The 128,488-nt window shown below is 50.6% G+C and overlaps 6 protein-coding genes across 7 annotated transcripts; 3 read left to right on the top strand and 3 right to left on the bottom strand.

Moving 5' to 3' along the window:
- Window positions 1–12,534: 12,534 nt before the first annotated feature.
- Window positions 12,535–17,443, bottom strand: TMEM138 (transmembrane protein 138). The gene is made up of 5 exons (XM_065882890.1): window positions 17,266–17,443; window positions 15,706–15,970; window positions 14,464–14,635; window positions 13,096–13,171; window positions 12,535–12,823 (listed from the first exon to the last, which is right to left on the bottom strand). The coding sequence occupies exons 2-5, from the start codon at window positions 15,831–15,833 to the stop codon at window positions 12,711–12,713; spliced, it is 489 nt and encodes a 162-aa protein (XP_065738962.1). The 5' UTR covers window positions 15,834–15,970; window positions 17,266–17,443; the 3' UTR covers window positions 12,535–12,710.
- A 4,702-nt stretch (window positions 17,444–22,145) lies between these two features.
- Window positions 22,146–30,195, top strand: CYB561A3 (cytochrome b561 family member A3). Its single transcript, XM_065881418.1, has 5 exons — window positions 22,146–22,329; window positions 25,105–25,313; window positions 25,969–26,123; window positions 26,852–27,008; window positions 30,160–30,195. Exons 1-5 carry the CDS (start codon window positions 22,146–22,148, stop codon window positions 30,193–30,195), a joined length of 741 nt encoding a protein of 246 aa, XP_065737490.1.
- Window positions 30,196–32,373: 2,178 nt separating this feature from the next.
- TKFC (triokinase and FMN cyclase) lies at window positions 32,374–44,168 on the bottom strand. The gene is made up of 18 exons (XM_065881417.1): window positions 43,887–44,168; window positions 42,611–42,726; window positions 40,457–40,646; window positions 39,396–39,506; window positions 39,140–39,321; window positions 37,777–37,855; window positions 37,387–37,476; window positions 36,576–36,610; window positions 36,415–36,499; window positions 36,233–36,322; window positions 35,493–35,609; window positions 35,034–35,153; window positions 34,724–34,861; window positions 33,835–33,941; window positions 33,627–33,730; window positions 33,481–33,514; window positions 33,291–33,377; window positions 32,374–32,931 (listed from the first exon to the last, which is right to left on the bottom strand). Exons 2-18 carry the CDS (start codon window positions 42,611–42,613, stop codon window positions 32,770–32,772), a joined length of 1,734 nt encoding a protein of 577 aa, XP_065737489.1. The 5' UTR covers window positions 42,614–42,726; window positions 43,887–44,168; the 3' UTR covers window positions 32,374–32,769.
- Window positions 44,169–44,461: 293 nt separating this feature from the next.
- On the top strand, window positions 44,462–75,186 carry DDB1 (damage specific DNA binding protein 1). The gene is made up of 27 exons (XM_065881446.1): window positions 44,462–44,522; window positions 45,696–45,844; window positions 46,875–46,991; window positions 47,340–47,561; window positions 49,875–49,989; window positions 50,834–50,931; window positions 51,740–51,898; window positions 52,516–52,599; window positions 53,214–53,330; window positions 53,935–54,037; window positions 57,434–57,509; window positions 57,605–57,713; window positions 60,791–60,969; window positions 61,066–61,229; window positions 61,308–61,415; window positions 61,576–61,783; window positions 62,576–62,671; window positions 62,779–62,890; window positions 64,663–64,786; window positions 65,093–65,257; window positions 65,983–66,077; window positions 71,525–71,695; window positions 72,011–72,120; window positions 72,376–72,545; window positions 72,746–72,848; window positions 74,390–74,513; window positions 75,103–75,186. Exons 1-27 carry the CDS (start codon window positions 44,462–44,464, stop codon window positions 75,184–75,186), a joined length of 3,423 nt encoding a protein of 1,140 aa, XP_065737518.1.
- Window positions 75,187–79,753: 4,567 nt separating this feature from the next.
- On the top strand, window positions 79,754–109,724 carry VWCE (von Willebrand factor C and EGF domains). Its single transcript, XM_065882823.1, has 20 exons — window positions 79,754–79,863; window positions 82,865–82,959; window positions 83,081–83,170; window positions 83,495–83,623; window positions 87,299–87,415; window positions 89,964–90,080; window positions 90,948–91,076; window positions 92,074–92,516; window positions 92,599–92,692; window positions 93,919–94,001; window positions 95,724–95,811; window positions 97,585–97,670; window positions 99,215–99,332; window positions 99,940–100,025; window positions 101,594–101,690; window positions 103,286–103,368; window positions 104,426–104,516; window positions 104,599–104,681; window positions 105,042–105,132; window positions 109,093–109,724. The coding sequence occupies exons 1-20, from the start codon at window positions 79,754–79,756 to the stop codon at window positions 109,722–109,724; spliced, it is 2,862 nt and encodes a 953-aa protein (XP_065738895.1).
- A 7,387-nt stretch (window positions 109,725–117,111) lies between these two features.
- On the bottom strand, window positions 117,112–125,891 carry LOC136126765 (pepsin A-like). 2 transcript variants are annotated; one of them, XR_010656121.1, is made up of 9 exons: window positions 125,805–125,891; window positions 125,206–125,365; window positions 123,152–123,269; window positions 122,568–122,686; window positions 121,669–121,868; window positions 120,021–120,137; window positions 118,720–118,868; window positions 118,530–118,628; window positions 117,112–117,436 (listed from the first exon to the last, which is right to left on the bottom strand). XR_010656121.1 is itself a non-coding variant. In XM_065882147.1 (9 exons), exons 1-9 carry the CDS (start codon window positions 125,858–125,860, stop codon window positions 117,287–117,289), a joined length of 1,164 nt encoding a protein of 387 aa, XP_065738219.1. The 2 variants fall into 2 exon arrangements, 1 of the variants encoding a protein (XP_065738219.1); XM_065882147.1 differs by having other exon boundaries at window positions 117,287–117,436; window positions 118,724–118,868; window positions 125,805–125,860.
- Between the last annotated feature and the right edge of the window lie 2,597 nt (window positions 125,892–128,488).

Here is a 128,488-nt window from a genome sequence, read left to right as displayed (position 1 = left end):
CTGCATGCATGCATGGTTTGGACAAATTATGACCAATAAGATACAAAAAGGCCAAAACCCAACTGCTGCTTTTTTTTGGGGGGGGGTGCGGAAGCAGGCATGATCGCGCATGATGCCTGCACACAGCACCACCGAGGGGGTGGGCAGACTACCAAAGCCACCCCTCCGGCCTGACCCACCCCTACCCTCACCCTATTTAAGGACCCAGCTCACTCCCGCCCCCTCTTTGGGGAGTGAGCAAGGGCACCTTTTTCTTATTCTCACTCCCTCATGCTGCAGCATGAGTTCCAGTAAAGCTTTACCTAAATTCCTCATCTGGCCTCTTACCAATTTCTGTTGATTAAGGAGTTCAAGGACTCAAGTTGGTAACAGCTGCACCAATTTACATTGCCACCAACAGTGCAGGAGGGTTCCCTTTTCTCCACATCCTCAACATTGCTCGTTATTTGTTGTCTTTTTTTTTTTTTTTTGGCAGCATCAGGTCTTTGTTGCAGGATCTTCGTTGCGGCATGCAGGATCTTCCAGTTGCAGCACACGGGCTTAGTTGCCCCGTGGCATGTGGGATCTTAGTTCCCTGACCAGGGATCGAACCTGCACCTCCTGCATTGGAATGTGGATTCTTAACCACTGGACCACCAGGGAAGTCCCTGTTGTCTTTTTGATAATAGCCATTCTGACAGCTGTGAGGTGACATCTCATTGTGGTTTTGATTTGCATTCTGAGTGACTAACCTTTCAGACAGTGTTGTACTCATAGCTAGTTGGGGTGGAGGCGTGGGTCAGTAATTGTTTTTTCTGGGCTGAAAGGAGAAGCAGCAGAAGCAATTCCCTGAAACTGGAGAGAGTAATATTCATGGAGAAGTCCCACCAAGAGCTGTGAAAGTCTGAAAAACTGGTGAATTTATATCTGAGCTCTTCCCCTTCCCTCTCCTCTGCGCTCTGATCTCTGCTTGTGCCTCCCCTTGGAACTGAACTGCAAGCCTGGGGTCTTTCTTTAGTGTCAGCGGAGCAAGGCACACAGCAAGGCTGGGAGGGGTGGAAAGGGCTCCGGAGCCAGCACATCCGCCTCCACTGCCTGCTAGACAGGAGTTAGGCAAGTTCCTTCTGTGAACCTCAGATGTCCAACTCTAAAAGGAACGTGGGCCAGCTGTTTGTTTTTGTAAGTAAAGTTTTTTGGGGGAACACAGGCACACCCACAGATTTACATTTTGTATACAGCTGCATTCATGCTACAGGCTTTCATGCTAAGTTAAATAGTTGCCACAGAGACTATATGGCCCATGGGCTTAAATACTTATGATCTGGCCCTTTAAGAAAAACTTTGCTGACCCCTGTCATAGAGGATGGCGAGGATTAACATGCCACAACTCCACAGGTGCTACAAGTAGGCAATAAGATTGAACTACTCATAGCACAGCCAACAGCAGGAGCATCGTCATGGCAGCCTGTTTCCCCAGTACCCAAGTCCTACGAATGACACAGTGAGCCCCAGTGGCGGTGCACGCAGCAGGTTATGCCGCGTCTGAGGAGCCCAGGGCCAAGGGCTCAGAACCTTTTTTAGCAAGCAGCAAATAAGCCAGGCTCCCCCTACTCTGGGGGAGGGAACAATCACACTGTAGTCACACTGTGGTGGCCTTGGCCTACCTCCTTGCCTGTGTGCTCAGTGTCAGGAGACAGGCCTTTCGTTCTGGAGTTTTCAGCAAAAACAACGTGCAGATCATTGTTGCTTTTGTTGTAGCCATCCATTTACAAGGCTTGGTGTCAGTCTATCTCTTGTAAAAATAAAATACAGTGTGTGTGTGAAAAAAAAAAAAGACCCAGGAACTCAGAGAAGGAAAAGGTTTATGATGCTTCTATTAAAAAAAAAAAAAAAAAAGTGACCCAGCAATCCCACTACTGGGCATATACCCTGAGAAAACCAAAATTCAAAAAGAGTCAGGTACCAAAATGTTCATTGCAGCTCTATTTACAATAGCCCGGAGATGGAAACAACCTAAGTGCCCATGATCGGATGAATGGATAAAGAAGATGTGGCACATGTATACAATGGAATATTACTCAGCCATAAAAAGAAACGAAATTGAGCTATTTGTAATGAGGTGCATGGACCTAGAGTCTGTCATACAGAGTGAAGTAAGTCAGAAAGAGAAAGACAAATACCGTATGCTAACACATATATATGGAATTTAAGAAAAAAAAATGTCATGAAGAACCTAGGGGTAAGACAGGAATAAAGACACAGACCTACTGGAGAACGGACTTGAGGATATGGGGAGGGGGAAGGGTGAGCTGTGACAAAGCGAGAGAGAGGCATGGACATATATACACTACCAAACGTAAGGTAGATGGCTAGTGGGAAGCAGCTCCGTAGCACAGGGATATCAGCTCAGTGCTTTGTGACCGCCTGGAGGGGTGGGATAGGGAGGGTGGGAGGGAGGGAGATGCAAGAGGGAAGAGATATGGGAACATATGTATATGTATAACTGATTCACTTTGTTATAAAGCAGAAACTAACACACCATTGTAAAGCAATTTTACCCCAATAAAGATGTTTTAAAAAAAAGTTTTCTTTTGACTTATTAGTAAACTATAGAGAAAGTTGAAAAAATAAAAAAATAAAATAAAATGGATAACCAACAAGGATCTACTGTATAGCACAGGGAACTCTGCTCAATGTTACGTAACAACCTAAATGGGAAAATAATTTGAAAAAGAATAGCTACATGTATATGTATAACTGAATCACTTTACTGTCCACCTGAAACTAATGCAACATTGTTAATCACCTATACTCCAATATAAAATAAAAAGTTAAAAACAAAAAAACAAAAAAAACAACATGCAGGGGCTTCCCTGGTGGTGCAGTGGTTAAGAATCCGCCTGCCAATGTAGGGGACACGGGTTTGAGCCCTGGTCCAGGAAGATTCCACATGCCGTGGAGCATCTAAGCCCATGCGCCACAACTACTGAGCCTGTGCTCTAGAGCCCACAAGCCACAACTACTGAGCCCATGTGCTACAACTACTGAAGCCCGCATGCCTAGAGCCCGTGCTCCACAACAAGAGAAGCCACTGCAATGAGAAGCCCGCACACCACAATGAAGAGTAGCCCCCACTCGCTGCAACTAGAGAAAGCCCACACGCAGCAACGAAGACCCAACGCAGCCAAAAATAAATAAATAAATTTGTTAAAAACACCCAAAACGTGTGCAGGGATCTAGGCCCCAAGGCAGGCTGCCTCTCCCAACATCCAGTGCCCTTGGTAAATCAATTATTTCTAGTAGGCTTTTGTGATTCTTTTGGGTTTTAATGTACATAATATCACATTATCAGAAAGTATAGTTTTACTTCTTCCTTTTCAATCCCTGTACCTTCAATTTCTTTTTATTACCTTATTGCACTGGCCAGGACCTTCAGTATAATGTTGAATAGAAGTGGTGATAATGGATATTCTTGTCTTACTCCTTACATCAGGGGAAAGTATTTATTTATTTAATAAATTTATTTTATTTTTGGCTGCGTTGGGTCTTCGTGATCATATGCTTTCCTCCCTTTATTCTGCTAATGTTATGAATTACATTGATTTGCAAAGGTATAATCAACCTTACCTTCCCGGAAAAAACCAATATGGTTGTGATATTGAACAGAAAAGAGTTGACATAGCAGGCCTGAGACTGCTATCCTTAGACAGTCCTACTTGCAAGGTTGGCCTTTGCCTGGTGTCTGGGAACTTGTATTTCAGAAGGGTTTCCACCAATCCCAAGTGGCTCACTGTCTCTAAAATGTTAGTACAAACTATGTGGTTTATGCGGAACACCTGCTTCCTTCTGAAGTCTGGAATTTTGGTACATGCTAACTATTCTTAGTTTGCAGAGAATTTTTATCATGAATGAGTGTTGAATTTTGTCACAGATACAGCTAATTTACGATCAAATGTTTTTTCCCCTTTATTCTACTGATTTGGTGAATTTCACTCATTGATTTTTAGGTTTTTTTTTTTTTTTTGCTGAGCCATGCAGCATGGGGGATCTTAGTTCCCCGACCAGGGATGGAACCCGTGCCCCCTGCGGTGGAAGCAGTCTTAACCACTGGACCGCCAGGGAAGTCCCTGATTTTTAGACGTTAAACCAACCTTACATTCCTGGGATAAACTCCACTTGGTCAGTCTAGCTGAAGATTAATCAACTAACTTTTCAAAGAATTAACTTTTAGTTTCGTATATTTTTCTCTATTATTTACCCATGCTTTGTTTTCTTCTGGTTGTACATTTAGCCTTCTTTCTTTCTACTTACGTTGGGCTTAATTTGCTCTTTTTCTAGTTTAATGTGAAAACTTAGACCGTTGGTTTTAGATCTTTCTTCTTTTCTAATGAAAGCTGCGTCATATGCATTTAAAATGTATTTCATCACGATGTAGTTCAAAGTACTTCCTAATTTCTCTTATGGTTTCTTCTTTGATCGATGGTTATTTACAAGCATATTATTTAACTTGTAAGTATGTAATGGTTTCCTAGTGTGGCAGTTACCAACGTATTGCTCCTCGGCTCCGGATAAACACTTCCGCACCTATTCTGTGCTAATGGACTAGACTGGAAGCGTTTCTCCGTTACAGCGAGCACAATGTTAGGCTCTGTCAGTAAGGGCACTGGACGAACACTGCAGGAAGAAAGGGGCTTTTCTTCCTGGTTCCAGCGTGCTGTGTTTTGATTTTTCTTGCTCCTGCTGCACAGTCTATCAGAGGTGCATGTGCGTGGGGACTTCCACTGGTGCTCTGCCCCAGCTGCATGCCAAGGGGGTGTGGGGCTCACTGGTCTCTTAGGTGATCACCTTGCCTCTGCCTCACGCCTGCAGCAGCATCCTGATCCCCTATGTACCCCTGCCCACCAGCTGCACCCCAAAGGGTTGTTTCCCAGGGATTTTCTGGCGTGGACACCACACTCTCCAGACTCTGCCTCTGCGGCAGTGCCCCAGTTCCTCTGTAACCCGCCCACCAGCCTTGGGTCACTTCGTAAAAGTAAAGTTTCCTGGGGTCCTCCCAACAGAGACATGGTGTGCTCCTCAGGGCATTCTGCACAGCATTGCATCTGATCAAGATCCTCATTTCACAGCAAAGGAAGTGTGGCAATGGGCTTATACCTCACCTGGAATAAGGTGGTTTAATTGAAAAGTAGAATGGTTTACTGAAGACTCAGTTATGGCACCAGCTGGGAGACAACACCCTGAAAGGATGGGGCTTCTAATTTACAGAATGAAGTATGTCTTCGAATCAGAGACTATTATATGGTACTGTCAACCCCCTGGCCAGCACACATGGGTCCAGGAGTCAAGGGGTGGGAGAGGAATGACTCCTCTCACTATTATACCTAATAATGCACCCACAGAGTTTTTGCCTCTTATCTTGAGAAATCTGAGCCTGCTGATTTGGAGATCTTAGTTCCCAAGTGAGTAATACTCCATAAGGGGACACAACAATGGTACCATTGCCACCTGGCCAATTTGGGGTCCTTATGCCACTAAACCAATGCCCCCCCCCAAAAAAAGGGGAGGGTGTTCCAACCTACTGGTTGGAATGACTGATCTGAGTCCCAAGGGGAAACTGGGCTGCTGCTACACAATGGAGGCAAGGAGGACCGTCTGGAACCCAGAGGATTCTCTGGGGCACCTATTAGTAAATCCATGGCCGCCCCCAGAAGTAGGACTCAGATCACTTAGGAATGGGGGTTTGGGTCACTCTACCAGTTAAAGATCCCGGAGCAGCAGCAGAAGCTCTAGCTGAGGGCAAAGGAAATATGGAATGGGCAACTGAAGAAGAAAGCCGTGGATATTAACTATGACCTCGTGAACGGTTACAAAAATGACCAATTACAAAAACGAGGGCTGTGGTAGCTTTGTGTATGTTTCTTTGCTTCTTGTATGCATGTGTTTATTTGTATATACTGGCCATTTTCTTTTTACCTCTCTATTTACAATTTGTTGGAGGTCAACTTTGTAATTTTTTAAAAATAAATTTATTTATATTTTACTTATGTATATTTGGCTGCGTTGGGTCTTCACTGCTGCATGTAGGCTTTCTCTAGTTGTGGAGAGCTGGGGCTACTCTTCGTCGCGGTGTGCAGGCTTCTCATTGCAGTGGCTTCTCTTGTTGTGGAGCACAGGCTCTAGGCACACGGGCTTCAGCAGTTGTGGCACATGGGCTCAGCAGTTGTGGCATATGGGCTCAATAGTTGTGGCTCACGGGCTCTAGAGTGCAGGCTCAGTAGGTGTGGCGCATGGGCTTAGTTGCTCTGTGGCATGTGGGATCTTCCCAGACCAGGGCTCGAACCCGTGTCCCCTGCATTGGCCGGCGGATTCTTAACCACTGCGCTACCAAGGAAGCCCCAACTTTATAATTTAATCTTTAGGTAATAGAACATTTAGTGGGACCACGACAAAGTTTGTGGAGTAATTAACACAGTAATTAATACAGAAGTTCAAATATGTGTAGAATGGTGCATGAAAAAAGATGGACACTAGTTCCACATTCACCTGCAGAACCTGTCCTGCGATAGCGGTACTGGAATCAGCATTTCTCCCTTACAGTGAGCACTCTCTATCAGTAGAGGGTGCTGGAGGGATACTGAAGGAACGAAAGGGCTTGTCTTCCTGGCTCCAGTGAGCTCTGGTGTGCTTTTCCTTGCTCACGCGCTGTGGTCTAGTAGGGGTGCAAGTGCACTGTGTAAGGGGACATCTAGAATATCGGGTGGTGCTCTCCTCCAGCCACATGCCAAGAGAGGCGCTCCCTCGGCAACCTCGCAAACCTGGTCCACACCCGGTGACCACTTTGCTGTGGCCCTCCTGTCAAGGATACTGCATGTTCCAGGCCTTGCACCCGTGGCAACTCCCTAACTCTGTGCACTTGCCCCCTCAGCCTTGTTTATCTATGCCCTGGATTGTTCTTCCCAAAGCCCTCCAGGCATGGACAGCGTGTATGCACAGCGGTGCCCCAGTTCCATGTGTCTGCTCACCAACCTTGGCTTTTCTCCCCAGAGGGTAGACTCTCATGGTCCTCCATGCCCTGCGTGGACATCATACACTCCAGGCCTTGAGCACACAGGGCACTCCAACTCTTCTGGTGCACCTGCCCAACAGCCTTGGCTCATCTGTGCCCTGGAGGGTTGTTTCCTGGGATCCTCCCTATGTGGAAACTGTGTGCTCTGGGCTTGGTGCCTATAGGTTGTGTCCCTACGTTCCCTGTGCGCCTGCCCATCAGCCTCAGCTTGCCTGTGTCCTCGAGGGTTGTTTCTTGCCTGGCAACCGTGAACCAGCTCTGGCCTGGGCAAACCAGTGAACCTGTCCACCACCCAGTAGGCTGCCATGAGGTCTGAACCCCAGCCTTGGGGGTGGGGGACCTATGGTTTGTCCTCGGCCCTCAGGAACCCTTTTAGAGCTCTCTTTACATCTTTATAGTTCTCCTCTTATAATTTAATGATTCTATATATTAACCCTGCCATGTTTAAATTACTGGGTGGTTCTATCTCCTGATTGGACTTCGACTGAACCACCCCGGTGAGAAGGCAGCTGTTGTTGTTCCTCTGTATGTGGTGTGTTGTTTTTCTCTTGCTTTCAAGATTTGCTCTTCATCTTTAGCTTTCAGTAATTTTGAGTATCACGTTCCTAGATGTGGCCTTTCGGTGTTATTCAAGGTGGCTTTGTGGAGTATCTAAAATCTGTAAATTTCTTTCATCAAATTTGGGAAATTTTTGACTGTTTTTTAAATATTTTTTTCTGCTCTCTTCCTAGGACTCCAATCACATATCTGTCAGACTGTTTGTCCTTATCTAACTGGTCTGTGAGTCTTTTTTAAAAATCCTTTTTTCCTTTGTCCTACAGCATGGGTAATTTCTATTGGTTTATCTCCTAGTTCATTGACCCATTCTGTAATCACCTCTTTTGCTGTTAAATCCATCCATTTAATTTAAAAATTTTCAGTTACTGTGACTTTTATTTCCAGCGTTTCTATTTTTCAAGTCATTTGTTTCTATGCTCAGGTAGGTAGCTTGCCTATCTCCTTATTCACTGAGAACATACTTCCATTGCTGCTTTAATAACCTGGTATGTTAATTCCAGTATCTGGATCACCTCAGTGTTGGTGTCAGTTTTCAATGTTAAACTGTGGAGACTCTGGTTTCTATTATTTGTCTCCAAAGAGTGATGGTTCTTTTATTAGGCAATTAGCTTGGGTGGATATACAGTGCAAATCACACTTATGGGGTGGCAGCTCCAATCTTAGTTTAGATGTTCAGTCTTTAGCTGAGCTGCCTTGAGTCTGATTGGCACATTTGTGGTCCAGAGTCTGGGCAGAGATGTGGGCAGACAGAACTTGGGGATTCCCCTCTCTCTGGCTCTTCCCTTCTGAGACTCCCGTCTTTCCCTCCAGGGGCTTCAGCTGCCCTGGCTCAGTACTCGTACTGTGATTTCCCACCAGCATATTGTACCTGCCACTTTGTCAGCTGCTAAGTTACAAGCAGCAAAAACAGGGAGCTTTCTCTGCACAATCCTCTTCCGAGTGTGGACTCCCCACCAGACTTTCCGCTTCCCTTCATTTTCCAGTGTCTTCAAGTAGCTGTTTTTCGTATTATGTCCAGGTTTTACAGTTGTTGTTTGTGGAGGGGTCATTCCCAAGCATCTTAGCCATTATTAGAAGTCCCTAGGTGTAGTTTAAATATTTAATCTATTTCCTTCATATTTCCCTCTATTTCTTGAGCATATCAATCATAGTTTAAACTCCTTGTCAACTTTCTCCAATATTTGGCTCACCTGTTTCTATTTTCTACTTTTGCTCTGGTTTTAAATAATATCTCTTGACTTGCTAGTAATTTTTATTAGATCCAGAAATTGTGTATAAAAAAATTAGAGCATCTCTAGATGTTTTTTCTTCTACTCTTTCCTCTGCTACGCAAATGGAATGGGGGCCGATCACCTTAATCCACTCAGGGACTACATGGTCTGTGGCTACACTGTGAGTATGATAAGCCTCAGTCTACCTGTTTCACCTTGTTCCTAGTAAGGAGCCCCTCTGAGCTTGCAACTGAAAGCCCTGTGTGTTCACCAGTCCCCTCCCCCGGTGGGTCCTGAATTCTAATCACCAGCACAATAAGTGTGCCAAAAATTCGATTCTGCTTTTCAGAGGTTTGAGGCTTAGCTTTCCATAGCCTCTGGCTCTACACAGCTTCAGAATTTGGTAAGTATCTTGAACAGAAAATGTGTTGTTTTTAAGGCTCTTCCAGTCCCCCGCTTTGCTCCTCCAGTGTCACGAGAGCACTAAGCTCAGCTGGCTTCTCTGGTCCCCGGCTGCAACCCTCTTGTCTGGGCCATGCTTGGATTCTCAGCCTCTTGCTCAAACCCCGAGTCAGCAAATGCTCCCACAGGAAAATGTGCTGCAAACTGTCAGCTCACGTCTCTATGATTCGCTCTACTTCAAAATTTTAGGCCCTTTAATCCTCTTTCCTTCAGCAATTCTCTAAGGCCTTTTATAAAGACAATTTTTATATTTTATCGGGTTTTTCTAGTTCTTGAGTAGAGCATTGGGCAGCCAGAAGCAACTCCATGCTACTAAAAGTCTCTAAGCACTTTTAAAGTGTGTATTTTCTTCCTCTGATCTTTGAAAACTGACTATCCCCAAGCAGTCAATTTATATCACAACTTAAAAATATATTCCTACTGCTAAGTGAAAAAAAAAGGCAAACTATGTTATGGCTTATTCCCCATAATCACAACTGTGTATAAAATATGAATACATACTGTCAAAGATTTGAAATAAATAACTGGGGTTGGATATGGCAATTTTTTCCTTTTGTAAAAATGTTTCTGAAATGTTCTGTTGTCTATAAGAGGTATGTTAAATAAATGCAGATTGTCAAGGAGGGGAGGGAGAAGGAACTCGGTGGTTGAGATATAGCCGTGGGAAGAATAACTGCATAAAACTTTTTATAACTTGAATTTTGTATCACATGAATGTATTAACTATTAAGGAAAAGAAAGAAAGGAAGAGAGGGAGGGAGGAGGGAGGAAGGAAGGAACACCACCCCTGCCCCGAGACTCCTAGGGCCACAAAGTTCCATTTATACCGTGAGTGAGGAAACAGGCATTTGCTTGTACTCACTAGCTGCACACTACAGGGAACGGCCTAGCCCTGATTCCTTTTGGGACGTAGAAAATTGCCTTTCAGGGACTGTGATGAACAAAGGGGATTATAATATTCCTATTAAGAGCTTTTATGAAAATATTTTAAAAATTGGGCTATTGTCATTTTTTTGTACAGATGAAGGTATAGTAAGTATAGACAGTAGCTTTGTTAGGACGTTTTAGATTGCTTCTTCCAATTATAGGATATGGGATCTTAGGTATTTTCTTTGAACACTGTACCTTTTGAAAAAAATATCTGATAAATCTGGACAGCATGGCTGATCAACTAGTCTCTTTCCCCAGAACTTCATTCTAGCCTTCTAAACCAGGGGTCAGCATACTATGGCCTGGGGGCAAATCTAGCCTGTTTTATACGGTCCTCAAGTTAAGATTAAATTTACATTTTCACATGGTTGAAAAAAAAACCAAAAGAAAAATATTTTGTGACATAGGTCATTCATTTATGTATCATCTCTGGCTGCTTTCATGCTACAAAATGTCGGAGTTGAGTAATTGCAACAGAGGCCACACAGCCCTCAAAATCTAAAATATTTACTATTTGGCCTTTTACAGAAAGTTTGCTAACTCCTGGGCTAGAGTATCTCCAAATAATGAGTTTCACAGAGCAACTTTCTGGGTGGGTGGGTAGACTGACTGAATTAATGGCCCTCTCTGTAACCATGTCCTTTTTTTTTTTTTTTTTTTTTTTTTGTATCCATGTCTTTTGCCAGGAAACTTTGTAGCACTTTCCCAGACACTGGGCTCAGTCACATGACTTGCTTTGACCTATGGGAGTCTGGAGACACAATACAAGTAGAGGCCTGAAATGGGATTGCACCCTAGGGCTTGTTCTCCTGCTCCCCTGCCACTGTCTATAAACAGACCCAGGCAAGTCTGCTGGAGGATAAGTCATGTGAAGCAGAGTCATTCCAGCTGAGGCCAGCCTAAGTTAGCCAAGAATCAAGGATCTCAAGATCATCACACCTGCCTGGCTGACCCACAGCTGACCACAGACACATGTGCAAGCCCAGCAAAAATTACCCAAACCCAGACAGATCAGCTGAACCTCAAGACTCAAGAGCCACGGAACTGTTTATTGTTATATGCCACTGAAGTTTGGTGCTGGGTCTGTTACACAACATTATTCTGGCAGTAGAAAACTGATACTATGGGCACACAAACTTTTCTTTTGCCAAGAGTCTAGGGAACCTTTTTACTCTTCTGAAGGCAATTTAGGGCTCTGACAGGGGGAGGGACTGAATAAAACACAGAAGTCTGGAACTCCAGGGATGGGGGTGGGGCATCAAATTACATCCTGAATTTCATCTTGTCCTCACAGTGGGATTCAGTAAATATCCGTATTTGCTCTGTGGTTCAATCTGCCACTGGACCGAGTAGATGCTAAGGCTAGGACTTGGCATGTCTCTTAACCACGAAGAGATCTAGTGAGGCAGAGACTCCATCATTTATGGTAAAGAATTTACTTCCTATTTATAAAATGTAGAAAAAGTACCTTGGGTATAAAATCTAAATGCCTGAGGTGTGATCAGTCAGGAGCCCAGAAAAGTCACTCTTCGCATCCTTCAGTCATCAGTGTGTAGTGCAAACGGAACAGGGGCTGGGAGTTCCTCCTCTACTGGGCTCAGTGGAAAGTTTCCCCAGGATAAAGCCACAGAGCCCTCTGTGAGGAAGAGGGGTAGAGAACGGGAAAGGAAAGGGGGCAGAACTGCGGCAGGGGCCGGGAAGGGCTCATGTACGGGAGTCTGTATTAGGATGATGTACGGGAGTCTGTATTAGGGTGATGTACGGGAGTCTGTATTAGGATGATGTACGGGAGTCTGTATTAGGATGATGTACGGGAGTCTGTATTAGGATGATGTACGGGAGTCTGTATTAGGATGATGTACGGGAGTCTGTATTAGGATGATGTACGGGAGTCTGTATTAGGGTGATGTACGGGAGTCTGTATTAGGGTGATGTACGGGAGTCTGTATTAGGGTGATGTACGGGAGTCTGTATTAGGATGATGTACGGGAGTCTGTATTAGGGTGATGTACGGGAGTCTGTATTAGGGTGATGTACGGGAGTCTGTATTAGGATGATGTACGGGAGTCTGTATTAGGGTGATGTACGGGAGTCTGTATTAGGATGATGTACGGGAGTCTGTATTAGGATGATGTACGGGAGTCTGTATTAGGGTGATGTACGGGAGTCTGTATTAGGGTGATGTACGGGAGTCTGTATTAGGTGATGTACGGGAGTCTGTATTAGGTGATGTACGGGAGTCTGTATTAGGTGATGTACGGGAGTCTGTATTAGGTGATGTACGGGAGTCTGTATTAGGTGATGTACGGGAGTCTGTATTAGGGAACACTCTCGTTTGCTGGAGGGAGGACCTCCCTTCTCAACTGCTCAGCACAACTGGCCTGGGCCTGCCCTAGAAATGTCAAGCTGCTTCCTAGTGCACAGGGCTGACCATCCCCTCTGCAGAGCCCCAAATGTGGCTTCTGTCAGGAAGGAAAGGCATCCATCAGTGTGACAAGAAGTGGTCACCTTTGGACTTGCATGAACTCCTTGCGCAGCCATAAGGAGTCCTGATAGAAGCGAGGATCACCCAGTCTCACAGCCGTCTGTTTGTAGAAGTAACAGTATAACACTGCCGCTGTGGATAATAAACAGAAGAGAAGCCTCAGGGATGCTCCTGAGTATTTGTTTCAGGGTAAGAACATAACCGGACGAGGCTGAGGGGCCCTGCTTCATGATTTCCCAGTGACTCCCAGAAAGGGCAGAGGGCAGTGGTCTCTCCTGTTCTTGGTGTGGCTGTCCCGCTCATCCCACGCTGCCTGTGATGGGCTGGGAAGCCAGGATCAAGGCCCTGGCTGTCAGAGCCACCGGTGGGACCAAAGTGAGGCCTGAGGATGCTCTGGTCCTTACCTAGCCTCTGGAATACAAATAACGTTTGAAGTCCATCCGTCCAGACAAAGTGGTTGGAGTTTTTCCAGCGTAAGTTCTAAAGGAGATATGAGTACACAGAGAAATGTGAACGGCTAGATGAGGCCCTCGCATCTCCAACTTGGTTAGCTGCAGAGATGCCACCTGGTTTAATAGCAGGCTAATGCACCCCCGTTCTTTCTTTCCACAAGCCCGAGGAGTGCTTTTCAAAGGAACCTCAAGTTCCCTTTTTTTTTTGCTACAGAGGGAAAATTCTTGTAACTCTGAGGGAGGAAGTTGGAACTAAGCCATTTATTCCATTTCATCCCGTAGCCTTTGCCGAGGAGAAATGATACACATCATCTCAGGAGTTCAGCATGGTCACTGTCTTGCCTTGGAAATCTCAGGCTCAGTTCCTGTCAGATAAAGGCTTGGTACACTCAGGGTTTAATCAGATTAACAGCTTCACAGTACAAAGCCAGGACTATTTTGGCTCCAGGAACCAGAGCAGAGACAATCCTCTCCGGGAAGCACCTTGAGATTTCGGCACTGCTCCGCTTCTTCCCTGTGAGCTCTAGTTCTCTCTGTGGAATCACAAGGGCAACCTAACGGGACGTTTGGTCTGAGAAGGCACATTTAGTAAAGAAATGACTAGAGAACCCTGAGGTTTTAATATGTTCCATAAAATGAGTACATGAGAAGCACATGAAATACCCAAAGGGATGGAAGAATTTGTGAAGCAGAAGAAATCTGAGGGAATTCCCTGGCGGTCCAGTGGTTAGGACTCCGTGCTTCCACTGCAGGGGGCAGGGGTTCAATCCCTGCTCAGGGAACTAAGATCCCACCAAGCCACACCACGTGGCCAAAACAACAACAACAACAACAAAACAAATCCGAAACCATGAAAACTAGATCTGCTCTGAGGCCTATGTTAGAACCAAAGGGAGGCATCTTGGGGGTCGGTTTTCCTAGTGGAAGTGATGGGGATGCATCAGACGGCATGCAGCACTGAAGGGCCAGCGGCACTCCTGCCTATTTCCCGTGGGACACTGATGCCTAAGAATATGCTGTACCAACCAGCTAACGATGAAACAGATTCAACTTCCTGTTTTAGCCCTGGCAGGCCTTTTGGGGCAAAAGTGAATTGAATGTTCCAGAAGTGTCCCTGGACTCTTGGATAAGGCTGTTCTTCAACATATAAGGTTAGATAAAAGTGCCTTATGAAATTCTCATGTGTCTAGCTTTAGGCTGGACCACATTCATTTCATCTGTTTCTTATCAAGGACTCTGTGAAATATAAACATCCAGAGATTCTGGGTTCCCACAGAAAAACATTCCTAGCCCTTTAAGGATTCAGAGCCTCACTCTTACCATGACCCAGACATGAAGGGAGATGCTGAGGGTGAAGTACACAGCTGTCAGGATGATGGTCCCTTTGAACTTATGGAAGAGGAGGTTGACGAGGCCAGCCTGGAAGACGAAGGTGTTGAAGAACATGAGGAAAATGATGATGATGTTGAAGAGGACTGCAATATCCTGGATGCTGCAGACACAGAAAACAAAAGGACGGCCAAATGGAGGCCTGGGGAGGACACAAGAGCCAGCCCCGAGTCCTAAGGGACACCATGGAGTCTGTCCTTCCTTGGTATATATAGTCCTCTGAAACCCCCCCAGAGGTAGTTTGGGTTTTGGACCCCAAATGACATGAAGCTAAAACTACCCACTGGCCCCATCAGTTGAGTGGCAGTCTATGGACAAGGCTTTCCTGCTGGCACTCCCCACTCAACAAAGCTCCCAGGCACCTGTGAGAAGCAGCTAGTTTCCTCCCTGTATCCAGAAAATGCCAGCCCTGTCTGTCACATAACCTGGTCCTGTCAGACGTTTTCCTCTAGCAAGACAGCAATGCACTTTCCCTCATCTGTGCACGCCTGGCTGCCTTAGTGCCATTCACGTCTCAGTGCAAATGTCCCCTCTTCAAAAAGACTTTTCTTTCACCCCACTACCTAAAGTAGCCTTTACCTCCCCACCCCAGGTACTTTATATCCATTGTATAACATTTATTACTATTTGAAATTACCTTTTTTTTTTTTTTTTTTTTGCGGTACGCGGACCTCTCACTATTGTGGTCTCTCCCGTTGTGGAGCACAGGCTCCGGACGCGCAGGCTCAGTGGCCATGGCTCACGGGCCCAGCCGCTCTGCGGCATGTGGGATCTTCCCGGACCGGGGCACGAACCCACGTCCCCTGCATCAGCAGGCGGACTCTCAACCACTGCGCCACCAGGGAAGCCCTACTTGACATTTTGTAACCCTCTTTCATGGCACTGTAAGACAGTATTTCTACTCGAAGATAGAGAAAATGACAGTGTCAGCAATCTGGCCCTCATTTTCAATGTGCACTGCTCCCTGTGTCCCAAACCCTTGTTAGAGGAAGTATACCAAAACAGGCCCATGTCTATGGACCATGACATGTCTATGGACCATGGAGTACCCCCAGGACAAAGTGCAATTTTATTCTCCCTGATATTTCTCTATTAATAACTTTAAAATGCTAAATTATGATTGTCAGGGACTTCAGACTGCTTGGGTTGAGCTGTCCCACCCACTGAACTTACATGAAGAGCACCAGCTGTATGACGGGAGCCATTCGGAGTAGCTCCGAGAAGGAATTGACAAAGAGGTCATAGGACAGCAGCAGGAACTGCAGGGAGAGCACCAGGCTATAGTTACTGGTCTGGAGCATCTTCCTTCTGCTATCTTGGGCCGCCAAGGGCACATTCCACAGTTCCCAGAAAGCAGTCCTAGTACTCTCCCAGGCACTGAGGGAGAAGCTATAGTTCCTCAGAATCAGAGCTGTTTCCCTTGCTCTCAGACAAGGGCCTACTGATGCAAAAAAAAAAAAAAAAAAAAGGAGGTTAGAAATTCATTAATACATATTCACCGAGGACTTATTATGTACCAGGCACCATTCTAGGTGCTTGGGATACATCAATGAACAAAACCAACAACAACAGAAAAACCCCAACTAGTCACTCCTTCCAGGGACCCTCACCCTCAAACCTTTTTCCATGGCTGGAACCCTCTAGATGTCGAGCTCTTTCTAAACACTTTTGAGTCCAAAGGAATCTAGGGATCCTACACACAGTGACTGTCTGGTCACGCAACAATACTAATCTATTACTAACCGCAGCAGCAAAACCTTTGCATGTCACCTACAATATCGCTTACAATTCAAAGCGCCCACATCACTTAAATCTCTCAATAACCCTTGAGGTAGAAGACACACTATTACTCTCCCCATTTTACAGAGGGGACAATCGAGGCCCAGGGAGGTAAAATAATTTGTCCAAGTTCACATTGCTAATAAGTGGCAGAGCTAGCATTCAGATCTAAGCGGTCTTGGTCCAGAGTCTGTGCTCTTAACTGCCGTACAAAGCTGCCTCTTACATAACTGACGGGTTTATATGTAACTAGGTGGGAGAGGAAATAGTGCTCTCCTAACGTTTACGATTATGGTAGCAACACAGTGGCACCAGGTAAAGGGAGCTGGGCTTTTATTTTCATTTATTCCAAGACCCAGAAGCTGCTTTGGGGGTGTCCTGTGACCCCCTCCAGCTGGATCAAATCTATGAACAAATTTCAAAATGCTTCCAAGTGTTACAGAACGATTAAATTCATATCGGTAAAATGTTACAGTTTACAAACTCTTCATATTCATTTCCTTATTTAATCCTACACCCATCTTGAGAAGCAGCAGTCCTTACGCTTATTACCCCACTTTACACAGAGGCTCTGCGAAGCTGCGGAACCTCGTCCGCCTCACCTGATGGAGAAGTCCCACTTTAGTGGATGTACGAAGGTGCTTTTCTCTGAACCGAGTCTCCTTATTCATCAAATAATATCGATAGCTACCAGCTACATACCGACACCATGATAAATTTGTCAACCAAGACAATTTCCTTTAATCCTCTCAACTACTCTGCAAGGTGGGCAAGAATTATCCTCATTCTACAGGCAAGGACACAGGGTCAGAGTTCAAGTCGTTCCTCCGTGTTGCAGGTGAGCAGAGCCAGGATTCACAACTAGGTGTGAAAACAAAGCCTGTGCTCTTAACTACTACTTCACAGGCCACCACAGAAGGCTGCTGTGAGGATCCGTTATATAGAGCCGCCCACCGCCATCTCTACGGGAAGGATGACCATCACGTCAGGTTAGGGCAGCGGTGATTCCCAAGGTAATGAAGCGGTCTTCGCAGTTTGTCCACCGCTGTCTGCCGCGTTCTCTCTGTCCCCTGAGTAATTTTCCTCACCCTTCGTAATCCACTTTAAAATAGGGCTTGCCTTAGCAAAAAACCAAAACCAAAGCAATTAACAAAATTCCGACTTCCGGCCACTTTACCCACTCCTCCTCAGCGTTCTCACCTAGAAGGCCCAACGTCGGTTGTCACGGGGACACCGTCCTGGCTTCCGGAAACCGGTTTTAAATTCCGGAAGTAGATGGGTGACGCGGCTCCGTCTGCGCCGTGCTACCCGCTTGTCCTCGGCTTTTTCTCCCCGCTCTTTGGCCCGCTCGGTCGCCATGTTTGGGCCCCCGCATTCCTGGGCCCGCCCCTCTCTCAACGTCGCTGCGCCCTGTTCCAGGGCTCCCAGCTGCGGGCCAAGGCCTCCGGCCTACCCCGCGTTCGGCCTTGCCGAGGGCCAGCCCCTGGCCAGAGGCTTCGCGTCGGCCCGAACATTTCCGCTTCCACGGAATCGAGGGGGTGGGGGTGGGGGTGAGGGACAGGACCGATCCGTGACGGCGTTCCTGGTCCCTGGAAGCCCGGGCTTGGGGAAGAAACGCCCGTGGAGGAACTGGAGTTAGTGTCAGCCCCTTGTCTGACGGCCACCCCGCGGCTCTGGACTTCATTTCCCAGGTGGCCGCGCGCGGGAAAGCGCGCGCGACCGGAAGTGCTACAAGCCTATAAGGTGACAGAGCGGCCCCGCCAGTTGGCTGTAGAGCGGCTGTGACTGGTGATAGAGGGCGTTCCTGAGAGTCTCACACTCCATCTCCCAGGAGCCTCGGGAACTGCCGGTCCGGCGCCGGGTGGCAAGAGGCGGGTCTCGGAGACCCCAGCACCCCTGCGTTCCACTGTGGTTCGGGGGTGAGAAAGATCCCGGGCTGGGAGTTCAGGGACCTGGGTTCGAGTGCTGGCTCTCCTACTGCCTCGCTTCGCGCTGTCGCGACCCCTCGCTCGGCCTCAGTTTTCTCTTTTACGAAATGGACATCGTTCTCTGTGCCCTTACTTACACAGGTGGTGGAAGGAAGCTCTTTGGAAAGCACAGAAGCTCTTCGGAAGTCGCAGTCAGCAGGTGGAGCCCCTTGCCTTAATTTGCACCCAAGGTTAGCTGGGACCAAGGGATCTTGGTCCCGGCGGAGGAGTCAGGGATCGGTCCCCGGGTTCCTGGAAACCTACTCTGGACACCTGAGGCCGACCAGAGGCAGTACGAAGGGCGGGACTGTAATCACGCAGGTGCTAAGGAGGGCCTTGCTTATCTACCTCCTGAGTGGAATTTAGGGCCCCTCACTCCTGAGTCTCTGACTACGAAGCTGCGTTTGGAAGTGAGGAGTCCTTGGAGCACAGGGGGAGTGAACCTGGAGCCTTGTACCAGCTCGCCCACTCACCGTGGCCAAGTCACTTTCCTTCTTTGGGCCCGAATATTTTTGATCCGTAAGATAAGAGTTCAGGACTTGAGCCCTAAATCTGGTTCTCAGGATTCCTGAAGCCCGCACCATTCATCTGAGAAGTGGAGCAACAAACAGACTTCCTGTTCCTTCATCTATTTGCACTTCTAAATAATTGTGAATGGGTTTGGAATAGAGCCTTTTCCTAAGGCTAGGGCCAAGTAGGATATACCCATTTCCTACACCAGGGCCTGATCTGTTTTAGTGCAGCCTGGGAGAATCCTTTTTGCTATGGGATTGAGAAGTATATTAGGTTGGAGAGTAGACGCCTTAGATCAGGGTCAACAAACATGACCCACAGGCCAAATCTGGCTGGCCTAAATGGCTTTTACGTTTTTCAATGATTGAAAAAAAAAAAAGAAAATGATATTTTGTGACATGTGGAAATGATATAAAAACTGAAATTTCTTTGTCCATAAATAAAGTTTTTCTGAACATAGCTCATGTTCATCTGTGAAGGTATTATTTATGATTGCTCTTGCAGTACATCAGCAGAGTTGATGACATAGTTGTGACAAACCGTATGGCCTGCAAAATCTAAAATATTTACCATTCTGGCCCTTTACAGGAGTTTGCCGACTTTTGTCTTAGAATGCGTCTCTACAAGTGAGGGCAGAATAGGACTGGTGGGCACATCCTGAAATCTTAGCACATCCTGTTCTCTTGGAATAAATGAGAGGATATTCTTAGCATTTGGATTGCAATTTTCACTGCATTCTTTCTTTTTCTCTCCTTTTGCTCTCTATTTTGAGCAGAGGGAGGGCTTGTCTGTGTACTGTTGGTAAAACATTCCAGCCATCTGTTAGGGAAGTGTCCCCATTGTCTTTTCCAAGTCTGTCCCAGAGCAGTAATCCAGGACCTCTTCTAGGGGCGTAGATGTGGTCCCTTTTGGATTATATTTTCTTTTTTCCTCTTACAAAGGGAGGGGGAAAAAAAAGTAGATATTATTCAGTGGATGGAGCCTGCTGACCAAGAGCTCCTTTGTGCTGACACTTCACTGGGGGTATGATTGAACCTCTGGTGACCTGAAACTTCTACTGCCCTTACAGGAACTAAGGGGATAACTCTTGAGGCTGGGTAGCAAATCTCTGAGCTCAGTAGCTAAGGTAGAAAGCTTCCAGAAATCAGGTGGCATGGTTTTCTCTCTCCAGCCTCCTGGAAGCTTATTTTTTCCCCCAGACCTCAGATCTTACTTTCTCAGAGATTACTGCCACCTTGGATCTCTTTGTGAGAGCTTAGCATCTGTTTGTAGTTAGGTAGACACCTGGCATGGAGAGAGCTGGCACGACATGGAATTGGGGCCACTGAGAGGCCTGGGCAACCATGGGGGCCATGAGCTTGAGGTTTTTGTTAGTCGTTAGGATGAAATGCTGTAACAATACTAAGGAAATGATAATACTGTCCTCTCACGATGTCCTTACATACATTTTCTTGACTCTCTGACAACCTGTGGTCAAATTAAAAACATGGGCTTTGAAACCGAATAGACAAGGGTTTGAAACTCCCTGCCCACTTACTGGGTCCTATTTAGTCTGTCTGAGCCTTAGTTTCCTCATCTATAAAATGGGGATAACTCCACATGGGGTTGTGAAGATGAGTAGATGGGATCATGTGTGTAAGGTTCTGGTGTGGTGTCTGCTCGTAGCTGCCTTTCAGTAAGTTATATCCTATTGCCATGGCTTTCTTTCAGATGAGAAGACTGAGTCCTACAAATGTTAAGTGAGTTGCTTAAGGAGCCTCAGAGCATAAGAATTGGAGTCCAGGCCACCACTCTGTCAGCCTGCCACTAGGTATAAAGGTGAGGGTCAAGTGTTTTATCTCCTTGGGAGTTCTTGATTTTAGGGGCCTCTTCTCTGTTAGCTGGTTCAGATTGAGGGACCTCAACTGCAGGAAGCCACTGTGTCAGCTTCTTGGCCTGAGTCCACGGGGCAGTGTGCCTGCCTTGAGAGCTGTGCCCATGCTGAAAGCAGGGGTGTCCTGTGGCTTTGCAGACTGCCTGCCAACTCACGCCCACTTGCCTGGCTTTTTTTTTTTTTTTTGCTGTAGGCGGGCCTCTCACTGCTGTGGCCTCTCCCGTTGCGGAGCACAGGCTCCAGATGCGCAGGCTCAGCGGCCATGACTTACGGGCCCAGCCGCTCTGCGGCATGTGGGATCTTCCCGGACCGGGGCACGAACCTGCGTCCCCTGCATCTGCAGGCGGACTCTCAACCACTGCGCCACCAGGGAAGCCCTGCCTGGCTTTTAAGAGCAGCTGCTGGGTTTCCCTGGTGGCGCAGTGGTTGAGAATCTGCCTGCCAGTGCGGGGGACACGGGTTCTGAGCCCTGGTCTGGGAAGATCCCACATGCTGCGGAGCAACTGGGCCTGTGAGCCACAACCACTGAGCCTGTGCCTCTGGAGAGGCCGTGATAGTAAGAGGCCCGCGCACCGTGATGAAGAGTGGCCCCCGCTTGCCGTAACTGGAGAAAGCCCCCGCACAGAAACGAAGACCCAAAACAGCCAAAAATAAATAAATAAAATTTCAGAGCAGCTGCTTAGGGGGCTAGGCATTCACCATGCCTGAAACCAGGGTTGGTTTCTGAGTTTATCAGGTACACGTGGGACCCTCAAGATAAACTCTTGCTTTCTAGATCACGAGTTCTTGCTTCCTCTTTTCTCCTCTGGACTTTCCCCAGAGAAGAGAAAGCAGAAGTTTCAGGTCTGGAGACAGCTGGGGGCTTTTGCTCAATTAAAGGTGTGGCGAATGGGGACTCTGAAGACCCCATGTTACCTCCCAATGGGAGGATTAGCCCATAGAGGTCACAGTCTGGGGAAGAACTTTGCTGCAGAAGTGGGATCCTATAGCACTCTCTCTCAAGTGGCCTAATGGTAGTGTGAAGATTGTGAGTTTTGCCTCCTTACGTTAGAACTGAAGCCCTGGGCATTTGTGTGATCTCGCCTGGATTTTGATTTCTGTCCTTTCTTTTCATGGGGAGTGGGGTTATAATTCTTTACCTTCTGGTCCTGTGAGGGGAGGCACATCCTAGGGCCCTGGATCTAGAGCCTTGGCGTCGAGCCGCAGCGGGGGAGGCCTCTCTCCAGGGCCAGCCCTAGGCCCAGGCTGGCTGCGCTGTATGCTGCCAGGTGCTGGGGCGGGGCCTCACTCACTGTTCGTAACCAGAGATTGGGTTCACCCAGCCGTCAAGGCTTCATGGGACAGTGCCCAGGCTGATAGCAGGGGAACCACCCTTCCGGCCAAGAGCAAGGTCAGTGTTACCTCCTTTAGCCTGCGTGTGGAGTGCGCCTGAGCCAACAGGGACGTGTGGTTTCCGCTTTCTCTAGGAGTGCTTGATCGGAATGGCTGTGGGATGGTTTTATCTGTCCGTCTTGGCGCTGTGCTCCCTGGGCTCGATGTGCATCCTCTCCACCATCTATTGGATATGGTACTGGCAAGGTGGCTTTGCCTGGGATGGCACCATGCTCATGTTCAACTGGCACCCGGTGCTCATGGTTACGGGCATGGTGGTGTTCTACAGTGCTGGTGAGTACAGGTCAGCAGAGGAGACATGGTGTGGCCCGGGCTCGTACAGGGCAGCGCTGTCCCTCTCCATCCTGGCCTTCGTTACTGTCGGGTTCAGGGCTATAGGGGTGGGGTGGGCTGGGCTGTTTTTGGGCCCAGGTGTCATGTGGAGGAAGAAGTCGTGCGAACGGGAGCATCTGAGAAGGGTAGCTGCATGGATACTCTTGGACGGGGGTTGGCGAACTTTTTCTGTTAAAGGCCAGACAGTAAATAGTTTAGGCTTTGCAAGCCCTATGATCTATGTTGCACCTACTCAGCTCTGCTACTGTGTTGTGAGAGCAGCCAGAGACAACACGGAAACGTGTAGCTGTGTTCTGATAAAACTTTATTTATAGTGGTGGGGGTGGGGAGAGAAATAGGTGAGGGAGAGCAAGAGGTATGGACTTCCAGCTGCAAAACAAATGAAGCACAGGTACAGTGTAGGGAATGTGGCCAGTAATTATGTAATATCTTTGTATGGTGATGATCATAGCTAGACCTATCATGGGGATCATTTTGAAATGTACAGAAATATTGAATGACTGTGTTTTGTAACAGGAAGTAACATAGTGCTGTAGGTCAATTATACTCCAAAAACAAACAAACTCATAGTAAAAGACAGCAGATTTATGGTTACCAGGGGTGGGGGGAGGGGGAATTGGATGAAGGCAGTCAAAAGGTACCAACCTCCAGTTTTAAGATAAATAAGTACTAGGGATGCAATGTACAACATGATAAATACAGTTAACCCTGCTGTATGTTATATATGAAAGCTGTTAAGAGAGTAAATCAAAGAGTTGTCATCACAAGAAAAAAGTTTTTGTCTATTTTTAAAATTTTGTATCTATATCAGAAGATGGATGTTCACTAAACTTATTGTGGTAATCATTCCATGATGTATGTAAGGCAGACCATTATGTTCTACACAAACTTATGCAGTGCTGTATGTCAGTTATATCTCAATAAAACGGAAAAAATAAGTACAAATTTTAAAATTAATGTTATTTAATTATTATTAATTATGTTAATTATTATTTAATATCAAATATAATTTGATAATAGCATCCATAAGCATTAATTACCTAGGCATAAATCTGACAAAAGCCATATAATGTTTCTACAGAGAAAAATATAAAACTGTATTGAAATTAAAGAAGCCCTAAATAAATGGAGGGATATACTACTGTGTAAGTGGATTGGAAGACTAAACGTTGTAAAGATGTAAATTCTCCTGAAATCGTTTTGTAGGTTAATTTCAACCCCAAGGTCTCAGTGCTTATTTTTGTGAAAATTGACAATCAGACTGAATTATCTTGAAATGCAAAGGGCCAAGATTAGTCAAGGTGGTTTTGAAAAAGAGCAAAGTTGGAGGGCTTACTCTCCCGTCTATTCAGGTTTATTATAAAGCTACTGTAATTAAGACAGCGTGGGACCTACTGTATAGCACAGGGAACTTTGCTCAATACTCTGTAATGGCCTATATGGGAAAAGAATCTAAAAAAGAGTGGATATATATAAATGTATAACTGACTCACTTCGCTGTACACCTGGAACTAATACAACATTGTAAATCAACTGTATTCCAATTAAAAAAAAAGTGTGGTAGTGATAAGTGAATAGACAAGTGAGGAAAGGTGGCTCTGCAGAGCTGTGGGACAAGATGTTCTTTTCAATAAATGACGTTTAGCCATATGGAGTAAAAACACTTTATTCACGAAAATCGGCAGCTGGCTGCACCTGGCCTGTGCGCGGCAGCCTGCCAGCCCTTGCTCTAGGGAGCGGGGCCTGGAGCCTCTGTGGCACAGTCGGGGCCGTACCTGAGGGGTCCCCTTACTCCTGCCAGACCCATCCTTGCCCCGTGCATTCAGAGGCAGGCCTTGGGGCCCAGGTGAGTCTCATTTTCGCCACTTGTAAAATGGGAATAATGATGTTGATAATAGCAGCTTACCCCGTGCACTTTGGATACATCCTCCCACTTTTGTTCTTACGGGACGCTTGTGAGGCTCTGTTGTTGCCTCTATTTTACAGATGAGGAAACTGAGATTTAGGAATATGCCAAATAGCTGAGAGGAAGAACCTGGATCTGGACCTCGGTTATCTAACCTTAAAGCCTGTGTCCTCGACAGCTCACTTCAGTTGTGAGAATTCATTCAGTTAGATGAAATAATGGATGTGACGTTGCTTTTCAACCTGTAAAACTGCATACAAGTGGCATTTATTATTGTTATGACAGAATGGCAAGTCCATGAAACCTGTTCTACCCACCCCTCCCTTTCTTAAATTGAAGTATAGTTGATTTACAGAGTTGTGTTTTCTGGTGTACAGCAAAGTGATTCAGATATATATATATATGTGTGTGTGTGTGTGTATATGTATATACACATATATATGTATATATTTTCAGATTTCTTTCCAGTATAGCTTATTACAAGACACTGAATATGGCTCCCTGTGCTCTGCAGTAGGGACACACTGTTTATTTTACGTAGAGTAGTTCGTATCTGCTGATCCCAGACTCCTAGCTTGTCCCTCTTCCGGCTCCTCCCTTTTGTCATGGTCCTTGTCTCCCCGCTTCATGGTTGATGGCTATACCAGAAATGATGCAAGGATGGAAGATGCTGAGGAGTTGATACTGATGTCCTAGCATTTCCTTATTTTGTTGGGAGGCTGTCTGGGATCACGTCAGGGTAATTCCCCTAATGCACGGGTGAGCACAGGGGAAGAGGCCGAGCCCAGGGACTGCTCTCTCTCCTACAGCATCACTGGTCTACCGCCTGCCCCAGTCGTGGGTAGGGCCCAAGCTGCCCTGGAAATTCGGCCACGCAGCCATGCACCTGCTGGCCTTCATCCTGACTGTACTGGGGCTGCATGCCGTCTTTGACTTTCACAGCCATAGAAAGATCCCCAATCTCTACTCCCTGCACAGCTGGCTGGGCATCACCACCGTCTTCCTCTTCGCCTGTCAGGTGGGTACTCTCTGTTCTCCTTTGGATTCCCACAGCTGCCAGCTCTCGTTGGGGCTTCACTTGCATCAGCACCAAATATCCCTTCTGCTTACTGCCTGGAGACGGCCTTGCAGGGCACATCCTGTAGAATCGGCAGTTTGAAGGGCTGTGGGAGATTGGTGGTTCCCGAATTCACCCTGTTCCAGCTCTTACCCCTCACACGGCCCACCTGTGGTGCTGGAGCGCTCTAAGCTAACTCTGTCACAGCACGCACCACACTGACTCTAAATCATCTTTTCTGCCCTCTTCTCTCCCCCCTTTCTGTGAACTAGAAGCAATTCTAGAAGTAGTATCCGTATTCTGATGTCAGCCCTGTACAAATGTGTTTTGTGAGCCAGGACAGGAAGGAAGCAGAGACAAACAAGGATGGCTGGGTTTGCAGGAGACTGGGGATAGCTAAGCATTTCATGTAGGTAACATCCCTACATTCCTTTGTGTAAGACAAACAGACCCCAGTGAGGAGGCTAGGTGTGGTGCTGGGGCAATGCCTGGTGGGAGGTTTGAGCTGGGAGATAAGGGCAAGGGTTCACTGATGGGTAGGAGGCACTGGTGAGTGGGATGACCTGGCGTGCCTTTGGTCACACACAGTACAATCAAGTACTTCCTGTGTCCACAGTGGTTCTTGGGCTTTGCGGTCTTCCTGCTGCCCTGGGCGTCCGTGCAGCTGCGCAGCCTCCTTAAACCCTTCCACGTCTTCTTTGGAGCCTCCGTTCTCTCTCTGGCCATTGCATCTGTCATTTCCGGCATTAATGAGAAGCTTTTCTCCAGTCTGTGAGTGGGACGGCGCCCCCAACTCTAAGGTGGAGGGGAAGGAACAGGGTCTTCAGAAGATGCACTCGATGATCATAGGACCCATCCAAGGGAGGGAAGCTTTTGGGATGGGGCTCGTTCCTGATCTGGAAGGTTAATGGAATCGGTCTTTCTTTAGGCTGAGATTGGTACACTGGTCAGCAAATACCCAGCATCAAAGCGATTTAGAACCTACTCTGTGGCAGAAACTATTCTAAACATCTTAAATTTAATCCTCTAACTGCCCTACAACATTTGTTGTCATTGCCACTTATACATTAGGGAACAGAGGCACAGAGAGGTTTAGTAATGCACCTAAGGGCACACAGCCAGTAAGTGGCGGAGCTTTGTGTTAGGACTAGAGGCTGCATGCCTAACCACTCCCATTCTCCGTTCTTTGAAGTAGTGGGGGTGCAGTGAAAAGCAAACAAGATTTGAGGTCAGACCTGGGTATAGATCTTGGCTGTGCCATTTCCTAGTTATGTAACTGGAAAAGTTCATTTCACGTCTGGGAGCTTTAGCTTCCTCACAGGGAAAAAGCATTCTGCAGACACTTGTCATGGCAGAGACTTGGAAAGTATGTTAATATTCCAGGTCACAGCAGGTCCTGGGAAGCTTTTCTTATCCTCTGTTAGTGGCACTGAGTCTCACATTGGGCAAAAACAGGTAGAAAAGTTTCTTGAGCGCCCACATTGTTTTGTCATCCTCAGGAAAAATGGCACCAACTCGTACTCCAGCCTGCCCAGTGAGGCTGTCTTTGCCAACTGCTCTGGGATGCTGGTGGTGGTCTTCGGGCTGCTGGTGCTCTATATCCTGCTGGCTTCGTCTTGGAAACGCCCAGAGCTGGGGATGCAGGCCGAAAGACAGGTATGGGGTTTTGGTCTCCCATTCCAGGTTGGGGTAGGGCCGGGTCTAGGGAAGGGTCACCCAGTAAAGACTTGGGCTTTGCCGGGAAGACCAACCCAGTAACGTGGTGGGAAACCAAGGTGCTTGAAGGTGGGGTTACGCTGGCTGACGGGGCGCACCAGTGGCAGCCCAGCACCTCCTGGCCGTTGCAGCAAGCGCCGCTGCTCGGGCTCAGGCTCCTGGGGGCCTGTCCGCTGGGAGAGGGTGGGGGTTACTCGCCTCCCCAGATTGCTGTGGTTTCACGAGTGGAAGTGTAGCCTTGTCTTCTCCAAGGACGGGCTTGCGCGTAATGAGGGGTGTACGGTAATTTCTCCTTCTTCGGCTTTAGGGTTCATCTAGTGGGATGGGAGCGTATCTATACTTCTTCAGCTTTAGGGCTCATCTAGTGGGATGGGAGCGTACTTCTTCGGCTTTAGGGTTCATCTAGTGGGATGGGAGCTTATCTATACTTCTTCGGCTTTAGGGTTCATCTAGTGAGATGGGAGCGTACTTCTTCGGCTTTAGGGTTCATCTAGTGGGATGAGAGCGTATCTATACTTCTTCGGCTTTAGGGTTCATCTAGTGGGATGGGAGCGTATCTATACTTCTTCGGCTTTAGGGCTCATCTAGTGGGATGGGAGCGTATCTATACTTCTTCGGCTTTAGGGCTCATCTAGTGGGATGGGAGCTTATCTATACTTCTTCGGCTTTAGGGTTCATCTAGTGAGATGGGAGCGTATCTATACTTCTTCAGCTTTAGGGCTCATCTAGTGGGATGGGAGCGTACTTCTTCGGCTTTAGGGTTCATCTAGTGGGATGGGAGCTTATCTATACTTCTTCGGCTTTAGGGTTCATCTAGTGAGATGGGAGCGTACTTCTTCGGCTTTAGGGTTCATCTAGTGTGATGGGAGCGTATCTATACTTCTTCGGTTTTAGGGCTCATCTAGTGGGATGGGAGCTTATCTATACTTCTTCGGCTTTAGGGTTCATCTAGTGGGATGGGAGCGTACTTCTTCGGCTTTAGGGTTCATCTAGTGGGATGGGAGCGTATCTATACTTCTTCGGCTTTAGGGCTCATCTAGTGGGATGGGAGCTTATCTATACTTCTTTGGCTTTAGGGTTCATCTAGTGGGATGGGAGCGTACTTCTTCGGCTTTAGGGCTCATCTAGTGGGATGGGAGCGTATCTACACTTCTTCGGCTTTAGGGCTCATCTAGTGGGATGGGAGCTTATCTATACTTCTTCGGCTTTAGGGCTCATCTAGTGGGACGGGAGCGTACTTCTTCGGCTTTAGGGTTCATCTAGTGGGATGGGAGCATATCTATACTTCTTCGGCTTTAGGGCTCATCTAGTGGGACGGGAGCATATCTACACTTCTTCGGCTTTAGGGCTCATCTAGTGGGACGGGAGCGTATCTACACTTCTTCGGCTTTAGGGCTCATCTAGTGGGATGGGAGCTTATCTATACTTCTTTGGCTTTAGGGTTCATCTAGTGGGATGGGAGCGTACTTCTTCGGCTTTAGGTCTCATCTAGTGGGACGGGAGCATATCTATACTTCTTCGGCTTTAGGGCTCATCTAGTGTGATGGGAGCATATCTATACTTCTTCGGCTTTAGGGCTCATCTAATGGGACGGGAGCGTATCTACACTTCTTCGGCTTTAGGGCTCATCTAGTGGGACGGGAGCGTATCTATACTTCTTCGGCTTTAGGGTTCATCTAGTGGGATGGGAGCGTATCTACACTTCTTCGGCTTTAGGGCTCATCTAGTGGGACGGGAGGGTATCTACACTTCTTCGGCTTTAGGGCTCATCTAGTGGGACGGGAGCGTACTTCTTCGGCTTTAGGGTTCATCTAGTGGGATGGGAGCGTATCTACACTTCTTCGGCTTTAGGGCTTATCTAGTGGGACGGGAGCGTATCTACACTTCTTCGGCTTTAGGGCTCATCTAGTGGGACGGGAGCGTATCTACACTTCTTCGGCTTTAGGGCTCATCTAGTGGGACGGGAGCGTATCTACACTTCTTCGGCTTTAGGGCTCATCTAGTGGGACGGGAGCGTATCTACACTTCTTCGGCTTTAGGGCTCATCTAGTGGGACGGGAGCGTACTTCTTCGGCTTTAGGGCTCATCTAGTGGGACGGGAGCGTATCTACACTTCTTCGGCTTTAGGGCTCATCTAGTGGGACGGGAGCGTACTTCTTCGGCTTTAGGGCTCATCTAGTGGGATGGGAGCGTATCTACACTTCTTCGGCTTTAGGGTTCATCTAGTGGGATGGGAGCGTACTTCTTCGGCTTTAGGGCTCATCTAGTGGGGCGGGAGCGTATCTACACTTCTTCGGCTTTAGGGCTCATCTAGTGGGATGGGAGCGTACTTCTTCGGCTTTAGGGCTCATCTAGTGGGACAGGAGCGTATCTAGCGGGTGCTTGGTGACGGTTTGAGTGCTTGCAGCACGTTTTGCCTGTTCTTGGCCACGCAGGCACCTGAGGGACATGGTGAGATGGGGTGTGTATTGGCTGAGGGGCTTTGGAGCTTCTCTGAAAGGTGTGGTGGCGTGGGCTGGGACTCGCCTTGCAGGTTGGGGTCTGAGCATCTCAGGCCTGGCGTGACTCCTACAGGTCAGGGGCCATTTTGACGTTATGCCATTAACCTGAGTGCATCTGCCTGTCTTTCCAGGCCCTGTTGCACGGCGGGGAGTGAACAAGGAAGGCGCCGCCAGGAGCGGTTGGTGGTGCGGTCTGGACTCCTTCAGAAGCTCTGCTCTCCCCGGGGCTCTCGTCCAGTCTCCCCTCGTCTCCGTGGTGGACCTGCTCTCTCCACAGCTTGCTGCCCACATGCTTTCCTCGGTGGCTTTGGCTTCTCCACCTCTTCCTGGCATTGACATCTCAGGTCGTTCGTTTACCCCAGGCCCTCCTTGCCCTGGCTGCTCACGCCGCTCCTGCTCGCGTGAAGTCAGGCTCATTTCCCCTCACACCCCTAGGGATGTGGCAGAGAACCCCGAGAGCTCAGGTGACCTGGGAATCAAGTGCAGTCCGTACCGTGGAAAGTGAGGGAGCCGATGCTTCCTCAGCTTTCCCTTGAAGTTTAGGCCGCTGCGCCGGGCCAGGCTTCATCTGCTCCGTTACCTCCATCCAGCCCATCTGGACACGAGGCTGGGCGGGAACACGGTGACGCGATGGAAGGACAGGGGAGAATGGCAGAGCTGCTTCTGCAGAGGAGAAGCTGAGGAGCTGGCTGCCCGTTTCTGTTGTTTCCCGTCGCTGCATTGTGTCTGCGTGCGTTGTATGTGCCCTTCTAGCTGCTGCTGCAACTGGGGCCTGGATCCTGGCCCTTCCCTATGACTGATGTGCTGTCGGACAGCCTTATGAGCCCTGGTAACCTGCTCTCCCAAGAACAGCCTGTCCCACGGAGGAGTAGCAGGGGTGCCTCGAGCTTCCTTTCCTTTCCCTCATCGGGTCCAGGCTTGCCTGCCTGTCCCCGGGCAGGTTCAACCTTGCTCTCTCGGCAGGGCACTTGCTCAGCTATTTTCACTCTCCAGCTTGCCATGAAACGGGCCAAAGTCATGGTGCATTGTACCCAGCAGAGCCCTGGGAGCTAGGCCACCTCCAGAGGCGTTCCTCATTGAGCGTCCAAGTGCCTCACTTGCCCCCACGATAGCTACGTGCGTGGCACACCCAGTCTCGGGTGTGATGCCTGAGTGTGCCGCCGCTCTTCCAACGAGACTGTGGTGACGTCTTGCTCCTCTCCTAAGTGTTGGCACTGCCTTCTCCAAACAGGCCCTGCCAGGTCCCAGGCCCCATACTGCTGTGCTTAGGTGACAAGCAGCATGGCGACACCTGGGGTCCCGAGTGGGCCTTACCCCCTGGCAGGGGCCATGAGGCTGACTGTCCACCCCACCCCACGTGGCCAGATGCTGGCAGGAGGACCATGACAGAACTTCTCAAGTGGCTGAAGCCCTCAGAAGCCACTGGGATGACTGCCAGGCACCTTGGTCATAGGACCAGCTCCCCCTCTTTGCACATGGGTAGGCATTTCACTTGTGAAGCTTGATTTTCATTAAATGTGTTTTTAAGAATCAAAGCCTTCTGTGCTGAAATGATACTGTGGTTAAGTGAGCTCTGGGCAACTTGCGAAAGCCTCGGGCTAGTTCTGACCCTCAGACCCGGAAATGGGCAGACCTGAAGACACCAGAGAACCACATGACTGTCTTCTTAGGATCACATGTGACTCCTGGTTCGTGAGCGTGTCTTTACTAGTGAATGGCCCTTGAGCACTTGATTATCTTACAAGGAAGGAGATGTTTCCTACTTCATAGTCTGAAACACAACACTCAAAAAGGGTAAGTGACTTGTCCCAAGGTCACCCAGCCAGGAAGTGGCAGAGTTGGGATCCACAGCCCAGGTGTCTGATGCCAGTTTCCTTCCCAGCTGCTGGGTGTGTACATCTGTGCACACTGGTAACTGTGCCTTGTGGTCAGGGACCTGTGGTGTGGCTGATGGACAGGGGACCCTGGGCAGAAAAAGGGAAGCCGAGGGGCTGAGGAAGCCTGCAGCCAAGTTTGGGCAAAGTAAGGGGTGGCCCCCTTCCAAGTGTGATGAGCTGAGGCCACCTGGTGGTAGAGCAGACGACTCAAGGAGTTGGATGCATGTATCCGTGATACTGGTAACTCCCAGTGAGTAAGCCCCTGGGCTGCTGAGGCCATTATCTTCACCAGTTCATTTGAATCCTTTCCACGTGCCCATGAGGTGGGCACCGTTCGGATTTTACAGATTCTAAGAGGCTAAATAATAGGCCTGAGTTTATGTAGCTAGTCTGAAGCAGAACCAGGATTCAAAGTCACATCTATGTCTAAAGTGAATCCATGCCAGTGCCTTTAACTGCCCCCCTGCGCCAAGTACGGGCCAGGTGTGCGCTGTGCGGTCTCCACCACACACCACATAGACTCAGCAGCCCCTCCTGCTCTCCCAGGGGCCGTCAGCGATGGCTCTAGAGAGACCCATGGGCTGGCCTGGGCAGTTTCTGTTCTACCGCTGAGCCTTAGAATATGGTGATTTCTTTTCCTTTTGGAGACCCACTTGCCCATTTGATTCCTGAAGAATCAGTGAATTCTGTTAGTTTAGTGCTGAGAAAAGCACACCCATCAGGTGTGGTGTGTGTGCACGGGAAGCACAGGAATGGGGATCCCAGTGGACTTGGCCCAGCTGCACAGACCCTGCCTTTGGGTCTCAGGCAGGAGGAGATGGGAGATGAGCATTTCAGTGGTGGGGTGAGGTCTTAGTCGGGGGCGGTAGTGGGCCCACTTGTTCACACGCTTAGATAAAGGTCCCTTAGAGGAAGTAGCAGCTCTTTTGCTTCAATGTGGTTTACTGGCTTGCTTTTTCACACTCAGTTCAGGAGCAGAAGACCTTTCACAGGGAGTCTTAAAACCAAATGAGGGTTGCCAGTTAAAGGTTGTGCCGCCACCTAGGGAAAAGCCTTATCATCGAAGCTCAGAACTGGCTGGGGGCAGAGCCGGGTGACCCTAGGACTCCCCCTTCCCTGAAGAGGGAGAGGTCAGTGACCCACTCTGGGCCTGCAGTTTCTACAGTGGAGGAATTCTGCAGGCTGGTTGAGGAATTCCTACTGAACTCAGAAGACAGGGCCCGAGGGCGAGAGGCGTGGGAGGGCGACAGTTCTAAGGTACAAGTACGTGACAGCAGCGGCTGGGCAGAGCAGTGAGTGAGGCCCTGAGGCCCGGCAAGGCGTTCATGCATCCTGGCTCTGCAAGACCTCCAGGACAGCACGGAGAATGGCCGCGGCCGCCACCGCCCCGGGGTCTGGCTGATCCAGGCGCGCAGAGCTGATGTAACTGGCTCGTCCAGCTCCAGCTTCCATGTTCCTGGTGGCCTCGGCGGCGGCTTCCGCACTCTGAGGGGTGGGGGTGTGGAGCAGGTTCAAGAAGCAGCCACCAGGCTTCCCTCCTGCCATGGACCCTGGCCCCTTCTGTCCCAGCACTGACACCAGGGTGGAGAGGTCACATCCCACACACTGCTAGCAAGGCAAGGGGCCACCATTCGCCCAGGGCCTGCTATGTCCCAGACCCTGTGTGGGCGCCCTACATATCTTTTCAGTCCCACAGCAACCCTCTGAGGCAGGTGCTCTCCTCCATTTGTAAAGAAGAAAACTGAGGTACAGAAAGGATGTCAACTTGTTCAAGGCCACATGGAGATGGGAGCCTGGTGGTTCTCAGTCTGCCTCCCTGGGTGGCTGGGCCCAGCCTCACTCACCTTGACTGCCTTGCTCAGGATTTGGAGATTAGCCCCTGGGCTCTTCCAGGCTTGGAGCTCCTGTCCTGCTGCCCACAGAGAATCCAGCTGGACAAGGTGAAGGAGAGGGGCTGAGGACAGGCCCTGCCACTGAGGGTAGCCTTCAGGGCTTCTACGCTCAAAAGGGGGAAGGGCTGGGCCAGATACATACCATAGTCCTATCCCCTGGGGCAGCCTTTCCATACCTGGCAGGGAAGAGAACAAATGAGGCTCCCTGCAGGGAATCACTTTGGGGGTGGGTGGCATCAACCACCTCCCCCAGCCCACCCCCGTCTAAGGCCCAGGTCCCTGGCTCACTTCTGCATGGCCTCCAGGCCGGCATCCATGGCAGCGGACCAGGCTGGAAGGTCAGTCTTGGCCTTGAGCGGCTGGGCCGCTGCAGTCAGGAAAAGGCCATAGAGCTGGGGAGGGCCAGGATGCTGAGCACACGGGGCTGGCCCAGGCCTCGGCCAACCCAGGACCCGTCCATGTCAGCCCTCTGCCCCCGGGGGCTGCCGGCACTCACCGCCCCGGATGAGCCTCCCATCTTCTCCAGTAGCAGGAGGGCCAATTTGGAGAGTAGCTGGGCAGGGCTGGCAGGGGGTGGGCCCTCCTTCAGCCACCCCTGAATCGCTGAAGGCAGAGAGGGATGGTGAGGAATTCAGAGACCCACCCTGCCATCTGCCTGGATTCCAACCAAGTACCCAGGCCTCGCTGCCAGCCGGAAGGAATGGGTGCTGGGAGGGGCTGAGGGAACCAACATGAAGAGACTCCCAGGCTCCCTCTATATCCCGCTGCAGTCTGGAGAGGGCTGGGAACAGGTCAGGGACAGGGACCTCGACGGTCACCCAGCAGGTGATGATGCTTCCTCGCGTTCCTGCTTCTTTTTTTTTTTTTTTTTTTTTGTCTTTTACTGATTTACCTTGATCACGGTTTGTCTCTCCTACCACAACATAAGCCACGAGGGCAGTGATTTTAATCTGCTTTGCTCGCTATTTTATCCATAGAGTCGAGGGCAGCACCTGACCTGTGGTTGGCACTAAATACTTTTTTCTTGATTCAACGATGCTGGATAATTAAGAACTTTTCCCTAGTCTGGTTCGGCTGAGAAAAATAAGAACAGAATGAGTTTCCCTTTAGAATAATCTAAAGTTTGTATTCACTGTAAAATATTACGTTTTATTCTGCGATAACAACCTTCCTACATTTGTAGTGTTAGAAGTGTCCCTTTATGAAAACAGGTGAAAGGGATGCTACGTTTTGTGAACGACCTCTCTTGGCAAAATAAAAGTTGCCAACCCCACGTGAGCACTCCAGATGTTTTTGAAATCCTTCTGGTTCGTGAAATGCCAAAATGTCACCATCAGTGTGCCACACCACCCCCTCTGCTGCCGCAGGTGGGTCCTGGCACCAACCTCTGGCAGCGCAGCTGTGGGTGGTGCCACAGTCCCCGTCGCCGGCAGCGCGGTCCAGGGCGTTCAGACGTTCCTCCAGGCCCAGAAGGGTGGCGCACACCCGCTCCAACACAAGCACCATCTGCTTCGAGGCTGCGCCTGGAGACGGAGGACAGTGGGAAGGAGGCCTGCCTGGCCCTTCTCACAGCCAAACGTGACCCATGTGGGAGGTATGGGTGCCAGGGCCCCTCCACGCCCCTCTGCACTCCCTGCACCCTTTAGGCCTCAGGCCAAAGCCCGGGGCCACCTTCCCCAACAGCATGGCTTGTACCTCCTGCAGCAGTGGAATCAGGGGCCTCCAGGGGCTTGGCGGGGGCAGCCCGGCACCGCTTCCGCCCAGTCACCGAGACCTTGGCCACGTTAGGCCAGGCCGAGGCGGTGGTCTCAGCATCTAGGGACAGCAGGATGACTCTCTTAGAGACAGGCTGGCCGGCCAGGGATCGAGTGGGGCCTGGACCCCCCACCTGGTGGCCCAGTCCCCTCCACCGCAACAAGCAAGTACTGAGTGCCTACTGTGTACAAGGGAAAGGGGAGGGTCCCGGGGGGAGGATCCTAATACCCACTCCTTCACAGTCAAGTGAGAGCTGGAGAAGGCTGGGGAAGCCAGAAAGGGCCTCCCCACAGGGTCCTGATTGTCATGGTCAGCCCTGAGGGGGTCTCTCCAAGTCCCCTTGGCTCCTTGCAGCTCCAGGGGCCCCTGGCTTCGCTGACCCCAGCTTCCAGGTCTCACCTATCAGTTTCAGCAGGGGCTCATCCACCAGCAGAAGAGTGAGAGAAATGCCAGGCATATCCAGGGCCGACATGAAGGTGCCCACCAGGGCGCGAGCAATCTTCACCCCTCGGCCCTCTGCAGTGCCAGAGCGTGGGAGTGTGTGAGAAAAGGAGGGAAGGACGGGCACTCACCCCCAGAGCGTCAGAGAAGCCCTCTGCAGTACCAGAGCGTGGGAGTGTGTGAGAAAAGGAGGGAAGGACGGGCACTCACCCCCAGAGCGTCAGAGAAAGAAATAGAGTAGGAGAAAAACAAGAACTTTGGGAGTTGGGGCTCTGAGGTCAGCAGGGAGCCGGTCAGATTTCCTTGGGGCATCCCTCAGTGATGCCCTGAATGACACATTCCCTGGAGGTGTCCTTCTACAGCGGCAGATAAGTAGTCTCAGTTACCGCGTTCTTACCACGTCCCAAGTGCTGTGTTAAGTGTGTTACATAACGTTTAATCCCATTTCATCCGCACAACAACCCTATAAGGCAGGTACTATTATTACCCCCTCTCTACAGACAAGGAAACAGGCTCAAGGCACCCAGCAAGTAAGCGGCAGAGGGACCGTTGTCTAACTCGGGCTTGACAAACGCGTACAGCCCATGCTCTGGACCATTGCAAGACCCTATCTCAGCTGCTTTTCTTACATCCAGCTTCAAAGGGTTGGAAGGAAGAAGCTCTGGGGGTCAGGAGGTCCCCTTCAGTGTGGGGCTCACCCAGAGAGCGGACGGCGGCTTCGGCTATGATGCCCAGTTCCAGGAATGACAGGCCACCCAGGTTGTTGACCATCAGCACCACTGAGGAGCCTGTGGGCAGACACGACACCTAGGTGAGACTCTCTGGGCCCCATTCCCAGAGGGGGAGGAAAGGCTGGGAGACAGTGTGACAGCCCCCTCACCAGACCGCACAGGCACGTGGGACACGTTGGAGGAGCTCGTCATGTGGTCCAGCATGAGCGCCACAATCTCGTCGGCGGTCGCCATCTGGCAGAGGGAGCCGGGAGTGAGCTGCGTTGGGGGCCCTGGTCTTGGGCCAACCTTCGCCGGGAAGTCCACATACCTTTATCCGGTGCACGCCAGCCTCCCCGTGGATCCCTGTGGATAGATGCAAGCACTGCTGACCTGCTCGGGGCCTGGGGATTCGCTCAGTATGGTCTGGTCAAGGATTTTCTAAGTGCTCAGCACCAGGCTAGGCACGTGGACGTGGGGAGTGTGGGCTGGGGGGAAACCGACAAAATAATGAAAAATACACCATCTCTGGCTTGGTGGTGGAGAGAGCCAGAACTTTACTTTTTTTTTTTCTAATTTTTTTTTTTTTTTTTTGCTGCCCCGTGCAGCATGTGGGATCCTAGTTCCCCGACCAGGGATCGAACCCGCGCCCCCTGCATTGGAAGCGTGGAGCGCTAACCACTGGACCGCCAGGGAAGTCCCCTTAACTTTTAACTAGTTAAGTAGCTGAACTACAGGCAGTCACAGAGGCCAGCTAAGGCCTCTGCCCATCACTTGGGAAGCACAGCAGAGGAAGAGGGAAGGTTTTGCAGCTGGGGTGGCCTCTGAACGGCTCTTGAAAGAGGGGTTGCATCTTGGCAGGGGCAGGGGTACCTGAGAATGGTGGGAGTGCAGGCAAGGAGGTGGGCAAGGCACAGAGCCCCTGTGGCCACAGCCCTGTGTGTGGAGGGCAAAGCTGGTAGAAATCAGGCACGTTGGGCCAGAAGGGCCTCATGCACCCACTTAAAAATACTAAGACCCCCTAGGGCACAGCTCCACGTGAGCAGAAGGACCAGGTACATGGTTCCCAGGGCAGAAGACAGGGAAAAACCCAGGGAGCAGGCATGGCTAGACCGGGGAGGGGGCGGAGGTCACAAGCTTACCCAGGCCCAGCTCCACCTCATCGGCTGAGAGCTCAAAGGTGGGTTTGGAACCCGGCACACTGCAGGAGGACAAGCTCACTCCCAGGGTTCCTAAGAGAAATGAGGTATGAAAGGGACGACCGCTGTGCTCTCGGCGTCAGGCAGCAGCAGTGCCTCGGGAGCCTCTTCACCGAGACAAGCTGTCAGACTCTTCATCTCAGTGATGGAAGAGAAACCTGCCTCTGGGGACCCAAGGCTGCTGTTCTCAGGAGCTCCCGCAGGGAGACCCTCCCTCAGCCCCTGGGGTGTGGCTTGGGAGGCCTCCTGTGCTGCTGCCGGGAACCTGCTCCTGGTCCAAGGGGGGGCCTCGACCTCCCCCGCCTCCTCCCCGAGCCCTGGGCCGGCACTCACCCATGGCCTTGGCGACCTCGCTCACCCGATCTGTGATCTCCTCCAGCCCCGCACCTGCCTCAGCCAGGGCGCCCGCCACCTGCACCCACACAGAGATAGGCCCCCGACGGGAAAGGAGTCACTGTACCACTAGAGGGCAGAAGACTGGCTGGGGCTGAACTTCTATTTGGGAAGAGGGAATCTCTTCGTCCTGCCACATCAACCTGGCCCGCCACACTTAGGGCACCTGCCAGGAATATTCAAGAATCCCAGAGCCAGAGGAACTTTACAAATGGAGAGATGGGCCCAGAGAGGGGAGATGATTTGTCCAGTGTCACACAGTCAGTTGGTGGCTAGTTTCCCAATTCCTAGCCTACAGTTTTTTCTCCATGGCATATACACCGTGGCTCACTTTACCCACCTACCCACTTTTTTGCCAAGTGTCTAGTATATGCTGAAAAGGGGAACAAAGGTGTCTAAGTCACAGTCCCTACCTTGAAGGAACTCGGTCTGGGAAGGGGTTGGGGAAAGAGACAACACAAACTGAGCATTTCACGTGAGGTGGCAAATCGGATGATGGACAGGTGTTATGGGAACACTGAGGGGGGGCCATAGCGTGCTTGGTGTGGTGGGAGGGAAAACCTCCCAGAGAGAGAGACGTCAGAGGTGGGCCTCCACAGAATAGTAGGACACAGCCAGGCCAAAGGGGGGTTGGACAGGGAAAGGATTTTCGAGGCCAACGACTCAGCAGCAGCAAGGCCCCAGAGGTGAGCCATAGCCCAGTGGTACAGAGAACTGGTGTTAATGGAGCATGAGGGGAGCACAGGGATGATGGAAGAGGAACTTGAGGGAGGAGGGGCACGAGTGTGGTGGGCGCCTGACCGAGGAGCCTGGGTTGACTCTGGGAACCCTGGGGGGCTTTCTGTAGGGGAACAACCTGGTCAGATACACATTTTTGAAAGACACCTGTGGGGTGGTGTGGGGAAGAGACGGGGGGCGGGCAGGAAGCAGGCAGGGGAGCCGGCTGAGGAGGCAGCTGCAGCCACCTGGGCGCGAGCAGGTGAGCACTGAAGCGAGGCTGAGACAGGAAGGGCAGGGCTTGGAGGAGGATGTGTGTTTGGAGGCGCTGGGGAGCAGGGTCACCAGGACGGGGCGATGGTTGCAGGTGGGGAAGGGCAGGGAAGGGGCCGGGACGATGAATGCCTGGATCCGGGTGGACGTGGTTTTGGGGACGGTGGGGCCCTCCTGGATCAGGGAGCGCTGGGGAAGGAGTGGCTTCCTGGGGGGGTGGGATAGATGGCTGGAAAGGTCCAGCACCAGGTGCTGTCTGGAGAGAGAGGGCTGGGACGGGCTGGCCAGTGGTGTCCCAGGAGGGGACCCTCACCTTGTGTATGAGCACTGTGCCACAGAGCCCACGCTTGCCTGCCTTCTTCAGGACGGTGAAGGCGCTGTCATCCCCGATGACCACCATCTCCACAGGGATGCCCTCCGCCCGGGCCTGCTCCCGGGCCAGGCCAAAGTTGAGCCGATCCCCAGTGTAGTTCTTCACGATGAGGAGGGTCCCCACTGCGGGAGCAGTCGGTAGGGCCCCATCAGCACTCGCGCTCCCCACAGCGGCCCCTCCCGCATGCCAGGCTTACCTGTGCCCACCTGGGCCACTGCCCTGATGGCCGCCAGGATGCTGCCCACTGCTGGGGAGGTGAACACGGCTCCCGCAATGACCCCTGTCAGCATCCCCTTCCCTATGAAACCTGAGACAGAGAGGTGGGGAGAGGATGTTGGGTGGCGACCTGTGCCTGCAATCCCTGGGGCTCCCCACGCTCCTGGGCTTCATGGTTTGGTGAGCCCTACTGTGCACTTGGTGCAGAAGAGTACCTGCGCTGCTCTCCCCAGATCTATCACCTCCTTGGAGAGGCCTTCCCCGACCTCCCAACTGAAGTAGTCACTCACCCATGTCCAGCTACTCGCTGTCCCTTTAGCCTGCTCTCCTGTCTTCACTACCTCACTTACATGCTCTGGAATGATCTCTTTCACTTATGTGTTTACCTGGTTTCTCCTCCCCAAAGGAGAATAGAAGCTCCATGAGGGCAGGCGCCTTGTCTGTCTGGGTCACTTTTGCGCCCCTAGTGGCCAGACAGTGCCAGGCACACAACAGGTGCTCATGAATGTTTGCTGAGTGGATGGATGAATTTGCCAGAGAGAAACAGGAAAGCATACAGAGGATACAAAGCCTGGTCCCTACTCCTCCCCATGCCCCCATCCCCAAGCTCTCATGGAGAGTTCACATGCCTGGCACCAAACATGAAACAATCCAGGACTGTCCATGTTGAATGTGAAAATGTACGGTGGGAAGAGGAATACTGCGCTAGGCTGGAAAAGTCAGGCAGGCTTCATGGAGAAGGGGACGGCAGGTCAGCTGGGCCTGGGAGGCCAGGAGGATTCACGGAATCACCGACTATCAGAGCTGGAAAGGCCTGAGAGGTCATTTGGCCCCACCTTGTGCTTTTACAGATGTAGAGACTGAGAGAGGCCACGACTGGCCCCAGATCACAGCTCAAGGGAGTGGGCGAGCCAGAGCCAGGACTGGGCTCCTGACTCTGGGCCAGGCTCTGTCCTGAACCTAACAGAACCAAAGATCTCCCAGGAGCCCCCCGTCCACTCTGCCCAGAGCCCACTGCCACCTCTGGCCCAGGGTGCTCACCGGCATGGGCGGGCTCATGGCCAGAGCCCCCACCCGACAGTAGTGCCACCTGGCCCTTGAGACTATCCAGGTCAGAGCGGAGGGCCACACGGTGGCCTTGCAGGAGCTGCAGGTTGGGGTTGCAGGCCACCAGGCCAGCAAGGGCGTCATCGGCACAGCCTGCCACCGAGTTCACTAGCTTCTTGGAGGTCTGTGGGAGAGGAGCGGGACGAGGTTCTGGTAGAGTTGGCAGGGCAGCCCCATCGGGCCCAGCCACGTCGCTATGACTCACACCCCAGCCCACACCCACCCAGCAACTCCAGGCAACAGTGGTTCCTTGAATTAGGCATCTTTTTATAAGGTGGATGTTCCCATGATTTCTTATTTTGCAACTTCTTATTCAGTAACTAATTCATGGCTTAAATTTATCCTGCAGAATGACTTTGATACAAAGAAAATGGGGTAACTGGAGTTCCGAGTATAAAAAAATTAATGAAGTTGGGGGACTTCCCTGGCGGTCCAGTGGGTAAGACTCCGAGCTTCCACTGCAGGGGACGTGGGTTCAATCCCTGGTCAGGGAACTAAGATCCTGCATGCCGCACGGTGCGGCAAAAACATAAAAATAAAGTAAAATAAAATTTAAAACTGGGGCCCAACAGCCTTCTGTCAAAGGAGGAGAAGCCCCAGGTTGGTGCTCCTGTGCCAGGGGAGGGGGCCAGACAGGGCCCACACCCATCTGCTTCCTCTTCAAAATAGGGATTTAATAACTAGAGTATATGCCCGCTATATAGCAAAAAACTGAATGCAAAGGAGCTACTCCCTTCTTCAACCAGCTCTGAAAAGCTGGAGCTAGCTGAATGAAGTCCGTAGACTGTGTGCAGCTCCCGCCTTTGTCCCAAACAGCGAAACTGGTGCCCAATAGGGTCAGAGAGGGCCAGGCTACCAGCATCGCCTGGTGGCCTGGGGGAAGCCTGCAGCTGAGCTTTCCCGGAGGCCCCTTCCCCAAGCCTGCCAGAACTCCATTCCTTCATGCAAACGTTGGCCTTTCCTGGGTCCGGCGGGGGGCCAGAGCAGTGACTGTGAGCCACACCTTGTTCTAAGTGCTTTTAAGCACATCTCGTTTAATCTTCCAACAACCCTATGGAGGAAAATTAGCCCAGTGAAGAAACAGGCAGATTTACATGACTTTGCCCAAGGTCACACAGCCAGCAAGTGACCCGGTCCACCTGGCCCCAAAGCTGGTTCCATTTTGGCCTTATCATGCTGCTCTCCCCAGGGGCTGAAGGGAGGCTGAGAGTGGCAGAGGTCCTGTCCTAGGAAGGGCACAGGCTTGTGGCTCTCAGAGCCTGCCAGGGACTGGAATACGCAATGAAGTTGAGAGTGGGTCTCAATTCCAAGCCCAGTCTCCAGCACCACCACCCTCCAAGAACGTGCTCCCTTGCCATCCCTGACAGTCTATCCTGCCTGGGATTTGCAACCATTCCCGAACCAGAGCTAGAGGAGGGCTTGGGGTCCAGTGCCATCCTTGGTTCCCAGTGGCCTGAGGGGATGGAAAAAGAAAGAAAAGTCGACCAGGCAACTATGGGAGGCCCCTAGGACGCTGTTCTGATCAACATCTCACCTTTTAAAATGCAGATGAGGAAAGAGGCTCAGAGAGGTCAAGTCTTTGGTAGAACGTCACATAGCTGGTTGGTGGTAGGCTGAAATTTGAACCCAGGTCTGCCCAGGCCTGTTTTCCTCCAGATCAGTTCTAGAATGGGCCTGGGGCATGCCCAGGGGCATGCTGAGCCTCCTGCAGTGAGTGTAGATCCCACAAGCCCACACATGCCCAAGGCTCTGGAAGAGGCACCAGGTCCTTCTTCACGACTCCTGTGACTCGTACTGTCTATTACAGAGTAGGCAACTGTTAATGTTCTAATCTAAAGGCATGACCCAGACCAGGGGCAGATGGGCCCTGGAGGGACTCAGAGGCTGCAGCCACAGGCCTGGCTGGGCCCAGCTGGGAAATGAAGGGAAGTCAGGCCCTGAGACGGAGGATGACCCTCTCTCTTAACCTCAGGAGGCAGTAGCATCTCTTGGTCAGGGAGCAAGGAACTCCAACATTCCCAGGGCTGGCACCCCTACTGCCCCAAGACCAGAGTGCCCTTCCTCTGCCCTGGCCCTCAGGGGACTCACCATGGTGGGGAGGCTCTGAAGGAAGTTGAGTTCACACCTTTGCACTGAGCTGCCGGAGGATGGGCAATCCCGTGGGTGCCACCGGGCCTGAGCACAGTGAAGGTGACAAGCAGTATCTGCAAGAGGGGGTAACAACGTGAGCTGCTGCAGGTACTTGCAGCCTACTGGCACAATCGTGCTTTCAGGGCCCTAGTAATTAGGGAGCTGCCCCAGACTTTGACCCAAGTCCAAACTCTAGAATGTGAGCTGGGGATGGAGAAGAGCATGGGGCTGACCAAGGTTCATGCCTGCACCTGGCTGCCAGAACACTGACTGATCCACGTTGGGCACACAGCTGCCTTACGCTCACGAGTGGTGCCCACCTTATCACCAAGGGGCAAAGTTACCCACAGAGTAACTTATCTATTACACAGGCCTCGCATGCAGTGAATACATTCATAAAGATCTTCACACGCTTGCTCTTGTCAGTGTTGGGACCACACCAGGAAGGTGACGGCTGAGTCTGACTCCATTTTGCTTTTGGGAAACCGACCCAGAGAGCTCTGGTGATGTGTCCAAGGTCATACTGTTAGGAGCCAGGACTCAAACCTATGTTTAGTTTTTCTACAAATCCCGTGTTCTTTCTACTGATAATTCAATGCCTCTAAAGCAAGGCAGAAAGTCCCAGATGCGTAAAACCACACAGTAAACCACAACGACGTTTTAGCTCCTTTCGGTTCAGTCAGGTTCAGAGGTGTCTTGGAGTCATCCAGGGTCTTGGGCTCACTGCATGTGTCTGCAGTGGAAAGAATCCACACCTGCCTCGGCACCTAGCTCTGTCTCTTACTGGGGGATCTTGGGTAAACCAGTTCCCCTGAGGCTCAGCTTCCTCATCTGTAAAATGGGGCTGCCTCCTCTGTGGCCTTGCAGCAGGTGCTTCACACCACGTGGCTCTCCTCCTATTCCTTGCAGGGCCTGTCTGATGTGGAGTGGCCTGGAAGTTGCAGGGCTGACTGCTTTCCTGGGGCCCTAAGGTTCTCACCAGGGAATTTTTGGTTTTGTGTTTGAGGTCAGAATTTGCACAGCCACGGGGGGACTAACTGTGCTGGGCAAGTGGCCTGCTTGGCCCTTGAAACACAAAGTCTCAAACACAAACACAAAGTTCAAAGGGGAAAGGGGAGAGCCTAAGTGCCTCCCCCCGCGCATGCCAGGTGAAGCGGAGTGATCGGTCAATCTAGGGTCAGGGCAGGGCTGGGTTTAGAGGTACTGGGAAAGCTAGGGGAAGGGAGGTACAAACCTCGGTTCTAGTCTGGGAGGTGCACAAATTTATGTCACCTTCCTCCCCTCTCTAGGCCTCTGCAGTACCTTCCGGTTCCAGAAGGGGTAACAACCCCGAGGGCTCCTGGAGCAAGGAAGATGGAGTGGACGGGGTCTGGGAAAGGGCGAGGGGCGCGGACTAGGGATGAGGTTGGCGGGTCGGCTCCGGAGGAGGAGGAGGAGGAGGCGTCGGTGCACCTCCGCAACCAGCTCTCCCCAGCGTCCACCGCCTCGGGAACCGCCGCTGCTTCCCAAAGACCCGACAGGGTGCCCTCATCCGGGTACTCCAAGCTCGGGCGGTAGGAGATGGGCGGGGCCTCTGGGGGCGGGGCCTCCCTTGGTTGGCCGCCTCGGCGCCTTGAGTCCTCCAAGAGGCCAGGTGAGCCCGTCCCGTGATGCCCCGCGCCCCGGCCGCTCTGGCCTGCAACGTGTCTCTGGGGCGGAGACAGCGGCAGTGGAGTTCGCCGCGCGCGGGTGGGGGCTCCCTGTCTCTTTGCTGGTGTCCGTCTTTTTTTCGTTTCGCCTGAGTCCCGCTGGGCTGCCCCAGGCCTCGACATGTCGTACAACTACGTGGTAACGGCACAGAAGCCCACCGCCGTGAACGGCTGCGTGACCGGTGAGGCTGCCAGGGCAGGAGACCCCGGTGAGGGAGGGAGCTGGGGGGAACTGAGGCCTAGGGAAGCCCGCGGCCCCCGGGTTGCCGCCAGGACCGGGCCCAGGGAATGGAAGGCGCTGGCGGCCGAGGGACCTCCCACAGCCGACGGCTTAAAAGAAGCAGCCTCAACACACGCCTTTGGGGGAGTAAAAGCTGCTCTTGAGGGTCCCCTTTCGTTCTCGGAGGTCACTTGGCCTCGAGGACAGGACGCGCCCAGTGGGACAGAGAGTGGAATGTGAGTTGTTTGTGCGGTGTTGCTTGGGCCGCGAGATTGGCCGCGTGTGGTTAGGGGGGAAGGGGCGGTGATGATGGCGACTTTGGGGCAAGAGCCTGGGAGGTGCAGGAGGTGGAGGGATGTGAGGAATGTCCGTACTCACCCGAAAGAGAGGAGTCCGCTTTGCCTGGGGCTGTTGTTTACAAGAGGGAGCTGTTGGAGAAGAGGGTTTGGAATGGCCCAGCCCAGTGCTGGGTTTGCCTTGTTTGTTTATGCAAGAATTGTTAAGGACGCAGATGTCCAGAACCCAGCAGTAATCATCTTGAACCAAGTTCTCAACAGAATATGAAGCTCTCAAACTCGTATTTTTATGTAAATCCGAATCATGATCCCGAAGGAAAACTGTTGTTGGAGAGTTGGAGGCTATGAAGGAGTGTGGATGGGGTTTTGGTAGACTGCTGGGAGGGCAAGAGGTGCAAACAAAACAAGGTTTTAAGGTAAAGCTCTGAGAATTCTCTTCGTTTGATCTAGTCTGTTTGGTAAAGATTTTGTGAAAATTCGAATTTGGACTGAATAGGGAGAAACACTTTCTCCAGCATCCCTTAATTAGAGTATGAGTCGCCGACTGCGATAGGAAAAGTGAAATTGGAGGGCACAGAGCCATCTGAAGGGTTTTCACAGTCATTGGCAGTTGAAGGACATGCTGCTCTTAGGCCCGATCCAGTTTCTTAATCTGATGAGGGAAGTAGCATTCTCGAATGTGTGAAGTGAGACTCTGAGGATTTGGTGAGAAGGGAGTGAACGGAGGGAACCGGAGAGAGATGTGCGGTAAATCGAGAATTCAGGAGGTTTTAGGTAGAAGTGATAGGATCACTTAGATAGTGCTTTGGCTTCAAAAATTAGAGGATCTGTTCTTTCAGGACACTTTACTTCAGCTGAAGACTTGAACCTGTTGATTGCCAAAAATACGAGATTAGAGATCTATGTGGTCACTGCTGAGGGACTTCGACCCGTCAAAGAGGTGGGCATGTATGGGAAGATTGCTGTCATGGAGCTTTTCAGGCCCAAGGTAAGTGCTCTGGGTTGGTTGGGTCCAGCAACAAAGGGAGAACTAGTAGTTGTAGTCGGGTTTACGTTGTTTGATGTCACTGCTTGCTTAGGATGGGTGCAATAAGACTTAGGAGAGAAACTCTTCTCTTTTTGAATGGCAGATTTCAATTTATATTCTTGGAGAGATTTGCTAGGGAAAAATTTACCAAGTTGACTTTTTTTTTTTTTTTTTATCAAGTTGACTTTTTAGAAGGGAATATTAAAGCAGTTTCAAATGTGGGTCACCATCCTGTGGGTCATCATAGTGATTCAGAGAGTAGGCTCTAGAGTTAGGGCAGTACTGGCTTTATTCCTTATTAAATCTAATTTTGGTTGTCATCTAACCTTTCAGAGCCTTGTTTCCCCATCTGCAAAATGGGGATGACAGTATCCAGTCCTCTGGGTCATTGTCAGGATTCAGTGATTTAATAACAGGACGTAGCACATAACAAGCATTCACTGTCAACACATCACCCAATTATTACTGTTATTATAATTTGACCGTTTCTATCTGTAAGTGAATCTGATGGGGAAGCAGTGGGTTCAAATTTTAAATTATAACCCTTTGGACAAAATACTCACTTTGTTGGGGTCTGTGTTAATAAGTAAGACAGACTTTATAGGTGCACTTCAGCTTCCTTTGTTCACATTTTTTTGTCTTTGTCCAAGTACTTGGAGGGGATTAGAGGAGGCGTTACATTCATCTTTCAGAATTTGAATGGAGTAATTGAGATTAGCTGACGTGGAACTAGATGGATACGTTATATGTAGAGCAGAGATGAAGAATCATGAAAGTGGACTAGATGTTTACCAGCTTCAGTCCTGGCCTTTCTGTACACACCCTTAGGGTGTGTGCGTAACTAATGTGTGTTACATACTTACCGTGGGTTTTTTCAGGGAGAAAAGACAATTCTTGAAGAATTTAATATGCTTAAAGGATGAGTAAAGGCCTGACAAGTATTCCTGTTTTCAAAAGAAACCTCTTTTGATAGTATGATGTTGGTTTCCAGGGGGAGAGCAAGGACCTACTGTTTATCCTGACAGCTAAGTACAATGCCTGCATCTTGGAGTATAAGCAGAGTGGCGAGAGCATTGACATCATAACGCGAGCTCATGGCAATGTCCAGGTGAGGTGGCTGCTTCAGGCTGATGAGAGTTTTCCAGGTAGGGTTGTCATGATTTGGTGAAGAAAATTGTACTGCTGGGGCAGCTCTCCCTCTGTGTGATCAGAGAAACAAGGAGAAAACACTAAGGACTTCTGTAGTTTACTCAGAGACCAAGGGAGAAGGTCATAATTTACTGAGATTCAGTGTTTTGCAAAAAGGCGTACACTGACATTTGGGCATCCTGACATGTCAAGAAGACGCCACTAGTTTTACTGCCGCTCTTAAAATCATCCTGGGAAGGTGGTGCCCAGCGTTTTCTGTTACTCTAGGTGTTTGAGGTTCTTTCCTAACCCCAGTTTTATTTCTCAGGACCGAATTGGCCGCCCCTCAGAGACGGGCATTATTGGCATCATTGACCCTGAGTGCCGAATGATTGGCCTGCGACTCTATGATGGCCTTTTCAAGGTTATTCCACTAGACCGGGACAATAAAGAGCTCAAGGCCTTTAACATCCGCCTGGAGGAGTTGCATGTTATTGATGTCAAGTTCCTATATGGTTGCCAAGCACCTACCATCTGCTTTGTCTACCAGGTACTGGAGCAGGGGGAGAGAGGGAGAAGCTGTATGGTTTGGCACAGTGGGAGTCCATTTTTGCCAGTCAGAATGTCTGGACGTCATGGTAGGGCAGGTAGAAGTGTTTAATGTATTTGTCCTGAAATGGTTTGAATGATATAATTAATATGTGTCAGGTTTTGGTTGCACCTTGAGAGAAGAAGTACTTATCGTGGAGGCAGGAAGCAGTCTGGGGCCTGTAGCAGGCTTTAATCCTGAGATTACACTCTGGTTGTGGGCCTTGGAGATTTTATAGGGTGACCCAGTTTATACTTTGTCTCTTACTGGCATGCCAGGGGATTATTAAAACTTAGCTCTAAAGAAATGATCTGGAAATTCCCTTACAAGCATTGCGAAAATGTCTTGGGGATGCTTTATGTGTCTTCCAAGAAGAGGTGCATTTTGATCAGCACTCACTTTCTGGTGACCGCTGGCTCTTGACTTCTATTTTAGTCTGTGCCTAAAACTTGTGTAGAGCTGATCCTGGGCAGCTGTTCTCTGGGCTAGATCTGTTGAGGGGGTGTGGGGTGGGGGCAGGGTGGCAGAGCACCAGACTAATATGCTTGTATCTTGGTAATATCTCAGCCTTTTAACAAAGGGCCATACAGTATGAGGTTATTTCACTAGCATGTGGTTGAATAAATGATGGAAGAAAGCTTAGTCCAAGTCTTTTAAGTACTGTGTGTGGGCATGTAAACACTTTTTAAACACTGTGTTAAGTATTGGAAATACTGATGTATTTTTGTATATTTCTTAGTGTCACGGTAAGTGCTGTAGTTTTGAGGCTGGTTGATATAAAGTTCATTTGAATAGGTTGAAACCAGCTTAGGAGAGTTTGTTTAATCTTATTTACAATACATTAAATATCAGGTCTGAAATAATAACTTGGAATCTCTCTCACTTCTTTAGTTTTGTAAATATCAGGTCATTAAAACATTGATGTTGGTTATTCAAGGCTGACTCTGTGCAGCCTCAGGGCTGTGGGTTGTGAATGAGCTTCATTTCCATATGTGTGTCTCAGAGGCCCAAATCCAAACCCCAGCTTGAATTTATCGTGAAGTTGAGTCTTACCCTTAATCATTGATGGGAAAATCTTTTCATCAACTAAAAATGATTTTTTCTCCTGTTTTGTGCCCAAAGGTCAATTTGAAAAATACCACGTGAGGGAGCTCCTTGGTGGTCTAGTGGTTAGGATTCAGTGCTTTCACTGCTGTGGCCCAGGTTCAATCCCTGGTAGGGGAACTGAGATCCGTCAAGCCACGTGGTATGGCCAAAATTTAAAAAAAAAAAAAAGGAAAATCCATGTGAAAGGTAGTCATGCAGAGTGCTTCAGGAGCTGTAACAATGATGAAGATGTGGGCCCTTCCCTGAACATACTGTCGGATTCCTTCCATAACTTCTTAGAGCTTGGTCTGGCCTTTGATGAGGCCATCCTCCACTGGCCCCATGCCGGCTCTTTTAGTCTCTTAAAGGTGTCTTTGATAGCTCCAGGTCTGAAGTGAGTCATGATTCCAAAAAAGGAGGGGAAGATGGTGTTGACAATGTCCGGATTGGAGGTTTCGACTAACTTTAGAGGAGCAGCACGCTCTGTTCTTTACCGTCACCCTATCAGAATGCATCTGAGAATTGTATCAAACGGAGCTTTGTTTTAGACTGCAATTGATTTTTATTTTATTAAAAAAATTTTTTGTTGGAGTATAGTTGCTTTACAATGTTGTGTTAGTTTCTACTGTATGGCACAGTGAATCAGCTATACGTATACATATATCCTCTCTTTTTTGGATTTCCTTCCCATTTATGTCACCACAGAGCATTGAGTAGAGTTCCGTGTGCTATACAGTAGGTTCTCACTTGTAACAAACAAATTTTAAAAATTTGTTAGATGTGTTTCACTTCTCAATGTGTTTTTCCTCTTTAGATATTTTATAAGTTCCTTGAAGATAAGGACCAGAGAATATATATATATATATATATATATATTTTATATATGTACACATACATTCACAAATGTACGCATATGTACGTTATATCTCTGTAGTGGTTAGTACAGCATGACAAGTTCATTTTTCTAATTTTTAAATATCTCTTTGTTGGTTCAGTTGTTAGAAACAGTTAGCCTCAGTCACAGTCTGCCCAGACTATCAGAAGCTCAGCTGGTGGCCGTTAGCATGCTGATGGATAATGTTGGGAAGGCTGGCGTGACAGGAGTGTCAGATGCTGTTCCTTTCAGGGCCCCTCTCCAGCCCAGGGCACCCTTCATAGGGACTAACGGTTCTACCTTTCCTCACCTAGGACCCTCAGGGGCGGCACGTAAAAACCTATGAGGTGTCTCTCCGAGAGAAGGAGTTCAATAAGGGCCCTTGGAAACAGGAAAACGTAGAAGCTGAAGCTTCCATGGTGATTGCAGGTTTGTTGGGGGATTTAGGAAATTTGCCTCTGCCCCACTTCTGGGCCAGTTCCCTGTTGCTCCTTCCTCACCTTCTCTGCCCTTCATCTCAGCACTCCAGTGCTGTTGAGCACATGCATTGTTCAGCTCTCCCTTATGTCTCCTATCTGTAGAAAATGTGCTTCCCTTTGTTTTTTTGCATTTTTGTCTTTGGGATTGTCTTGTTTTTTACCCTTCCCCCAAAAGTATAACTTTCCTTTATTTGGGGTGGTGGGGTTAACTAAAACAATGAGATTGATTTGCAGAGTGGCATATGGAAGTTAGTCTCATTATTTTATTGTTGGGCAAAAATTAAAAAAAACTGAAGGGGACCAATAGAGCTTATTTTATCTGGCTCCTTTATTTCATAGATGAGGAAACAAGGCCGAGGGACTTGCCCATGCCTGTGCCTCACTGACAAAGCCTAGGCTGGAATCCAGGCATCTTTGCTCTTTATCCTATATTCTTCCCCCAGCACTGTTGTGTGCTTCACCTAGTAGAGAAGTTTAAAAACTCTTAAGTGCAAATTGGCTCTTCTATATGGTAGCCCTGATAATGGGGGAAATGAAGCTAAGGAACAAGGAAAAAAATCTCAGAAACTCCGAAAGAGTGGCAATAAAAGTACGACCAGGAGTACAGAGTGGGCAGCCTACAATTTCTAAGACAGTAATCTCAGAAAAAGCTTATCATATTCCATGGACTTTGATGTCTAAAAAATGATTATCTTCAAGTTTGCCTCAGAGATAACTGGATCAGTGCCCTTGCTGCCTCAGGGTTTGGCAGGTCCCAAATGCTGAGCATTTTAATGCTACTCTTTCTCCTGCAGTCCCAGAGCCTTTTGGAGGCGCCATCATCATTGGACAGGAATCAATCACCTATCACAACGGTGACAAATACCTGGCGATTGCCCCTCCCATCATTAAGGTGAGCAGCATTCTTTTCCCTTTTTCTTCCTTCTGTTTGTTCCCCCCCATCTTTTCCCCACCATTTGTCAGAAGGGGGTTCAGAGGTATGTCACATTATTCACTATGTATATAAGATGTTGTGTTGGTCATTGGGAATACAAAGAGATTGGCTTGGTGTTGCTTTCAAGGAGCTTGCTTGCTAACTAAGGGAGAGAAATAATCAAAATTTGGTTTATCCTTTCCATTCACTGGGGCAATTTGAAGAAAGGAAAAATTTCAGGAATTCTAATGAATGTTAATGTTTTTAGAGCTCAAATCAGGTAAAATAATATAGTGAATACTATATATAGACTTAAAAAATTAGTCACAAAAAATTTCACCTTCAAATTTCAAGTCATAGAAATGAAGGCTTAAAAGCTTAATTTTATTTTTTTTTGAGGATAAATAACAAAATCTGTGGTAGCATTCATGGTAGGAGGTAATGAGTATTAGCGAGGTTAAATAACAAAATCTGTGGTAGCATGCATAGTCCAGTCAATACTTATAGCTGCCTCCTCTTTTATGTATTTGTTTTCCAGTAAAATAATATGTGAGTAAACATTTAAAGTATGTTGAGCTCCTCAGAACATTGTCTTCAAAATAAAACATCCTCCAAAAAAAAAAAATAAATAAAATGTTCTCACTTTTGATCACACATGTAATGTGAGCTGAGTGGATTCCTTGCTCATGAAGTGGCTGGGTTTGGTAAAGGGAATGGTCTGCTAGGGTTTATTCTCTGGTTGTGGAGGATGCTTTATCTCTAATGACTGTGTCCTCCCTCTTGGCAGCAAAGCACAATTGTGTGTCACAATCGCGTGGACCCCAATGGCTCCCGCTATCTGCTGGGAGACATGGAAGGACGGCTCTTCATGCTGCTTTTGGAGAAGGAGGAACAGATGGATGGCACCGTTACCCTCAAGGATCTCCGAGTGGAACTCCTTGGGGAGGTAGGCCCTGTCCCTACTCTTCTACATTTCTCCTAGGTGCCTAGTGACCCCAGATGTGTGGTCCCAAAGTGCACCTGGGAATTACATTACTTAACACCCAGCAACAAATGCTCAGTCCTGCTGTGGAAGTTGGTTTTTGAATGAGTAGATTCTAGAGAATCTCACAGGCAGTGGGGTACTACCTCAAGTATTAAAAAAAAAGAGAAACAAAAAGGATACACTGTAGAATTAAAGGTTAATCTAAGGCTGATACTCAGTTATGGGAGGACGTTCTACAAAGGTATTGTTAAGAACAATGCAGCAAATTCTAGAGGTCTCTAGCTATTTTGAGGAGACTGGAGCTGTTGGGATTACAATGATCATTTGGAGCAGGCACCTGCAAGAGAAATCATTGATTTTTCTGACTATAGGGATGTGATAAATGAAGAGTCACAAACTTCAGAGATTTAGGAATGATTGTTGAGTGTGACCTGGGGATTTGAAATGGAGAATTGTTTTGGGAATCATGACTGCAGGTGTGATTTTTCTCAGCACATGTCTGAGAGGTGGGTAGGATGGTGTCTGGATCCCACATGAAGTCCATTCTCAGGTCTTTCATGCCCTTGATTTTCTTTTAGACCTCTATTGCTGAGTGCTTGACATACCTTGATAACGGTGTTGTGTTTGTCGGGTCTCGCCTTGGTGACTCCCAGCTTGTGAAGGTGAGAAGACATTTTCTTCTTTCTGGCTTCTTTTTTGCAGTCTTCACTGCTTCTTCATTAAGTTCTTTCTGTGTTTAGTACCTCTCAGAGTTTCTTCAGTTCATCCATATGCCTGCTATCCACGTTTCTACTTGGTTGATTTAGCATCCTACCCCGACTAGCTCTTTGTCCTAAATGTTCATTCAACAAATGTGCCAGGCAAGGTGCTAGGTACTGTGGGTACAACGATGAACAAGAACTAGCTTCTACCTTCAAATAGGTCATAGTCTAATGTATTTGATCCCCTCTAGAATATGAGAATTTGAACCTTCTCTGCAGAAGAATGCATGCAAACATTTTACATTAATTTCTAGCTGTTCCTCTGAAATCCATCCATGGGTTGCCAGATTAGAAATCCCTGGCTGGTTAGTGGGTCACCTGTAGGATAACCATGTTCCTTAGCAGTTCCCTTCTAGAAGCATCCAGTAGAGCATAAGAAGCATCCGTAAGAGCATCCGTAAGATCTTCTTAGAGCATGAGAAGATCTAGTAGAGTTGAGTTTCTTTTGGATGATAACTCTCTCTTTAGGGTGGGTCTGGAGCATTCTAGGACTAGCATTGTTCTTTCTTTTTCAGCTCAATGTTGACAGCAATGAACAAGGCTCCTATGTAGTGGCCATGGAAACCTTTACCAATTTAGGACCCATTGTGGACATGTGTGTGGTGGACCTGGAGAGGCAGGGGCAGGGACAGGTAAGGGGGTCATCCTGGAAAGGGGTAGTTGGTATGCCCACTCAAACGGTGTCCTCCTGGGTCTGCTTAGCTAGAATGGGGAGTGTGCACTGCAGATAACTTTTAAGAGCCTCACTCACTAATTTCCAATGATGTGAGGATAACTACCATTTATTGAGTGCCTATCTTGGTCTGCCAGGCAGTTTACATACATTATCTATAATCACACAAGCACTGTGTTAGATAGGGATTCTTGGCCATTTCAGAAGTGAGGAAACTTAAGGCTGAGAAGGATTAAGCAACTTGTCCAAGGTTACATAACTACTAAATGGCAGGTGTGTCTGCCTTCAGATCCTGTGCTCTTTCCAGTAAACTAGGTTCCCAGGGTGGAAACAAGCTTGCTAGGAATAGTGGTAGGAACCTTTTGCTTCTTGGACTAGGATATCGTGTCTGCTTGATAAATTTGAGAGACTTTGGAGATCACCCTCTGCTAAGTCTGCATCCTCAAACCTAGCTCCACAACAAAGGGTCCTTGGTTTTAGGTATAGCTTGTTTACTTTCTGAGCATCAGTCTAGTTGCCCCAGTCTGGAGCGGGTTATTTAGAAACCTTTTCTCTACTTGCAGCTGGTCACTTGCTCTGGGGCTTTCAAGGAAGGCTCTTTGCGGATCATCCGGAATGGAATTGGAATCCACGAGCATGCCAGCATTGACTTGCCAGGCATCAAAGGTATCCTTTTGGTGGACATAGGATGCAGATCTTACTTGAGTGACTTTGGCCTCATTACATGTCATGAAGACACTTCTGGGGGGGAGCAGATCAAATGAAGAGTAAAAAAATTCATAATGCCAAATAAGCGGTAGAAGCTTAAATATATTGAAAAGTTCCAAAGTAAACTTAAAGAGAATATTGACCAAAATTGGATAATGGGGCTTCCCTGGTGGTGCAGTGGTTGAGAGTCCGCCTGCTGATGCAGGGGACACGGGTTCGTGCCCCGGTCCAGGAGGATCCCACATGCCGCGGAGCGGCTGGGCCCGTGAGCCATGGCCGCTGAGCCTGCGCGTCCGGAGCCTGTGCTCCGCAATGGGAGAGGCCACAACAGTGAGAGGCCCGCGTACCGCAAAGAAAAAAAAAAAAAATCTTGGATAATCGAGTAGAGGAATGGTGGAAGAAAGATTACAAGTGAAATTTAATGTTGTTTATATAAGGGAACTGATAGAATCCGTAAAGAGAGAGGAGACTGAGAATTTCATAGAAAGATGTACACGTAAAGGTAACTTCTAGAACAAAAGTACAAATCTTTGTAAATTCCAAGAGAACTATAATAATCAAAAAGATCAAAGAAAGACTACATAGTGAAAGACTTTTATAATATACAAACAGTAAACGTAACCTAAAATAATATAGCAGAACCGATATCAAACATCTGTGTGAGTAACTTATATATCAGATATCTGGTACCAGTAAACAAATGGGCTAAACTCACCTGTTATAAGAAAAAGATGATCAGATTGGATCATAAGGCAAAAATTAATTCAAAGTAGTATATAGGAGGCACATCTTAAAAAAAAGTAATTCAGAATATAAAAAAGTAAGAGGATGAGAACATATTAATAAAAAAATAGAGGTTTATGAATTAGGAAGAGATCATAAAACTACAAAACTCAAGAGAATCAACGGAAAAGCTAACAGGCAATAAGAATTCATTAAGGTAGGATATAAAATTAATGTTCTGAAATCAGTAGTTTTCATGTAAAAACACAATTAGAAGGTATAGTAGAGGGAAAGAGACAATTTACAATAGGAATAAAAAGATAAAATACCAAGAAATAAGTTTAACAAGAATTGTGCAAAATCTATGTAAGGAAAACTTTAAGATACTCTTAAAGGATTAAAAGGATAGATTGATCAAATGAAAAAGGCATGCCAAGGTCTTACAAGTTAACATTATAAAGCTTTTTCTCTCTGATTTTTATATTTAATGTATTTCAATAAAAGTATCAATAGGTTTTTTTTCTTTGGCCTGGGCAAGTCAAAGTCCAAATGGGAAACAGAAGCAGCAAGAAAAGCTAGGAAGGGCTTCCCTGGTGGCACAGTGGTTGAGAGTCCGCCTGCTGATGCAGGGGACATGGGTTCGTGCCTCGGTCCGGGAAGATCCCACATGCCGTGGAGCGGCTGGGCCCGTGAGCCGTGGCCGCTGAGCCTGTGCGTCCAGAGTAATGGGAGAGGCCACGACAGTGAGAGGCCCGTGTACCGCACACAAAAAAAAAGAAAGACAGACAAGCTAGGAAAACTTAAAGAGCAATGAGATGGGCCTAGTTACCAGATATAAAAACGTACTATTAAACCTTAGAAATTAAAAGTTTGGTTTTGGTGCACGAATAGGCAGGAGTCCCATGGGCAGACTCAAATGTCCTGAAATAGACACAACTGTATGTGGGACTTTAGTGTACAATAGTGGTGGTATCTCAGGTCAGTGAGGTAAAGATAATTCTTTTGAATAAATGGTGTTGGGATAACTGGAGTCATTTGGGAAAAGATAAGTTTGGATCCATACTGCTCAGTGTATACCTTGCTAGAATCTGAATGGATCAAAGACTTAATGTAAAAATGTGAAGCCATACAAAAACTAAAAGAAAAAGGTGGTGAATTCTTTTCTAATTTTGGAGTGAGGATAGTCAAACAATGACTCAAAAGTACAGAAGCCAAAAAGAAAGATTAATAAACTATCAGCATAAAAATACTTCTGCATGGCAAAAACAAAACACTGTAAGCTAAGTTAGAAGAAATGGCAAATTGGATAAAAACGTTTGTAGTTCATCTTATAGGCAAAGGCCTAATCTCTCTTAATTCATAAAAAATTTCTAGAAAGACCACGAAATTTCCTGCCCCCAAATTAGCAAAGTACATAGATGGACAGGTAACAAGCCTAACTTATAATAAGAGAAGTGCAAATCAAAACAAAATAGCGATTCTATACTTTACCAGATGCCAAAGTCGAAGTTTGACAACACATTGTGTTGGTGAGGCTGTGAGAAAATGAGCATGCTCACTGAAAATGTCTACGGAAACTACAACTGCATCTAGTGATTTGCCCCGCAAGCCCAATTCTGGGCATCTAGCCCATAGACTTTTATATGTATAAAGTGACATAAATACAAGATTACTCATTGTGGCGTTGTATATTGTGGCAATATACTGAAAAAGGGTCCATCAGTGAGAACTAACTAATAAACTGTTACATCCATACAATTAAATACTGTGCAGATGTCAAAAACAAGAAACTATTCTGTTATGGTAAAGGCCCGGGCATATATTAGATGAAAAAACAAGGTGCAGACAGTTTGTGATAGGCTATTGTATATATTGGCTTGCAACACAGTGTTTACCTATTTTCCTAAATTAAAAAGAATTGGAAGGATAAACTATTATTGTTTACTTATTTGGGGGCTAGGTTGGAAGGAGAGGTATAGGGTGTTAAATATTTAAAAAATAAATTTTGGGACTTCCCTGGTGGTTCAGTGGTTAAGAATCTGCCTGCCAATACAGGGGACACAGGTTCGAGCCCTGGTCTGGGAAGATCCCACATGCTGTGGAGCAACTAAACCCATGTACCACAGCTACTGAGCCTGCACTCTAGAGCCCGCGAGCCACAACTACTGAGCCCATGTGCCACAACTACTGAAGCCCCTGCGCCTAGAGCCCAAGCTCTGCAACAAGAGAAGCCACCGCAGTGAGAAGCCCGTGCACCGCAACAAAGAGTAGCCCCGGCTCGACACAACTAGAGAAAGCCCATGTGCAGCAACGAAGACCCAACACAGCCAAAAATAAAATAAATTTAAAAAAAATTAAAAAATAAAAAACAAATTTTGACTTTGAGTCATGGAGATGAATTATCCCATCCAAAATCAAACGAAAAACTGAAAAATATCAGGCTCAAGCAGCTTTAAAAATATCTAACTTCTTCGGAGTCTTAAAGCTAGGGAGGAACAGAGTGGGTATTTTATCTCAGGACTGACACCAAATTTCTTGCTCTTCCCGTGGGGTTAGGCTGCTCCTTCCTTAGATTGTGGGAGCGGAGTGTTGGTCTATGCTTTGCCTCTTAATCTTTGATCTTTGTTCCAGGCTTATGGCCCCTGCGGTCTGATCCTAATCGGGAGACTGATGACACTTTGGTGCTCTCTTTTGTGGGCCAAACAAGGTAAGATGAGTCTGGTGCCAGCTCCAGGTGCTCATGTGAAGGTTGCAAGGTGGGGCAGCTGGTCTGGCTGACCCTGGCCTTTCATTCTGCTGCAGAGTTCTCATGTTAAACGGAGAGGAAGTGGAAGAAACTGAACTGATGGGTTTTGTGGACGATCAGCAGACATTCTTCTGTGGCAATGTGGCTCATCAACAACTCATCCAGGTAGTAACGGAGAAAAGGGCGGGCCTCGTTTACACTTGAATTTGACCTAGAGTGCAGTACAGAGCACTACCGGATTTTTGGAAGTCAGTTTTTATGGCTCTAAAAGTAATGTAAAAAGGCTAGGGAAAAAACTGAAATTACCTAATCACCCACTACTGAGAGCAGCTTAATTAACTCTTAACTTTGGAGTTGTTCCTTTTAGCTTTAATTTTTCTTTGCAAATGTATATATGGTCGGCCCTTTGTATCTGTGGGTTTGGATCAGAAATATTTGGGATGGGAATTCCCTGGTGGTCCAGTGGTTAGGACTTGGCATTTTCACTTCCATCCCTGGTTAGGGAAGTAAGATCCTGCAAGCAAAGTGGCATGGCTGAAAAAATAAAATGGGGAAAAAAACTTCAGAAAGTTCAAAAAGCAAAACTTGAATTTGCTGTGTACCAGCAGCTATTTACGTATCATTTACACTGTGTTTACAATTATTTACATAGCATTTACATTATATTAGGTATTATAATCTAGAGATGATTTAAAATACACTTAAGGATGTGAGTAGTTTATAAGCAATTATTGTTCCATTTTATATAGGGGACTTGATTGAGCATCTGCGGATTTTGGTATCGGCTCGGGGATTCTGGTACCAGTCCCCTGCAGATACTGAGGGATGACTGTATATTGTGTTTATTCACATTTTCTTTTATGGATGGGATCATTACATATATATATTTTTGAGGGCGGGCAGGGGGATATTGTTTTCACACTAATTATATCCTGTCTTCTGAGACACATTTTTCCTCCGTGTTATAATAGTAGTATATACTTATTTGGAGAATACTGAAAAGCACAAAGAAGAAAAAAAACTAGTCATAGGCTACCATCCATACATGACTTTTGGCAGCACTTTCAGGGTGCTAATTATTATAACCAGAGTTCTAACTCTGTTCAGATCCTTATCTTAAATCTTTCTGTGATATGGGGGGCATATAGCCTTTTGGCACTTTTGTTAGCTGTGAGAGCCTGATTTCTTCGCACCTCTCAATGCCGGGCAGTTTTTTAAGTTTGGAGTGACCGTGATGCTCTTGGTTTTTTGCACACCCTCCTCACCTTTTGAGCCGTTCTCCACACTGAGCAGAGTCAGTGATTTGCCTGTGGCAGGTATAGCACTTGAGGGCCTGAGGACTATTGAACTGTCTCTATCTTTTTATCCTCTTGGTCTTCCTTTTAGGCAACAAGCAGTGGTGAGTTTGGTAAAAACCAGAGGGAAGCTTCTGTTTGTTGAACAAATGTGGGAAGTGCCCAGTTACTGACTCATCGCTTTGTCAGTGTTTTCTAACTGGTGGCCTGAATACTGGCCCCAGCTCACATATCTCTTGTTAAAGGGCTTTCCTGTTTTTTTTTTTTTTTTGATTTTCAGAATTATGCTGCTGCCCTGGTTTTGTAATTTACACTCGACCAGACCCTTCAAAAGCTGATTTCCTATTTTATACCAGCCCGATTATTACTAATGATGGATTTCTTCTCTTTTTTTTCAAGGGCAGTATTAGGTTTTTTATTAAAATCTTTAGTCTTCCCCATTGAAGCTTCTGAAACACCTTTGTTCAGCCATCAAAAGGACCACATTTTCTGTGTATGAAACCAGAGTTCTGCTTTCTGATCTCTCCCAAACTAGAGCCTTTCCTTTCTCAGGGCTGTGATCCTGCAGCCTCAGCTTGGCATCACACCCTGTCCTTGGTCCTCTAGACCCTGCACTGGGGCTTGAAGACAATCACCCCTCCCCCTTTGGCTCCTCTAGCTTTGAATTACACGTAAACCTTGCTGGCCTTAAAAAAATACCTTCTAGACCCCAGAACTTCCCTCCAGCTATTGCCCTATCTCCGTCTTCATCTAGATTCTGGAATCAAAAAAGTCTGTCTACACTGGCTGTCTTCCTTCTCCTATCTTCACTGCAGGCTGCCTGATATGACCCCTCCTACTAAATTGGGCGCACATTCCAGTAGCTGGTGCCTCTTTCTTGAGATGTGTCCTTCCTGAGCTGTCCACTTCCCTCTTTTCTAACTTTCTTTCTAACCCTCTAAATGCGCCTTCTCATATACTTTTTTTTTTTGAGGCTTGTTTTTAATTTTATAGTGATGTCTTTTTTTTGAATTTTATTTTATTTATTTTTTTATACAGCAGGTTCTTATTAGTTATCTATTTTACACATATTGTTGTATATATGTCAATCCAGATCTCCCAATTCATCCCACCACCACCCACTCCCTGCCACTTTCCCCCCTTGGTGTCCAGACGTTTGTTCTCTACAATGATGGGCTTCTTTACCAAATGGAAAGACTAATAACCCTTTGAGGTATTATGTAATCCCATTGTAGTTCATTAGTATGAATAACAGCTTGTAGTGTTTCTGCATCCCCCATAGTGTTTATAATTCTAAAGGGCTTTCCTCTTTAAGTAGAAACTCAATTTTGATAAGTAAGGTGTATTGATACATAATAGTGTTATCAACCCGCTTTTTGTTTTATTTCAATAATGAAATAAATGTATAAAATGTATTCATACATAGTAAAGAACTTGTATATTTTGGATATTTTATTCATTTATTTTTTGGCTGTGCCGCGTGGCTGGCAGGATCTTAGTTCCCTGACCAGGGATTGAACCTGTGCCCTAGGCAGCGAAAGCACGCAGCCCTAACCACTGGGCCGCCGGGGAATTCCCAGAACTTGGATATTTTAGAGACCTGATTTTTGGGTTGAGAAAAACAGCTAGACTTGTAGTTGCAGGTCTTATTTACTCCATCGGTACCTTTCCGTAGGTTGTGTTACCCAAGCCTTACTCAGAGTGAAACAGGCCTTCGCCTTTTCTGCCTGTAGGTATGTAAGCTGTAAGCTGCTTGAAGCCAGTCTTCTTCAGGGCTTCAGCTAAAAATGACATCTTCATGTAATTAATCATTGCAGAACTTTGGAAAAATATATCTATGTGGCAGAGGAGCTTCTTCTTAGGGTTCCACCAGAGCAGCATTTACCACCTTCTCACCCCTGTTTAGATCCCTGCGGGGGCTTGGAGGCATTGCTCTTCTTTCTCTAGATCACTTCAGCATCTGTGAGGTTGGTCTCTCAAGACCCCAAAGCTCTCGTCAGTGAGTGGAAGGAGCCTCAGGGCAAGAACATCAGTGTGGCCTCCTGCAATAGCAGCCAGGTAGTAGTAGCCGTGGGAAGGGCTCTCTACTACCTGCAGATCCATCCTCAGGAGCTCCGACAGATCAGGTGTGTGTTTATCTGTCTGCTCTTTTTGCCCTCCCTGTTCTCTGGGACTTCTTTGATCCTTGGATTCCTTCCTCTGACATATTCTTCCTTGTTCAGCCACACAGAGATGGAACACGAAGTGGCCTGCTTGGACATCACCCCTTTAGGGGACAGCAGTGGAATGTCCCCTCTTTGTGCTATTGGTCTCTGGACAGACATCTCGGCCCGAATCGCGAAGCTGCCCTCTTTTGAGCTACTGCACAAAGAGATGCTGGGTGGAGGTGTGTTTCTTTTAAGGACCTGGGTTGGGATCAGAATCAGAATTTGGAACAAGAACTTAATGTACCTCTTTCCCACAGAGATCATTCCTCGTTCTATCCTGATGACCACCTTTGAGAGTAGCCACTACCTCCTTTGTGCCTTGGGAGATGGGGCGCTTTTCTACTTTGGGCTCAACATCGAGACAGGTGAGACTAGCACCTCGAGTGAGGGGCTCTTCGGAAAATCTGGAGTATTGGAGTTGGCAGAGTTCTTAGCCTCAGGGTGCTGCTTTTGAAGCTTCACAATCCAGCTGTGTGTCCTGTTTCGTTTCTTTCCTTTTTTCTCTGGATGCCGTTCTTTCTGTAGGCCTGTTGAGCGACCGTAAGAAGGTGACTCTGGGCACCCAGCCCACCGTATTGAGGACTTTCCGTTCTCTTTCTACCACCAACGTCTTTGCTTGCTCTGACCGCCCCACTGTCATCTACAGCAGCAACCACAAATTGGTCTTCTCCAACGTCAACCTCAAGGAGGTGAACTACATGTGTCCCCTCAACTCAGATGGCTACCCTGACAGGTGAGCCTCTTTTTCTTTTCTCAGCGAGAGCCAGGAGTGAGGACATCGTGTTGTTTTCCTCAGACCCTCCCCTCCAGCCTTTTCCTAATGACAAAGTCCGTGACCGGCTGAGATGGGAGTATAGAGCAGAGGTTTGCAAATCTCGGCTATGCAGTAGAAACACCTTGGAAGCCTTTTTAAATGTACAGAATTGTCTTTGAATCCTTCTTAGAGTTTGATTTGGTAGATCTAGGGTTGAGCCCTAGATCTGAATCTATATTTTTAGAAAACCTCATAGGCGATTCAAATGATTAGTCAAGTTTCGGAACCTCTGATGCAGAGATCTTTATGTATTCCCCTGGAGCAGCGATTCTCAAAGTGTGGCTCCTCATAGCAGCCACAGCACTACCTGGGAACGCATTAGGAATGTAAATTCTCAGGCCTCACCCTGAGAATCAGAAACTCCAGGGTTGGACCCAGCAGTCTAGTTTAACAAGCCTCCCAGATGATTCTGATGCCAGCATGGTTTGATAGTTTGAGCATCACTGTTCTGCATTCGAATGCTTTAGTATTAAATAGTTGGTTGTTAAAAATCTCAGCCTAGGCCCAACCAGACCAATTAAGTAGGAAAATCTCAGGGGCGGGACCAGGCATGTTTCCCAGGTGTGATTTAGCATAGAGTCAGTTGAGAACCACTACCCTGGGGTAAGCTAGTGTAATTCTGCCTTGTTCTCCTTCCCCTTGTGGAGTTGCCTCGTAGAATCCTTTCCTTCCTTGGGTCTACTCAGTCTAAACCCAGAACCTTCTTTCCAGCCTGGCACTGGCCAACAACAGCACCCTCACCATTGGCACCATTGACGAGATACAGAAGCTGCACATTCGTACGGTTCCCCTCTATGAATCTCCCAGGTGAGGGTAGGGTAAGGGAGCTGCAGGGGCAGGGTGCCCTGGGGGTTGGTGTGGAGTGCCTCAGACTTCTCCTGAGGGGGCCCTGTTGCTCTGTACTTGTTCTACAGGAAGATTTGCTACCAGGAGGTGTCCCAGTGCTTTGGGGTCCTCTCCAGCCGTATTGAAGTCCAGGACACGAGTGGGGGCACAACTGCTCTGAGGCCCAGCGCCAGCACCCAGGTGAGGGCAGTGGACAAAGAAAGATGGTGTGAGAGCGGGGCAAACTGTTCTGTAAAGGCGCAGCTAGTAAATAGTTCTGGCTTTGCAGGTCATATGATCTCAGTCACAACTACTCAAGTCTGTCTGCCATTACAAAGGCAGCCATAGACAACAGGTGGGCATAGCTGGGTTCCAATAAAACTTTATTATTTATTTAAGAAAAATTTTAAATTAATTTATTTTTGGCTGCATTGGGTCTTCACTGCTGTGTGCGGGCTTTCTTTAGCTGAGGTGAACGGGGACTACTCTTCGTTGCAGTGCACGGGCTTCTCATTGCAGTGGCTTCTTTTGTTGCGGAGCATAGACTCTAGAGCGCAGGCTCAGTAGTTGTGGCGCACGGGCTTAGTTGTTCCGCGGCATGTGAGATCTTCCCGGACCAGGGATCAAACCCGTGTCCCCTGCATTGTCAGGCAGATTCTTAACCACTGTGTCACGAGGGAAGTCCCAAAACTTTATTTAAAAAAAAAAAAATTATTTATTTGGTTACCCTGGGTCTTAGTTGTGGCAGGCAGGCTCCTTAGTTGCGGTTTGAGAGCTCCTTTGGTTGCGGCTTGCGGGCTCCTTAGTTGAGGCATGCGTGTAGGATCTAGTTCCCTGATCAGGGATCAAACCCAGGCCCCCTGCATTGGGAGCACGGAGTCTTAACCACTGCACCACCAGGGAAATCCCCAATAAAACTTTATAAAAACAGGCAGTGAGCTGGATTTGGCCCCCTCATTAGAGGCTTGAGAAGACCTTTGAGTAAGCGTGGCTGTCAGTGATTTTGCTACTTGGTAGCCTTGCCTGATGAATAATTCCTTTTCTCTTAACATCAGTTTGGGTGCTTTGTGTAGGATATGGGTAACAGTGCAGTATAATAGGTAAGAGCATGGGATTTGGAGTCTGACAGAACTGACTCCAAAGTTTATATTGCTAGCTGCGTGACCTTGGGCAACTTCAGTTTTCTCATCTGCAAAATGATAATAGTGGGACAATATGGAGCCGCACATCACAGACCCAATGGAGATGTTAGCTGATCGTTTTATTCCACGTATTCTCTGCCTTCCTTGCTCGCAGACATCTGTGGTATGGCTTCTTCCCTTAATCCAAAGTAGAAGGTCTTTACATTTTTCTTTTTATTTGCAGTGCTCTCCTGCTCCTCCCATTGAGAGAGGTGGAAGCCTGTCACTTTACTAGGTCGCCTGAGTTTCTCGTTAGCTTTCTTGATTGTCGTAGCATCACTGTTTTAGTGCTCTTTAATGCCCTTAGATTCTGGCGGTGTTTTGGATTGCTGTGTCAATACCATATGGAATTTGGATCCTTAGCCTTGGTCCCTGAGTCCTCTTTGAAGCCCTCTGTTCTTTTTTTTTTTTTTTTTTTTTTTTTTTTTTTTTTTTTTTTTATGCGTTACGCGGGCCTCTCACTGTTGTGGCCTCTCCCGTTGCGGAGGACAGGCTCCGGACGCGCAGGCTCAGCGGCCATGGCTCACGGGCCCAGCCGCTCCGCGGCATGTGGGATCCTCCCAGACCGGGGCACGAACCCGTGTCCCCTGCATCGGCAGGCGGACTCTCAACCACTGCGCCACCAGGGAAGCCCAAGCCCTCTGTTCTTTAGGCTCCATGCAAGCGGCCAGCCTTAAGGTTTCCTCGTTCAGACTCAGCCACTGTTCCCTGATCCTGCCTGATGCTCACACTGTTGTTCCCAGCACCCGTTCTGCTTTTGAGAGGGGTGATGTGTGTTCTCTCTGTTCCCAGGCCCTGTCCAGCAGCGTCAGCTCCAGCAAGCTGTTCTCCAGCAGCACAGCCCCTCACGAGACCTCCTTTGGAGAAGAGGTGGAGGTGCATAACCTCCTTATCATTGACCAACACACCTTTGAAGGTGCAGATGAGCTCTTTTTGTCATTTTGTACCTACGTCCTCCCTAAGCTAGGCTCTTCTGGGTTCTGCTGTATTCCAGAATTTGATGGACACTGGCAGACCATCCTAGAAGGAGCAGAGAGGGGTGGGGCCTCTGAGTCGGCCGTGAGTCCAGAGTGCTGGGCCTCCCCAGGTCAGAATAGGTTGGTGAGGAGACAGGAATAGCAGGAGGCAGATCTACTTCGAGCTGAGCTGTGGGCCTCACAAGTACAGAAGCGTGCTTGCGTGGGGGTTGTCAGCCAGTCGCGTCTCTTCTCCTCCCTTCCAGTGCTCCACGCCCACCAGTTCCTGCAGAACGAGTACGCCCTCAGCCTGGTCTCTTGCAGGCTGGGCAAAGACCCCAACACGCACTTCATCGTGGGCACGGCCATGGTGTACCCTGAAGAGGCAGAGCCCAAGCAGGGTCGTATTGTGGTCTTTCAGTATTCAGATGGTAAGCGGACGCAGTCTCCGGCTTTTGAGAGATTTGGAACTGGGAAAGTAAGCAGACTCTCTTAGGTTTCAGTCTCAGTTACGCAGAAGAACTTGGGTTAATTGCTGGGACGTGAGACTCATGATGTTTCTCTTAAGCTCTTGCTAATCTGAATGAGTTTTGGAGTACGTGAGCAGAGGCACAAACAAAATCTAGCACGTGTTTCTTCCTTTTTCACTCTTTGAAAGGAAGGAAAAACGGGGAGAGGTGAACTATGAGGAAGAGAGCCTGCCGACCAGAACGAGAGTTAGGAATCCTAGTAGGAATCCTAGGTGTGTTTCCCACTTGGCTGCTCAGCCTTTAAGGTCCTCTTCCCAGCGTCAGCACTTTGAGTTCATTTCAACATCTTTTCCCATCTCCCCTACTCAAGATGGTTCTAAAGACTAGCTGTCAGCCCCGAAATCTCAGAATAGATGGCTGAGATGGCATTTGGTCTCCATCTTGAGAGAGAGATCTGGAGTCTCAGGGTGGGAGACACATCCTGAATGCTGTGTAGAATCACTGCACATTTGGGGTTCACACTTCCAGTGGTGGTTAACCCCAGTGTGTACTGACTCTGTATTTCCTGCTATCAGATGAGTGGTTTTGGGGGCAGGAATTAGAGCCAGAGGGGAAGCATGGGATTCTTTTGATTAGTTAAAGTATGGGCTCATAAAGGAGACTTAAGAGTATCTTTTTTCCCCTAGGAAAACTACAGACTGTGGCTGAAAAGGAGGTGAAAGGGGCTGTGTACTCTATGGTGGAATTTAACGGGAAGTTGTTAGCCAGCATCAACAGCACGGTGAGGCTCCTCCCACTGGTGTCATGCCTTAGGCCTCACACCATTGTCCACAGAACATGTTTCCCTTGTATTTCCTGAAGCTGCACGTGTATCACGATTTTAAGGATAACAAAGTAGTGAGTATGGAGGTTGGAGTTGGGAGCATGGGGAGCTGGGGTTGGACCGGATGGCACATTTGGTTATGTGGAGCCCAATCACATCATCCTAAGTGCTGCGGGAATTGAGAAAGGGGTAAGAGCTGTGGTCCCTGTGCTTAGAATGTCTCGTGATGTGAGAATATTTCATCTGTGTGGAACAAAATGAGCCAAACCGCATTATCCTGAGTACATCCCTGAAATACTAGGCCTGTGAAATATGCCACTTCGCTTCTGGCATGACCCCACCTCCTCCCTTGCAAAAAAAAAATGAGTTTCATGGTCAGATACATTTGGGAACTGCTGTATCCTGTATCCTCTTCTTAGAAGCTTCACGGTGCATCTTATCATATTAAAGGTTCTGAGAAGATCAAGAGTAGAGAGACATTATTTAAATACTTTAAGTCGACATTCATTCAAGAAAAATTAACTGAACACTTGCAGTATACCAGGCACTGTTTTGGTAGTTGGGATGTAGCAGTAGATGAAATGGACAAAGAACTAGCCTTCTGGGGCCAGTGAGCAAATAGAATACATATGTGTACCCAGGACGATGAGAAATACATGGTGAGAAATAAAAACGGGACAAAAAGCTGAAGGAGTACCAGAGCAAGCATGGGAGGTGGCGCTGTTTTGTCACGTGTTCAGGAGGGTCTTGTTTATACAGTGGCATTCGGGCAGGTTCCTAAAGGAAGGGAGGGAGCAAGCCATGCTTCGGTCTGGGAGAAGACAAGTGCCAGGAGTCTGGGGCCAGCCTGCCTGCACTCTGCACGGGTGGGCGCTGCTGGGTGCTGGGAGATGAGTCGGAGAGGCAGCGGAGGGCCAGCACTTGCAGAACCTGATAGGCCGAGTGTGTAAGGACTTTGGGTTTTACTCTGAGGGTGATGGAGACCTCTAGAGGGTTCGAGCGAATGAGTGACATGACTGTAGTTATATTTCGAAAAGCTCATTGCGCATCCTGGGAAAGGTCGTAGGGGACCAAGAGTAGAGGCAGTGAGATCAGTTAGGAGGCTCTGGTGATGATCCAGATAGCAGTTGATGGTTGCTGGGGGCAGGGTGCTGATAGAGGAGGTGAAGGGTAGTCAGATTCTGCAGATGTTAGTATTGAGGGGCTCTGGTGATGGATTGAAGATGAGGCGTGAGAAGGGAATAAAGGGCCAAGAGTTTTGGCCTGAGTAACAAGGATGGTGTTGCTCTGTACTGATGGGGGGAGATTGTGAGTGGAGCAGGTTTGGAGGGGAAAGGAAAACTGTTCTTTACTCACAACACTTCTGACACCATATCTATGGGGTTTTTAATCCCTATACCATCCAGTTTTCCAACCAGGCGTCCTATAATTTAATTGAATTCTGACATTAGCCACCCAGAGTTAGTGTCAGACCTCACAGGTTTAAGGGCTCAGTCCCACAAGACTGTCCTTACTTCAAACCCCAGTCCCAAGTAGTGGTCCCCAAACTTCTGTCTGACTTGGTACAAAGTCAGGGGTTCCCCAAATTCCCCACCCCCCTTAGGTTTGATAATTTGTTGGAAGGGCTCACAGAATTTGAAACGTTTACTTATATTTGGTGGCATATTACAAAGGATTTTATAAAGGATACAAATTAATAGCCAGATGGAGAGGTGCGTAAGGCAAGGTCCAAAAGGGTCCTGCGGGCAGGAACTTCTGTCTTCGTGGAGTTGGAATGCACTACCCTCCCAGTATGTGGCTGTATTCACCAACCCAAGAACTCTCTGAACCCCATAGTTTAGAGATTTTTATAGAGGCTTCTGTATATAGGCATGATCCATCATTAAATCAGTCTCCAGCCCCTCTTTCTTCCCTGGAGAATGGGGGTGGGGCTGAAAGTTCCAAGCTTCTGTTCATGGCTTGGTCTTTCTGGTGACCAGCCCCCATCCTGTAGCTATCCAGGAACCACCAAGAATTGCATCATTAGAACGAAAGACTCCTATCACCTAGGAAATTCCAAAGGATTTAGGAGCTCTGTGTAAAACATTCCTATTAGGAAATTACAAAGGTTTTAGGAGCTTTATGTCAGGAACCGGGGGCAGAGACCAAATGTATATTTCTTCTTACGTTGCAGTGGGGAAACCAGAGGTTTGGTTTTGAAAATGCTAAGTTTCAGTAGTCATCTCAGTGGAGATGTCAGGTAGGTAGGTGGATGAGAGAGGTATGGGTTCTAGCAAGAAGCAGATTGAAGATACTAGTGTGGCAGTTATTAGGTGGCATGTAAAGCTGAGAGTGGTGGAGATCACCTGAGATCACCTACCTGCTGAGAGTGGGTAGAGGAGAGATCTGAAGACTGAGCCCTGGGGCCCTCCAGCCTTTCAAAGTTGGGACGAGAAGGAAGATCCAGCTAAACAGAGAGGAGGTGCCTAGTGAAGTAGGAGAGGAGCCAAGAAAAGTGTTCTGGAAGCCATGGAAAGAAAGTATTTGAAGCAGGAGGGAAGTGATAAACTGCAAGTGCTGTTGGTGGGTCAGATAACGTAAGGATCGAGAAATGGCCGTTGGTTTAGCTCTTTTGGTTGAGTGGTGGGGATGGAACCTGACTGGAGAGGGTTCAACCAGGGCGAGGAGGCAAGGACGACTAGGATCAGGAAACCCTTCCCAGGAGTTTTGCAGTAAAGAGGAGCGTAATGGGGTAGCTACAGGGGAATGTCAGCACAGGAGAGTTTTTAATTTTTTAAGTTAGGAAATACTGCTGCACATTTCTAGCTGATGGCAATGGTCCATTAAAGGAGAGTTGCTGGAGCCATGTGTTGAGTAGCTAAGGGGGCTCTAATGCACAGTGTTGGCTTCAGGTGGTGGAAGCAGGTGGAAATCCTCCTTTGGTTGTGTCCACCTTCTGTGAAGTAGCTGAGAGGAAGGCTGGAAGAGGAGGTATTAGAGTTTTTATTTAGTTAGTTAGTTAGTTTTGGCTGTGTTGGGTCTTCATTGCTACGCGTGGGCTTTCTCTAGTTGTGGCGAGCGAGGTCTACTGTTCGTTGCGGCGCGTGGGCTTCTCATTGCGGTGGCTTCTCTTGTTGCGGAACATGGGCTCTAGGTGCCCGGGCTTCAGTAGTTGTGGCTCGTGGGCTCTAGAGCTCAGGCTCAGCAGTTGTGGCACACGGGCTTAGTTGCACCACCGTCTGTGGGATCTTCCCGGACCAGGGCTTGAACTTGTGTCCCCTGCAATCGCAGGTGGATTCTTAACCACTGCACCACCAGGGAAGCCCATGGTATTAGAGTTTTGAGGAGAGTGGAGGAGTATGAATTTAAAATGAGACCGGTCATGCTGGTTGGTGGTTTTTCCTCAGCTTTTAGTTGAAAATTAATTTTACCAAAGTCTGTTTTTGTTGGGTGAGCACGATCGAGGGAGAGAGGGGCAAGGGAGTGGAGAATCCGTAAGACAAGGATTGTGGTGATGGGCTCTGGGCATCTGAGAAGCAGTGAAACTGGGGACAAAAGATTCTGGAGTTATTTTTAATGACAGGCTCTTAAGGGGTGACCATAGGAATGGACAAGATACGTGGGGAAGAGGGGGGTCAGAAAAGGACAGAGATCAGGGTATTGGAAGGATCTTCTCTGTGAATATTAAAGTCACCAAGAATTACTGGGGTGTTATGTTAGGAGAGAGTGATGGCGTGGGGGTGGAGATGTGACAGTGGGGTAGTTGTCTGGTGGTGTGAACTTGAGAACTGGTATGTTTAGGAGGCAGGCAGGATGCATGGAAGGCTGTCCTCCCTGTAGTCCCAGTGGTACGAGGGACAGTGGGAGAGAGAATAGCCAAGTTGAGAGGGCCCCAGAGCCCTTTTGAAAGATCCACATTTCAGTTAGACTGACAAGGGATCGGCTAGAGAGCAGGCTGCCTGTGACTAGTGACCATGTATTCCAGAGGGTACAGTGAACAGATGCAGGAATTGGGAGGGGTCAGATTATAAGACGTCCGTTGCTGTGTAATAGAAATACAGGAGCCACATGTGTAATTTTAAACTGCCTAGTAGCCACATGAATAAAAGTTCAAAGTAGGTGAAATTAATTTTAGTAATGTATTTTATTTAACCCAGTACATCTAAAGTATTATTTCAACATGTAATCAATATAAAAAATTATTAGTGAGATAATTTTACATTTTTTTCATACCAAGACTTCCACATCTCGTGTGTGGTTTACACTTAAAGCACATCTCAATTTGGGCTTGCCACATTTCAGGTATTTGTAGCCATGTGGCTAGTGGCTACCATATTGGACAGTGGGGATCTAGGACCTGTTGGGTTGAGAGTGGGAGTCTTGGATTTTGGTGGTGTCTGACCTTGGTCCTGACTATCTCCACGGCAGAAAGGGAGGCTGGGAGTATGAAGAGGGGCGTGTCGGGTGTGTTCCCAGGAGCGTGTGGAGCTCTTGGCCTCTACTTTACTCGACTCTTGGAGGACTGGAGGCCCAGTCAGGCTGGGCTTACCCCAGTCTGGGGTGTTCTGGGCTCCCTTGACCCTGCCGATGGAGGTGTGGTAGCCCTTGTAATTATTACGAATGACTCTTGGAGTGCATACCTGTGGAGCTAGGGTCCTTTGGACACATCTCGAGAAATCGTGGCTTAATATATTCTGTCCAGAGTGTCTGCATGTGCAGAGGCCATGGGTGGGGCTGCCTGGACCCTGAAGGGTCTGCCAGGGCTGGGCTGTGCCGAGTATCTGTTCATCTATCTGCTGATTCTAAAGCATCTTCATTCTTTTGGAGCTGTAGTTGTAACTGAAGAAACACTGCAGTGGAGAAGAAAAAAGGGGTATTTTTTTCCCTTTGGGTGGAGGGGTGGCCACAGACTCTAGTGCTTTAGAGTCCTTTAGCTTCTGTTGGACTTTGCCATGCTATTTTCTTTGCTCATTGGGTTCACGTCAAAAGGTGCAAGGAATGTATGAGTTTTGAGAAGGGGTTAGAAGAGGCAGTTGGTTGGGAGGTGATCTTGTTCCTTTCTGATCAGGAAGTTGGAGATGAATCCTCTTTTTCCAGAGCGATTTCTGTAGGTCAGTTACCAAACTTCAGTCACAAAACCATCTCTTGTCACATGCATAGTATTACTTGCATTAATGTTTACTTAATGTTTTTCTTTACCCTGACTCATTTTCTTATATAAAGGAAAACTTTGTATTATTAGTTTCATGGGCTCATTCTATTTTCATTTTTCATAAATACATAATACTGAAATTAAAAACGTTCATGCAAGTTCCACACCAAAGCACTTCACACCCCACATTGCACTTGGGTAAATGATGCTGCAGATGGAGGCTTAAGGAGGGTTCGGGCCCCTCGAGTTGACAGAAGTGCAACGCCCGTGCCAGGTGCGGCTTTACGAGTGGACGACGGAGAAGGAGCTCCGCACCGAGTGCAACCACTACAACAACATCATGGCCCTGTACCTGAAGACCAAGGGCGACTTCATCCTGGTGGGCGACCTGATGCGCTCGGTGCTGCTGCTGGCCTACAAGCCAATGGAGGGCAACTTCGAAGAGGTAGTGGGGCGGGGGCAGACTGTTCCCTTAAGCTGCGACCCCGCGGGTGTTTCTTGGTGGTGAGGGATAATCAAGCCCAGTGAGGGCAGAAATGTCGTCCCTGGAGCCTACATTCTGCATCCATTAAGTGTTCTTAGAAAGGCCCAACAGCTCTGCGTAGGCTCCATTTCTGGGCTGAGTTGGCCAGACTGTGGGGAGAATCTCTGAAGGGGTGGTGGTTAAACACGGGGCAGGGCAGGCTCTTGGCCAGGTCTCAGCAGTGGCTTCCATGCAAACTGCTGATTGTGTTTCCTTTTGTACCTTGTCTTTTTAAAGATTGCTCGAGACTTTAACCCCAACTGGATGAGTGCTGTGGAAATCTTGGATGATGACAATTTTCTGGGGGCTGAAAATGCCTTTAACTTGTTTGTGTGTCAGAAGGATAGGTGAGTGACCAGCTGTGGGTATGGTCTGCGGGGAATGAGGACGCTGGGTCCTCTCTCAGGCTCCGGTGCTCCTCTTCACAGAGGGTTAGGGTTTCCATGAGGCAGGCAGGCCACAGAGATGAGCTCTTCAAGCTGGATCCTCTGCTGTGGAGCGGGTGGGCTCACCGGGGAATCTGCCGGCTGCACACAGCCCTTGTCGGGGCCCCGTCGCGGGGACAGAAGTCTGGGTAGTGAGTTTCTTGCATTGCCTCGCAGCGCTGCCACCACTGACGAGGAGCGGCAGCACCTCCAGGAGGTTGGGCTCTTCCACTTGGGCGAGTTTGTCAACGTCTTTTGCCACGGCTCTCTGGTCATGCAGAATCTGGGCGAGACCTCCACCCCTACCCAGGGCTCGGTGCTCTTCGGCACGGTCAACGGCATGATTGGTAAGGGTGACCTCTGTGGGGCGCACCCCGTGCAGGCCTCCTTCCTGAGAGCAGCGTTCCCGCTTTGGGGGACGAGGGAGAGCAGGGTTTCGCGGAGGAGCCTGTGGCCAGCTCTTCCTTCCTCATCTCGTGCTGCTGCCTGGGCTGCCCTTGGCACGCAGTGCCCGCCTTGCAGCTCCCTGTTCCCTTTGCTTCCTCAGGCCTGGTGACCTCACTGTCAGAGAGCTGGTACAACCTCTTGTTGGATATGCAGAATCGACTCAATAAAGTCATCAAAAGTGTGGGCAAGATTGAACACTCCTTATATCCTTCCCAGAGGTGCCCCCTTGCTAGGAGGCACGTCCTGACCCAGGCAGAGAGCTACATTACCCTAAGCAGCCTCTGGAAACTGCTGTCCGTTTAGGAAATGTCTTGACTAGGTTCCCGTGGGGAACAGGCTTTTAAAAAACCTTATGGAAAATTTCAAACACACAGTAGTGGAGAGAACAGTGTAGCGAACTCCCATGTACTTATCACCCAGCTTCACTGGTTCATCTTGAAAATGTACATTTTTGTTCCTGAAATGTGTCTGCCTCTGGCCTTTCTGGTGTTGCTTGTCAAACGTAAGTTTAGATCACAACTTCAGAACGTCCTTTCAGAGATCTTGTTGGAGGCAGTAGTGTCTGAGGACCCTCACTAGAGAGGCTAACGGAAGAGGGGAAAAGCAAAGAATGTGCAAACTCCAGAAGCCCAAGGATCAGCCCCCGTGGGACACTTAGGATCCAAGTACTGCTGGAAGTTTGTTTATTATGGGAGAGAGACAAGGAGCCTGAGGGAGGCGGGGGGTGGGAGGCGGGAGGGGCGAGGGGCGAGGGGCTCCTGCTATGAGTCCGTGAGGGAGGAGGGAGGCTGATGGGTTGGTTTTTGCCACAACCCGCAGGACTTTCGGCACATCTCGTCTTACTGAGCCTCTGTTTGTTTGTTTATTTTTGGCTGCATTGGGTCTTCGTTGCTGTGCACGAGCTTTCTCTAGTTGTGGCGAGCGGGGGCTACTCTTTGTTGCGGTGCACGGGCTTCTCATTGCGGTGGCTTCTCGTTGCAGAGCACGGGCTCTAGGCACGTGGGCTTCAGTAGTTGTGGCTCGCAGGCTCAGTAGTTGTGGCTTGTGGACTGTAGAGCGCAGGCTTAGTAGTTGTGGCGCACAGGCGTAGTTGCTCCGTAGCATGTGGGATCTTCCCGGACCAGAGCTTGAACCCATGTCCCCTGCATTGGCAGGAGGATTCTTAACCACTGCGCCACCAGGGAAGTCCCGAGCTTCAGTTTATTAATCTGTGAAGGTCAAGGCTAGACTTAAAGAGTGGTTCTTCCCAGGCAAGCATCCAGTTCACATGGAGCACTTGTAAAAAAAAAAAAGAAAAAAAGAAAAAAACATCCATACACGTCCAGGCTCTGAACTAAGAGTCATATCTGTATTTTGTTTTAATCTGTATTTTTTTATTTTTAAATTTGTTTTGGCCTCGCTGCACGGCTTGCGGGATCTTAGTTCCCCAACCAGGGATCGAACACATGCCCTTGGCATTGAAAGTGCAGAGTCCTAACCACTGGACCACCAGGGAATTCCCTGTATTTTTTTAATGTTATTTTGACGATTACTCCAGTTAAGAACCATTGGATGAGGTAATAGCTTATAGGTCTTTGAAATTCTAAAACTGTCCCAAAGGCCATGTGATTTTTAGTTGAAAATGTTCTCTCCTGTTTATCCTGGTGATAGTTTTAGATTGTGGTCTTGTGCAGAGGTGGGGGTGACTCATAGTAAGGGTACTTATTTCCAGATAATTGGCACTTTCCTTAACTCACCTGTCCACCTGGAGATCCTTTCATACTGAACGGAAGACAGAACCAGCCACAGGCTTCATTGATGGGGACTTGATTGAGAGTTTCCTGGACATCAGCCGGCCCAAGATGCAGGAGGTTGTGGCAAACCTGCAGGTGAGCTGCTCAGGGTTTAGCCCTGGGCCAGTTTCTCAAGTCCCTTGCAGGGCCGGGCATACCAGGAGGCCGGCAGAACTCCGGGGCCTCCCCTCCCTCGGTCCCCACGTGCTAACGGCCCTTTTCAAGTTTTCTTCTACCCACGCGGGAAGGTGGGGTCCAAGGGCAAGGAGATAAAGCTGAGGCTCGTGGGTTCCCCCGTCAGGCAGCAAACACTGTAACTTGAGCAATGAGGGCACATTTGGGCATGTCTGGGATCTCTGGCAGACCCGTAGGAAGGGGGCAGGGTCGGGATCCTGTAGGGAAGAGAAGTTTCCATGGCGCTTGGGTTCGGGGCATTGCTCACTGGACATGGTGCCTCTGGGGAAGTATATACTGGGTGGCAGGCTCCGGGCAGCTTTGCTGTCAACAGACCTTGCTGACCTGAACCCCCAAGGAGAGGTGTGGGCTTTGACTGTGAGTCCTTCCTCCCTGCCATGACAGTGGTGGAATGGGGCGCCTCCCTTGTGGTGGGCATCCCCTTCCTCAGGGGAGGGAGAGCACCCTCTCAGCCCTCACAGCCTCTCCTCCTGCCCCTTCCTCGTTGCAGTATGACGATGGCAGTGGAATGAAGCGAGAAGCCACTGCGGATGACCTGATCAAGGTTGTGGAGGAGTTAACTCGGATCCATTAGCCGAGGGCAGGAATCCCCTTTCCCAGGCCCTCTCTGAAGGCTTTGCCCTCCTGCTCTCCTCCTCCTCCCCTGCTGTTGTCTCTTGGCTATGGGAAATCTTTCCCTAGGCCAGCTGCCCTAGAATCCACGGCCTACCTGTGTGGAAACAGGGATTTTGTAGAACTAAAACCAGTTCGCTGGAGACCTGGGAAAGGACTGAAGGTGAAATATTTTCTCCCTGGATTTTTACCAGTCTCACATGATTCCAGCCATCACCTTGGGCCACCAAGCCTTGATTGGTGTAGCCAGTTGTCCTCCTTCCAGGGAGCAATTTTGCAGCTCTTTGGCTGAAAGGAAGCTCTGTGTGTGTGTGTGTGTGTGTGTGTGTGTGTGTGTGTGTGTGTGTGTGTGTGTTTGTGTGTCTCCCACACTCATGCATTGTCCTCACTATCTTTTTATTTAGGTTGGGGGTGTGGGGAGGTTGTGGGTAGCAGGGAGGAGGGGCGGGAGGGGTTCGTCGTCTTTGAAATGAGAGCTTCCTTTGCTTTCTTCTCTTGCCTCTGAGAGCTTTGGTCTGGAGGGCTGACCACCAGACAGTGGGCTGCTTGAGTAGAAAACCTGCAGATGGTGGATGATCTCCAAGCCACAGCCTTTTTGTCTCTGGGGAACTGCCTTCTTCAGAGGGAAGGAGGTGGGGAGACGTGAATTGGTGGTTAGTTTCTGAGTTTTACCTAATAAAGTAGAGTCTAAGAAGAAGGATCCATTTGTTTCTGCTTTTTCTTCCCCTGCTCGGCTCTCCAGCGTCCCAGTCACTCTGTGCCCAGTTTACTGCAAGCTCCATTCTCTCCTTCACAGCCACTGCAGCAGTCCCTTGTCCTTGCTGCTGGAACGTTCCTTTCAAGTAGTGAACTGTCGTCTGTACATCTCCTTTGTCAGGTGATTGCTCTTGGTGGGATCCCAAGGATGATGGATGTCAGGTTTTTGAAATTCAGTGGTCTTTGGTTGCCCTTGACTCTGTAGTCATCGTTTGATTCCCAGGTGCCTGTGTTAGTAATGTGCGGGGCCTGGGGGTTGCTAGGCCTGCCTTTCCTTATGTCATTTTACAGCCAGTTGTATATGGAACATTCAGCCAATTAGCCCCCCAGGCACTGCTCCTCACGCACTGCCCAGCTTCCTGTTGCCACATGGGCTTTGGATTCTGATTTTATTTCTCCTGGTTTAATTGAGTAAACCTTTGGTGCCTTAGGTTTGAAAATACAGGAGAAGGGCACATTTGGGGTTCACCCTTCTATCCAGCACACAGAGCCTGTCTTCTATCAGCTCAGTGGGTCAGAGTGTCTGGGCCCATATTTCCACCAGTGATCCAGTGGGAATAAAGGCTGCTCTGTCCCAACAGTGGAGCAGGGTTGATCCCAGGCATATTGGCTGGCTCCTTTAAGACCAGCCTTTGATACAGTGTCAGGAAAATTGTGGTTTCAAGTTCAAACTGTGGTTTTGAGAGATTCTAGCTTAAAAGGAAAAGAGCAAGGAAGCATCTCTGCTTTGGGGGTCTTCCGGAGTAAGTTTCCTTCCCTGGAAGCATTCCTTGTGTTTCTTTACGGTTCTTTTCCCCTTACTCTCCTGGGGTTTCTGAGGGTGGAGGATAAGGGTCTTAGGGGAAAAAATAATCATCTCTCAAAAACCACAGTTTGAACTTGAAACTCAACACTGTGATTTGAATTCTTCAAGTCATGGTTTGAATTGAAAAGGCTGCCCCCATGCCAGAGACCAGCTTGAGTGAGGCAGGCAAGCAACGGCCTCCAGATTGTGGTGATTTAAAAAATTTAATCCTAGATGGGAGGATTGACTCTAAGGTGCCAAGGTCAGAAAAACAGAATGTGGTGGGATTATGGTTCTGATGCTTTTCAGTGGTCTGACCTGCAGCCACGGAGACCTGCTACGTTCAGTAGAAGGTTATTACTTAACCAGTGGCTTCAGTCTTGACTCTGGAAACTGGAGTCCTTGTAGTTTTTTGTTTCCTACAATCCTGGGTATATTCACTCCGGACTGAATTCCAGCAGTCCTTCGGAGACTGATGCTCTACTGCCACACTCCCACATCCCTCTTAAGACCATTAATCACCTCTCCCAGGGTGAAAGGTTGCCTTCGGAGCTTTGCTACAGCCAGCTGGAATGGCTCCTTTCCATGTAGGCGCTGATGAGCTCGCCTCACTCCAGGCCTCTGCACGAATGGACCTTTGGGAGAATAATAGAAACACTGACTCATCACATGACCATTTGGAAGGGTCACAAGCCAGAGGCCTTCTTTCTACAGCCAACAACAACTTGAATCCTCCGCCCTCGGTGGAGGGTCCCTTTTGTAACTGAGAAGCCACAAGCCACAGAACTGGGGAGGAAACACTGAGGAACTAATAAGTGCCCAAACTGGTCCTTGAAGATGAATGATATTAAGTGAGCGACTCTCAGGGTCCAAACTTTGAGAAGCCTCAAGGGCAAACAAACCAAAAGACAAGAAAAGCAGAAAACGGTGAAAACCAAACTAAAGACGCAAACGATGTGAGGAGCAAGGTGAATGCCGTACGGTCAAAGAAATGGGAAATGAAAGAAATGTCAGGGGCTGTTTAGGAAGTTTCTTTCAAAATTCACTGGTAGGAATTTAGTCTTAAATGTCCCGAGCTCCTCCTGCTGAGGGTAGATGAAGATTTTCTTTAAGCACAAACTCGCATCTCGGTCATTGCAGCTGCCCACTGACCGATATGGAGCAAAGCCTGCCAGAGTTGCAGGGATGAGCTATGGAGGGGTTGGGGCACCCTAAAGTAGTCGAGTTCAGAATGGAGAAAGCCGAGGTGTGCGGAAGTGTGAGAGAAGATGGCGCAAGGAGTGACAGGTGTGTAAAAGGAGCCTTGTCCTGTGTAAATGTGTTAAGAACTTGTGGGTAGCTTTTAGGGCCAGGAAGAGTGAGCACTTATTTGACATTGAGTGGTGGTCTAGGTAGGAATGATAAGGGCAGTGGTGCGATAGATTTTGCGGGCTCGAGTGAAGGAAGGGCTTTGTTTATCCCTATTGAATAATTCAGGGCTAGATTTCTGACTCTGGACCTTGAAGGTGGGCATTGAAGTACTTTGTAAGTGACAGTGAGGAATGCAGTCTGAACGGCAGAGGGGGAAAGTGCACCTTTGGATGTTTGAGACAAAAAGGAAAGACGGCCAAAGGGTCCTTAGGACTCAGAATGGACATAACTATGGAAGTAGCATTCGTCTCACGATACAGAGTATTTTGGCAGCCTCCTTGTTGACAATGTGTTACTTAGATGGGTCAAAACTAACAAGGTGAGATAACAGCCCTAAAGCGAACATCTGCAAAAACTCAACCACACAGGTTCAGGTAAGGAAATCGGCTTAGTAGCTTGTGTTTAATAACAAAAGACATGACACCAAAAAGCATCTGAGGCTTCCCTTTACTGTAAACTTTGTTATGAACTAACAGCATCATGGGGTTGCCAGGTAATATTCGACTGTGTTGATAGAAGTGTGGCATCTGGAAGGAAGGAGGCAAGAGTCCAGACCACTGTTGGCACACCATGTTCATTTGTGGCCACCAGTGTTAAGGACTAGTGACAGGCTGAGGTACCCAGTGGGAACTGCAGAGGTAGAACCGAAGGAACTGGGGTTATTGAACTGGGAAGAAAAAACACTTCCTAACAAGTGGAGTTACTCAAAATTGGATTGGGCTGCCTTTTGATAGGTCTTCGTCCCTGGAAGTGTTTAAGCCAAAGCTTGACTGATGGGGTCTGGGCGGCTAGGGAAGGTTCCTGCACAGAGCTGAAGGTAGGATTTAGTCAACCTTTCAGCTTTCTCCCAGCTGGATGGTCCTGATTTCCATCCGCCACCCGCTCACCACTTCCCTGCCTACCATTTCTGACTGTGGCCTGAGGCAGCTGCAGAAGGGGACAAAGAGGAATCTGTGGGTTCAAGACTGTCTGGTGGACCCACTGACCGGCGCACCCAGGGTTAGGGTGCAGACCTGTCGGCAGGCTCGGGGCCGGCCTAGAAGCGCTCAGCAGCGAAGCGACCCACCGCCCCACCTTGTACGACACAGCCATCTCGGGGTCCACCTAGACCAGCGATGCCCGGGGCGCGCAGCCTCCTGCTCCAGCCTTGTTCCCGGAGTCTCTTTCCTCCCCGGGCCTCAGTCTGACGCCCATAGCCCTTCGCAGGAAGCCGACTCCCAAACCCGGGCCGGGGGTGTGGGCCGAGGACGAAACCCCGCCCCCAGGGGTCGGTGATCTTTGCCCCCGCCCCGGGCTCCGCGCCTCCCCTGATGGCCACCGGCGGGCGGGCGCCTTTGCCTTTTGTGTGTTTCGTTCCGAGGTGCCAGAGACCCCCCGCCCAGTCGTCCGCCGAGTCTCCTCGCGGCCCCGTGCCCCTCCTCTCGGAGTCCCCAGCCCCCCTGCTCGGCTCCGCGTGCCAGCTCGGGGCTCGCTGGTTCGCTCCCCGCGGCGCCAGGAGGAGGGGCGAGGGCCGGCAGCCCCCTCCCCCGCGCTCGGCGCCGGAGCCTAGCCGAGCCGGGGGGACCCGCCGCCGCCGGTCATGTGGGCCGGATTGCTCCTCCGGGCGGCCTGCGTCGCGCTCCTGCTACCAGGGACCCCGGCCCGTGGCTACACCGGGAGGAAGACGCCCGGGCACTTCGGGGCCGAGAGGTAAGCGCCCCGCGCCCTTCCCCTGCCCCTCCGCGGGAGCGCTACCGGCGCGGTGCGGGGAGGCGCGGAGGGGCGTCCCGGAGCTGTGGGTCGGGGCGCCCCCCTGGGCCACTGTTCGCACGCGGGCGCAGCCCAGGAGGTCCGGACAAAGGGACAGCAGCTTGTGCTCTGGGCGGGTGCCCGTTCTGCGCCCCTGGCCGGGGCTGTCCTGATTGGGATCTGGCGGGGGGAACGGAGATCCAGGCGCTAGGTGAGCCGCACTGAGTCCCGTGGAGCCCCGACCCCTGGCGAAGGGACCCCGGGACGTGCAACCTGGTCTCCGGACTGTCTGGCTTTCGCTCCCGAACGTGCCCGTGGCTCTGCCTAGGCAGTGCCTGGCCTGCCCCGCGGCTCTGGCCGCTCTGAGGCTGGGGGCTTTCCCTGTGTCCACGCTCTGCGCACGCCGTGGACCTTGTAGCCGCCGGGGTCTCTTTGGGTTATGTTTCGGTTTCCGCCTGTGTGTGCGCGCGGGAGGGGGTTGGGTGTTTTGCCCCTTTGCTTTCCCGATTGATGTCGCCCTCCCCTAGCGTCTCCTCCCGGCGGAGGCCGGGCCGCCGCGGGCCGAGCGCGTGTGTGCGTGATGCTCCGAGCTAGGGAACACGGTGTCAGCGGGCGGCCTGGCCCGCGGCCACGGCCTCGGGGGCGCGCGGGGGGGGCGGCCCCGCCAGGCTCGCAACTCGCACGTGTGTTCCGCAGCCACCGCCAGTTCCTGCTCAGATCGGCCCGGCTCCGCGGCGTGTCAGAGCCTTCCTGCCTGCCACCTGTCTCCCCGTCACCGCCCGTCCTAGGTTCCTTGGGGCGCTCTGGCGGGCGCTCGGCCCCTGCCCACCTGAGGGTGAGGCTCCACCAGCCTCCCGGGAATCCTTCCATCTGCCGCTTTGGTGGCACCCCTGTCCCTTTGAGAGCCCCATCTGAGGAGCAGGAGCTGCCGGCTTCTCCTTCCCAAGCTGCTGCCCTAATCGCTCCAGCGAGGGCGGCGGGTGAGACATCCCTGCTGCATCCCCCACCCACTTCCAGGGCCCCTTCTTCTGTGATGACTTCAGAGAGCGAAAAGGCTCTTGGAGGCTCCAGGGACAGTTTTCTGCAGACGTTTCTGTTTTGCCATGTGCCCTGAGTTTCCCTTTCTAGAATATTTGTCACTTTTGACACAGATTATTCTCCCGCAGAGCAGACTGGGTCTTTCCATTCACGTCCCCAGTGCCTGCTGCCGTGCCTGGCACATCATGGGTGCTCTATAGAACACAGTTGGGAAGGGTTTTCCTTTTTTTTTTTTTTTTTTTGCGGTACGCGGACCTCTCACTGCTGTGGCCTTCGCGCCGCGGAGCGCAGGCTCAGCGGCCATGGCTCACGAGCCCAGCCGCTCCGCGGCACGTGGGATCCTCCCGGACCGGGGCACGAACCCGCGTCCCCTGCATCGGCAAGCGGACTCTCAACCACTGCGCCACCAGGGAAGCCCGGGTTTTCTTTTTTTTTTTAAATTAATTAATTAATTAATTAATTTTTGGCTGCGTTGGGTCTTTGTTGCTGTGCACGGGCTTTCTCTAGTTGTGGTGAGCGGGGGCTACTCTTCGTTGCGGTGCGCGGGCTTCTCACTGCGGTGGCTTCTCTTGTTGCAGAGCACTGGCTCAAGGTGCTTGGGCTTCAGTAGTTGTGGCACACGGGCTCAGTAGTTGTGGCTTGCAGGCTCTAGAGCGCAGGCTCAGTAGTTGTGGCCCACAGGCTTGGTTGCTCCGCGGCATGTGGGATCTTCCCGGACCAGGGCACGAACCCGCATCCCCTGCATGGGCAGGTGGATTCTTAACCACTGTGCCACCACGGAAGTCCCTGGGAAGGGTTTTCTTGTCCCTAGTCTTTTGCAGCAGGATTCCCAGTTCAAACTAGGCTGGACTTCATCATCCTCTGCCCATCCCATCCCAGAACCAGTTCTAGTCATCGTCTCTGTCCCCCTCCAGGCCCGTGCACATGCAGCTCCTGTCTAGAACATTCCTCCATTCTCACTGGCTGCTCCTACTCTCTCTCCAGCCTCAGCCTAGGAAACCTCCCCTGAGCTCCTTGGGCCTCCATAGCCTGTAATGTTCCGGCACTTGTCCTGCTATGTTGTTATACCTGGTTCCTTGTCCGCCCCTTGAAGGTGGGGAAAGTGGCTTGTTCGTGGCTGGACTGCCTCACCCAGCCTCGAGCACACTGGATTCCCCTTCACTCCTTTGGGCAGCTCACTGATGCCCCCTCCCCCATCTCAGAGATGTCACCTGGGGAATGACTTCTCTCCAGTTCCCCCCTTTCTCTTTACTGTTGGCTTCCCTTCTCAACCTTTCCCTCAACAGCCATTTATTAAGCACCTATGATGTGCCAGGCGCTGCCCTTGCTGCGGAGTTGAAGAAGAAAGATGAAGCCCCTGTCCTCAGGGAGTGGTAGGGGAGCCAGGCAATGAACGAATCAACAAACTAATAAGTAATTTAATGTCCCAGGAAGTAAGTGTTATGAAGCAGAATAAAACAAGGCACGGGTGGACAAGCAGGGCCTCTCTGAGAAGGTGACATAAGCAGAGAGACCTTTTACAGGAGTGGGGGAGCTGTGTGTGTCTGGGGAAGAACGTTCCTGACAGAGGGGACTGCAAGTGCAAAGACCCTGAGGTAGCCATCCCTGCGGCTCTTCATCCATTGCGGTCTTCTGTCCTCAGCTCTTAGACCCTCTTTGCTCTGTGTCCACGTGGCAGGCATCTGTAGGAGACTAGTGTCTGTTCTCTTATACCTTTGTCTTTGTCCTGCCTCCAGAAGGGACTGACCGTCTGAGTCATTTTTCTATGGAAACTTCCCATTGTCCTCCCGAGGAGTGGGGGTGGAGGAGGTCTCCAGAACTGTTTGTTGACTGACGTACTGACTGGCTGGGAGGCTTTCACTGCCTAGTAGATGAATCCTCCCCTTGGTACAGAATGTGGAAGGTGCTCTCTCCTCTCTTGCAGACGCCGGCTGGGCCCCCACGTCTGCCTCTCGGGGTTCGGGAGTGGCTGCTGCCCTGGCTGGGCGCCCTCCATGGGCAGTGGACACTGCACCCTTCGTAAGTGCCTGTCCCCATGCCCCAAACATCCTCCACAGCAGGGCGCTCATTCCCTGGGCTTGCCTGAGGGACAGATTGGGGGCCCCAGTCCCCAATCCCTCACCTGTCTTTATCCTCTCAGCCCTCTGCTCCTTTGGCTGCGGGAGTGGCATCTGCATCGCTCCCAATGTCTGCTCCTGCCAGGATGGAGAGCAAGGGCCCACCTGCCCAGGTAACTGGGGGCGGGCAATGGCTGATGGGAAGAACTCTATTTACGCTGAGAATGTACCAGGCACTGGGCAGTTGTGCCCTAGCATATCATTCTCAAACAACCCTATTAGGTAGGCATTCTCATTGTATAGGTGATGAAACTGAGGCACGGAAGCTAGTGTCTCACCCAGGGTTACACGGCCAGTAAGTGGCAGAGCTGAATTTAAACTCAGGCCTGTTTGCCTCCAGAGCCCCCTTCCCAGCAGAATTTAGGAGGAGCCGGGGAAGACGGGGGCGGCTGGGACTGTGAAGTGGTACGTGCTCACAGGTGCGGTGCCTGTTTCAGAAGCCCACGGACCCTGTGGGGAGTACGGCTGTGACCTCACCTGTAACCATGGTGGCTGTCAGGAGGTGGCCCGAGTGTGTCCCGTGGGCTTCTCGATGACAGAGACAGCTATCGGCATCAGGTGTACTGGTGAGAGGCGTGGGAGCAGCGGGGAGGGGGTGGGCGGGAATGAGGTCCCTTCCCTGTCCCCCCAGGACGGTCTCCGGAGAGATGCCAGAGCAAAGCTGAGCCACGAGCAGCTCTGAAGTTTAAGAGTGAGCAGGCAGGCAGGCAAACACAAGAAATATGCCCCTTCTGCTATCTCACAAATACTTATTGAGCACACCTCGTGGACCGGGGACTGAGCTGGGGCTGGGGTTACGAGGGCCATCCCTGCTCTTATGTTGCTTCAGAATGTGAGGCAGGGAGACAAGTAAGGACAATGACAGTCCCCCCCCCCCCCCATAATGGGGCCATCACCTGTGGAGTGCACAGTGCCAGGGCCCACAGGGGCACAGGGAACCGGACTGGAGGTGGGCATGACCGCAAAAAGCCTCCCTCAGGAAAGTGACATTTGAAAGATGAGCCAAGAGAAACTCCGTAGTTATTTTGTAAAAGTATTATTGGTTCAGCATTTAAAAAATTCCCCGTGCACAGTCTGTTACTGTCCCCAGAGGCAGCCACCGTGACCAGTTTCTTACCTATCTTTCCGGAGAGCTTGAAAGCCCTTTTTAATTTTTTTAATTTGGATTTTGTAAAAATAACCTTTCTTCCCCTGAATATAAAAGTAAAAAATAACTTCTTTTGGAACATCTGGAAAGTAAAAGAAGGGTAGAAAGGTGAAAATAAACCTGTCCCAGAAGTCCCTACCCAGAGATGTTTGTTAGAAAATGAAGTTATTTTTTTCCCTGCCCTGTCCCCTGGGTGTGTAGGTGTTTGTGAGTGTGTATGACTGTGGGTATATGTGTGTCAGGCGTGCCCATCTGTCTGTTTTATAAAATTGGGATCATACCTTATCTATAGTTTTCCTTCATTATTTTTCTCACTTAACTTTGTCTTGCGAGTAGGAAATAGCCCTTATAGCATCATTTTTTTTCAGATAAAATATTATAGGTTTATTTAAAACTTAATTCTCACCTTGAGTATGCAAAATACAAACTCCACAAAATGTTCACTTTTTTACTTTGTAGTTTACAAATATGCAAAACAGATGTTTGCTTAAATTTATATTACGTATTTATTAAGGCAAGGAACTATATAGAAAAAAACATTTGTTCTGCTTAAGGCACACTTGGGAATAAACCATTGTACAAATTATTGCACATCTGAAACCACAGTGCATAACAGACCGTCTGCATAAAAAGGTTAAAGTAAACCATGTGTATTTACCTGACTTAGGTCATAAATGTAGATCGGAAGACAAAAATAGATTTTCCTTGTCAAAGTATGCAGCAGTTTGAGAACTTTGGCCTCATTTGGTACCTTTAGAACCAAGGCTCACCAAGCGCCATCGTTTAGGCTATTAAAACACATTTTCTGTACCTGAATTTCTTCTTCTTCTAAGATCGTAATAATGGCTTTTAGAAGGCAAAGAGAATACAAGGTGATCTTTATGCTTACATTGCATCGAAACAATTCAAGGGATTCTGGTCTTCCCTCCCCCCAGCTCAGGGATCTAATTTATACCCTGATATCCACAACTTCCAGTCACCCCCTTGGCGTTTTGTAAGTCCAGGAATATATATTCAAGTTGGATTTAGAATTGGAACGATAGAAGATCCAGTCACAGACCCCATCTGTTCTTTGTCATTTGGTTTCCTCATGTCTCCTGATTATCCATTCACAAGTTGACTTGTTGGGAACTTGACCATGATTGTAGTGCTTTCCAACTGGGTTCCTCCCCTCACCGGGAAGACAGTGTGAAAGGTAAAAAATACTGAATTCTCGTCTGCCAGGGTGGGTCATATCCACTGTTTGGGGATTTTAAAGTGCCTCTTCATGTGTAAGGCGAGGTGGTCCGACCTCGAAAATGCCCGGTCGCACTAATGGCACTGGAAGGGGCGGTGCCCAGTGTGTTTGCCGTAGTGCCTGGTCAGTTCATCTGAGCGGGCAGATTTCCACCCACGGCCGTCCCAGTCACAGTGGTAAGGTTTCTCACCTGTGTGGGTTCGCAGGTGTGCCTTGAAATGAGAACTTTTCCGGGGCCACGACCTTCTCCCCCTCTTTGGCTTGGGCTCCTCCAGCATGCAGGAACTGGGTGGCATGAGCTCTTGGTAATGGAGCGGTGGGACCTGCGGCTGCATCTGGTCGGGCAGGAAGGGTAGTTGGGCCCGGGGTGGGGATGGAAGCCCGGGGGTAGTGGCAGGGCAGGATGACGGTCCCTGCTGCTCAGCCTACAACATCATTTTGAACTCCTTCATGGAACTCCTTCATCTACATGCAGATGTAGCTGCTATAATCTAAGTACCCAGTTCTGTGCTATCCATCCTTAGCTTGTCTGCAGTGTTTCACTGCTACAAATAATGCTGCGATAAAGAGGCTTCTTGTCAGCCCCTCTGACTATTCCCAGAAAGAGAACTATTGGGTCAAGGGTCCCATGAAGGAGTTTTGGTGCTCGCCCCCCCCCCCCCACCGCACCCCTTCCAGAAGGTTGAAGTACTTTCCAGACACACTTCTCATTGCAGAGGCAAACTGGACCAAGGAAAAGCCAGAGACCAATGTCAAAGCAAGTGCAGGGAAGTGGGGCCCTGGCCACCATCACAAGGGGCCCAGTGGGATCGGGTGAATCAAGGTGGGCTTCTTAGAAGCGGTGGGTGTGGTCCCAAAGGTACCTGCTGTGGGAAGAGCAAGAAAGAACGGAGGTGACCAGCAGGCATGGGGGCCAGGGGGTGGGAGGGAGGCTCAAGTGGGCAGAGTAGACTGGAGTGGGCGGAGCTGACCTCGTAGGTTCTCATGGTTCTGAGATAGGAAGGGCTGCCTTGAAGCGGGGCTGGGGAGATCTGTCTCCCAGCCCCCTCCCCCCTCAGGCCTGAAGCACTACTTGGATCCAGTCACCCCACCCCGGGCAGAAGCTTCGGGACTCCTTTGCGCTCTATCGCTGAGCCTTTACCCACCACCTCTCCAGCTCGGCCTCACGCTGCCCCGGCGGGAACCTGAGCTTCAGCCAGACTGGGCTCCCGGCGGTCCCTGTGCTTCCCAGAAGCTTCTCGGACACTCTGTGCTCTATGGGCCCCCCTCCTGATGCCTCTTGGTCCTCTCAGTCCACCTCCCTTCCAGCACACACCTGCCGTGGCCGGGCGGTCCCTGGTAGGGTGCATACCGCCGGCCGCACGCCGGCCTCTCGTGGGTGTGTGTCGTGGTTGTATGTTGTGGCTCCTACGTTCTCAGGCTGCAGCCATCTGGAGAGTCAGCACTGTGTCTTAGTGACATTTGTGTCCTCGGCAGCCCCCTTCCAGGTCTGCTGCATGCAGGCGGTGCTCAATAAGCATTTAAGGGAATTTAATCAGCCTTCCTGCCCATTCCCCCTGCCCTTTTGGGGTTGCCCTGCAGGTGGGACCACTGGAAATAGTTCTGTCTCAGCCAGCCTCTCCGTGTCTGTTCTGCGTGGGTCAAAAAGAGACCTGGCCCCTCGGCCTCTTCTTTCTGGGGGCATCCCTAAAGCTGTATGACTTACCTGGTGCCTTCTTTCTTCCTGGGGTGGGGGTGGGTTCCACCCTGCTGAGGGCAGGCCCCGTGTGGGCACAGGGTCCTCGTGGGGTGCATATTCTCCCCACACCCGAACCACGTTCAGCGTGAGCTATGCAAGAGTGTTTCCTCGCTCCTCAGACATCGATGAATGTTTAAGCTCCTCTTGTGAGGGCCACTGCGTGAACACAGAAGGCGGGTTCGTGTGCGAGTGTGGGCCGGGCCTGCAGCTGTCTGCTGACCGCCACAGCTGCCAAGGTGAGTGGCTCTGCAAGGGGTAATGATGGTGTCGTTGCCACCGCCGCTAGGCTCTGATGCTGAACTCACGGCCCTGCCAGGCCCAGCGCGTGCTCTCCAGGCATGATTGCGTTTCAGCTTCACCACGGTCCTCTGAGGGAGATGCTGTTCTCATCCTCACTTTCTGGATGAGGCTTGCCCAAGGCCCTTCTGTCAGTAGGGGCAGAAGGAGTCGGCTTGTATGCGGGTGTGTCTGACGCCAGGGCCTTTGCTCTGGACCACGACTCAGTAGAAGCTGCTGCTGCCATCCCTGTAGGGTAGGGGGGTGGTGGGGGCGAGGGAGCGGCCGAGACTCACCAGAAGGAGGAGGCCACTGAGCTGGGGGAAGGCTGAGGGGGCGGCTGACACGTCCCGGGGGCTCTGTGGGAGAGCCGTGCTGCGACAGTCACCTCAGCCACCTGCCGGGGTGCTGGGCCGGGCTCTGGAGACACACGGCCAGGAAGAAAACATCCTGCCCCCCAGCGACCTCCCCACTCCCCCCACCCCCGGTCTGGTGGGAGGGGAAGAACAATACGGTCGGGTCGAGGGGCTAAGTGCTGTGGGAGCCCAGGGGAGAGAAGGAATCTTTTCTCCTAAGTGAACAGGATGAGCGAGACCTTTTCAAATAATGACTCATTCCTTAAAAATGATTTTTATTTACAGAAATTATGTCAGGAAACATTCTCTCTTTAACAAGGCAACTAAGACAGAAGCTCCCCTTGATACTGTGGTATCATTTTCTGGGTGTTTGAAATTTTCATAAATTATTTTAAAAGTTTTTTTTTTTTCTTCGATACGCGGGCCTCTCACTGCTGTGGCCTCTCCCGTTGCGGAGCACGGGCTCCGGACGCGCAGGCTCAGCGGCCGTGGCTCACGGGCCCAGCCACTCCGCGGCACGTGGGATCCTCCCGGACCGGGGCACGAACCCGCATCCCCTGCATCGGCAGGTGGACTCTCAACCACTGTGCCACGAGGGAAGCTCTCTAAAAGTTTTAAAAGTCATGGCCCTAGCCCCAGGCCATCTCTCCCACGCCCAACCTCCGTGCTCCCTAGAGAATAGCCCTGGTGTCTTAGTATCTGCTTGGGCTGCTATAACAAAATAGCACAAACTGGGTGGCTTAAACAACAAAAATTTATTCTCACAGTTCTGGAGGCTGGGAAGTACAAGATCACAGTGTTGGCCCACTCAGTTACTGGTGAGGGCTGTCTTCCTGCCTTGCAGACAGCTACCTTCTCTTTGTGTCCTCACAAGGCAGAGAGAGAGCAAGCTCTCTCATGGCTCTTCTTCTAAGGGCAGTAATCCCATCATGAGAGCCCCACCCTCAAGACCTCATCCAAACCTAATTATGTCCCAAAGGCCCCACCTCCTAATGTCATCACATTGGGGGTTAGGGCTTCCATTTATGAATTTGGAGGGAATGCAGTTCATCCCTAGCACTAAGTTATCAATCTGATGAGTGCCCTGTCTGCCTCTCCCCAGTACGTGTACGTACACACATGTGCACTTACAGAGATATGACGATAAGAGATGGGTGGCTTACAGTTGTTGAACTCCTGTATTCCTGGCACCATGCTAAGCATTTAACATGCATTTTCTCAATTTTGTCCTCAAAATTGTCCTATGAAGTTGGTACTGTTTATTTCCATTTTCCTGGTAGGAGTACTGAGGCTTAAAGAAGTTAACTTTCGCAAGATCACATTAGGGCTTCAATGTGAACCCAGTCATTCTTCTGCCTGCTTTTTTCCCTTCAACAATCTGTCATGAAAACCTCTTCACATCAGGGTCAATAGACTTGCTTTATCCTTTTCAGCTACTACCTGGTACTTCGCAGTGCAGATATCCCGTAGTTTACTCACTCTTCTCTTACTGATGAACATGCAGATCATTTCCAGCTTTTTCCCAATTTCAAACAATGGCTTGGGGAAGCTTTGACAGAGGAGGTGGTATAGAAGCTGAGTTTTGAGGTATGAGTAGGAGTTTTCCAGCCAGACAAGATGGGAAGGTATTCCAAGCAGATAGGAGAACATGGGCAAAGGGGGAGGGCCACAAGAGTATGGTGCCTTTGGAAGATGGCAAGAATTTGGGCCAGAGTAAAGGTGAGAGGCAAGGAGAGAGGTGGGAAAGGCAGCCCAGGACTCGTGGTGCTGCACTGGTGCTTGTGGGAGCCTTGGAGGGATTTTAAGCAGAAAGTGGCCTGATCAGAGGTGCCCTTTGGTCAGAACATCCTGGGGGCTCTGTAGAGGGTGGCTTGGGAGGAGCACAGGAGGGGCAGAGAGACACACAAGGCTGTTATCCTCCAGGCCAGAGACAAAGCCCAGGGCATCTGGGCTAGGGTATGGCAATGAGGGTGGAGAGAAGTGGGCTGGTCCAGGGAGGACTTAGGAGTTGATAGACTGAATGTGGGTGGTGAGAAGGAGAGGGGTTACGAGTCGGGTAGGAGATAGTGATGAGAGAGGTAGGAAGAGAGGGCCACCTATTTCCAAAACTCCACGCAGAAATGAGCTCCAGCTGTGTCCTGTTCCCTTCCAGACACTGATGAATGCCTTGGGACCCCCTGCCAGCAGAGATGTAAAAACAGCATTGGCAGCTACAGGTGTTCCTGTAGAACTGGCTTCCATCTGCACGGCAACCGGCACTCCTGTGTAGGTAAGGCAGGGGACCCTGTTGTCTTCACACTTAGGCTGCCAATCAGGAGGACGGACAGGGCGAGCCCAGGGACAGGGAAAGGTCAACAGTCTGGACCTCCTGGTTCCCTGGAGCCCGCAAGTGCTTGAGCCTTTGCTCAGAGCCTGCCTTTCCCTGGGGTTGGCGTGGCTCCTAATGGAAGACCCCGTCTTGGACTTTTCCTGGCCACGTGCCACTTTCATCCTGTTATGTTTCTCTTCCACCCTCTCCCAGATACACCCCAAGGATTCCTCTCTGCTCACCCATTTTCTTGGCTGCCTTAGCTCCCCTTGGTAAATAAAGCACGTTATGTCTTGGTTCCTCTGGTTTAGAAGGAGACCCCTGTTTTCCCAGCCCATTGCAGAAATTTCCAGAAAGGGATTGGCATGTTTGGCTTGAGCTTGGCTCATGGGTTGAAGGTGGGGTCCCATGGGCCTGAAAAAAGACCTTGTTCTAGCAGAGTTGGGTGTTTGTCCTGAAGCCTGCCCTGAGCAGTGTGGTGATTTTTGAGACTCTTTTTTCAGAAGGGCCCATAGCACCTGATGCCCAACAGTGGGTTGGTGGAAGGTTTGGAGGTGAGATTCCCAGTGGGGCCCATCCCCACCAGCCAGCACTTAATCATTGCTGCACAGTGCTGGGGTATGAGTCACTGGTGCATTCATTAAGGAGACTAGCGCTAGACTTCAGCCCCATTCCCAGACATCTGAGTCACACTGGCACCCTGGGGCAGGGAAGGACCCCATAAGAACATGGCAGGGAGACTCCCCCAGCCTTTTGGGGTGAGGGATGGGGGAAGAAGGACTCGGTAGCCCCGATAAGGCAGCCGTCGGTAGCGAGGCTCTCCCGCAGATGTAAACGAGTGTCGGAGGCCACTGGAGAGGCGAGTCTGTCACCATTCTTGCCATAACACCGTGGGCAGCTTCCTGTGCACCTGCCGACCTGGCTTCAGGCTCCGAGCTGACCGAGTGTCGTGTGAAGGTGAGCGCTGGGCCCCGCCACCCGGCGCTGGGCCCCGCCTCTGGGCCCCAGGCCCCACCCTCCCGGACCGGGCCCTCTTCCTTCCCCCTGAATTTTTTTTCAGTTCATCTCGTTTGTTATTTCCAACATCCCCCTTTCATACTTTCTGTCTCCTTCCACTTCTTTTCCCATTCTTTTTTTTTTTTCTTTTTTTTGCGGTACGCGGGCCTCTCACTGTTGTGGCCTCTCCCGTTGCGGAGTACAGGCTCCGGACGCGCAGGCTCAGCGGCCATGGCTCACGGGCCCAGCCGCTCCGCGGCATGTGGGATCTTCCCGGACCGGGGCACGAACCCGCGTCCCCTGCATCGGCAGGCGGACTCTCAACCGCTGCGCCACCAGGGAAACCCCGCCCTCTTGTCTTTCTGTCTTTCACACTGTTGGGCAGTTGCCGTCCATCTGCAGGGAAAATGTGCACTGTTCCTAAGTGTGTGTGTGTTTGAGTGTGTGTGTGTGTCTCAGGGGAGGCATCCTCTTGGAAGCTGGCCTGTCTGCCATGGGCCCAGAGAGGACCCTGGGCCCTTCCTCCCCCTGAGCCTCTGCATCTCCTCCTGGGAAGCCACAGCTGGATGGGAGGGTCGGGGACACACTCCTGACCCTCCCAGGTCGGATCCCTGAGGGCTTGGAGAAGGTCTGCGTGGTTCAGGAAAGCCCGAGTCTCCTTTGCGGCCGGCGAGGGAGGGAAGGGATTTTGCTGCATGAGAAGCGGCTGGGCCCCCCGCATCGCCAGCGTGTAACTTCGGGCTGCTCGTGGTACTTTTTCATCAATCTTCTTCCCCGATCGTCACCGCAGCCCCATTAGTTTGAGGTTGAACTGGTGGTATTAGATCTATCATGTTGTTGAAGAAACTGGCCCAGACACATTCAGTGATTTGTGGTGGTGCGCCTGAGTCCACGCCCCTCGAATCTCGCCTCCTGCCCCCGCTGCCTCCCTGCAGACACCTCTGTGTTTCCGTTTCAGCTTTCCCCAAAGCCGTGCTGGCCCCATCTGCCATCCTGCGGCCCCTGCAGCACCCCCCTAAGATGCTACTGCTGCTTCCGGAGGCAGGCCGGCCCGCCCTCTCCCCAGGGCACAGCCCTCCTTCTGGGGCTCCAGGGCCCCCAACTGGAGTCAGGACCACACGACTGCCATCTCCCACACCTGCACTACCCACGTCCTCTGCTTCTGCCCTGACGCAGCTGCTGTCCGCCCCAATGGCCACCCCAGTGCCTAGTCCCTCTCCGTTGGGGACCCTCAGACCTCCCTCACGAATCCAGGAGAAGGTGGTGGTGACCCCTTCCTTGCCCAGGGGCCCTGAGGCCACGCAGCTGGCACCAGGGCCCTCTGCCTGTTGGCACCTGGGAGCCATGCATGAGTCCGGGAGCCGCTGGACAGAGCCTGGCTGTTCCCAGTGCTGGTGCGAGGTGGGTGTGAGGGGTCCCCCGGGCTTCCCTGGTCTGGTGTCTGGGGCATTGTGGTGGCTGGAACTCCAGTTTCTGCTTCTAGGATGGGGAGGTGACCTGTGAAAAGGTGACGTGTGAAGCTGCTTGTTCTCACCCGATTCCCTCCGGAGATGGGGGATGCTGCCCATTGTGTACAGGTGGGAGCTGGTCTGGGGAAGGCTGTGAGTTTCTCACATGGTACTGCCTCTTCCCTTTCCTAGCCTTTCTGCAGCTGAAAGGCTGTTCTCCAACTTCCGTGTGTCACCTGAAGGGTGATCCCTGGGCCTAGCCCCCAGAGCTTCTGATTTAGCAGGTGCTGGGTAAGGCCCGGGAATTTGCATTTCTAACAAGTTCCCAGGTGATGTTGACGCTGCTGCTTCGGGGACCACACTTTGAGAACCACTGGTCTGTGCTCTCAAGGGGAACTTTTGACCTTCCGGGGATCCTTTTTGAGCTTCGTTCTTTCACTTATTCCTTCATTCAGCAAGTTTCTCCAGACCCACTCTGCAGTCCCCTCCCCTGCCCCTGTCCCCCTCCTACTGCAGGAGTAATCGTTTATAAATTCTACCCCTGTTCTGATTCCCTCCCACAATCTGCTGACAATTTTTCATCTGCTTCCCATTGCTGTCAGGATAAAGGCCTCAAATCTTACCCAGTCCTTCAGCAGAGCTCCGTCACACTCACCCTGCGCGCGAGTCGCTGGGAGTCCTGTTAAAATGCACGTTCTCATCCGGTAGCTGTGGGGAGGGGCCTGAGCGGCTGCATTTCTATGAAGCTCCTGGTGGTAAAGGTGTTGAGGTTGCTGCACTCCAAGCAGCAGTGAAAAAATCTTCCTAAGGGTTAGAATGAAAAGGCAACTTGCTGATTTTCTTAATGATAATTGTGATTTTTTACTGTGTCCCTACTGTGTACTAAGCCCTGAGTGTAACTTGCTGGGTACATTCCGTCTGAGGTTGTACATCCTTCCAAGTCCCCTGCAGGGCATGTGGTGGTATTTCCATTTTACAGTAAAGACAGCTGAGTCCCAGAGAGGTTGAGTGACACATCCGGGTCCAAAGCCACTCAGGTGACAGGCCAGGTTTGGAACCTGGGGCTGTCTGGCTGCCTTTCCTGCCTTATGGCAATAAAATGCCATGCTTTCAACACAGTTCTGGGTTTATCAGACATAAATGGGACCCTCCCAGGGCACCCTGTGTGGGTGTCTCCTGTAGTTCTCCAGGGGTCTTGGGACCACACTGTTCTGAGTACCTAGATCTGTCACTCCTGGGGCATCCGAGCCAGTGAGAGAAGGTTCCAGGTACATTATGCCTGGAAAAGTAATGAGACCTCAAGCTTCCTCTACTTTAAGAGGTCTGATGTCTCCACTCCTGTTTGTCTTTCAAAGGCTGTTTTCACAGTGGCGTCATCCGGGCTGAAGGGGACGTGTTTTCACCTCCCAACCAGAACTGCACTGTCTGTGTCTGTCTGGTGAGCATCACAAGATCCCTGAAGCCTCGTGGGTGTTTTCTTAACCTTTGGGGGTTTTAGAGGAAGGGGGAAAGACCGGATGTTAAAGGTGAGCTCGTTGAATGGAGGGAGAGTTCTCAGGTTGTGGATTTTGGTCGCAAGCTGTGGAATTTAAAAGCGTGGGGGGTGGGAAGCCTGTAGTGTGTGGAGTCAGGGAGGTTTTGCTGAGCAGAAAAGAGCCAACATGCAAACAGGGTCCATCTGTCTAGGAAGGGGAGGGGATGCAACTCCCTCGGAAACTTCCTACCAGGGAGGCCGTTTTTCTCTCCAGGCAAAATATTTGCCGGCACAATAAAGGTAGCCGCGTTGGGAGGGAGAAGGCTCATTACCAGACTCAGCTTGTTAAGAGTATTTTGCTTGAGGCAAATTCACTCCTCCAAGAATAGTTATTAAGTTCCTACCATGTGCCAGACCCAGCCAGAGGCTGTCCCTTGGATTGGGTCGTGAGCACCCGGTGCATACCAGGCAGGGGCTTGGTATTTTCCATCTAGTTCCTCACCCGAGGCTCCTGGTGGCTCTTCCGGGTCGGCTTTACAGTCCCCATTCTACAGGTGAAAAGACTGAGGCTGGGAGGTGGCAGAGCTGGGATTTGAGGTGGCAGAGCTGGGATTTGAGCCGTGGCCTTTCTGCATCCAAAGCCCAGGCTCTGCCCACCAACCCTCACTGCCTCTCATCTTTAAAAGCAGCCCTGGTCTGGCAGTGATGGCGGAAGCTGCCATGTAAAGGGGCGGGGGCATGTAGATCGCTACCGCCACCATTATTGAGCCCTTTCTGTGCGCCACACTTGTGAAGTGGCCAAGCGTTTTCGCGCCTGAGCACATTTCACTCAATCCTCGGCAACCCCAGCAGACGTGCCCTTTCCAGCTCATCTCACAGATAGGGAGACGGAGGCTCAGAGAGGTGACATACTTTGCCCAAAGTCACACGACTTGGAGGGGCAGACCCTGGACCTCAGGTCTGGCTGACTTCAAAGCTGGGGGCTTTTTTGTCTTAACTTCAATTTTTAAAAATTGAGTTTTAAATTTAACTCCTTGGCCGGTATTAGTCACTTGGTTCAAAACTCAGATGCACGGGAAGGTGCCTCTGGTGGAGGAACCTCCGTTCTCCACTTCTCAGCATCCTTCCGGAGCTTCTGTCTGCCATGGGAGGGAATGCCATGGTGGGGGCAATGCCATGGGGGGCAGTGCCATGGGAGGCTAGGCTCGTCCATTTTCATGAGGAAGGCAGCGTGCTCTGCTCTCTGGTCTGCCCCTCGTCTTGGAAAGGGGGATGTTGGAAACTACACCATAATACACCCAGGTACTGGGCCCCAGCACCGTATCCTTGTGTGACCATGGTGGCATTTAAAGGTCTTGAATGGCTTCCCTTTTATTTTTTTTTTAAAAATATTTATTTATTTATTTATTTGGTTGCGCCGGGTCTTACTTGTGCCATGCGGGATCTTCGTTGTGGCATGCGGGATATAGCCCTGACCAGGGATCGAACTGGGGCCCCCTGCATTGGGAGTGTGGAGTCTTAACCACTGGACGACCAGGGAAGTCCCAGGATAGCTTCCTTTAGGAGGCTTTCATGTGGGACAGGAATCCTGAGGGTGGTGTGAAATAGGGAACAAGCTGGTTCTGTTGGGCCTGACGGTCCTGACGGTCTACCCTCCCCCACCTGCACCACCTCTCACCTCCTCAGGCTGGAAATGTGTCCTGCATCTCCCCCGAGTGTCCTCCCGGCCCCTGTCAGGCCTCCCTGAAGTCGGATTGCTGTACTTGTGTGCCAGGTAAGGGACTCTTTGTGGGGAGAGCACAGGGTGAATTTAGCTTTTTCGTAAAAAATGATGGGGGTGGAGCGGTGTCTTTCGAGTATGTTTTTTTTGGGGGGGTGGTGAGTGGAGGAGAGAGGAAGGAGGTTGATTTCTGCTTTAGAAACTCAGATCAAATGAAGCATTTCAAAGTGCCCGTTTTAATTGAGCACCTACTGTGTGCATAGTGGTTTGGGTGCTAGATTGGGCTCACAGCCCAGCCTGCCCCCTGCCAGGGTTGGTGCCTTTAACACAGACAGGAAGGGATTTGGGTCCACCCTTGGCGTGGCTCTGTCCCGAGACTGGGAGGGTGTCTCCCCTGCCCCACTAATGAGTTAGTCTTTTGTTAAAATGTGGTTCTCTTTCCTGAGATGACCTCACGGCCGTCACTGCTGGCTCTGGGCCGTTGTTCTGTGGGGCCCTTGCCAGTCCTGATCTCACTGAATCTGTGTGGTGCAGCCCTGAGGGAGTACTATTCATAGCCCCATTTTATAGATGAGGAAACTGAGGCTCAGAGAGGTCATCACTGCCCAAAGACACACACCAGTGAGTAAAGGAGCAGAGCTTGAACTCAAGCTTATCTGATTTCAAAGCTAGTGTTCTTATTAAATACTATTTTTCCCTTGACTTTTGAATGCTATTTTAATTTTATTTATTTATTTATTTTTGCCACGCTGCACGGCATGTGAGATCTTAGTTCCCCGACCAGGGATCGAACCTGCGCCCATGCATTGGAAGCGCAGAGTCTTAACCACTGGACCACCAGGGAAGTCCCGAATGTTATACTAGTTTTAGTTAAAACATTTTTTGAACAGGCAATATACTCCCTGTGAGGTAGGAATTGTTAATCCCATTCTACAGATGAGAAAACTGAGGCTTAGGAGAGTTTAAGTATCTTGCCCGTAGTGAGTTGTGTGGCTGGGATTTGAACCCAGTGCCCTCTGATTAAAGTCAGGTGGGCCCCGGCAGGTTTTTTTTTTTTTTTTTTTTTGCAGTACGCGGGCCTCTCGCTGCTGTGGCCTCTCCCGTTGCGGAGCACAGGCTCCGGACGCGCAGGCTCAGCGGCCATGGCTCACGGGCCCAGCTGCTCCGCGGCATGTGGGATCCTCCCGGACCGGGGCACGAACCCGTGTCCCCTGCATCGGCAGGTGGACTCTCAACCAGTGCGCCACCAGGGAAGCCCCCGGCAGGTTTTTAAGGTTGTTTTTGCCAGCAGGGATGGGGGAATCTTCAGATGAGAGGCTCTCACTGAATCCTCCCTGCCTCCAGGGGCTGGCAGCTTTCCCAGACCTTCCCGTAGGTGTCTGGGGCCATCATTTTTCATTTCTTCTTTTCTCTTACTCTTTAGTTATTCTGGGCTTCCCATCCTTCTTGGTTAAGGACCTTATTTTGCATGTGGTTCATTCTCTGTCAGTTTTTTTTTTTTTCTCTTTTTCTTTTTTTTTTGGCCGCACCGTTAGGCATGTGGGATCTTAGTTCCCTGAGCAGGGATTGAACCCGTTCCTCCTGCATTGGGAGCTCAGAGTCTTAACCACTGGACGGCCAGAGAAGTCCCTCTCTGTCAGTTTTTAACTACTGGTGTACCTTTAGGTGAGGGTTTGGAGGGGAGCAGCGATTGGGCTGTTGGGTGTGGGTGTGCCGTGGAGTATTGTGGGGGTGTGTTTTCTTCCCAGAGACCCCCCCACCCATTTGCTCCCCCTTTTCTTTAGCTGCCCAAAGACCTTGAGCTGCCTCTTCCTTTCTCCTCCGCAGTGAGATGCTATTTCCATGGCCAGTGGTATGCAGACGGGGCTGTGTTCAGTGGTGGTGGTGATGAGTGTACCACCTGTGTCTGCCAGGTAGGGGGCTGAGTGGGTGGGTGCTGGGGAGGGGCAGGGCACACGACACTCTCAGGATGCCTTGACCAGGAGAAAAGGAGCTGCCATGCAGCAATAGGGAAACTGAGGCGAGAAAGAGACTAAAGGGGCCTTAGCATTCACCAAGGCCTTCCCACAGTCTCCTTGAAGTTCGTCCTTCAGCATTGCTATTTATAGAGCACCTACTGTGTGCCTGGGACAATGCTGGGTGCTGGGGACACAGTTGAGCACAAGACAGCCCCAGCCCCCTCTGTCAGGGGCCCACAGCTAGGTGGGCAATGGACAGGGGAGCGGGGCTCTTAACCAGATTGTGGGCTTCAGGGAAGCCTAATTGGAGGGAGGGATGCTAAGCTGAGACCTGAAGGATAACTAGGACAACCCGGTGAGGAGCTGAGACAGGTGTTCCCGGCAGAAGGCACTGCGTGAACAGAAGGCGGGAGGCGGGAGAGAGCAGGGCATGTTCTAAGGCCTGGGGTGTGCATTCCGGCTGGAGCCCAGACCGCGAGAGGGACTGGAAATGCGGCTGAGGCGGGGATCCTGTTTGGGCTGAGTTCCAAGAACAGGGCCTGGGGTGGGCTTCTCGTGTAAGTGGTTTTCTGAAGGAGTGCTCTCAGGAGAGACTGGCTGGGGAAGCAGGTCAGGCAGGGGGAGGGGCCACGAGAAGAGGGGTCTCGGGCTGATGCCATGGGGAGCTCTGCAGCGTGAGTTGCACCGCAGAGGTGGGTGTGTCCAGAGGCCAGGGAGCTGGGCTCTTCTGCCCCCAGCATCAGGTGGTTGTAGGTACTTCCTTGCTCCCCGGGGAGTGGGGGTGAACGAACCATCCAGGCACCTGGAGGACGTGACCCTCATCAGCCAAGGGGCCGTGCTTAGGGGAAGGGGTCTGCGAGGGGGCGGCGACAACCTGTGCGTCAGTCTCAGTCACGAAGGGCTTTGCCAGCCAGGCAGAGGGTTTGGACTTGGCGAGCTGCCCAGGGTTTGAAGTGGTGGAGTGTTGTGATCGGACTGGTGCCTGAGAAAGTTCTCTGGCTGCAGGTGACAGTGGACTGCAGCGAGAGCAGAAAGCTGTTGCAGAGGTGAGAGGAAGAGATTCTGGAGGCTTAAGCTAGGGCAGCCGGGGACCCAGCAGCCACGCAGCCACCGTATTCCTGGGACCCTCTCCCAGCCTCACCCCAGCCCCCAGGGAAGGACTCACCGTTCCTTCCACTCTTGCTCCCTGGAAATCTGTCACTTTTTTTTTTTTTTTTTTTTGCTGTACGTGGGCCTCTCACTGTGTGGCCTCTCCCGTTGCGGAGCACAGGCTCCGGACGCGCAGGCTCAGCGGCCATGGCTCACGGGCCCAGCCGCTCCGCGGCATGTGGGATCTTCCCGGACCGGGGCACGAACCCGTGTCCCCTGCATCGGCCGGCGGACTCTCAACCACTGCGCCACCAGGGAAGCCCGAGATCTGTCACTTTTAGGGGGGTGATGGCAGCCTGCCAGCCTCCTCTTTGGCCCTCACTGGTTTGTGCCCCCTGGCTCTCTTCCAGAACGGGGAGGTGGAATGTTCCTTCACGCCATGTCCAGAACTGGCTTGCCCCCGCGAGGAGTGGTGGCTGGGCCCTGGGCAGTGCTGCTTCACCTGCAGGGAACCCGCACCCACGACAGGTGAGGCCGCTTAGCCCTGCATCCCAGGCTGCACCCAACACCAGGCCTGGATGCCCGAGCTGGGGGAGGCTGAGCTTTACCCGCTGAGACTCTGTGTGTGCGTGCGTGAGTGCTCTCTATGTGTGTTGTGTCTGTGTGTGTGTCTGTTGGTGTGTTTTAAGTTTGTATGTGAGTGACATCTGTGTGTGAGTTTGTGTACACGTGTCTGCGTGTTTGTGTGTGAGTGGTATCTGTGTGTGTGTTTTTGAGTGTGTGTGTCCGTGTGTTTTTGTTGTGTGTCTGTTGTATCTGTGTGCGTGTGTCTGTGTGGGAGTGGTTTCTGTGTGTGTGAATGGCTGTGTTTGTGGGTGTGTGTGGACGTGGACGTTTGTGTGAGTGTGCCTGTGTGTACCAGGCTCTTGTTAGGCAGGGAAATTCACTAACTGAGGGAGCCAGGCGGCAGCCGCAGGCAGCTCTGGGCCCAGTGGGTGGCTGCGTGGACTCAGTGTGAGTGAGCAGAGGTGTCTGTCTGTCCTTGCTGGGTGGCGCTGTAGGTCCCGCGGGCATTCAGGACCCTCCTCGGCACTTCTGCCCACTCGTCCTTTCTCCCCCGCTGTCCCCTGGCCAGGCTGCTCTCTGGACGACAACGGGGTTGAGTTTCCGGTCGGACAGATCTGGTCTCCCGGTGACCCCTGTGAGTTATGCATCTGCCAGGTGAATGACAACCTGCGCGCCTTCAGCTGCTTCCCCCGCCCTTCCCCGTCCCGGGCCGGGCATCCCTGCCCCTGCAGAAGCGGGGCCACCTCAGGCCTGTCCCAGTCTCGCTTGCATGCTATCACATCCCGTTTTTACAGAAGGGGCTGGGATCCAGGTTCTTCTGTCCTCGGTAGATTTTCAGGATGACAGAGCTTGGCAGTCTGTCTGTCGTAAGAGTGCTGTGTGACCCACTGTGCGTGTGCGGGGAGCTGCTGGCCTAAGGAGCCGGAAACAGGATTCCCAGGAGCAGGTTTTCGCGGGGCACGGGTAACAGAGGGAGCTGGGCAGCCCGAGGCCTAGTAGTTAAGGCCTTTTCTGTGAAGTTGCGAGGCTTCCTCCATTAATGTGAGTCACGTGACCTCACCTCATCAGAAGTGGGTGAGGGTGCCTGAGTTTTTTTTTTTTTTTTTTTTTTTTTTTTGAGGTATGCAGGCCTCTCACTGTTGTGGCCTCTCCCGTTGCGGAGCACAGGCTCCGGACGCGCAGGCTCAGCAGCCATGGCCCACGGGCCCAGCCGCTCTGCGGCATGTGGGTTTCTCCCGGACCGGGGCACGAACCCGCGTCCCCTGCACTGGCAGGCAGACTCTCAACCACTGCGCCACCAGGGGAGCCCGGTGCCTGAGTTTTGAGAGTCAGATTGACAGACGTGCAAGCACAGCTATTTACCAAGAAACGTGATCATTTTAGCTCATGTTTAAGTACGGTTGGCTTTCCTTTCTACTTTAAGAGAGTTTTTAGTTGCTTGAGCTTAGAGCTTTATTTCTCAGAATGAGGTTCCTGCACTGGAACCTCATTGGCATCACCAGGGGAGCCTAGGTAGAACCTCAGGGCTGCCCAGGGCTCGGACGCAGAACCTGCATTGTAATCCCCCGGTGGCTCGCGTGCACAAGAGCGCGTGAGAAGCGCGACCTTCAAGTCCCTTCGATGCACCATTTGTTAAAAAAGCCTTAGACCCTTAGAAAACTTGGAAACGTTTCATTGGAATTAGAGTGCGGAGCAGAGTACATCCGCTGCCTTTTTTCTCCTTCAGGACTGATCTAGGGCACTCATATTACAAGAAAATAACACAAAACTTCAGCTTCTTACGAAAAAAAAAAAGAGAAACTGTATATGGCGCTTTCATCTTCTGAAAGACATTTCCGGTGGAATAGCTTTCTATAAAAATAGGATTTTATTGGACTCCATAGATTTGGGGTGAGCCAGGGTTTCAGGGAAACTCTGAGAAGAGTTTGGATGAGGTTGTGGTGCAGCCTTGGCTGCTGCGGGGAAGGGACGGGAAGCCGAGGAGACCAAAACCCCAGCTCTGGGATATGGGAAGGCTTTTTTCTGGAAGGCTCACACCCCCTTTCCCAAGTAACCAGTCCTCTTTGGGGGGACCCCTGCCACTTCCCAGCTGCATCATGGCGCCTCTTAGGGCAGGCTCCGGCCAGTTTGCAGCACCGTCCTTTCTTTTGGGGGCCTGTGGGGTGGGGAGGTGGGGACTGGCATGGCAGGTGGGGTCTTGGTGAAGTTCTTCCTCCCTTCAGGCAGATGGTTCAGTGAGCTGCAAGAGGACAGACTGTGTGGACTCCTGCCCTCACCCTATTCGGATCCCCGGGCAGTGCTGCCCTGACTGTTCGGCAGGTAAGGTCCTGCCTGGGGGGCCGGGGATGGCATAGCACCCCTGGCCCCCACACCTGGGGTCACCCTGTATCAGGCTTCTCTGTGCAAAGCACCACACATGCTTCATCTCTGCTTATCCTCGCGACAACCCCATGGGGCAACCCCGTTTTAGAGATGAGGAAACTGAGGCTCAGGGACGGAAAGCAGTTTGCTCAAGGGAGGCCCTGTCTGGGTGCTGGAAGCAGATATGAAGATATGCAGAGCTTGCAGCCTAGGTGGGGTGATAAAGGAACATACCTGTGAGACAATTGGAGAACAGGGAGAGGAAATTAAAGTGATCCTTTATGTTTTAATAGTAATTTTCACCTTTTCCATTATTTCAAGAGTGATATTTTATTATAGAACATTTAGAAAATACAGAAAGCAAAGAAAAAAATTAAAAAGGACCCATTATCACTGTTAACTTCATGGTTTTATCTTCCTAGTCTCTTTTTGTGATATAACGTCTATCTCTATAACATATCTGTAACATACATCTATATCTATATATCTATCATGTCATAGATATATAGCATATCATAGTTGTATGTTATTATCTTTTTTCTTCTTTTTTGGCCGAGACACACGGCTTGGGGGATCTTAGCTCCCTGACTAGGGATGGAACCCGCACCCTTGGCAGTGAAAGTGTGGAGTCCTAACCACTGGACTGCCAGGGAATTCCCTGTATATTTTTTCTTATAAAATGTTTCTCTACTGTCCCATCACCTGCTTTTTTTTTTTTTTTAATACATTTATTTATTTATTTTTTAATTGTAGCTGCACTGGGTCCTTGCTGCTGTGTGCGGTCTTCCTCTAGTTGCAGCGAGCGGGGGCCACTCTTCACTGCAGTGCGCAGGCTTCTCATTGCGGTGGCTTCTCTTGTTGTAGAGCATGGGCTCTAGGTGCGTGGGCTTCAGTAGTTGTGGCACGTGGGCTCAGTAGTTGTGGCTCGCGGGCTCTAGAGTGCAGGCTCAGTAGTTGTGGCACACGGGCTTAGTTGCTCCGCGGCATGTGGGATCTTCCTGGACCAGGTCTTGAACCTGTGCCCCCTGCATTGGCAGGCGGATTCTTAACCACTGCTCCACCAGGGAAACCCACCATCACCTGCTTTTATACGTACCAGTATGTGATAAATATCATCGAGGTGGCAGCACTCAGATGGGGCCTCTGTGGGCTTCGGGAAGCAGAGAGCGGAGCTGTAGGGGAGCCTCCTGGAAGGAGGGGTTTGGGATTCGACTGAGTGGAGAGGAGCAGAGAGGATGGCCGTGGTGCTTGGCACCCGGGTTGAGTCTCCGGGTCCCTCATCCTGATCCTGCCAAGTGAGGGGGTAGGAGGAACGGCTCCCTTCCCTGGGGGAGAACCTCGAAGTGAAGACACTATGATCCCTTTGCTGAATCCAGCGAGAAAAAAGTCAGTGCCCAATCCAGACATATGTTCTGTCCCTTCCCCAGCCCCCCGGGCAAGTGTCTAGAGAGGCCATTCGCCTGACCTTTGCTGCCTAGAAACACCTTGGACTTTCTTCCTGGCAAAGGCCAGCCATCCCCTGGCTGGCCCTCAGCACATGCTCTCTCCGGCAGGCTGCACCTACACAGGTAGAATCTTCTACAATAACCAGACCTTCCCGTCCGTGCTGGACCCGTGTCTGAGCTGCATCTGCCTGGTACGACCACCCAGACCTGACCCCTGTCTGCGGAAACTCCCCAGAAATAGCCACCAGCTCCTGAACCCTGCAGGCAAAATCCAGAGACCTCCAAGAGAATGGTCACTTCTGGATCATGGTGAAAGCCGGCTTCCTTCAGCCCTGCCCCGGGGTGATTCTTTACCCAGGGCCAGAGAAATACTTTGAACCCTGCCTGGCAAAAGTCCTCTGCTTCTGGGTGACCAGGGAGGGTCTTGGGGGCCTTACGGTATAAAATATGGCCCAGGGATTCTCCCTGAGAGTGGAGGTGAGGAACACAAACCCAGGACTCTGTACGGAATCTTTAATATGCTCACGTTCTCGAGCCCCTGCCGTGTGCCAGTCCCTGATCTCAGCACGACCTGTTAATTCACGGGGAATCCTATGAGGTGGGTACCTCCATCCCCAGCAGCTAGGTGAGACAGCCGGGCGCAGAGACCCCGCAACTAGTCAAGTGAAGTGCCAAGAATCAATTCTAGTATCCTGAGTCTGCCTCAGACGGCACACTTTTACCCCTAAGCCATACTGCCTCTCAGTCTAAATGACAGGAATATCATTTAGTATTTGGAAAATGGAAAAAATAAGTCCTTATTGCTTGTCATGCTAGAAGTGTTTCATGCCTAGGGGGCTTCTTTGCTGGCGGTGGGTGAAAAGGGATGGGTCTGCAGAAAGATCGAGCAGCTTGGGGTGAACATCTCTGGCCTCTGGGTGGCCCTGTTCGTTCACAGCCATGTGCTTTGGGGAGCTTTGGCTTCTGGGTCCTTCCCCCTAAGTTTTTGGTGCTCAGCTTTCCTGGGAAGTTCATGGATTTGTTTGACAGGTAGCTGTTGACAGTTGAGCTCTGAGGACAAGGCTGGGCCTGGGGGGCTTGCGTTCTAGTGGGAGGACAGACTCTAACTCAGTCTGTTACCTCACCATGGACCTCTCACCTGACCTTGATGGCTCCGATGGGCACTCAGTGGCTATGTGATGTGTCCTTCACGAGTGACCCATCAGCCCCCCAGAACAAAGGGCCTTCAGTGTTTTCTGTGTCCTGCAGCTGGGTTCGGTGGCCTGCTCGCCCGTGGACTGCCCCATCACCTGCTCCTACCCTTTCCACCCTGACGGGGAGTGCTGTCCAGTGTGCCGAGGTGAGTGGGACCAGCCACCCCTCGTGCAAGGCTCCTGAGTGGGCCTTGGCTCTCACGGCCCCTGTCTCCTCTGCCCCTGCAGACTGCAACTACGAGGGGAGGAAGGTGGGGAATGGCCAGGTGTTCACCTTGGACGATGAGCCCTGTACCCAGTGCATATGCCAGGTGAGCTGGGCCTGGGGACCCTGGACCTGTCGACCCAGGGGCTGCTTCTGGCCTTTTGTCCCTTTGTGAAACTTGGAGCCCCTTAGCCAGTGTACGCCCGTCTTCCACCTGCCATTCTTCAACTTCAGTTACCTGCGGGGATACCTTCGGATTTGATGCTGTCCTCTACCTTTGTTGTTTCCTTAAGGCAGCCCCACTGTGTTTGGCTTCACCTGTTGTTCAGGTGAGGGTCAGGCCCTGCAGCTTCTGCCCCACATCTTTCCGTGGGTCCAACTGCTGGTGTAATATGTCCTTGAGGGCGCTGCTGGGGAGGGGTGAGATGCTCCGGGCTTCCTCACGTGTCTCCTTCTGCTTCCCCAGCTGGGAGAGGTGAGCTGCGAGAAGATGCCCTGCCAGCAGGCCTGCTCGGACCCCTTCACGCCCCCCAGGGACTGCTGCTCCTTCTGTCCAGGTAAGCGGCCTCTGCATCCTGGAGCCTCACCACCGTCCTTTTCCACTTTGCTTTTCTGTCCAGAAACACAGCACTTGTACAGGGCTGGATGTGAGAAACCCAGGCTCAGAGAGGGCACGTGGCCTGCTCAAGGTCACACAGCCAGCACGTGGTGCGCCCAGGCCCAAGCCTGGGCTTGCTGACCCTCGTCAGTGCTATGCCACGATGCGCCGTGCCGTCTGACGAGTCTGTTTACTGTTCCTTTTTCTTCTTCATTTCCTCCTTTCTGAATCTCTCCTTCTGCTTTCTTCCTTTTTTAAAAAGTAGAATTTAGGAACTGAATCAACTTTGCAGAAGAATAATTGCTAATATGTATTGAGTATCCATTAATTGTGGTGTAATTGACATGTAACATTATATTGGTTTCAGGTGTACAACATAAAGATTCAAACTTGTATATATTGCAAAATGATCACCACAGTAAGTCTAGTTAACATCTGTCACCCCCCATCGTTACAAAATATTTTTTTCCTGTGATGAGAACTTCTATGATCTAATCTCTTAGCAACTTTCAGGTATAGTATTTCAATACAGTATCATTAACAGTAGTCACCATGCTGTACATTATATCCCAATGACTTATTTATTCTGTAACTGAACTTTTGTGCCTTTTGACCCTTCAGCCATTTTGCCCACCCCTCTCCTCCCACCTCTGGCAACCACCAATCTGTTCTCAATATCTGTGTGCTCAGTTTTTTTTTTTAAAAAAAAACGATTCCACATATAAGTGAGATCATATGGTACTTATCTTCCTCTGATTTATTCACTTAGCATAATACCCTCTAGGTCCATCCACGTTATCGCAAACGGTAAGGTTTCATTCTTTTTTGTGGTTGGATAACATTCCATTGCGTATATATACACACACCGCATGTTTATCCATCTTCATCTGTCGATCGACACTTAGGTTTTCCCCATGTCATGGCTGTCGTAAATAATGCTGCAATGAACCTTGGGGTGCATATATCTTTTGGAATTAGTGTTTTCATTTTTTTTTGGATATATACCCTGTAGTGGAATTGCTGGATCATATGGTAGTTCTATTTTTAGTTTTTTGAGAAACCTCCATACTGTTTTCCACCGTGGCTGCACCAGTTTACATTCCCACCAACAGTGCACAAGGGTTCCCTTTTCTCTACTTCCTTACCAACAGTTGCTGTGTCTTGTCTTTGTGATGATAGCCATTCTGACGGCTGTGAGGTGGTATCTCATTGTGGTTTTGATTTGCATTTCCGTGATGATTAGTGATGTTGAGCATCTTTTCATGTCCCGGCTGTGAGGTGGTATCTCATTGTGGTTTTGATTTGCATTTCCGTGATGATTAGTGATGTTGAGCATCTTTTCATGTCCCCGTTGGCCATCTGTTTGTTTTCATACGTCTTGTTTCATTTTCACAGCAACTCTTTGTGATAGATACTATTAGCATCCCCATTTTCCAGGTGAGGAAACTGAGGCACAGAGAGGTGAAGTGAGGTGCTCAAGGTCACACAGCTGGTTGGCAGTAGAACCAGGATTTGAGCCCAGAGTCAATGCTTTTAGCTACTCTGCTACATTGACTCCTGAAAATGATTCACATCTGTTTGTCTTTCTCCATCGTGAGTGTTTGTTCATGTGGATCTTTTTGCAGAGGTATAAACAGGACATGGACAACCTACTGTAACACACAGTTTCAAAATATTGATGTAGCCCACAGCTGGTCATTTAAAAAAGCTCCCAAATATTATGGTTTGCTTACCCCTTCCCTTTTTGGTTGACATTTAGGTGGTTTCTTTTTTCCTCTTCTTTTTTTTTTTTTTTCCATCCATAGTGGACCCACTGTGAAAAATCTTTGGTCAGACAACTTTTGTTTTCAAATTTTGTGAGTTGCATTCAGACCCTGTGGTTAATAGGTGCAGTAACTAGGTCACAGGGTGTCGGGAGTGGTTTGGTGACTCCTAGCGGATGACAGCGGGTTACCAGATGGGGTCCTAGAGAAAGGGGAAACTTACAGAGACGTAGCTGGTGCCCCATATGCCCACCAACTCTACACTGTGCGTTTTGAATTTAATTTTTCCAGGTTAACGTGTCTATAAAGTACCTTACCGGTGGCTATTGTACATTTTTTAAACTTCCAGGAAGACAGTGAATTTTTCCACGGATTTGTGGCCTGAATTTCCTCTTGTATAAAATACCTCTTTAACTCCTTTGACCTTTTGAAGAGGACATCCTGTATTTAGGGCAGCTCTTCAGTTCTGTGGGTGGAGAGAGGCTGTCAGGACTGCTGGGGCTGGAAACATCCTGAGCCCGTACAGTCATTATGTTGGGAACTGTGGAGTGATTATAGATTCGACCTTAACCAGCACAAAACCCTCTGCAAGCTGATGGATAGTATTCCCCTGCTTTCTAGAGACTAATCGTTAGCTAAGGTGCCAGGCAGTGTATGGAGCCTTTTACCTGTATTGTCTCATTTAAATGCCCCAGGAATGTTTGTTTATGCATGGGTGCTCTTATTGTCTCCATTTTGCAGATGGGGAAATGGAGGCTCAGAGAAGTTAAGTTTCTGTCTTCTTAAAAAGAATTTATTTATTTAAAAAATTTTTTTGGCCGTGCCGCACAGCTTATGGGATCTTAGTTCCCCAACCAGGGATGGAACCCGGGCCCCATGCAGTGGAAGTGCCAATTCCTAACCACTGGGCCGCCAGGGAATTCCCAAGTTTCTGTCTTTAAGGCCACGTTCTAGGTGGTAGTGTCATCGGACTCAGGACCAGGTCCCTCTGATTCCTAACCCCATGCTCGTTTCCATTCTGCTCTCCTGCCTCCTGATGGGGAAACTGAGGCCCAAAGAGATGAGATGCAGAGCCCACCTCCTTCTCCTGGGGCACCTGCCTCAGCTGCGTTCACCATGTGCGAACTTGTTTTAAGAAGAAATGCTTTTTACTGAAATACGAGGTGAATTGTTTCCTTTTGATAATTAAAAGAAAAAAAAGAACAGCTTTCTTGAGATATAATCCACCCACCCTGTAAGTCACACGCTCAAAGTATACAATTCAGTGGTTTTTGGTAAAGTGGTTTTTGTGATTATCCTTTTGATGGTTTATATATATATATTTCAATTGAGGTATATTTGATGTACAATATTATATAACTTTCAGGTGTACAGCAGGGTGATTCACAATTTTTAAAAAAGTTATAGGTTATCTTTTGATGATTTTTAAAATGTAATCATTCCAGTTTGTAATGTGTTTACCAGCCTCCGTCTCCTCCCTGATCATACCTTTCTCCAATATTCTTCCTTCCTTCCCTTGTTCTCCCGCCGTGGATTAAGCCCTTATGATGCGCCGGCCTCCAGGCTGAGACTTAAAAACAAATTTTTTCAATAGACTTTTTTTTTTTTAAAGCATTTTTAGGTTCACAGCAAAATCGAGCAGAAGGTACGGATAGCTCCCCGAATCCCCCTGCCCCCGCCCCACGCACAGCGCCCCCTGCTGTCAACATCCCCCACCAGATGGTACATTTGCTACAATCAATGAACCTACTCTGACACGTGATTGTCACCCAAAGTCCAGAGTTTACATTTGGGTTTAGGCTGAGACCTCTCAGGCTCCATTTCATTCAGTCCTCATTGCGTGGCCTATGTGGTCATCACTGTTATTGTGATGCCCATTTTACAGATGGGGAAATGGAGGCCCAGGGGAGTTACGTGCCTCACACAAGGTCACACAGCCAGTGCCTTGGTGAACTGTCCCTCTCTGCTCATGGTTCCTCTTGGGTCTTCCCTTTCCTGGAGGCAGGAGCCGGCGGGATCCCCCAACCCCAACGGCCGGTGCACAGGGACCCTTAAGGGCCAGAGCTGGGGCACTGTGCTCGGTGCACCTCATCTCAGACCTGCCTCAGTCGTAGGGGAGAACCATTGTGCATCTTCTTGCCCCGCCCCCTCTCTAGATTCCCTGGAAGAAAGCCGGGGTCTCTCCCCTCGTGGAGACGTTGAGCTCAGCAAAGTGGCCCGGACCCCCCGTGGAGACCCCGAGGCCCTGCCCAACTGCAGCTCCTGCCCGGGGCCCCCAGCGGTGTCGCCTCGGAGGCCAGCGCTGCAGCTCCTCCAGCTCCTCCTGAGAACGAACCTGTCTGACATGCAGACTATACCCGTGAGCCCCTCAGGAGCCCAGGCCTTACCCTCACCCCCTTTGGGGCCAGGGGGCATGTTCCCAGGGGAGCCCGGGGCCTCCCAGCCCCCTCGGCCCTCACCAGGGCCTTCAATCCCTCCAGGAGCCTCCTCTCTACCTCCGGCCTCTCCCGGGGCTCCCGGGCCACCTCCTGTTACTCCAGAGCCCTCGTCCTCGGCCTCCGGGGCCCACACAGCATCCAGACAGCCTTCTCTGCCTGCCACCATCCGGCGTAGAGCCTCAGCCCTTTCCACGATGGGCCCCAGCCCCTCAGAGGCCCCCGTCACCATCCTCAGGCCTCGCAGACTCTCTCCAGCCACCTCCAGACTCTCTGCAGCCCTTGCAGCCACGGCCAGCCCTGGCCCCCAGGAGCCCACCATGGGGCCCTCACAGGAGGAGTCCACGGTGTAAGCAGGCCTCCGTTGCAGGGCCGTGCCCGGGAGACGCCAGACAGAGAAGGCTCTGCCAGAGGCCCTGGGAGCTCGCAGGGCGGCTCTGGGGGCCAGTGAGGCTGCCGACTCCTTCAGGACCCCTGGCGGGGACGGAAGACCCTCAGGGCCTGATGTAGCCTTGCTCCCAAGAAGCATCTGGGATGTGTTGTGAGACTCCAGCAACATGTTCTCCACCGTCAGCATCCTCCCTGGACTGCGTGGGCCGCCTGTCTTCTGAGAAAGGTTGGGGCAGCTGAGTCCCTCCTCTGGAGCAGGAGGGTCCGAGGGGCCTGGGATTCCACTGAGATTGTGCCACCAGCTGTCATGTGTCCTCACCCGAGGTTTCCTGATTAAAATCTGTCTCGGTCTCCCCCAGGCTGCCCTGCTCATTCACTTCTCGCCTTTGGGAAGGTGGGAAAACGTCACTGCAAGCCCACAGGTGATGAGCTAGTGCCCACCTCAACCCCCAGCTCGGGATAAAAGCCTGCACAGACCTGGGGCTAGATTGGGAGGGATCTTAGGTAAGTACCTGGTGGCCTTTGATGCTAGGAGACTTCTAAAGTGAGGGGGCGGAAAAGACGGTTGGAGAGGCCTTTGCAGGTTGGGTTCCCTGGGAGGGAATAGTAGGCAGGTGGAGTCTTAGGACCTGTGCTTAGCTTTAACATTTGTGGGCCAAGGGAGGCAAGCAGGAGGCAGGGGTGAGGCCTGGCAGTGGCACGGTCTCAGCCAACCCCCTGTGGAGCTCTGAGGCTGGGCTGGCCTTCAGAGTCAGCCCGAGTTGGGGCAAGGGGGCAGGGCTTTGTGCCCCCATGTTGGCCAGTAATTCTGTCTGTGGGGAGCGGGCCCAGGAAAGGGGTGTCAGCCAAGGCAGTTCCCTGTGAGGGCTGGTGGCTGAGAGCTGTCAGTCAACAACCTTCCCTGCGGCTGGGGTAATAAATGCGTCTATCCTGAAGGGGGCATCTGGACGATGTGGCCCAGTTTCCATGACAGCTGGAAAGAGGACAGTGCTAGCATTGATGGGGGAAAGTGAGATGGAAGGCAGAGAGCTATGCTGTCACCGTGTCACCAACTTGCTATCCCTGAAACCCAAGGGGGCTGCAGAGTAACCTGTGCCTACCCTGGCCCAGGCCATCCTCCCCTTGCCTCTTCTCTGCCCTGATGCTCACCATGTATCCCGGCGGGGAGTGTCCCCAGTGGGCACTGGCTGCAAAGGCCATCTGGGTTATCCGCCCCAGGTGTCAGTGTAGGGAGGGGTCCTAATCCAAGCAGGATGGCAGGAATAATGAATTTGGAATTAGGAGTATGAAAACCAAAGACTTTAGGGATGCAAAGGACTTAGAGACCATCTTACTTAGAGACCCGTTAAGACACAAAGGGTGTGGTTGAATGAGGGCTGGGGTGCCATGAAACCCATGTTTGAGCCCTGCTCGCTGTGACTAGCCGTGAGACCTTAGGTCTCGGTTCCCTCATCTGTATAATGGGATCACAACGGTCCTTCCTCATGGAGTTGAGATGATAGCATATCATACAGACTCCATAAGCCTCGGGGCTTTGTGCTTGTGACCTTGTGCAGCCTGCCCAGCTTCATGATTGCCACTTGGGATCTAGCTTCAGAATGAAAGTGTAGAACACTGACTGGCTCTGCTCCTCAAACAAGCCAGCTCTCAACATGGTAGAGGCTCAGAGTCAGTGCCAGTTTTCTCACCGCTGTCCCTCTGTTCAATAAAGGATGCAATTCAAGTTTTAATACTAGTCTCCCCTCTCCACAGAACTCAGGTAAATGTGTTCATTTTGAACATTAAAAAAAATAAAAGGCTGGGGTGGGGGGTTCCCTGGTGGCCTAGTGATTAGGACTCCGCACTCTCACTGCCAGAGCCTGGGTTCAATCCCTGGTCGGGGAACCGAGATCCTGCAAGCAACGCGGCGCGGCCATTAAAAAAAAAAAAAAAAAAAGAGGCTGAGGGGTGGGGGGTGGGAGGACAGCTGTAGACACTTCCCTTAAGTCGGTCCAAGTATAAAAACATGACTATCTGAGACACTCCCATCCCCCGCTTACAGCTGAGACCGCAGAAGCCCAGAGAGGTCAGGAGAGTGTCCGAAGTTTGCACAGACTAGGAAGGCTGATCTGGGAGGAGGGCTCTGGGCTTTGGACTTCCAGTCTGGGCTTCTCCCCTTCAAGTCGCATTTGGTTGGCTTGTTCCGTTGGAGTTGCAGAGAGACACTTGATGGCTGCAGTTTATTCAAGGTGCCAAGACCGCTGTATCTTAGTTTGGGCTCCCCAAGGGCAGACCCGGAGAGAGAGATTTGGGTGAGAGTCGCTGCCCCGCAAGGTGAACCCAGAGAGCACGGTGAGGGAGGGCGAAGGGAGACAGAGAAGGGAAGAAAACCAATCAGCTTTGGTTAAAGAGTGGGTCCCTGCCACGGGCAACTGGCACCCCTTCCTCCTGCGGACCCTCTGGGAGGTCATGGGGCACACACCTCGGAATTGTCCCCCGAAGGCCTGAGGACGCCACTCTTGTCCCTCTCTTGCTCATGGGCTCCTGTCGGCTCTCCAGCATGTCCAGCTGGCCTCACCCAAGGATCGTGCCTGCCTCCTGTCTGCTCGCTCTGGGCATAAGAAGACCTGGGGCATGGGGTTGGAGAGGAGGTGCAGGGGCTGCCTCCAGAGCACCCCGTGGCCGGGCCAGGGCTCTCACCACCACACCGTGGTCACCGCAGGCCCTTCTCAGGACCATTGAGGGGAGCTCGGAGCTCTCCTCCTGCCCCTCTCCCCACCCCCCTGACCCCCCACCCCGTGGGTAGGCAGTGCCATTGTGACATGTTGGGAGGCCTTGGTGGGACCCAACTTGATGAGAACGTGTTCTGCCTGCGATAAGCCCCAGTGTGACGCCCCCCCCTGCCCAGCACTGACTGGCACCAGGAGGCCAGAGGACCACCTTCAAGACCCTAGATGGGCACAGAGTGCTTTTTTTTTTTTTTTTTCCCACACCACTCGGCTTGTGGGATCTTAGTTCCCTGACCAGGGATCGAATCCTGGTTCATGGCAGTGAAAGCACCGCGTCCTAACCGCTGGACCGCCAGGGAATTCCCGGGCACAGAGTGCTTTTAACGAATGCATGAGCTGGTCTGAATTCTTAGCAGCCTGGGTTCCGACAAGCAGGTGTGTGTGTGCCGGGTGTTTGTTCTTGGGGAAGTACACCCTGCGTTTCCCCCTAGCTAGGAGTCCATATGTCGGGTTCTCGGAAGCACGAGAGCAGTGGTCCCCAGCAGTTTGGCACCAGGGACCGGTTTCGTGGAAGACGGTTTTTCCACGGGGTAGCGGAGGGTTGGTTCAGGCGGTGACGGGAGCGATGGGGAGCAGAAGATGAGGCTTTGCTTGCTTGCCTGCCGCTCGCCTCCTGCCGTGTGCTACGGTCCATGGTCCAGGGGTTGGGGACCCCTGCAGTAGAGGACGGGGACGGTGGGCTGGAGCCTGTTCCACAGGGTCAGTTTCACGGGACCTAGGAGATTCCCGACGGGCCAAATGATCGGACCCGGTTCAAGAGACCTGCTTTTGGAGTTTATCAGATAAACGGGCTTGAGGACAAACCACAGTAGGTTTCAAGTTAGGATAAACTTTCAAAGGTTTAAAAATGCCTTTCATTAACTTATTTTGAATGTGTAGTACATCCCATCACTAGAAATAAAGATATATAAAATTGTTTTAGTGAGGAGTCTCCCCATCCCCACATCCACCAAGGCTCCTCCTTCCCTCCCCACCACTTTTGTGGTGTCTGGTTCTTGAGTACCCTTTCTCTGTTTCTTTATGTATGTGCAGGCAAATCTTATTTTCTTTATAATTCAAAGATAAAATAGCATAGGCTCTGTTATCACCTGTTTTTCAGTTTGTGGTTTTACACCTAACAGTCTCTTCTCAAGATCTTTCTGTCGCAGTCCTTAGCGAGCATCTTCATTTCTTTGCTCTTTACAACTGCACAGAGGCTCCTGTGTGCACACAGCAGAAGTCATTTAACCGTCCCCTGGGGGCGGACATTTGGGTCATTTCAAATCTTGCTCTCACAAAAGATGCTACAAAGAGTAACCTCGGCCTTACACCATTTTGCACGTGTGCAAGTCTATCTTTAAGATAAATTCCCAGAAGTGAAGTTACTGGGCCAAAAGGTATACACATTTCTCGTTTTGATGGATAGTGCCAAATGGCGCTCCTTAGGGGTTGTACCAATGGATGCCCCCTCCAGCGATATGCAAGAGTCCATGTTCGGGAGGGCCTGGGTTCCACAGATCAGAGCAGAGACATATGAGATGAAAATAACACTCCTGGGGGGCTTCCCTGGTGGCGCAGTGGTTGAGAGTCCGCCTGCCGATGCAGGGGACACGGGATCCGCCCCGATCCGGGAAGATCCCACGTGCCGCGGAGCGGCTGGGCCCGTGAGCCATGGCCGCTGAGCCTGCGCGTCCGGAGCCTGTGCTCCACAACGGGAGAGGCCACAGCAGTGAGAGGCCCGCGTACCCCCCCCCCCCCACAAAAGAAAATAACACTCCTGGGGAATTCCCCGGCGGTCCAGTGCTTAGGACTCGGCGCTTTCATTGCCGTGGGCCGGGGTTCGATCCCTGGTTGGGGAACTAAGATCTTGCAAGCTGTGTGGTGCAGTAAAAACCCCCTAAAAACACTAAACCGACTCCTGGACAAGTATGAGTGGAAAAGATGGATTGAACTGAGCTTAGACCCCTGAGGCCCTCAGGAAATGGGGGAAAGATGGGTGGGGAAGAGGCCTGAGACCGTGGAGAAGGAATGTGAATCCACCTTATCTTGTGGAGCAAAGTGTCAGATCAGATATGTTAGCATGCAGTTTTCTAGCATGAATGAGCTGTCTAGTGGGGATTCTTTTTAGATTCTGTCTGGATCCAAGAATCCCAGGGTTGAGGGGCTGAGAAGGGGGAAACACGGGGTCGGGGGAGGGGATGGTGCATCCCTGGAGCCTAGAATACTGCCTGGGGCACGGGAGGTGCTCGGGGAAACAGCAGAAACACAAACACAGCAAAGAGCCAGGACATCATGGAATTCATCCCCAGAAGCCTGAGAATCCACCTGCTGGTCCCATGACCAAGTATGACTAGGACAGAATGTGAGTGGGGGTGACAGTGTACCCATCTGTGGTCTTTTTTTAAAAAAAAATCAATCAATCAATTAATTTTTGGCTGCGTTGGGTCTTCGTTGCTGCGCGTGGGCTTTTCTCTAGTTGCGGAGACCGGGGGCTACTCTTTGTTGCGGTGTGCAAGCTTCTCATTGTGGTGGTTTCTCTTGTTGTGGAGCACGGGCTCTAGGCGCGCGGGCTTCAGTAGTTGTGGTGCACGGGCTTAGTTGCTCTGAAGCATGTGGAATCTTCCCAGACCAGGGCTTGAACCTGTGTCTGCTGCATTGGCAGGCGGGTTCTTAACCACTGAGCCACCAGGGAAGTCCCCCATCTGTGGTCTTAACCATGGCCTCTCTCAAATCAGATCCACTCTTTCATCTTATCCTAGTTGTTTCCTTTTAAAAAATTATCTTGAGGGAATTCCCTGGAGGTCCAGTGGTTAGGACTCCACGCTTTCACTGCTGAGGGCACAGGTTCAATCCCTTGTCAGGGAACTAAGATCCCACAAGCTGTGCGGTGCGGTCAAAAAAAAAATTTTTTTTTGACTTCATCATTCAGTCAGCAAATATCTATTGAGCACCTCCAATGTGCCAGGCCCCGCTCTTGCTGCTGGGGCTTCAACAGTTAAATGATCACAGTCTCTGCCTTGGTGGATCTGACACAAACACTCCCACTGAGTCATCATCTCCAGCTGTGCCCAGTGCCATAAAGGAAAGCAGGGCCACCCCATGAGAGGGTGGTCAGGGAGGGCTTCACAGGGAATTGATGTGTAAGCTGACACCTGCAGGATGCTAGGAGTTAGCAGGTCAGGAAAAAGGGAACAGCAAGCAAAGGGAACAGTGTGTGCAAAGGCCTGGAGGTGGGGAAGAACTTGGGTATTTGTGGAGGTGGGCGAAGGCCAGGGAGGTGGGAGCTCAGGGTAAGAGGGATTAAGGTGACACAGGGAAGGTCCATGGGGACCAGAGCATGCAGGGCCTTGAAGCCACACCAAGGATATAATGTCTTATTCCAAGTGCAATTGCAGAGCATTAATGAAAGGTTTGAAGCAAGGGAGGGTTGTGATCAAATTTATGATTTAAAAAGATTTTGCAGCTAGATAGGGTATAAGTGACATTGGGAAGACCTGGGGCATTGGGTAGGAAGAGCTCACCTCACCCTTCCTTGAGCCTAATATCTTGTATTTATGTGACAAATTACAAATTGGGGGATGATGTGACAAGAGTTCCTAAAGCCGTCTTGTTCTGGGCACCCGGAAGTCAGTCCGCCTCAGCAGGGAGGCCCAGCTCCAGCGCTCAGGCCGGTATCTCCAGCGGACAGCCTGGAACCCAGCAGAAGCAGGCGCTGTGGGAATTTTTCCAACGTGCACGCCGAGGAGCACAGGGCTGGAATAGGTTGACCAGCAGAAGAGGAACTGAGATCAAGCTGAACTGAGTCAAAGTGAAACAGATCGCTTTGCGGCAGGAGTTCTCAGAGCCTTTGATTGGGAACTGTGCCTTGTGAACCTTGAAGAAGGGCCTAGAATGTAGCCTGTTGCATACTTATTTTGAAACTTTTTCATTGAACATTTTGCTACCAAAACCCATTCTGAGAACTGCTGCTCTAGATATTTCCTGGCTACCTTTCTAGGGCAGGTTTGCTGACGGCGTGTCAGCTCCCTCTCTCAACCTCTCCTTGGGGAATGGAAAACCATCCTCTTCCAGTCACCAGTGGGGAAACGGATCAGCTTGGTGTCTTGCACCCAGAGTATGGAGGGGCTCCCAAGGGTTAGTCTGCATCAACCAGCTCGTCACAGAACAGCCTGGTAGGTTTTGGGGTGTCAGCTTCTCTCACCACTCTGGCCCATGTCTCACGGTCATTCCTACCCTGCCTGCCCTACTTAGGAAGTCACCCATCAGTGGGCACCTCTCCTTAATCTTTTTCCTTTTCTCCTTATCTCTTCTTGGCTTTGGGAAAAATAAGAAGTTACTCCCTCAACCGAGAACTCAGGTGCTCTCTTCTATGAGGAGGCAACGGGCCTGGCATTTCTGGTCCCCAACTCTTTATATGATGCTCCCAGCTGGCCCAACCGAGGCCCATTCATCTTCCCGGCTCTGTTACAAAGAGTGTGCCACCACCGTCACTGTGTTTGGTGCTGTCCAAATGGATGTGGTCAGTTCTGTCGCCCTGCCCTGGCATTCTGACCCCAGTGATGTAAAGGGGAACACTGACAAAGAGACGCAACCTCATAAAGCATTTTCCAGGAGGTTATGATTTATTCTACGTTATTGGTGTGACAGGGAACAGGGCTAAGATTCCACCTCCACAGTCCCAGAGGAAGAAAAATCAGGAGAATTATCTACGTCGAAGAACAAACAGGGACAGAAACTAGGGCGGGATCTTCCTGGGAAGTGGCCGGAAAGACTCGGGCTCAGGCCAAGGGAGCCAGGCCGACCTGGTTGTTGGCCCTGTCAAAGACAGTGTAGTACTGGCGGATGAAGATGTCACCCAAGATCCAGAGCTCTCCGGAGAAGGTGGGGATGTTCATGCCCTGGAATCCGCTGATGCAGCCTCCCTGGTTCTGGAGGAAAGGAGAATGAAACTGGAGCTGGGACACAGACCCAGCAGTGACAGGCGCTGGGGTGTGAGCATCCAGGGCCGTGGTCCCCTGCCAGGTACGTGCAAGGAGGAGCCTCCTGGCTCTCGCTGGCCTGGCGTCTGCCTGTATAAGCGGCTTACTGCTCTCTTGGTTCCCAGGGATTACCAGACATTATCCAGTGTTTCCGGCAGATGCATACACCCTGACGTCAGCATCGCAGCTAAGGGCTTTAGGGAGAACTCAGCTGCCGGGAAGGATTTTGGAAGCCCTGGTGACGCAGCCTTTTCTCATTATTCTGATCCTGACCAGTGGCAAACCGGATCAGCTGTTAGTCCTTTTCATTCCCTAAGTCACTGGGCCAGCAACCTTGGCTGTGTATTAGAATCACCTGTGGAGCTTTGACCCCAACCCCCCACCACTGGGCCCCACCTCCCACCATGGCTCAGGCCCCACTCCCTCCTAATTAATCAGCACCCCTGGGGGAGGGGCCTGGGCCTCCCTATTTCTTGCTGAAGAACTTCGACCCACTGGGCAAAACTAGTTTTCCATCCGGCCTTGTAGTCGAAGGCAGAATTTCCCCGTGGCTTACCTGCCTGAAGATTTTTATTTGGTAGAGGCAGTTGGAGCGCCGTAAGCCCTTACCCTGTGGAAGCTGTGATTTCTATTTGCCCAACCCTCCGCAGCTTTGATGTGGCCAATCTCGCGTGATTACCCTAACCACACCCTGAGCCTGGGGAAAGCTCTAGCTTTTAGATGAGGAAACTGAGGCTAAGGAAGGTCGTAACTTGCTCGGTATCTACGGGCTAGTAATTGAGACCCAGAGCTTGGACTCTGGTGTCCCACTAAAAATCCTCTTTTCACACCATCAGCCCTTGCCTTGCTTTTTCCCCCAGGGGGTGTTGCATCCCAATTCTCATTCATGCATTGATTTTTGAAGTGTTCTTTTTCTCCGGAGGCTGTCCAGAGCAGATGTTAGCTCCAGCTTGTGGAAGTGCACTGGCCCTTGTGCCAAGGGGGAGTACGTGGCCACGTTCTGTGCGGGCACATCTAGGTGGAAGGCTCAGGGCCCCCTTACCTGCAGGACGTAGGCCTTTGCGGGAACAGGGTACTGGACACCGTTGATTGTGAAGACGATGTCAGGAAGGCTGTCGATGGTGGAGCAGCTGATCACCATCTGGAAAGAGTGAGGATTAGAAAGGCTTTCATCCCTCCTGTGTGGCAGGTCCACCGTCTCTGGGTCTAGAACAGGGCGGTCAGCGCTGGACTTACGCTGCCGTAGGGACCCTCGCTGGCTCCAATGTAGCTCTGGATGTTGGCAATGGCATTGGTCGGGCCGGCCAGCAGAGAGGTACCGGTGTCAACGATGGCCTGGCAGCCGAACATGCAAGCGATGGGCTCTCCAGACATGGTGATGCTGAGGTTGAGATGCGAGTCAGGGTCCCCGGAGCCCCCAGGGGGTACGTCTCCCAAGGAGGCACCAGGTGACGCTGGAGGGCCCCTCTTCCCCATCTATTGGCCGATGCATAAAATTTCAGCTTCTCTCATTCACACACTCATTCATTCTATGTATTCACGTGTTCTACAAATATTTACTGAGTGCCTACTCTGTGTTAGGCACCGGAGGTGCAAAGCCAGACAAGATGGGTGCACGGTATCTGACTGCAGGGAGCTTCCACTCTGGCTGGAAAGATAAGTTGAGCGGGCTGGGCAGAGCGTACGGCGAGGGATCGGGAACACAAGCCAGGGTGAGGGCGGCAGTGTGCAGCAACCCGGGAAGGCTTCTCAGGGAAGCAGACGCCCAGAGGTTGCTGGGGAGTGAGGAGTTGGAGGAGGGCGTCACAGGTAGAGGGGACACAGGGTGGGGAGTGATGGAGACACTGGAGTGATGGCCAGGTAAGTCCAGCCCTGACTGCCCTGTTCTAGACCCAAGGGGAGCAGGGGTGGGAGTTTGAGGAACCGATGGGATGTTAGCATGGCTGGGGCAGACGTAGGGTGACCAGCGTGTCCCAGTTTGCCTGGGACTGTCTTGGTTTTAGTACTGAAAGACCGGCATCCCAAGAGACTGCCCACTCCTGGGCAAAGCTGGGCGATGGGTCACCCTAGGAGGCCAGCTGGGGGCAGAGCAGCCAGGGGGTGAGGCTGCCTGGGGGCAGACAGGATTTGAAGGGGAAAGTGGGAGGAAATGGTTTGAAACAACTTCTCTGCCGTTTTGCCCTGATCCTAGACCAAAAGTGACAGGCACCCTAAAGGCCGAGATGTATGGACAGGGGGGGTCCTCCCCTCTCCCCAGGGATGCTGGTAGATTGTCCTGCCTCCCTGCTCAGAAGGGGAGTGGCTGTCTCATCCTTGCAGAGTGTCTGGGGGTTCCTGACATCACTCTTCCTCCCGTGACGTGCCCTTGTCAGGGTCTCTCCGGCTCGGCCAACTTCCGCCTTCTCCTCCTGGAGTACGTTTCCCTGTGCCGCCTGTTCCAGGGGGATCCTGGAATTCTTAGTTAGCTATGAGTCTGTAAAGAAATGGGGTCTGGGGCCCATGCCAGGATATCGCCCATCCATGGTGACCTCACCTGTCCACGCTGATCTGCCAATAACCCTCAAAAGAAACAGGCACCCAGTTCAGGGTTCCCTTGTAGTAAGAAGAATCGATGCCACCAAACTGTACCACGCTGCCGCTCTCATCGTCACTATGGAAAGTGGAGGGAAAAGGCAGGAATTCAGTTGTTCACTCATTCATTTACTCTTTCGACTGAACATATAAACTGTGGGCATTCTAAGAGCTACTCTTGATCGGACTCTTGCCGGTGCCAGGAGCCATGCAGAGTGTACGACCCACAGGGCTTCCTGTAATCCTTACACCAAGATCCATGCCATAGTCACTATTGTTATTATTATTTCTACTTTACAGTGAGGAAACTGAGGCTCAGAGAGGTGAGGCAATGTGCCCTAGGTCACACAGCCAGGGGGCTGCAAAACCAAGATTAGAACCCAGGTCTTTCTGGTTCCAAAGTGTTGTGTGGTTTCCACCAAATACTCTCTCTCATTGCTGTGGGGACCTCAAGAGAAATGAATGAATGACCGTGTCTGCTCTTAAGGCCTTGATAGAGTAGTCCATGGTTTGCCAACGTCTGGAGGTGTTTTTGATTGCCATGATCGGGTGGGGGTCGGGGGAGCCCCTGGCGTCTAGTAGGTAGAGGCCGGGGAGGCTGCCAGACATCCCAGGACAGCCCCCAACAGCAAGGAGTCATCTGGTCCAAAAATGTCAATAGTGCTGAGATTGAGAAACTCTGTTCTAGTCGGCCCCATGTGAAATATCTAAGTGCCCATAAAAGCAGATTATGTTTAAGAGCTGAAACTTGAATATCCAGTGGCCGAGAGGAAAAAAGGATAAAAGGGCCCTCCCGCTGTAAACTGCAGGAGTCCTGGTTACTGGAATATTCATTGTCTAAATCTCTGCAGTTTTCGGTTAGATAGGGAAACAAATGTAGGTGACAATAAGAAATTAATCACTGAAGAACTGGACACGGACAGAACGTGACCCCAACTCACCTAACCCCACCCTGCCTTCCCTATAAACATCTGACAGCACCTGTGACACAAGGAGATGATAGCAGAACAGTCAATAACTAAAGGGAAGCACATCGATGGTGACACATCGCTTCAAAAGAGAAGGACGTGAATGTCAGAGGAAAGTTGAGTGTCTTGGGAAAGCCGAGGACACACCCTCAGATATCCTGGCATATAAACTTCTACTCAGCCAAAATCAAGACTTCGTTATGCCTTATTCTTAGAATTAACTCATAGTCACACCTGGAACCTAGATTTTGTTAACTAATGAAAGAAACTTGCTTTCATCATTTGAAAGTTTCACTGTTCAAGATGTAAGTCCCAATCAAATCTTCTTTTCATTTTTTGCTCTGGACTTTTGGCCCCAATTTTAAGTGGATTCACTTTAAACGGTGGTCTTCAGGAGAGCAAATGGCTAATGAGATCTGACTTGTGTGAGGCAAGGTGACAAAGACTCTCGCTAGTAAAATAAGACGAATGAAGATGGTTCATCAGAGAGGAATTTGCCAGCATTCTCTCCAAAGATATACCTTAGAGAGCCTTAGACATTGACCTTTCCAATCCCCGGCTTGCCAAGACTCTCTCCAGCCCACCCAGCCTTCGACAGCCCCCTGCTGGACCAGGTGACCGCAACTCCCTTGCCTAACTTACTTGCTCAGGTAGACGGAGAAGAGGTCTTGGGAAACCAGACCCTGCTTCCACATGTTGTCAAAAACAGGGGTGGCCCCGGAGGAGGAGATGCTGGGGTAGGCCAGACCCAGGATGCCGTCGAAGGGAGCGTAGTACAGGAAGGAGCCGGGCTCTGTCTTACTCAGGCCAAAGATCTGGTTGGTGTCAGAGATGCCTGCAACCTGGGTGGGGAAACCAAGGTGTTCATAACCAGCTTGTGCTGACTGAGCACTGCGGGCTGCCAGCCCCGGGCCCAGAGCACCCCTGGTTCATTTCGTGTAGGACTTGGCTTCCGGGGCCTCAGGCTGGAAGGGGAGGAGAGGGATGATCCCCGGGAATGCTTGTTATTCCACTGGAGGTGACAGTCGAGGCTGATCTCCAGATGGGCACCGTCTGCAACTTGGTGTGAGAATTTGCTGCGAAACAGGTGGTCACCGTGTGTTTGCGTTTCTGAGAATCGGGTGCAAAGCAGACCCCAGGCAAATCAGAGCCCTTGACCCCTGCTGTGCCCTGGAAAATGGGGGTGCTTGTGGAGATTCTGTGACTCGAGGGGGCTGTGGGTTGGGGGGAGGAGGAAGAAGAGGAGGTGCTAAAAGAGAACTGAGGCACTTTCTCCCTTCTCGCTGCCCCCTCCGTAGCATTCAGCTCGGGTGACTCTGAGGATGGCTTCTGGCTCCAGGCACCCACCCCCTTACCCCTGCTGCTCCTCCACTAGAAACATCTGTGGTGTCTCTGCCACTTTCCGCATGCCCCAATCAGGTTACTGTTGGGGTCACCGAGACCCGTATTGCTTGAATGAGCTGGTTCGGGGGGCCGTGTGCTGTCCCTGGAAGCTGGCCCCAGGGCCGGGCAGGATGAGGTGCTGGCCAGCGGGGGCTCACCTGGACTGTGTCGTATCCAAGGATGCCTGTCATGCTGCCGGTGCCATAGGCAATGGAGACCGTCTCGCTGGTGCCCTTGAAGGTGGAGGACTTTTGAGGGTTGAAGCGCTTGTGGTTGGCTGTGAGGGCAAGAAGAGACATTGTCAAACTTCAAAAGCTGAGCCGGAGTCACGGGCTGGGGGCGTCTTCCTCGGTGGGTGCCTTGGTTCTGGGCGGGGCTTTGGAGGAGAAAGTTAACTCATCTGGCTAACCACCTCACTGACTGAAGGCCCTCCTGAGGACCCCCCAGGCTAACGCCGAGTGGAGCAGGCCCACAGCTGCCCATGGTGACGTGCAGCTTCACACTGTCTCTGCCATTGGACTGAGATGTCTGCGGGCTGGAACCACGTGTGATTCACCCCTTCACCTCCCAGGGCACCTAAGCCTAGCGCTTGGCACATAGTAAGCGCTCAGTGAATGCCTGTTGAGTGGATCCCTGAGTGACTCCAGCAGGCTTGAAATCGGACCTATCTGAGGCCCCTGAGTGTTCAGGGCTCCTAGGTGACTTGGTGCTGGGGGCCCAGAGAGGGCAGGGGGGCACTCACTGCAGGCAACACTGGAGCAGTAGACGGAGGGCACCCACAGGTTGGAGGAGCCAGTGTCAAAGATGACGGTGAAGTCCTGGGCGGGGGTTCCAATGCTGATGGTGCCAAAGTACTCCATCTGCCAGGGTGGGGACAGCATAGCTCAGTCACGGGGGACTCCGCAGCCTGGCCTCCCCGGGGACTGTCTCTGGGTCATCTCAGCCCCCCTCCCGCCTTCCCCTTCACTGGCCTCCTTGCCTTTGTCTCTCTCTCTCCAGTGTATCCATCCTTTAAGGCCCAGCCTGGTCTCCCCTGCTCCTTGAAGTCTTCCCCTATTGCTCTCCTGTCACCCACTGACTATTCTCTCCCAAGCCTCCTTAACGCCCAATAATAATGTGCTGTCCCCTCTTGCCTCGAGTGTCTTAGTCTTGCCATCCTAGAGAATGTACACTCTCGGACGGGAGTGGAACCTGACAGCACCCAGCCGAGTAAATGCTTAAGCGCTTTTTCGTTAAGTTGTTGAAGGGGAGATAAACAAGTCACCCACCTAAAGGCGGAGACCCCTTGAGATATCTTATTCCTAAATCTAGGTGCGTGCAATGGGTTTCAGGAAAGGGTGTCCTCAGGCTTTTTACTCTTAGGAGCAGCAGCTTCTCCCTTGCCTGCTCTGTCCCAGCCACGCTGATGTGGCTCTTTGATGACCAGCTCATTCCCATCCCAGGGCCTTTGCACTTGCTATTCCTTGTGCTAGGAAAATGTTTATTCTAGATCTTCTCATCGGTCCTTCCGTGCTCTAGTCAAATGTCACCTGCACCAAGAGGCCCTCCCTGACTACTATGTCTAAATTCGCCCCTGTCCCCTTCTTCTTCTTCCCCTTACTCTAATTAATTAATTTTTCTTTGTGGCACTTGTCATTACCTGGAATTATCTTACATGTCTCTTATTTGTCCTCTAGAATATAAGCTCCAGGATCTTTGCTCAGTCACCATTGTTTCCCCAGCTCCTGGCAGAGAGCCTCTGACACAGGGTAGGCACTTCATAAATATTTGTTAAGTGAACAAAGGGGCTAACTTTATCAAGCTTTGAACAAGCTCTTACCAAGGGCCAGGCCCTGTGCTAAGCGCTCCACCAACAAACAAAGAAACAAAAAAACCCCACACCTACGTTATTGCATGAATTTCTTGAAACAAGCCTCTGACGGTAGATAGTAATGGTTCTGTCTTACAGGCGAGGAAGCTGAGTCTCACTCAGAGAATTTAAATGACTTGCCCAAGGTCCCACGGCTCAGAAGCTTTAGACCCTAGATTTGCTCCAGGTCTGGCAAATCTCACAGGCTGAGCTCTTAATGAGAGGCAGTGTTGCTTCCTAACCTTGGCCTCCACACTGGGGACACGCTCTCTACTGAAGGGATTTGTGTCCCAAACAGAAGAGTCAAAGGGATCGTCCTGAAATTCCCTAGTTAGAATGACGCGGTGGCAATTAGGCTGCAGACCCTTATCCCAGACTCTGGTCTGGCTCCACCCACTGACCCCCGCAGACCTCGCTTTGAAAATGGACACTGGCTTCCTTTCCTCAAATACACTCTGCTCCCCAGCGTCACAGGGTCTAGTGCAAGTTGTCCCGCTCTCTGGGAGCCTCTCCTGTCCTCTTGGAACCCCCGCTGTCTCTTCATCGCTCCAGAGAGGTGTCCCTGCCCACCACCTGCAACACACTCAGTGTGTCACGTTCACTGCATGGCCTCAGCCTGGTTATACTTGTCATGTTCTGTGAGGCTCTCCTGCTAGATTGTGGGCTCCCTGAGGTGCATTCACTGCTGCTTCTCTGGGCCCAGCACGGTGCCTGACACACAGAAGGTGCTCCGTCCATGTAAGCACTGGATGAACGAATGAACGAGAGCAACTCTGACCGTGAGTTTTCCTGCCCTCCCTGGGCCTCTGAGATCTAGGGAGCAGATCCCTGGCTTACTGCTGCCTGGGGGTTTGGAGCGCTGGCCCATCTTCCCAGACCCCTGGGACCCCCTTCTCTCCACTGGGCCAAGTCCTTGGAGCTGACCCACTGCCTGCCCACACACTCACATCCAGGAAGTTCTGAAGGGGCTGGTCGGACATCAAGGTGGTGGCCTCCGAGGGAAAGTACTTGCTGCCTATGTTGTACTGGTGATTCTGCAGAAAGTCCTTCAGCTTGCCATTCTCGATCAGTTTCTGCCTCAAGGACTTCTTTCTGGTGAGCGGGACCCTGTGGCGGAGCATTTGCAAACAGATGGTTTGGAGGAAGAAGAGTAATTAGCCAGGGAGCCTGCTCATGGGGTGCCGTGGAAGGCCTGGAAGGAGAAGAAAGCTGGCTCAAGAGCGGAAGAAGGAAGTCGAGAGGGGAGTTGCGCCCATTTGGGGCACAGGAATGCAGAGAGGGTACGTGGTTGCCCAAAGTCACCCGGCCCAGTGCTGGAGCTGCGGACCCAGCCCGGGCTGGACTGGAGGGTCTGGGCTGTTGACCACGTCTGCCGTGCTGTGTCCCCAGATGGGCAGAGAAAGGAGGCTTGGGACGGTTGAAGAGAGAGGAGGAAGGGAAGAGGGAAGAGGAGAAATACGGGAGGAAAGAAAGGCAGCGGGAAGGGCAGCAAAGGGAAATAGCCCCTGGGAAGCTGCTCTTCCTGCAGAGCGTCCCCCAGACTCACTTGTAGGAGGTGCACTCGGAGAGCGCTATCAAGGTAAGGAGAAGCAGCCACTTCATGGTTCTTCCTGGCTCCCAAGACTCCAGAGATGGGAAGATGGGAAACGATACAGCAGCAGGAAGGAGCTGCTCCTTATATACAGCCCAAGTCCTCAGGTATGGCCTTATCAGCCGCTAAACGTCACTCTTTACCCTCACCCCAAACAGAAAGTTTCCTGATAAGATTGTCCCTGCCCTGAGCCATGTTCTGGGAAGTTTCCAGTTGAGTAGCTTTCCACTGTAACCACATCCTGGGTTGGGATGGCCCTGCAGAGAGCAAGCAGCGAGGTGGTGGCTTATTTCTTAAATAATAGAATGCATGCAAACTTGACAAGTTGAATATTTTGCCGAAATTGGTCCAAAGTGCACTTAACATTGAACACATGTCAAAGGAGCTCCAGGCACCCCGATTTGTCCTGATGGGACAGACAGCTGGGATTCTCGGAGAGCAGCAGTCCTTTCAGTGATAGGCCGTGTCCCTGGAGCTGCTTTCCTCAAGCACGTTCATAGGTCCGTAGTTTGGGACTCAGGACACATTTCCCCATGGAAATGTCGTTATATGGGGTTGCTGGATGTCTAACTAGCCTATGGGCCTTATTTTGCTCTTGCTTCTCATGGCTATTGGGCTGAGTCTTGGGAAAGTGGTGTGTACAGTACAGAGGAAGGGGATGGAGCGGAAGAATGCTTCTTTTCCTGGAGGAAGCAAACTTGAAACAGGCCGAGTTTGTCTTTGGAATCTGTGCCCCTCACTTTCTGCGCCCCCTTTCTTCCTACTGCTCCTCTCCTACCCTCTCAGTTACTCAAAGCCTCCACCTTTGAGACCCCATCTGGGTCTGACTCCCAGGTGCCCCGTGCTTAAAACTTGGCTGAATCAGCTGCAGTGAGCCAAGCAATCTGGGAAAATTCATACTAGGGTGTGAATGACTTAGAAAAGTTTTCTCTCTCTCTCTCTCTCTTTTTTTTTGGCTGTGCCACATGGCATGTGGGATCTTAGTTCCCTGACCAGGGATCGAACCCATGCCCCCTGCTTTCCAACCCAATGGATTCTTCCCTTTGTGGGGTTTATTCAGTGGACAAAGTGGAGTGAGAATTTCTATTCAGGAATTGTGGCAGAGGCGGGTATGCAGGAGGGAGGTCGCCAGTAGGTGGCGAGACCTGTCTGTGGAGTTTGTTCTGAGATCATATTCCCTGGGCCACCCCTGGTTTTTCCAACATTGGGAGACACAGATTCTATAAAAGCTCCAAATTTCCCCCAGTGCTTCTGGATGAGTACGGAGGGGTGGGGAGTGTGGATCAAGTTTGGGACCACTGGTGTTTAGTACAAAGCATATCTGCATTTCGAACTCACCTGTTAAGACACCTTTGTGCCCCAAATGCGGATCCTTGTTTTCCATTTTCACATCTTTTGATGCCTGCTTTCTCTCTGCTCTCTTTTCCTCCCCCTCGAGCATTTCTCCTTTGATCTATGCTATTTGGGTGGATCTCAGCCCTTCTGTGGAGGAGCTGATGGTCCTAAAGATGCCTGCCTAGGTCTTGGGAGCAGCAGATGGAAAGCCTGGTTCAAGGGTCCCTCCTGGAGGGTGAAGGGAGGGGCATGTGCTGGGGGCTCTCTGGGGCCTTCAAAGGTACATGGTGTCTCACGCTGGGCATTGGGTACATGGGTGCCCATCATGATTCTTTACATTTTATATATATGTTATGCATATATGAAATTGTTCATGATACTTTAAAAAAAAATAAAGGAGGATCTGCATACTTTCCAACTTAGAAATGGAGGCAACTGAGGTCGGGTGGAGTAGGGTGAGGCAAGGAACCCTCAGGATTGAGATGTGGGGCATGAACCATGAAGAACAAACATTACGTGTGTTTTTTTCATCTCTCATCTCCCTCAGTAAGTTATATGGTGCGTCAAGTGTTCAACATAGCATTTTGATTAATCCCCTGTGAACTCGGCTTCGTTAAGAGCAATTTGGGAACAGTGCTCAGAGGAGGGTCACGATTTTGTAATTGGCGGTTCCTGCCGTTTGCCAGCCGCTGCGGTAACTGACACAGAGCCACATCGTTCACGTGCTTCTCTTCCCCGGCAGTGAGGGGAGACGGGAGCTTAGATTCACTGACCACTACTCTTAGCTCATTGTGGTAAGTGACGTTATTATCCCCATTTTACAGATGAGGAAACTGAGGGCCAGAGAAGTTGCACCACTTGCCTGAGGTGACATAGGTAAGAAGTGGTTGAACGGGGGCTTGAATCCGGGTCTCTGTCACTCCCTGTGCCTGCTCCCTTATGTACCCATGGACTGAGATGTACTGGAGGCTGTGGAAGAATCTCAGGAAGAGCCTTGGCTCCAGGTTCTGGGTTTGAAGCCCAGCGCTGCCTCTGAATATCTGCAAGACCCGGGACTGGTGATCCAATCTCTGAGAGACTCAGTTTTCTCATCAGTAAAAGGGAGATAAATAGTACCATCAATTCCATGGAATTGTGAGGATTAAACACAGCGCGCTCACCAGCCACACACGTGCGGCGGCTAAAATGAAGAGTGCTGAAGGGCACTGGGCAAGTAGAGCTTTTCTCTTCTGCAGGTGGGAAGGCGAGGTGGTGCGGCCACTGTGGAGAACAGTGTAGCAGTTTCTTTTTTTAAATATTTTTAT

This window comes from Phocoena phocoena, chromosome 8, assembly GCF_963924675.1.
Source record: "Phocoena phocoena chromosome 8, mPhoPho1.1, whole genome shotgun sequence".
Lineage (NCBI taxonomy): Eukaryota > Metazoa > Chordata > Mammalia > Artiodactyla > Phocoenidae > Phocoena > Phocoena phocoena.
Note: the sequence above shows the minus strand (reverse complement) of the source record. Positions and strands in the feature narration are given on the sequence as shown.

Coding starts and splice junctions, on each gene's coding strand:
- TMEM138 (XM_065882890.1), bottom strand. CDS start 15,833: ATGCTCCAGACCAGTAACTATAGCCTGGTGCTCTCCCTGCAGTTCCTG. Junction 13,172..14,463: donor CCCTTCATGTCTGGGTCATG/GTAAGAGTGAGG, acceptor TATCTCCTTTAG/AACTTACGCTGGAAAAACTC. Junction 12,824..13,095: donor ATTTGTATTCCAGAGGCTAG/GTAAGGACCAGA, acceptor TATTATCCACAG/CGGCAGTGTTATACTGTTAC.
- CYB561A3 (XM_065881418.1), top strand. CDS start 22,146: ATGGCTGTGGGATGGTTTTATCTGTCCGTCTTGGCGCTGTGCTCCCTG. Junction 22,330..25,104: donor GGTGGTGTTCTACAGTGCTG/GTGAGTACAGGT, acceptor TCTCTCCTACAG/CATCACTGGTCTACCGCCTG. Junction 27,009..30,159: donor GGATGCAGGCCGAAAGACAG/GTATGGGGTTTT, acceptor ACCTCCATCCAG/CCCATCTGGACACGAGGCTG.
- TKFC (XM_065881417.1), bottom strand. Junction 39,507..40,456: donor CCATGAGCCCGCCCATGCCG/GTGAGCACCCTG, acceptor TCTCTGTCTCAG/GTTTCATAGGGAAGGGGATG. Junction 35,610..36,232: donor AGCCGCCGTCCGCTCTCTGG/GTGAGCCCCACA, acceptor CTGGCACTGCAG/AGGGCCGAGGGGTGAAGATT.
- DDB1 (XM_065881446.1), top strand. CDS start 44,462: ATGTCGTACAACTACGTGGTAACGGCACAGAAGCCCACCGCCGTGAAC. Junction 61,230..61,307: donor CAAAGAGATGCTGGGTGGAG/GTGTGTTTCTTT, acceptor TCTTTCCCACAG/AGATCATTCCTCGTTCTATC. Junction 61,784..62,575: donor TCAGATGGCTACCCTGACAG/GTGAGCCTCTTT, acceptor CCTTCTTTCCAG/CCTGGCACTGGCCAACAACA.
- VWCE (XM_065882823.1), top strand. CDS start 79,754: ATGTGGGCCGGATTGCTCCTCCGGGCGGCCTGCGTCGCGCTCCTGCTA. Junction 91,077..92,073: donor TGACCGAGTGTCGTGTGAAG/GTGAGCGCTGGG, acceptor TTTCCGTTTCAG/CTTTCCCCAAAGCCGTGCTG. Junction 104,517..104,598: donor GTGCTGTCCAGTGTGCCGAG/GTGAGTGGGACC, acceptor CTGCCCCTGCAG/ACTGCAACTACGAGGGGAGG.
- LOC136126765 (XM_065882147.1), bottom strand. CDS start 125,860: ATGAAGTGGCTGCTTCTCCTTACCTTGATAGCGCTCTCCGAGTGCACC. Junction 122,687..123,151: donor CTGCTCCAGTGTTGCCTGCA/GTGAGTGCCCCC, acceptor TTGCCCTCACAG/CCAACCACAAGCGCTTCAAC. Junction 117,437..118,529: donor CAAAGGCCTACGTCCTGCAG/GTAAGGGGGCCC, acceptor CCTTTCCTCCAG/AACCAGGGAGGCTGCATCAG.